At 46.1% G+C, this 144,179-nt stretch overlaps 3 protein-coding genes across 5 annotated transcripts in view; all 3 read right to left on the bottom strand.

Moving 5' to 3' along the window:
* The window catches only part of SRSF10 (serine and arginine rich splicing factor 10), a 23,828-nt gene extending 14,751 nt beyond the window's left edge, over positions 1-9,077 (bottom strand). Inside the window, exons 1-2 of one of the 2 annotated variants that reach the window (XM_030219841.1) lie at positions 8,792-9,077; positions 1,548-1,652 (exon numbers count right to left, since the gene is read on the bottom strand). In XM_030219841.1, the coding sequence (XP_030075701.1) occupies positions 1,548-1,652; positions 8,792-8,856 (170 nt within the window). In that variant the 5' untranslated portion in view covers positions 8,857-9,077. The remainder of the gene's footprint in view (positions 1-1,547; positions 1,653-8,791) is intronic. The other variant, XM_030219840.1, reaches the window with a different exon arrangement.
* A 5,545-nt stretch (positions 9,078-14,622) lies between these two features.
* LOC115480526 (fatty acid-binding protein 2, liver-like) lies at positions 14,623-28,679 on the bottom strand. Its single transcript, XM_030219265.1, has 4 exons — positions 28,562-28,679; positions 23,965-24,137; positions 17,999-18,088; positions 14,623-14,755 (listed from the first exon to the last, which is right to left on the bottom strand). The coding sequence occupies exons 1-4, from the start codon at positions 28,626-28,628 to the stop codon at positions 14,705-14,707; spliced, it is 381 nt and encodes a 126-aa protein (XP_030075125.1). The 5' UTR covers positions 28,629-28,679; the 3' UTR covers positions 14,623-14,704.
* Positions 28,680-34,134: 5,455 nt separating this feature from the next.
* Positions 34,135-138,443, bottom strand: MYOM3 (myomesin 3). Of its 2 annotated transcripts, none has more exons than XM_030218635.1 (37): positions 138,300-138,443; positions 132,324-132,452; positions 128,750-128,842; positions 122,412-122,571; positions 116,817-116,974; positions 113,494-113,589; positions 109,289-109,377; positions 105,556-105,600; positions 104,703-104,843; positions 102,302-102,463; positions 96,321-96,462; positions 93,052-93,251; positions 91,319-91,372; positions 87,217-87,344; positions 83,562-83,745; positions 82,632-82,806; positions 80,708-80,829; positions 77,832-78,019; positions 76,224-76,350; positions 73,258-73,436; positions 71,662-71,776; positions 67,280-67,436; positions 64,915-65,021; positions 62,940-62,984; positions 60,666-60,802; positions 58,629-58,773; positions 56,326-56,385; positions 53,993-54,060; positions 48,267-48,377; positions 46,116-46,203; positions 42,988-43,026; positions 41,625-41,730; positions 39,227-39,390; positions 39,098-39,134; positions 37,547-37,569; positions 35,918-35,973; positions 34,135-34,598 (listed from the first exon to the last, which is right to left on the bottom strand). In XM_030218635.1, exons 2-37 carry the CDS (start codon positions 132,431-132,433, stop codon positions 34,302-34,304), a joined length of 4,308 nt encoding a protein of 1,435 aa, XP_030074495.1. In that variant the 5' UTR covers positions 132,434-132,452; positions 138,300-138,443; the 3' UTR covers positions 34,135-34,301. The 2 variants fall into 2 exon arrangements, with proteins under 2 accessions (XP_030074495.1, XP_030074496.1); XM_030218636.1 differs by lacking the exon at positions 138,300-138,443 and adding an exon at positions 138,185-138,278.
* Positions 138,444-144,179: the final 5,736 nt, after the last annotated feature.

Raw genomic sequence — 144,179 nt, 5'->3', positions numbered from 1 at the left:
GATGGTAAGAAAATGTCTGAAAAATGTTAATGAAGACAAAGCCTTGTTTTGCCTATATTAAGCAGAGCAGAACAACAAACTGAGGCAGCAAGTGCTACTGAGTATAGCAGGAGCCAAACCTGATCATAACTCTATATTAGTTTTGAGCTCCAGGAGAGCTGTTCTGTCTTGGTGCTGTCAGACGATCATATTCACTCGGCTGATTACATTCCATTTCAACAGAGAAAAATTCCAAGAGAAAACCCAAAGCCATCATTACTGCAATGAAGCGGATGACCACCAAATTTTCTAAAAGCTGCTCACATGATTTGAGAAATTATTAGCTTACTTTTAAAGGGCTAACGGTAGGTACTGATTAATACCACTGTTTTGAAAAAGGGAATCCTAGCTTAGCAAGGGAACTTATAAAGCATAGAATGGGAAAGTAAATCTGAGCAAATCATATAGAGACATCAAGCAACTAAACTAAGCTGACCCTGCACAGAACCATTAAAAGTTACCTTAACTTCCTTGCAGTAGAGTACAACTACCCTACTTATAAAATGAAAGCCAATTCTGTCTCCATGCCACACTGGATTATAATATGACAAGAAGGTATTTTCCTATTACCCCCTCCTTAATGTACTCATGTCAAGTAAAATTCCACACAGAAAATCAAAGCTTCCACTAAATACTACAGATTTTGCCCCTATATCAACCCCAAATCATCAAATTTGTGTACTTACACAAGACTGAAAAGAGATCTTTAGTCTGGAGGATACATCAGGCACGGCTCCTTTAATCGTGGCCATCATTGAACTTGGTCTTGGTCTTTTATTTTAAGTGCTTGACAAAAGAACTTGTATGAAGAGCTTGCCCAATATGAGAGATGGTTTAGCTTTACTTTGAGGCAAAAAAAAAAAAAAAAAAGCTTTCCCCCTTTTTGCAGATAAACCGAAGCTTTGTCTCCTATTATGGCTTGTCCTTCTTCCAGCTTTTCCCAAACTCCCTTCTCTTCAAGCCTGATCATTAAGAGGTCTTTGGGTTGTCTACTTGTCTTAATTGTTGAACTCTACTCTAAAGGTTCTTTCATGCTTTCTCTGTGGGGTCGCCATTACTGTACAGCTTTACATTCTCTGAGATAATAACAGAGGACAGTACAATTAGGGGATGGTACTTAAGAAAATGCTTACCTCAGTTCAATACAATGTTTAACAATAAATGCTAAAAATTTTGTAGTATTTTAAGCTTCAAAAGCTTTAATTTCTGTATCATCACACATATCAGAACTAAATGTAACTGACTCACTGAGGAAGTCAGTAATGTTTAAAAATCACTATTTAAAACAAGACAAATTAAAATTTATAAACATAAGACTACAAAATATTTAATGATTGTAATGTTGTCTTTGTGAAGAAAGTTAATTTGTTACTAGAACTAAAAATATGAGAAAAGACACACAAAAGTTACAACACAGAAGTATGGTGGTACATTTAGATGAATTACCTCACACAAACTTGTATTTCAAGCTTCACCATTCACAAACCAGTCGACTGATGAAAGGATATTGAACATAAGCAAATCCTCTTGGACGACGAGTGTAGAAATCAAGTGGAACATACACATCAACTATAGGCCCATAGCGACCAAACTCGCGACGCAATTCTTCAGACCTAAAACAAAGCAAACACTAATGACGTATTTCTACATAAAGCACTCAATGTAATCAAAAACAGTCAAAAGGCTGTAGGGTACCCAGTACTTAATCTTTATGCAGTTTGAAGCTAACAGGTAACATTTTAAAACAGACCAGAGAAAACATTTTTTCTGAGTACAGAAAAACCATGGAATTTGCTGCCTGAGAACGTGATGAAAGTTAGCATAGGTGGGTTTAAAAAGGATTGAGACACATTCCTCAAGAAAAATTCATAAACCTTTATTGTTGGTCAATTTTATTTTGAATCTTTTCATTTTGTACTTAAAATTTCACACAGAATTCTACAAGTCCATTTCTAAAAAGGCTTTCCCTATGTAGCCAAAAAAAAAAAAAAAAAAAAAAAAAACCCCACACACATACCCTAGGTTTTTAAAATTTCTATTTCACTCAAACCTTTCCAGGGGTGGCTCAAGGAGAGCTACATTCAGGCTATTTCTCTAACATGCAGGGCATGTAATCTACATTTATTAAACTGTGATACTAATTGTCAAGTTAACACTCAATTACCCAACTACAAAACCTCTGTGTACAGTGTTCCCAGCATCTTCTTATACAGTTAACTCACACACATGCGTTAACAGCACTTGACTAGGTCGCGCTAACTCCACTGAGTTAACAGTTAACATGTGATAACTACCTCCACACTGCTTAAGGCATAGTCCCCAACCATTCTTCGCCTCGTTTCACCTTAACCCAGCAGTTAGCACATGCTAAGTTACAGATAATGCAGCTTAGTAAAGAGACCCCTTAGTCTGAAAGCAATGAAACAATCAATCACCCTGCATGTCCAGCTGTCTACCCCTTATCAGCTGAGTTTCCAGCTAGGTATATGGCTTGCATAAATGAATGCACCATGCAACACATTTAACACAGTATTCTATAAGCTGAATGTGTAAGTTCAAGACACACCCATGTCCTCCTATAAGTACATAACCTTGCAGTTATGCACCCTCACATCACAGTATACTTACTCAGGCGCAAGGCGTATGTAATGGCACATGCCCAGTTATAAAATTGCCTTGCATGTCCTGAGTCTTCAGTCACAACTACTTGTCACTCCCTGTTTTATAACCAAATGGTGATCAAACTGGTCCTCAGCCCCAGGACAGCCAGATTTTCCCAGCATCCCTAATGAACATGATATATTTGCTTAGATTAAAGGAATGCACACAACATTCTCATAGACATGTTCATTCATGATATCCTGAAAATTGCTTGGGAGAATGGGGAAAGATGCCCAAAGTGCTATTTGATTACTACTGTTATAACCCATCATCTAGCTAAGCCACTGTCATGACACTCCTTGGACAGAGGATTCAGATCACTATTAAAAGGGGTGAGATTCCCTCGCTGGGGTCTGAGAAAGCTGCCTATGCAGCATCCCTGCCCATCTGCCTTGAGAACAGAAAGCTGGCCTCAAGAACTGAATCTGGTACACTGTATAACAGCATAATACACCAACACCAGCCCTTGAAAAGTCACTTGAGGCCCCTGAAATGTCAGGATCACTTAATAAGGCATAAACTATATATAAAACCAAATCTTTGGACAATGTTCAAAATTAATGCTACACTAATTTAAAGTCTAGTTCAAATGTCAACGTGAACAATTAAGTTGATAAAATAAATGTAAGTGCTTTACAAGAAATGATTCTTTACTACAAAAAGTATATGGTCTCCTGGCTGTTCAGAATGGAGAAATTAAATCTTATCTATTCATTTTCTTTCCTTTAATCCCTCCAGACCAGTACACAGGTGTGGATTTGCCTTCACCTGCTGGCAAACGGAAACGGAGAACCACTAACTAGTGACTTCATCTTTTATGTATTCTGTGCAATTCCTTGCTAGTCAGGATTTCAATAATAAAACAGAGAAGACACAGTATTCCCCAAAAACTTGGGAAGAAGAAGAAGCCAGAATCAAACAACTTTAAAACAAACCAAGGATATACCAAAAATACAGAGGAGCCCTCACAGCCTGCTAAGCACCTATTTTTCACTCAACTCTATACTACTAAAAGACAGTAAGTTCTGGACTGGTCTGGAAGGACTAAAGGAAAGAAAATAGATATTATGCTACTCATTTTCTTTAGTCCTTCCAGACCAGTACAGAGCTTTGGTACTTCCCATGCATCTGGACTGGGGGAACATGGACACTAAATAAGGAGAAATTAGATGTTATGCTACTCAATTTCTCCTTATTTAGTGTCCGAGTTCCCCCAGATCAGTCCAGATGCATGGGAAGTACCAAAGCAGTAATCTTCAAGGCCAGGCCTCAAAATGCTAACACCAAAGCTCATATCCTCTGACCCCAGAACACCATCTGCATGACAAAGGAATGTAAAGGCAACCAAGCAGCCGATTTGCAATTTCCTGTGAGGGAATAAGGCTGTGCTACACCCAAGCAGCAGCATGTTCCCCAATAGAAAGGGCCTTCAGCATCAAGGGAGCTGCCAATGAGCAATCATCACCTCAACGGCATCCTTGCCTTTCCTATCCTCCCACCTCCCCAAATACCCTATAAGATCACAAACTCTTCTGTCCTCTTCAAGTAACAAAACAATACTCTTATGTCCAACAAAGCCTGTCCGAATCTCTGCTTCCTGTGTCCCCACAAAACACTAGATCAATGGACTGAATGAGATGAAAAGTTGTCACCACCATAAGAAGAAAGGAAGGAACCAAAGAAGAACCTTCTCCCAAGACATAAACAAGACCAGTTCTTGACCTGACAAGGCCAGCAGCTCTGATGTCCTCTTCACTAAGCATACAGCCACCAAAAATACAGTTTAACGCAAGACCTTTTAATATGGCAGCTCAAAGAGGGTCAAAAGGGTGCATCCACCAAGGCTGAAAGGTTGAAGTTCCAATCCCATGGGAACACTAATGGATGCCTGGGAGGGTTCAGCAATTTAATGCCTCTTACCAACCTTACTATACCCACCAGAGCCAACAGCGCACTAAACATCCACAGCAAGATACTGCCACTATATGCATCTTCAGGAGGCTAGTGCCAAACATTTGCAAAAAAATCCATAATTTTTGAAACAGAATACTGCAAAGGCCACTTGCCATTCCTCACACAACTGCACTAAGGTTCCCACCACTCTTACACTAAGCAGAATTGCTGAAGTCTTCCTCAAGTGCAATAGGGTATGACCTGAGCAGAACACTCCCTCTTCTGCAACCTTTCAAGAATCAAGCCTTAAGAGAAAATTGAGATGTATCTAACATACAAATTGGTCCCTGCACCAAAAGACTCTCCACACAGTGGTACTAGAGGCTAATCCGCTTGCAGTCTCTGTACCAGGAACCCCTTAGGCAATCTAACACCGCCAAAACTAGGTATGCCCAATAGAAGGGCAGCAGCCACAGGGTGGAAACAAACAATTCTCCTAGAGGCCACAGCTAACAAGCACCTATGCCTGCCACCCGATAATCATACCTTTGACTGAAAATGTTGGGCACCTTGGTGCTTCTTCCTGACATAAGATCCATCACTGGTGTCTGCCACCTTTGGACAATGACCTCAAAAGCTTCCTCAATCAAATTTCAATCCCCTGGATCCAAGTCTTTGCTTATTTGCAGCCCTGTTATACTAGACCCTGATGCAGCATAGCCCATTGAAATTGGGGCGAAACACTGGCCACAGTTGGTCTGGGGTGATGCACAGTGAAACTGATTAAGCACATTGAGAGATCACAGCAGTGCAAACTGTGGTGTTAAGCAGAGACGACTGCCCATATAAACGCCTGTTTATAAGTTAAGTACAAGCCTGAATCTGGAGAACAATTGAATGATTTGCTAAGGATGTAAAAAAAATTGAAGCGGTGCAAGGAGGGGCTATGAGAGTGGTATGGGATTTGCGTTCCATGACGTGTGAGGAGAGACTTGCTGACCTGAACGTGTGTGCCCTGGAGGAAAGGAGGAACAGGTGTGATACGATACAGACGTTCAAATATTTGAAAGGTATTAATCCGCAAACAAATCTTTTCAGGAGATGGGAAGGCAGTAGAACGAGAGGACATTAAATGATATTGAAGGGGGCAGACTCAAAAAAGATGTCAGGAAGTATTTTTTCATGGAGAGAACGGTGGATGCTTGGAATGCCCTCCCGTGGGAGGTGGTGGAGATGAAAACGGTAACAGAATTCAAACATGTGTGGGATATACATAAAGGAATCCTGTGCAGAAGGAATGGATCCTCAGAAGCTTAGCTGAAATTGGGTGGTGGAGCCGGTGGGGGGAAGAGGGGTTGGTGGTTGGGAGGCGACGATAGTGGTGGGCAGACTTATACGGTCTGTGCCAGATCCGGTGGTGGGAGGCGGGACTGGTGGTTGGGAGGCGGGGAATAGTGCTGGGCAGACTTATACGGTCTGTGCCAGAGCCGGTGGTGGGAGGCGGGGCTGGTGGTTGGGAGGAGGGGATAGTGCTGGGCAGACTTATAAGGTCTGTGCCCTGAAAAAGACAGGTACAAATCAAGGTAAGGTATACACGAGTTCATCTTGTTGGGCAGACTGGATGGACCGTGCAGGTCTTTTTCTGCCATCATCTACTATGTTACTATGATTTGTCTTGAAGGCACTTACAGCGCAGTAGGATTTATTTTTTAATGTCTTAAATAAGAAGGTTTTTGAGCCTATGATGAGGACAGATCTTACTGAACACTAGTTAGGTCATTTTGATCGCTAGTAGCCCACTAGACCTCTATGGTCAGGAGCTCCTTGAGGCTTTTCCTTCTTTATAACAAGACAGAGTGTTCATATAGAGTTTTCACGTACACTCATTTTTCAATTTAGTGGGTCATTAGTTGTGTTACTTGGTATATTGTCATTGAAAAGAAAAATTAATTAATTTATTTTATTGCATTTGTATCCCACATTTTCCCACCTTTTTGCGGGCTCAGTGTGGCTTACAATACATTATGAATGATTAACACTGTGGCAGACTACAAAACAGAGTTACAATTCGGAAAGGAACAAAATAAGAAGACAAATACAATAAAAATAAATCTGAAGCCTACCAGCAGTAAGCCACTATGGATGGTACTTGGGATAATATGGACCACATGAACCAGACACACTGGCTGGCTCATATCTTTTTCTGCAATAATCTTCTACACTATCATGTGAAAGTACATATTAACTATTATAATACTGTAAGAATGAGATATCAGTAAGGCTATTATGTCCTTAAAAATAATTGCAACTACTCTCAAAAAATAAATGCCCGCAACTCTAGAATTAAAGTCACCAAGTCAGTCTTGATGTTAGGAAAAACTAGATACATCAATTAAATAGGTGGGAAAATGTTCTTATGTAACATGAAGACATGTGGGTTCTCTGGCAACACTCAGCAGCATCATTCTTACCAGTAAAAGAGATATCTCACATCTTTCTTAAATAAACACAAGTTTAAATATCCAGTAATAACAATGCCATCACCACTTGTTTTTCTTTTCCTGATGAGAGAAGCTATTTTACTTCCTCAAATTGTGATCGCACAAAGACGTAAACCGACTACATTTAAACGTATTCATAGCAAATGATCTGTAGTTCTCTTTTCTAACAGAATGAAAATTTACTACGAATATATATCTCAATAACAATTCCATTGCCATCATGTTCTCTGGTAATTACATTGCTGTGACTCGAACACAGATGACTGACTGCAATTACTTATAAACTGCAATTAAAACAGATGGCATTCTGCGAGAGCAGAAAATATTCACTAAAAAATACAACAAACCACCTAAATAAAGAATGATACTAACTGATCATCTGTAAGCGACTAAAGTTGAAAGATATATATATATATATATATATATATATACACACACACCACCTTTTTAAAGGAATTTACTCAAGGCAGTGTATAGTAAGAATAAACCAAATATGAGCAATAGACAATTACAGCAGTAAAAATATTCAAATAAGTAGATAAAAAACAACAAAGCAGTGGAATCAAATGCATTTATTTGGAATAATACCCGACGTGGCCACGTTTCGCCCTCAGGCTGCGTCAGGGGTACAAACTATCAAAAGTGTGTATAAGTATATCATATACACTAGTAGTGAGATGAGTTATTGCTATAGAAATGCTAACTAGTAGTAGTAGTAGTTATTCCAAAAATCTTGTTCCACTTTTCTGCTACTTCCCACTAAAGTGATATGCATTGGCATTGTCTGTAAGCGATTAATGTTGAAAGTCATATATATATATATACACACACACACTACTACTTAACATTTCTAGAGCGCTACTAGGGTTACGCAGCGCTGTACAGATTAACATAAATTGACATAAAGGACAGTCCCTGCTCCAAGGAGCTTACAATATACACCACCTTTTTGAAGGAATTTACTCAAGGCAGTGTATAGTAAGAATAAACCAAATATGAGCAATAGACAATTACAGCAGTAAAAATATTCAAATAATACAAAGCATGGCACGAGTATCCTACTTGCAATGACAACACAACATAGATGGTATAAGCAAAGCTGAACATACAGATGAGCAAAAGGAATTAGAAAGTAAGGTGACTAATTTAAAGAAAGATGGTTAACATATAGACAGGAAAGCAAGCAAGAGGACTTAGAGACTGGAGAAGAAAATCGAGAACAAGTGGTGCTGCTGCTGCTCCCCGCCGAAACCAAAAGGACGCGCGAAAATGTCCGACCTCGTTCATTTTACAATGGGACCTTAGGGCAATGTCTGCAAACAGAGGCTTATTCTGATTTGGAGAACTGCAATCGCCCCACTCCAAAGAAACACAGGAACGCGGTGCATTTTCAGAGCATTAAAACCGAATAGAACGCACGTGAGCCCGCCAAAAAGAACAATAAGAATAAATAAATCGAACAACACCTAAACACGTTTTGGTTTTTTTTGGAGTGGGCACAAGCCACCCTCGAAGCAAAGCACCGTTTAACAGCCCCCCCTCCCCCTCCCCCCACCTAAGGGACGCATTTCCCTCCCGTCGGACCATGTGGCTCGCCGCGGCCTAGTCCTCCTGTTGCGGCGCCAAAACCAAGAGAACAAAAAGCCTGGCTTCCTCTACCCGGGGGGGGGGGGGGGGTCCAGGCCCGCTCTGCCCACCTGGTATCATCGGCGATGTTCCTGACGAACAGGGAGGTGTTGGGAGGCCGCAGGTACCGGGACATGGCCGCCTATCGTTCCGCGCAGGGCTGACGGTTGGGAGTCGTTCGGGGTTTATTTCCTTCCGCTTCTCGTTACGAGGCGTCGGCGACCAGCGGCGTCCAGGGGTCCCCTTTCCCCCACTCCAACGGTCGGGCTGACGGGAAGAGGGAGAAGACGAAGGCCGTTAACCCCCCAACCCCCCAGCGCCGCCAGCTGCGAGAGAGCGAGGGAGGGCGGCGCGCGCGCGTGTGCCTTCCCCCCAATCCCCGCTGAACGGGCAGTCTCGCGAGAGATCAGGGAACGAATGAAAGAAAGGAGCCCTGGGCGCTCTTCCCCAACCTCTCTGTCTCCAGCCAGTCTGCAGCCAGGCCGCGCGCCGAAGCCAAGGTCCCTCCTCCCCGCTCGCGACACAATGCCCGCGCGCACCCGGCGGCGCCAACCGTTCAGTCCCGACTGCGCCTGCGCGCTTTCCTGCCAGTCTCCCACGTGGCGGCGAACCCCCACAAAAGGAAGTTCTTCTGCATGGATGTGCGGTCGGGTTTTCAAAAGCAGAAACAAACACAAAAAAAAAAGTGGGGGGGGGGGGTCAAGAAGTGCAGGCGGGAGTAGAGGCTGAGCAAATGACGAATCCAACGCTGCAAACAGTGTGAGGATTTTCTTTATTGATGTTGCTGATACAAAGGGACCCGACAGGGTCTGTGTTTCCGCGTTGCAAAACGCCTACATCAGGGGTCTTAGTCTAAAAAATAACATATTCTTTATGAAAGGTTATTCGTTATACCGTTACCTGTGTATGCCAGGGAGTCTTCACAAGTCTGGCTAGAAGATCGTGTCCATGGAAAAATCTTACCTGTAACAGTAGTTTGCCATCTTCTAGTTCAAATATTATAATGCATGCTTAAACACACAAGTTGCAAATAAAATGTAAGATAAAAATGAAGACGAATTTAAACGTGAGTAAAAATATAGCACATAATGTGAACAATAAATAAAAGACTAGCAAGTTATAGATAAGAGTTGAGAATATCACAATATATATACACACACATATATGTGTACACATACAAATAACGTGGACCAAACACTCTTTTAATACCCCCAATTAATGTAAGCAGTATATTAATCTGGCAATGAAACCATGATATTTATGCAGCTTGGTATATATCATGGTTTCGGTGGTTTCATTGCCAGATAAATATACTGTTTACTTTAACTGGAGGTATTAAAAGAGTGTTGGTCCACGTTATTTTTGTGTGTGTATATCCACTGCTTATTTCAAGGATATGTGTTGTACTGTTTTGGGATCTTGCCAGGTGCTTGTGACCTGGATTAGCCACTGTTGGAAACAGGATGCTGGGCATGATGGACTTTCGGTCTGTCCCTGAGGCTGTATGGCAATACTTATGTACTTATGTAATGACGACATAGCCTATTCATTTCAAATGGGTTCTGTCGGCATTGCCGCGTGGCTTAGTAAACTGCGGGGGTGGGTGGGGGGCTAAAATTATAGAACACTAGCACCCATCTCGGACTTATGGCCTTCACGCAAATACATGCTAGGTATTCTATAATCTGAGCGCGTAAGTGGTGCACACATTTAGGCAACTGCTGTTACGGAATGAGGGGGGAAGTGGACGCAGTTTGCAGTGAAGTTTCTATGGCCAATGAATAATGTGAGCCAATATTTGTCAGTTTGGACTTTGTATGAAAGGCTCTTTTGAGGATTTCTCCACCTATTTCCTTTATTTTAAGTTGATTTATTCTTTTTAATACAGCTTATCTCTCTATATAAAAAGCAACACCAACGTTCTATGAAGCCTCCAGCCGGAAGTGTGAAGGGGGCGAGATATCCGGTTTCCCTATGAGTGTCTGCCCCGCCCTCTCTGTAACACAGTCAGTGAAGGAAAACAGCAGAGCACGAAATCAAATCGCTGGCTCTGTAACAGTGAAGGACTCAGAGGGGGGAGGGGAGAGAGGCCAGAGGGCAGGGACACACACACTCCCACATGCACACAGAAGAAAACATTGCTAGCCCCCGTTTCATTTGCATCAGAAACGGGGCTTTTTTACTAGTTTCACAATATATTTCACAGACATTATTTTAATTTTCTGATTCTGAGGCCTCATATCCCCTATTGTTGTTAGTATTTTACTGGGGAAATGGATGCACCCAACAGCTGAGGGGTGAATTATGAAGCCTGTACAAAATTGTTGTTTTCATTCTTTATTGAGACTTTTAGAGAATGAAAAGCACTGTACAATCCCCAAATACACTGGGTAAGGATAGGAGCCAGGGCAGTGGCATAGGGCCTACACTAGATGGTGAAGCTACAATTACTCTGCCAACTGGAAGGTGACCATATTCAGTTTTAAACTAGGAAGATACCAAGACATAGCTGGATAATAAACCTTGTGTAGGGCAAATGTTGTTCTTTAATTTATTTCTCCAGTAGGCCTCCACTTAAGTGGCTGCTGGTTTCAGGATAATTTCACATTTCTCTACTGAACTACATTGATGCCAATGAACTCTATGAAGGTAGGGGACAACCTAGACCAGGGTAGGAGAGCAACTGCCATCATTAAGCAAACGGGCTCATTTTCGAAAGAGAAGGACGCCCATCTTTCGACATAAATCGGAAGATGGACATCCTTCTCCCAGGGTCGTCCAAATCGGCATAATCGAAAAGCCGATTTTGGAACTCCCCAACTGCTTTCCGTCGCAGGGACGGCCAAAGTTCATGGGGGCGTGTCAGAGGCGTAGCGAAGGCGGGACTTGGGTGTGCCTAACACTTGGACGTCCTTGACCCATAATCGAAAAAAACAAGGACGTCCCTGACGAACATTTGGACGACTTTACCTGGTCGTGTTTTCTTACGACCAAGGCACAAAAAGGTGCCTGAAATGACCAAATGACCACCGGAGGGAATCGGAGATGACCTCCCTTTACTCCCCCAGTGGTCACTAACCCCCTCCCACCCTCAAAAAACATCTTTAAAAAATATGTCCTGCCAGCCTCAGATGTCATACTCAGGTCCATGACTGCAGTATGTAGGTCCCTGGAGCACTTTTAGTGGCTTCTGCAGTGTACTTCAGACAAGCAGACCCAGGACCCTCCCCCCCACACCTGTTACGTTTGTGGAGGAAACAGCGAGCCCTCCAAAACCCACTGTACCCACATCTAGGTGCGTCCCTTCACCTGTAAGGGCTGTTGAAGTGGTGTACAGTTGGGGGTAGTGGGTTTGGGGGGGGGGGTTGGGAGGCTCAGCACACAAAGTAAGGGAGCTATGTTCCTGGGAGCAATTTATGAAGTCCACTGCAGTGCCCCCTAGGGTGCCGAGTTGGTGTCCTGGCATGTTAGGAGGACCAGTGCACTAGAAATGCTGGCTCCTCCCACGACCAAATGGCTTGCATTTGGTCGTTTCTGAGATGGACATCCTTGGTTTCCATTATCGCTGAAAATCAGAAACGACCAAGCCTAGGGACGACCAAATTTAAGGATTTGGACGTCCCTGACGGTATTTTCGAAACGAAAGATGGACGTCCATCTTGTTTTCGAAAATACGGATTTCCCCGCCCCTGGATTTGGGACGTTTTGCGAGGACGTCCATATCAAAACATGGACGTGCCTTTCGAAAATGCCCCTCAAAGTGTTACCACCAGTGGGAGGCAGAAAAGGAGCCCAGCTGTCACAGGCCATCAAAGAGGAGAAGGGGAAAGCAGAGAAGAAAGAGAGGGGACTTCACAATATACTGTTCTATTTGAGCTTCTACTCTACCGACGTTATAATTCCTATTACACCTGAATGTAACTCACCTTGAGCTTCTACTGAAAAGGTGCACCTTAAATCCCAATCCCCTTTCCCTTTTTCACAATGCTGGCCCCTACCAGTCAGGAGCACCAGAAACAGCATATCCCGTACTGTTTGAGTTTATTCGAGGATCAGTCAAAATATCGAAACACATGAAGATGATGTGCTAGACTGGAAAAATGCATTTCTCTAGCTTTTTTTCATTTGTATACTCTATCCTATAGGATTATCCACTGGTTACTTACAATTAAATTGCATATAGTCCAAAAATACTAGGACTAGGGGGCACACAATGAAGCTAAAAAGTAATAAATTAAAAACAAATTGGAGAACATATTTCTTCACTCGGGCCCTTTTACAAAGGCGCGTGTGCGTCCAACGCACGTCAAATTGGCACTACCACCCGGCTACCACATGCCCCGGGCGGTAATTCCATTTTTGGCACGCGCCCTAAACACGTGGTAGAAAATATTTTCTATTTTCTACCACGTGGCGCTGACCTGGCGGTAATTGGCAATTGGCGCGCACTGGATGCTTACCACCCGGTGAGCGCGTGAGACCTTACCGCTAAGTCAGTGGGTGGTGCTAAGATCTCAGGCCAAAAATGGACGTCCATTTTCCGGCACATTTTAAAAAAATCCCTTTTTTAAAGGCGCGCTCGGGAAATGGACCAGCACAGGCCACTTTTGGGCGTGCCTTAGTAAAAGGGCTCCTCAATGTGTAATTAAACGCCGGAATTCCTTGACAGAGAATGTGGTAAATGCAGTTAGCTTAGCAGGGTTTAAAAAAGGTTTGGCTATCTTCCTAAAAGAAAAGTCCATAAGACATTATTAGAATGGACTTATTTCTAGGATAAACAGCATAAAACGTATTGCATTGTTTTGTGATCTTGTCAAGTAGTTGTGACCTGGATTGGCCACTGTTGGAAACAGGATATTGGGCTTGATGGACCTTTAGTCTGTCCCAGTATGCCAGCGCTTATGTTCTTCTCCATCTCTACTGAAGAATGAAAAACCTGAATTTAACTGGACCGAATCCCAGAGAGCTGCATTGTGTGTATTGTGACAAAGAAGGGCAACCTTTGAAAGCTAATCAAGAAATGTATTATGTCCAATAAAAAAGGTATCATCTTATTTTATTTTCCATGTTTTATTTCTGTTGATTACCTTTAAAAGTGGACTGACACGGCTACCACACCTCTCTACTGTGTATTGTGAGAGAGACCAGTTCATGCACGAAAAGGAAAGATAAGAAATTAGGGCCAGAGCAGCAACACTGTTTAACCGAGTCCACAGCAATTATGCGATGTGCTATCCCCCTAATTCTGTAAAACTCGCCGAAACCTGTGCACGCAAATTTAGGCGTGTGCCTAATTTGCAGACGCAATTTAATTAAAGAAGCAAATTAGCGCCAATAATTGGATTTTTAACAAGCAGTTATTGGCACTAATTTAATTGAATTTTATGCGTGATCTGAACGGGGGGCGTGGAAATGGGAGGGTCATGGGCAGAATGAAGGCATTCCTAAAATTTATCGTACAATAACAGGGATACACGCCTAATGTAGGTGAGTACATTTGCACCACATGGCCACGCCTAAAAGTAGGTGCGATTCCTGGGTGTAAGCGCTAGTCTGTAAACCGCATCTGACTTTTAGCACGGCATATAGAATAGCGCTTTGATTGTCACTGATTTTTTTTGGTGCCATATTTATCATCTAGTACTATATATTGTAAGAATTTCAAATGACTCATATTTGAAAATATTTATTTATTTATTACATTTGGACCCTGCGCTATCCCGCTCATCGCAGGCTCAATGCGACTTATCTTTGCAGTGCATGAAAATGTCTCTGTGGTAACTAGATTGTGCACATTGACGATGCTTTTAACACATGCCAATGCTTATGAAATTATTTATGTGGTTTAATTGCCTTGAAAACCAAACTGCTTTGCAGCCCTTACGAACGCATTTTGTCTAAATAACTAGGAAGTGGTCTTTATTTTACGGTACAAAGTTAGTTACAGCAGGTGTAAAAATAGCCCATGAACATTCCAAGTCTTTTCAGACTTTTTTGCTTTTTCTGATCAGTGTTGCCGATCCAATGGTCAAGGTCTGTAAAGAGAAAGACGTGTTTATTAATTTCTTTTCCCACAAGGTTTTTGCATCTTTAGATTGTGATCAGATAGTTAATTTTGGCTGGGCTTCAGCCCCAAAGAGAGTGGACATGACCGCCCCTGCTGTCTGTCCCCTCTTCCCCATGACACTCCATCCCCCCCAGAATGCAAAATATATATATATATATACCTGAGCTAGTGGAGATCCCCAAGCCCCAGCAGCTGAAGACTTCCACCTTCAGCAGACAGAACGCTTTCCAAGATCAGCAGCTGGCAGCAGTGTCCCGATGCTACCACAGCTGCCAGCCATGCCCTCTGCACATTCTCAGTTTTCATGCATGCGCACATGTGTGAAAACAAACCATGTGCAGGGGAGCTGGGGCTGGCAGCGGCGGTGGCTCAGGGAAACTGCTTCTGGCTGCTGAGCTTGGAACCTATTCTGCCCTTGGTGGAGGAAGTCTTCTGCTGGCGGAGTTTGGGGATCCCTGCCAGTCACAGCAGTGCTCCACCAATTTTGGTTGGGCTTGAGCCCATAGTGGGTGGATCGCTACCCACCCGGGACCACCCTTGGCTACCCCACTGATTGTGACATTACAGCATTACATTTTACTGGTATATATTTGTAAACCATAAGACAGATTTTCAAATGGATTTCTCTGTAGCCAGTGGCACTACAGGACAGATTCTGTATAGGTCACCCAGGTTTGGTTGTGGATCACAGATCTGCACACAAACTAATTAGCTAATTAGGGGGTCCTTTTACTAAGCCACAGTAAAATGTGGCCTGCGGTAGTGTAGGTACGGGTTATGGGTGCGCACAGAATTATTTTTCAGCGCACCTGTGAAAAAGGCCTCCCCCCCCCCCCGAAAATGGATGTGCGGCAAAATCAAAATTGCCGCGCGTCCATTTTGGGTGTCAGACCTTGCCGCCAGCCATCGACCTACCGGTAAAGAATTTGTGCGGTAATGACCTACGCATGTCAGATGCCACTTGGTGCACGTCCACTACGCGTGCCAGAAAATAAAAAAATATTTTTCAGACGTGCATAGCGGATGTGCGCCAAAAAATGAAATTACTGCAAGAGCCACCCGGTAGTCAGGCAGTAAGTCCATTTTGGTGTGCGTTGGGTGTGCGTAGATGCTCTTGCGGCTTAGTAAAAGGGGCCCTTGGTGATCATCAGTTATTGGCGTTAAGCACTTAATTGGAATCAATTAGGAGTTATGCACATACATTTCATAGCACGCAACTCCAAAGGGGACATGGCCATGGGAGGGGAATCGGCGGGTCAAGGGCATTCCCAGAATTTAGGGATGGTAATAGAATACCTGCATTTGCTCACCTGTTATCAGTTGGGTGCAAGCATCTATACCAAGGCGTATATTCCTATGGGCGTCTGTAGCGTTTAGCGCACACTTATTTTTTTAGTGTGCGCTAAAAACACTAGCGCTCCTTTGTAAAAGGACCCCAGAATGCCTTGGCACTATCTCAATGGGGGCAGTGTGTGGGCAGAGTGGAGTGAATAAAGTCAGCAAGAACACAAAACAGTGAAACACACAAGGGCAAGATTCTCAAAGTCCAACAATTCTTTATTGAAGAATCTGAGTGCTGTATGTTGAGAGGTCTGGACTCGGCTGTGTATTGGCTGCTAGTTCCTTCATCTGGAGTCTTCTAGCCGATGAATTACTGCTTATACGGAGCACAAATTTACTTCATACATGAAATAATAAAACCTGTTGGATATATATGACCGTACACCAAGCTGCGGTCAAATCGTATCAGTTACAAGGCGCTGTTAGAACTAATCACTCGTCGCTGTCCCGCCAAACAACAGCTGAAAGTACAAAGTGGGACAGACGACTCCTGATGCAGGCACTAGTTGCTGAAACACAGCTAAGGGGTCCTTTTACTATGGTGCGTTGAAAAGTGGGCACGCAGCAAAATAAATATTGGTGTGCATCCATTTTGGGTCTGAGACCTTACCGCCACCCATTGACTTAGCGGTAAGGTCTCATGCTGTAACCATGCGGTAATCGTCTACGTGTGTAGAATGACAATTGCCGCCCGGTTTCTGCCGCGCACAGGAAAATAAAAAATTTATTTTCCGACCTGCGTAAAAAAAATGAAATTTATCACCCGGGCCACATGGCATAGGACGCATGTACGCGCTTACGCGGCTTTATAAAAGGGCCCCTTAGATTTTCCGATAAAGAATTGTTGGACTTTGAGAATCTTTCCTGTTTGCTTCCATGAGTCTCCCACTTTCTTCTGTCGTGTGGATAAAGTTAGGTCAGAAAAATTGCTAGCCTAATTTTTTTCTGGATAGCTATCCAAATACAGTAATAGTTTAAATATCACCACTATCCACATAGCGACAGTACTTGCGATTTCGCCAGATATCCAGCACAGATCGCAGTCTGGATAATGGCATTGAATTTCTGTATTACTTTTAACTGCTGTGGTCGGTGTGTAAAAATACATTGATTGCAGCCGCTAAATAATGATCTGCATGTCCTACAAGGAGTATGAACAAACAAGGTCTATAAAATAATAAGTGGAGTTGAACGGGTAGATTTGAAGCGTCTGTTTACGCTTTCCAAAAATACTAGGACTAGGGGGCATGCGATGAAGCTACAATGTAGTAAATTTAAAACGAATCAGAGAAAATATTTCTTCACTCACATGTAATTAAACTCTGGAATTCATTGCCAGAGAATGTGGTAAAGGCAGTTAGCTTAGCAGAGTTTTAAAAAGTTTTGGACGGCTTCCTAAAGGAAAAGTCCATAGACCGTTATTAAATAGACTTGGGGAAAATCCACTATTTCTGGGATAAGCAGTATAAAATGTTTTGTACTTTTTGGGATCTTGCCAGGTATTTGTGACCTGGATTGGCCATTGTTGGAAACAGGATGCTGGGCTTGATGAACCTTTGGTCTTTCCCAGTATGGCAATACTTATGTAAGCTTCTTCTATCTCTGTGTGCGGATATCTTTGTGGTATCTTCAAGTCTTGAACTGCACATAAAGAACTCTTAGCAGCTCAAAACCACAAGGTAACACTGCACTTGATGGACAGCCAGACCACACTTTGCTGATGCTACTTTATCATCTCACAGCAAACTGGGAACTCTGATTTGGAGGCAGAATTGAAGTGGAAAGAAGCTTGGTTCAGTTCAGTGTGGCCTTGCATTGTGGTTTTGGTCTGGAATGGTAGAAGCTCTGAAGACTCTGACATTCTACTCACCTCCACCATTTCATTGCCTTTGACTTCCTGGATATGGGAGAATTTCTCTGACTTGCACACAAGCTTTCCGTCTTCCAGGTTCACTGTGCACTACAGACACAGAAGAAACATCACTTTATTCCTTAGTTATCATAAATCACAGGTCAATTTTGCCGTATTGTTTCACGTTACATTAGAAGTGTGCATTCATTTGAAATGATACGGGACATGAGAAAAGTCAATGACCTTTCTCATGTCATTTTTAACCCAAACAAAAAAAAAAAAAACCCCAACAACCCCAAAAAACAATAATTTAGTTTCTCCCGTGTTGTCAATAATGCACTCTGAAATTGTACTGAAGAATAGCGTTCACTACTGTACACTAGTGCACATTGAGCACTAAAATGCACTGTTGCACAACTGTACACACTGTTCCCATTACCTCCAAAGTGAAAAAAAAACCTGAATAAAATGAAAACCCCCCAAAATAACATGGACTTGTTTTTTTAACATTTTATTTATGAGAATTTTAAACATTCACACAAACAGAATTTTGTACAGAAATATACCACTTATATTAAAAGAAAAACATGAAACTAAGGAAGTATAATTAAGGCCCCCTTTTACAAAGCTGCGCTAGCTGCCACATGACTTTGTTACTACTACTACTACTATTTAGCATTTCTATAGCGCTACAAGGCATACACAGCGCTGCACAAACATAGAAGAAAGACAGTCCCTGCTCAAAGAGCTTACAATCTAATAGACAAAAAATAAATAAAGTAAGCAAATCAAATCAATTAATGTGAATGGGAAGGAAGAGAGGAGGGTAGGTGGAGGCGAGTGGTTACAAGTGGTTACGAGTCAAAAGCAATGTCAAAGAGGTGGGCTTTCAGTCTAGATTTAAAGGTGGCCAAGGATGGGGCAAGATGTAGGGGCTCAGGAAGTTTATTCCAGGCGTAGGGTGCAGCGAGACAGAAGGTGCGAACTCTGGAGTTGGCAGTAGTGGAGAAGGGAACAGATAAGAAGGATTTATCCATGGAGCGGCGTGCACGGGAAGGGGTGTAGGGAAGGACGAGTGTGGAGAGATACTGGGGAGCAGCAGAGTGAGTACATTTATAGGTTAGTAGAAGAAGTTTGAACAGGATGCGAAAACGGATAGGGAGCCAGTGAAGGGTCTTGAGGAGAGGGGTAGTATGAGTAAAGCGACCCTGGCGGAAGACGAGACGGGCAGCAGAGTTTTGAACCGACTGGAGAGGGGAGAGGTGACTAAGTGGGAGGCCAGCAAGAAGCAGATTGCAGTAGTCTAAACGAGAGACTTTGTTAAAGGAGAAGTAAGCTTTTAGTCCACTAATCAGAAAAAAGTGGGGGGGGGGGGGGGGGGGAGCAATTATTGTTAGAAAGAAATAGGATACAGCACCATTTCCAAAATTACACCTGGATTCAGTCTGTGGGACGTTTCTTAAAACTCTCTAATCTAAAAATGAGAAAGTTCAAAAATAATATTATTTAATCTCAGAATACATTTACATGGAAGATGAAACTGAAATTTAGCCCCCTAAGGACAAAACCTCTTGCTTCATCACACAATGTGAGAAATTTACATATCAAAAATGTCTTCCCTGCACACCGCTAGAATATATTTCATTCCCGGAACATGAGAACAATATCCCCCCATGCATTATACCTTTTGCTAAAAAGGATAGAAAAGTAACCAAGCATAGTGAGCTACGATATGTGAAGGTGGGGGTTAAAATGCTGTAATTACTACTGAAAGGTACGCTCAGTTTTTATTTACCTGGAAGGTTCAAAACCTGTTTTTAGCACAGCAGGCAGCTGCTGGAACAGACTCTACTTAAAATTTGAAGTTGGCCAGGTATCACAGGTCTTATGATTTTTGCACTAACAGCTTTTGTGACTGTTCCAACCAAGCAGTGAATAATAGGCACTGCCTGGGTTCAGGGGGGAGGAGGGTTGGATTTGTGCAAAAACTTCCTGAGCCCCTGCGCCAAGCCCCCTCCCTACCCATCTTCAAAGCCTTACTCAAAGCCCACCTCTTCAATGTTGCTTTCGACACCTAACCTCTATACCTTCAAGTAACCTAGACTACCCCAATTTAATGACCCCCTACTTAACTAACTGTATATTTGTCCTTTAGATTGTAAGCTCATTGAGCAGGGACTGTCTTTCTATGTTAAATTGTACAGCGCTGCGTAACCCTAGTAGCGCTTTAGAAATGTTAAATAGTAGTAGTGCCCATGAGTGATGTGAAACCACAAATATTTAATACTTTAGCAATGAATTTAGGCACTTGCATTTGCACCATGCTTTCAGTTGGGGAAAATGGCTGCTCCTAAAAATAGGCACAGTTTCCGGGTGTAAACGCTATTCTATCAACCACACCTAACTTTAAGCACAGTTTATAGAACACTGCTTTTTTTTTTTTTTGCCACCATGTAAAGAATTTAAGGGTCCTTTTACCACCGCTGCTAAAAGGATTGGTTTTTAAAATACAAATAAAACAAAATAAAACATGGAAAAGAAAATAAGATGGTACCTTTTTTATTGGACACTAGTAAAACATGCCCGTTTCTGGCGCAAACGAAACGGGCGCTAGCAAGGTTTTCCTCCCGAATCCCCCCTCCCTGCTCTGCTCACCCCTTCGGCATTGTGAAGGCACTAACCACCATTGTTGCGGACCTCGTCAACGCACGCCAACGCCACCTTCAATATGCTGAGTCGTTGGTTGTGAAGCCACTGACGCCATAGCTCCGCCCTCGACGTCATAACGTTTGACGCGAGGGCGGGGCCCCAACACAGTGATTTCGGTGGCTTCACCACCACGAACCCTTCGAACCGGATGGAAGTGCCCGGAGGAACTGACAGTGACGTCAGTGTCCTCAGAACGTTGAGGGTGAGTTTTATTATATAGGATAACTTAATACATTTCTTGATTAGCTTTCGAAGGTTGCCCTTCTTCATCAGATTGGAAATAAGCAAATGTTGGTAGATGACAGTGTAATGGTATCAGTTTATTACTGAAATATGTAGCATATTTGCTGGATTATATATACACCAATATATTTGTGTATCTTTTAAAAATATATATTTGACACTGCAGCAGAGAGAATAGTTTCATTTCAAGCCCCTCTCTCTCCATTCCTTTTTCTGGGAACTTCTGAGAGCAGGGATAGTTAATTACAAACACTTAACAAACACAAAAGAGCTTCCTCTGCCCTCCCACCTAACAAAAGATTGACTAAGGTGGACACCTGAATACCCCATTGAAAACAAAGAACTCAGGAGAAGCATAAACAGGACATTTGCTTGTCAAAGGTATACCTGCCCCTCCCATCAGCTTTCAGACATGTGCAGAAAGGAAGGACTTGTAATGTGTATCTGCCCCAGAGACTGAGCAGGACATCAAAAGAAAATCCAGACTGTAAGTCTCGTGATGTCATAAGACATGAGACCAAGACTCAGGGGTCGTGTGCAGACATGAGACCAAGATACCACAATGCTTTGCAAATGCTCAGGTGTCGTGTGCAAAAAACCAGGAAGCCAGCAAAGATCCACATGGCATATCCTCCTGCAGCTTGCAAGGTATAAAAGCAAAAGCTGTTTCCCCAAGATTCAGATTCTCATCAACTGCCAGCAACTCAGATTCTCTTCACTGCAAGCAACTCAGATTCTCTTCAGCTGCAAGCAACTGAGATTCACTCACTGCAGAAGCCCTGATGCCTTGCTCCTCAACATGTGCTCATCAATCAGCTGGACCACAGCATGCTTGTAACAAGGACTTGTAAGTTAACCTACCTGCTACTTTGTTCTATTTTATGCACAGATTACCTATAAAGATCTCTTAAAACCTACCTCTCGTGTGCAATTGTATATTAAATCAACCTTTTTGAAGCTAAAAATACGGTCTCTTTGTGTTCTGAGTATATATACTTAATTTATTTAATCTATTGCAATTATCACCTTTGGTGATTGGTGGAGAAATTAATATCCTAAAACTTATAAATACAGCACCTGCTCTTAAATTATAAAGAGAGGCGAGTTGCTCGAACTCTTTCCCCAAAATAAATAATTTCTTGTAACAACAGTATGTATAAGTGAAACATCAAAGCGTTTCAGTGACAGTCTAACAGGATGGGGGTGGATAGGTGAGAGACAGGAAGAGTCGGGTGGGTTTTAAAATAGAAATTGCGGTGTGCTTGCCACGTGGTCATTTCCATGGGGAGCCCTTACCGCCTTCTAGTAGGAGACGGTAAGGGCTCCCATACCAACCCGGTGGTAACCAGGCAGCGCCGTAATCCTCCAGCACAAAAAAAAATTCAAAATAATTTTTTGAAGCTGGAAATGCCACATGGTGGGAGTCTAATCAATTAAGGAGTCAATCTCTATTTTAAAGAAAGACTATGTTTGCTGAAAAACACACGTCTGGAATATAAACAGGTAAACCAATACTTTTAAGTTTTTAAATCTTTTTTTAGAGCCGAGAGAGTTCAGTATAGGCTGTGAATCACAGCCGAGCTTAGAATTCAGTGAGCCTTGCCGCTTAATTGCGACTCACTACATAACTCTATACATCATGTCCTACTATCTGTGTACCGGCTCTATTTTTGTGAGCAAACCTAAACCCTATATAACGTGAAAATAGCTACCGAGATTTTCTTTAAATCAAAATGTGTGTAAATAACTGCAAACTTAGTATTACATTAGGACCCTAAGGTTCACTGAGAACGGCTTCTGTCTCAGTAAAGTGCCTGATACAATCAATGGTAATGAGCTACGCAGATTACTTCAATGGAATATATGTGGGATGTAAAGAATGACTCATAAAGAAACTCCAGACAACCCAAAGCACGGCAGCCAGGTTGATATTCGATAAATCACGTTTCGAAAGTGCCAAACCCCTTCGAGAAAAACTGCACTGGCTCCCAATCAAGGAACGTAACACCTTCAAAATCTGCACCTTGGTCCTCAAGATTATCTACAGTGAAGTCCCAGGATATATGGTCGACCTGATTGACCTCCCAACCAGAAACAGACCCAGAGCATCACGTACCTACCTAAATCTCCACTACCCGAGCTGCAAAGGACTCGGATACAAATTAGCCTATGCATCCAACTTCTCCTAGATAGGCACACAATTGTGGAATGCACTGCCACAGGCTGTGAAATCAATCTACGACCATCTAAACTTCAGGAGATCGTTAAAGACCTACCTATTCAGAAAAGCATTCCCCACTGACCTAAACTAGATGCCTCCAATCTGCAACACTGCAAACCATAGACTGTATTGGACACTATATATTACTTCCTATCTTCGATCCCTAGGCACCTGAATATACTAACTTTACCCAACCCTAACATCAAATTGTATTTGTTTCCATACCGGTCTAAGCAATCGCCTTACGGTAAGATGTAAGCCACATTGAGCCTGCAAATAGGTGGGAAAATGTGGGCTACAAATGTAACAAATAAACGATTAAACAAATGTTATTTTATAAATAAGCAAAGCACTGGATATGATAAAGCTGACTTATCTAGATTCCCAACTTTGTCGCTCCCACAGTAGCCCGGCGGTAGGGACAAATCGCTGTACACCAAGCCCACGGTAGCCCTACCGCAGCTTCGTAAAGGGCCCCTTAGTGCTTTATATAAAGAAAGAATTTGGGCATCTGAGCCTCAATCTTAGGATTTAAGCCTCAGTCTTAGGATTTAAGCCTCAATCTTAGGATTTAAGCCTCAGTCTTAGGATTTAAGCCTCAATCTTAGGATTTAAGCCTCAGTCTTAGGATTTAAGCCTCAATCTTAGGATTTAAGCCTCAGTCTTAGGATTTAAGCCTCAATCTTAGGATTTAAGCCTCAGTCTTAGGATTTAAGCCTCAGTCTTAGGATTTAAGCCTCAGTCTTAGGATTTAGTACAGAACTTTCCATATCAAGGTGGAAACTGCCTAAAGCCATGGAAACCTCCTCACCTTTATGTTTTTGCCATCCATGCTGATGATATCAGCTTCTTTACCGATAATGAATGAGTTAGTTACAGACTGTTTCGGTGTTTTGGATGTGACCACAAAGCTGTTGCCCTTCTGCTGGATTTCAATGACTGGATTGACATCTTTGGCAACCTTGATGACATCGTCTGGTAGGCCTGTGGCAGAGCAGAAGAGAGAATTTTGGTCCAGGGGCTTCCTGCATTGGTAATTTGCTCTTTTCTGGCAAGCAGATGTCCACATTTTCATGCTTTCCTCTTCCTCCCTCCTATCAAGGTCTACAGATTTTTTTTTTTTTTTTTTTTTGGAGGACCCAAAGAGGTAGGGAGGAACCACTTTGCCTGAATGCTGGACTGGCCGGCCTGCAAGAGCACTCCCGGTTCGGGTGTAATTTGTCAAATCGATTGGTGGGTACCAGAGGCGTAGCCAGACTTCGACGGGAGGGGGGTCCAGAGCCCGAGGGGAGGGGGCACATTTTAGCCCCCCCCCCTGGTGTTGCCGACCCCCCCGCCCGCCGCCAACTTTCACCCCCCCTGCCGCCACCACCGCAACCCTCTCGACCCCCCCTTCCTGCCACCAACCCTCTCCTACCACGTACCTTTGCTGGTGGGGGACCCCAACCCTTCGCCAGCTGAAGTCCTCTTCTCGGCCGCGTGGTGTTGCCGAATGATCTGATCAAGGTTGAATCTGTTTCTGTTTGTGCATCTGACGTCCTGCATGTACAACGTGCAGGACGTCAGACGCAAGCCAGAAACGATCGGATCATTCAGCAAACAATACCGCGCAGCCAAGAAGACGACTTCGGCTGGTGGGGGTTGGGTCCCCCGCCAGCAAAAGTATGTGGCGGGAGAGGGTTGGCGGCGGGAAAGGGGGGGTTGAGAGGGTTGCAGCGGCGGCGGGTGGGGTCAGCAACGCCGCGCGGCCGAGAGAACTTCGGCTGGCGGAGGTTGGGGTCCCCCACCAGCAAAGGTACGCGGTGGGGGAGGGTTGGAGGCAGGAAGGGAGGGTCGAGAGGGTCACGGCAGGGGGGGTCCAGGGTCAAATCTACGGAGGCCCATGCCCCCGTGGCCCCATGATAGCTACGCCCTGGTGGGTACAGACATTTTAAAAAATGAAAGCTATCCATCTGATGTTTAAAGAAATGACCGCTGAAATGCCACCTATCCAACAATATTCAGCACTGGATACTCGGCTATCCGGTGCTGAATACCACCGGTTAGTGCCTTAAAGATAGCCAGTTATTTCACTTCATATAATCAGCTATCCTGCAATTTACATTATGGAGCCGGTTAGGTTTGGTGGCCATTTTTGGAATAACTTTGGCCGGCTCCAACTTGACCGACTAGTGCTGAAAATTGGTTTGGCCGGTTATGTTGGAACTGGCCAAATTTAAACCGAGTATTCAATGACGGTCACCAGAAATGGTTGGGCCTTCGTTAAGGTGTCCCTAGTGGTCTAGGGGGGGTCTCAGCAAGAATGATCCCCAGATACCCCTGTCCTTGCCAGCACTGACTCCAAAATGGTGTGCTGGTGCCCCTAGTGTTAATCTTATGGTACTTATATGGAAACCTAACCCCTAGCGACAGCTCCACAACACTGCCAGTAGGGGTCACTTGTGGAGTGTGTTTTAAGGTGGATGTTCGTATGGAAGGAGCCTGGATGGAGTGTAGCCGGGGGCACACATGTATGTAAATTTTTAAATAGTTTAATTTATGCACATATCTTTCCATTTTAGGTGCAAGCCTTTACACCATCTCCATGGCTGATATATCTGCTTGTACGTATATAACTGGTTACACTAGAATTTTTTCAAGAAAAGTAGGCACCTACTTTTTGTTATAGAATACGGTCTAGATAGATGCCTTCATAGTATCTAAAAATAGACCCCCCCCCCCATTCCTCATAGAATTACCCTCTTCAGGCACAAGGAATGGGAGCCCAGAAGAAACATGGGATATGTTTGGAATTCAGTGGCCTTTCCACCGCTGTTCTTTAAAAGGAGATCTGTGAAATGAATACAGTTCTCAGACACCCCAGAATATACACAAGATATACCTGTTTAATTTTGTTTTTGCAGAATGTTTTTATGAATATTTTATTGTAATCTGCTGTGGATAAGGGGTACACTAGAAGAAAATAATAAATCTAATCTAGTAACACAGATGATACATGTCAAGACTTCTGACTATTGCATATTTAATCTAAATATCTATCATATATGTAAAACCATTTGCCTGACCCCTTTGCAGGGATATATTCAGTACGTTTGTATTTTGCACCAGGGGCGTAGCCAGACCGGCGGGAGGGGGGGTCCAGAGCCTGAGGTGAGGGGCATATTTTAGCCCCCCACCCCGGCGCCACCGATCCCCCCAGCTATTATCGACGACGCCAACTTTGACAACCCCTGCCGACGACCTTCTCAACCCCCCTCCCACCGCCAATCCTCCCTCGCCGTGGGCTACCTTTGCTGGCGGGGGACCCCAATCCCCGCAAGCCGAGGAGGTCCTCTTCTTCCCGCGAAGGCTTCGTTCGGTTTCTGACGTCGGACGTCAGACTCACAGAAACAGAACGAAGCTGGGAAGAAGTGGACCTCCTCGTCTGGCGGGGATTGGGGTCCCCCGCCAGCAAAGGTAGCCCACTACGACGGCATGGGAGGGTTGGGGTCCAGGGCCAAATCTACGGGGGCCCAGGCCCCACGTAGCTACGCCACTGTTTTGCACTGTATTTCACCGTTCTGGGCTTCTCTGGACATTGAAACTACAGTGTGTTTTTCCCTCCCTGGGGTACAGGATTGCATGTAAAACGGTCACTGTGAAATCAACTTCTATGTGTGTGTGTGTGTTTTGTCTTCTTATGCTTTCTGTTCTTTCCTATCATTCTCTGTAGTTCCTTTCCTTTTCTGATTTGTTTGTTGATCGTACCCTGCTTTGATTTTCTTTTAAGGAAGGCAGTATATCAAGCCTTATTAAACATATTTCCTCGCCTTCCCAACCCCCACATCCTTTTGTAGAAAGACTTTGATGGCAGGAAATGTTTGTGCCCGTGGATTTTTTTTTTTTTTAAGAAGGGAATTTTTCCAAGAAAGCTTTCTGTGGGAAATTTTCTTTGCCCGTATTTGTTGAGAGAAGGATTCGTGAGTGCATTGCAGGAAGCACAGAGATGAAAATTTGTGCTCGGTGGCTGCATATGACTTTTGGAACGTCACAGCATTTCTAAATAATGATGTTAATCCTCTCGTGTGGCATTTTGATGCTGAATTCACATTGACTCTATAGGTCACGTCTACTGGGTAAATAGGTTCAGGATATTAAAGTGACTCACCTGAGAACACACAGGAAGTCTGTGGCAGAGCCTTCATGAGTCAAAACTGAAATACAGAGACAAAATAATATCCCCAGGGTCACACAAAGAGTCCATGAAAGAGCTTGGATTCGACCCGAGGAGTGGGGAAAGTCATTACAGTACTTGTCCCCGGGGTCAGTAGCATGGAATCTTGCTGCTCTTTGGGATTCTGCCAGGTACTTGTGACCTGAATAGGTCACTGTTGCAAGCAGGATACTGGGCTTGATGGACTTATGAAGTGACTTTCCCAGTCAGAGCTCCAGTGGTAGAGCTACGATTAGGACTGGAATGCAGAGAAGAGCGACTGAAATGATAAAGGGGATGGAACTCCTCTCGTATGAGGAAAGGCTAAAGAGGTTAGGGCTCTTCAGCTTGGAAAAGAGACGGATGAGGGGAGATATGATCGAGGTCTACAAAATCCTGAGCGGTGTAGAACGAGTAGAAGTAAATCGATTTTTTACTCGTTCCGAAAGTACAAAGACTAGGGGGACACTCGAGGAAGTTACATGGAAATATTTTTAAAACAAATAGGAGGCAATATTTTTTCACTCAATGAATAGTTAAGGTCTGGAACTCTTTGCCGGAGGAGGTGGTAACAGCGCTTGGCGTATCTGGGATTAAAAAAGGTTTGGACAAATTCCTGAAGGAAAAGTCCACAGTCTGCTATTGAGGCAGACATGGGAAGCAACTGCTTGCCTTGGGAGTTATAGTATGGAGTGTTGCCATGATTTGAGTTTCTGCCAGGTACTTGTGACCTTGCTTGGCTACTGTTGGAAAAAGGAAGCTGAGCTAGATGGGCCATTGGTCTGACCCAGTATGGCTACTCTTATGTTCTTAATGCAATATTCAAAGTTATTTCCATGCACAAAAAAATGCATGTTACCCTGGGAATGCTGGCTTTGAAAATTGCCCACCTTCTAATCTATGTAGGTAATGATATTGGTATTGTTCAAAAGCATGAAGGGGAAGGGGAGGGGCTATGCAACAACACATGCAGCTTTGTATAATCAAAGGTGTGCATGTTGTTTCTGACAGAGGAAACAAATCAAAGAAAACTACTTGTGCAAATATATCGTGGCAATTATACCAGTATGAGAAGCTTTGATGATTGCTGGCAGAGTTCGATTTAACGCCTCATGTTCCCTGAACTCTCATGACTCACGATTTTGTGTTTGAAGCCCCTGATCACGTCCTACCTGGTCACAGATTGTAATCCTGGTACACGACACACACAACTTACCTACAGCCCTGAGAAATGCTTCATAGTTCTTCTGATCATATACCTGCCATGTACCGTTGAAGGCCATTATGACTGTATGGCGTGGGAAGAGCACAGTTGTTAGGGAGGGAATGGATGAGTTGGAGCGACCCTTATATAGAATATTGGGGGGGGGGGGGGGGGGGGTTATGAACCAGAGACGTATTTCCCAATTATTAACAGAAGAGGGATAAATGATTAAACCGATTTGGTTCTGGATGGAAATAACCTAGAGTTCACAGCTGCTCACCCTCTTATCTTAATCTTGCTTTTTCTCTGACCCATGCACCTTTGGGACAGTCTGGCACGCTGCTGGGGGGATAAATTGTACCCAATTTTGTCAGTACAGCACTGCACAGCATCTGGTGACTATTCAAAGGGGTGAGGAAAAGGGTTACGCATATTTCGTAGCGCCGGAACTTAACCGGTGGTAATCGTGCAGCACCACGAGCTCCCCGGTTACCGCCGGGTTAGAATGGGAGCCCTTACCGCCATCTCAATGGGTGGCGGTAAGGGCTCCCCACCGAAATGGCCGTGCGTTAAGTGGTTCACTTACCGCACATCCATTTCTTTCCCCCCCAAAATGGACAGCCTTTTACCCGCTGCAGTAAAAAGGGGGCCTCAGTGCACGTCGAAAACATGCACTGACACTGGCACAGGTCCACTTTTATTGCTGTTTAATAAAAGGGCTCCTTAGTGAACCACAGGTTAATTGATTCGCGCACGAGCCCTTACCACCTACAAAATAACTGAAGGTATGAGTTCATGCGCTGATGTGTTTTAATGGCCGCGTGCTAATTGTAACCAGGGGCGTAGCTACGTGGGGCTACGGGGGCCTGGGTCCCCGTAGATTAGGCCCTGGACCCCCCTGCCGACGACCTTCTCGACCCCCCCTCCCGCCGCCATCCCGCCTTCACCTACCTTTGCTGGCGGGGGACGCCAACCCCCGCCAGCCGAGGTCCTCTTCTTCCTTCGTTCTGTTTCTGAGTCTGACGTCCTGCACGTACAACGTCAGACACAGAAACAGAATGAAGGAAGAAGAGGACCACGGCTGGCGGGGGTTGGGTTCCCCCGCCAGCAAAGATAGGCGACGGCAGGGGAGGGTTGGCGGTGGGAGGGGGGGTTCGAGAGGGTCGTGAGCAGGGGGGGGTCAAAGTTGGTGGTGGTGGTGGCAGGGGGAGGGGGTCGTCAATGGACCCCCTCCCCCGCCGAAGTCTGGCTATGCCCCTGATTGTAACATTGGCGCGTGGTCATTAATTAAAAAAAAAAAAAAAAGATGTTGGCCACTTTTTCCCACACCTTTGCAAATGGACCCCCATAAATAGCAGCTTTCTGAAATCATTATTTACACAAGTATGCATTTGAAAATTCTTCTACAATAACCTCCATAGTCTAGGACAGTGGTTCCCAAACCTGGTCCTGGAGGCACCCCGGCCAGTCAGGCTTTCAGGATACCCACAATGGATATTCATGAGAGAGATTTGCATGCACTGCCTCCACTGCATGTAAATCTCTCTCATGAATATTCATGGTGGGTATCCTGAAAGCCTGACTGGCCGGGGTGGCTCCAGGACCAGGTTTGGGAACCACTGGTCTAGGATAAAAGCCATGTCTGTGAATAAACCTCTGTTTTATGCCTGTGTATAACATTTAACATTAACCCGTAACGTTTCACGGACCCCCCCCCCCCTTCATTGATTCGGCAAGCATAGTTTCACAAGTGTCATTTTCAAACCAATTTGGACTCTGTAGTGGAGGAGTGGCCTAGTGGTTGGAGTGGTGGACTTTGGTGCTGGGGAACTGGGTTCGATTCCCACTGCAGGCACAGGCAGCTCCTTGTGACTCTGGGCAAGTCACTTAACCCTCCATTGCCCCATGTAAGCCGCATTGAGCCTGCCATGAGTGGGAAAGTGCGGGGTACAAATGTAACAAAAATAAAATAGATACTATTGGAGATTCTACATGGAATGTTGCTACTATTGAGATTCTGTTGCTACTATTGGAGATTCTACATGGAATGTTGCTATTCCACTAGCAACATTCCATGTAGAAGGCTGCGCAGGCTTCTGTTTCTGTGAGTCTGACGTCCTGCACGTATGTGCAGGACGTCAGACTCACAGAAGCAGAAGCCTGCGCGGCCACATTGGTGATCTGTGGAGGAGTGGCCTAGTGGTTAGGGTGGTGGACTTTGGTCCTGAGGAACTGAGTTTGATTCCCACTTCAGGCACAGGCAGCTCCTTGTGACTCTGGGCAAGTCACTTAACCCTCCATTGCCCCATGTAAGCCACATTGAGCCTGCCATGAGTGGGAAAGCACAGGGTACAAATGTAACAAAAAAAAAATAAAACTGTTATCAGGCTTTGCAGTTTTGACAATGAGAATTAAATATTCCTTACAAAAGAAATGTCATGCTAGCTCTGGAGCTCATGAGAGGTCAGTGGCCGTGGAGTGAAAGGCCTCAGTACACTCTGCTCTCAAGGCTGCTGGTGATAGTCTTTGGCTAAAAGTAAATGCCAGAACCTTTTTTTCTGGTAATGAGACAGGCTGCTGATGCAAAAAGAGTAACAGTCCCTCTGCTTCTTTCTGATGTTTTATTCCTCTTTGTCTTTAAAAGCACTGCCTGTTTTGTCAAACCCAGCATTAACAGTTGCTGCAATTTGGGGCGCTACTGTGCTGATCACCATCAGAACCCATCAGCGACGTGCAGGGAGCTCCAGGGAGCACTCTATTAAACTGTTTTATGAAAGTAAAAAGCATTTCAAGTAAGTGGAACAGGTCTGGCAAAAGCACCGCCAATAAGAAGCTAGCAGTGTGTTTCTGAACCCCCCGGCAATTAATGTAAAGCCCAAACCCACCTCAAGTGAGTGCAAAACATCTTTTAGAAAAAGGCGTAGCAAACAAAAAGAAAGAAAGAATAAACGTAGTAACATAGTTGATGACGGCAGAAAAAGACCTGCACGGTCCACCCAGTCTGTCCAACAAGATAAACTCACATGTGGCATTTTTTGTGTATACCTGACCTTGATTTGTACCTGTCTTTTTCAGGGCACAGACCGTATAAGTCTGCCCAGCACTATCCCCGCCTCCCAACCACCAGCCCCGCCTCCCACCACCGGCTCTGGCACAGACCGTATAAGTCTGCCCAGCACCATCTCCGTCTCCCAACCACCAGCCCTGCCTCCCACCGCCGGCTAAGCTTCTGGGGATCCCTTCCTTCTGAGCAGGATTCCTTTACGTTTATCCCACGCATGTTTGAATTCCGTTACCGTATTCCTCTCCACCACCTCCCGCGGGAGGGCATTCCAAGCATCCACCACTCTCTCCGTGAAAAAATACTTCCTGACATTCTTCTTGAGTCTGCCCCCCTTCAATCTCATTTCATGTCCTCTCGTTCTACCGCCTTCCCATCTCCGGAAAAGGTTCGTTTGCGGATTCATACCATTCTCGTAGCTTTTCTTTGCACCGCTTCCATTTTTTAAACATCCTTAACAAGATAAGGCCTCCAAAACTGAACACAATACTTCAGGTGGGGCCTCACCAACGTCTTATACAGGGGTATTAAAACCTCTTTTCTTCTGCTGGTCACACCTCTCTCTATACAGCCTAGCAATCTTCTAGCTACGGCCACTGCCTTGTCACACTGTTTCGTCGCCTTCAGGTCCTCAGATACTATCAACATGCATTTGAATGTTATAAAAAGTATATTAATACATATACTTTCTAAAATATGCTTGGTAAAAAAAATATCTATCTATCCTTTGTTCCCTTTCCCAAACTAATTCTCCAGTCCATCCGCTTAATGTTAATTTATTTGCAGTGGTTCGTTGATCAGAAATCCTGCTACATGCCTGGTGAATCTTGCTTTGCTTTAAACATTTAATAAAGCTGTTTCTGCTCACACACATATTTTTAAAAACTGCCCCAAGTTTCACAGAGTTTGCCTGTTTCAAACTACTCAAACAAAATGCAGCAGGAAACTAAAAAAAAAAGACCACACTTCAACTCTTAAACAATGCCACCTAGTGGCTTTGCAATAGATTACAGTCTCTTGTAAGCTTTAACTTGTGGCTGTTGCATATTTCAACACCCAAGGGGCGTAACCTTACAAATAAGCTCAGTACCCTAAAGTCAGACCTATTTGTGCTATCAGAGGTGTCCTGTAACACAAGGGATGTGCAGTATTTGGTTCACGCTATTGGAAACTGGCCAACCCATTTGAGAGACTTGGCCTTAAAACCTTGTGATAAAAACGTTTGATGAGAGCTGGAGCCACCCAGTGCAGTATGAAAGGTAAGAGGACACTGTGTGGACTGGTGCAGCCACAACTACCAAACCTAAGCTTAGGAATGTAGCACTGAGGAACTCTCTCTCCTCCCTCATCTCCCCCTATGTTCCCGCCCGTAACCTCCGTTCACAGGACAAATCCCTCCTCTCTGTACCCTTCTCCAACACCGCCAACTCCAGGCTCCACTCATTCTGCCTCGCCTCACCCTATGCTTGGAACAACCTTCCAGAGCCCTTACGCCAAGCCCCCTCCCTGCCCATCTTCAAGTCTTTGCTTAAAGCCCACCTCTTCAATGCTGCGTTCGGCACCTAACTCTTACCGTTCAGTGAATCCAGACTGCCCCAATTTGACCGCCCCTATCGGACTGTCCATTCACTTGTCTCTTAGATTGTAAGCTCCTTGAGCAGGGACCGTCCCTCTATGTTAATTGTACAGCACTGCGTAACCCTAGTAGCGCTTTAGAAATGTTAAGTAGTAGTAGTAATCTCATCCAGGCACGTGAGACAATAGAACTCTTGTAGGCCACAGCTTCACCTAAGAGAATAGAAAACTTTTTTACACTGTTGGAAGAGCAAAGAAAGAACGTTTGGCACACAGGTTGCAAGCAATCCCCTTTTTATTTGACAAAACCCGATATGGTTGAGCACTTACTAAGGCATTAACATGGACTAGCAGGAGTACAGAATTATTTCATTAACATTTCAATAATGCTATTTTGCAATCCTCATGACTGAAATGTTTCCCATACACTGTTTTATATATAGACTAGCCGTTCAGCCCGTAAAAACGGGCTAGTATAGAAGGGGGGGGGGGGGGTTGAAGGGCCCCCCACCCCGCCGCCGAGTTCGCCGCTGCCGCTCCCCCTCCCCCTCCGAGTTCGTCCCCCCCAGGAGCCGTAGCCACCTACCTTCCAACCGGGTGGGGCCCTTGCTCCGCTATTGAAACAGCGAGGGCACGCAGCACACAGCTCTACTGCTGAGCTGCCGTGGCCTTCCTTCTTCTCTGCCTGTGTCCCGCCCTCGTGTGACGTAACATCGTCGAGGGCGGGACACAGGCAAAGAAGAAGAAGGAAGGCCGACGGCAGCTCAGCAGAGCTGTGTGCTGCGTGCCCTCGCTGTTTCAATAGCGGAGCGAGGGCCCGACCGGGTGGAAGGTGGGTGGCGGCGGCGGCGACTCCGGGTGGGGGGAGCGTTAGCGACGGCGGTGTCCCTCGCAAATGCGCAGTAGAGACCCTCTCTGTTCCGCCCTCGTCATCACGTATTGACGCGGGGGCGGGGCAGAGAGGGTCTCTACTGCGCATTTGCGAGTGAGTACGACACTCGCCATTTATATATATTGATTTCTTTACAGAGGAGTGCAGAGGGCTTGGGGAGGCTCTGGAGGTGATTCTGGGACGACTGCTTTCTTTCCGTTTCAATGACAGATATCTTTGTGAAGTTAGGCCTCCGTGGGGGAGCTGTAACGGCTTTCTGACTTCCTCCTCAGTTCTGACGGCTCTTCTCCATGTTTGAAGACACTGAGGGTCACCTGGCCTGTCTCTGACCCATACTTATTCTTGACAAAGATGCCGTACCGTCCAGAGTCATCCCCACATACTTTCTCGATGGTCATGGTGACAACTGTGCCCTTGACTTCCAGTTTGTAGCGTTCCTTGAAGATGACCTCTCTGTCGTTCTTCAGCCAGGTGACCTCGGGAATCGGGTCTCCACCTATGTGGCAAGTCAAGCACAAGGTCTGGAAAGAGAGGATATAGCTTTTCAAGAAGAGGTAACACTAGAGGTCTATAGCCAGGGGAAATGACATATGTTGACATATGGTAACTCTTGATAGATGCTTGTTACCCCCCCCCCCCCTTCTCCCTAGCTATCTGATTTTTGGATGAGGCAGAGCTCAGGGCTATAATGCAGTGGTCCTCTCCCATTTGGATTACTGCAATGTAATCCAAATGCAGTGACCCCAATATCTTTTGAAGCTTTTCCTCCATTTTTTGAGCATCATTACATTGTCAAATAACTAAAGGATTAGATTATGTTGATTTGGTACAGCAGTAGAAATAAGCCACATCACTCAAATCCAGGGCTTCCTAAACAAATGGGGATCACAAAACCCGCATTTGGGGTCATGACCTGGGAGGGTGGGTGGGCGGGCAGCCGTTAGAAATGTCTGTGGGTTGTGCGCTGTGTTTTGCCCCAGTAATGGGGTCGCAGCCACTGAAAGTTTGATAAGCGTTGTTACCAGGAGCCAGAAGGTATGTTCAGGAAACTGTGAGGCACATTTCCCTCTGTAGGCCTAATTTAGAAAAGCATTCCCCCCCCCCCCCCCCAAAGGATAGAACACTCTCTTAAAAACTCAGCTCCCTGACTTCCAGTTCCTTCAGCAAACATGCCTGGATCATTTCTATGATCTGCAAGGTCTCAGATTGTGGCACAGCTACAGGACAGGCCTACAGTGATCGCACACATGAGGTGGCAACAGCCAGTGGTGTTATTTTGCCGTCTCATGATCTTAGTTTGGGGGTGGGGAAAGGAGGAGTCGAGGTGAAGCCTCCCCCCCCTCACACACACATTAATTTTGTGGTTCACAAGTTTTGTGCCCTCTGCAGGAAAAAAATAGACATTTTTTTCTAACGAGTGAAACTAAAGCTATCAATTAGAAACTGAGGACCAGCCACCATACACACAGCGTTTCTGAGAAAAACTGGAGACTCAACCAATTTGGAAAGAAATCTTTGATAATTCTGCCCTTCCCCTGTGTACAGAAGGCTGGTGACCCTCAGGGATAATACGTCTCTCACACTTCTGGCCAGTTCGAGTCGCAATATTCTGCCCAGAGATCAGTACTTCTCGCTATTGAATTCATTGGTCTACATTCCCTATACGTGAATGATACATACACACACTTATCTAAAACATAGAACAATAGTAACAATAATGAAACAAACTCAGATCTCTGCACTTCCTGACAAATGTCTTATGTTAATTTCTCATGCTCTCAATAAAAACGTTAGAATTGCTGAACCGCTCGTTAATGGAGACTTCACTGGGGAAGGTTACCTTATCCTCCATGATTGTGGCAACATCGGGGAGGCCTCGGACAACTTTGGCACGATCTGGGAAAGGAAAGAGATGGAGAGTTACAATTCCCTAGGTTCTACTGTTGTATGATGCCCTCTACAAAGAATAAAGCCTGGGTGGTAGATTTAAAACAAACTAGTAAAACAGGCCCATTTCTGACACAAATGAAATGGGTGCTAGCAAGGTTTTCCTTGGAGTGTGTATGTTTGAGAGAGAGAGAGAGAGAGAGAGAGAGAGAGAGAATGAGTGAGAGACAGAGTGTGTGTGTGTTTGTGTCAGAGAGAGAGAGTGAGAGTGTGTGTGAGAGAGAGTGTATGTGAGAGACAGAGAGTGTGTGTGAGAGAGAATGAGTGAGAGACAGAGTGTGTGTGTGTTTGTGTCAGAGAGAGAGAGAGAGAGAGTGTGAGAGTGTGTGTGAGAGAGAGTGTATGTGAGAGACAGAGAGTGAGTGTGTGTTTGTGTCAGAGAGAGAGAGAGAGAGAGAGAGAATGAGTGAGAGACAGAGTGTGTGTGTGTTTGTGTCAGAGAGAGAGAGAGAGAGTGAGAGTGTGTGTGAGAGAGAATGAGTGAGAGACAGAGTGTGTGTGTGTGTTTGTGTCAGAGAGAGAGAGAGAGAGAGTGAGAGTGTGTGTGAGAGAGAGTGTATGTGAGAGACAGAGAGTGAGTGTGTGTGTGTGGGGCTCTGAGTTCCATGACCCCCTCCTTCCCTCCCTCCCTCTCCTCCCCTCTGAGTTCCAGGCCCCCCTTCCGTCCGAGGTGCAGGCCTCCCTCCCTCTCCTCTCTCCTCCCCTCCGAGTTCCATGCCCCCCTCCCTCTCCTCCCCAGCATGTTCCATGCCCCCCTTTCCTCGGAGTGTGTATGTTTGAGAGAGAGTGTGTGGGTGAGAGATGGAGTGTGTATGTGAGAGAGAATGAGTGAGACAGACAGAGTGTGTGTGTGTTTGTGTCAGAGAGAGAGAGAGAGAGTGTGTGAGAGAGAGTGTGTGTGAGAGACAGAGAGTGAGTGTGTGTGTGAGAAAGTGAAGCCTTCAAGCCTTGAAGCATTCGTGCGCTCTGTAAGGCTCCATCTCCTCAATTGACGACACGCAGTTCCGGAACGTTGCAGGAACGCTTCAAGACTTGAAGGCTTCACTTTCTCGGCTTCAGAATGTTGGAGGTGCGTTTTATTATATAGGATAGGAGAAAGTTTTTCTTTACTCAGCGTGTAGTTGGACTCTGGAACTCGTTGCCGGAGAATGTAGTGACAGCAGCTGGCCTTACAGAGTTTAAGGGGGGTTTGGACAGATTCCTGAAGGAAAAGTCCATTGAACATTATTAAAAACGTTTTTTTTTTTTTTTTTTTTTTGGGGGGGGGGGGGGTTGCCGGGTTCTTGAAGCCTGGATTGGCCGCTGTTGGAACCAGGATGCTGGGCTTGATGGACCCTTGGTCTTTTCCCAGTATGGCGGTGCTTATGTGCTTACGGAGGAGTAGCTTAATGGTTAGTGCAACAGCCTGAGAACCAGGGGAACTGGGTTTATAGGCAAGTCGCTTTTAACCCTCCATTGTCCCAGGTACATCTAAACTGCTTTGACTGTAACCACAGATCCCATCCCCGTTCCTTGTACTCACTCTTTTCTGCTATACTTGCTTCCCTGAAAGACAGAAGCAAAAGATTTGTGTTGGTTTGTTAAAAATCTGTTGGGTCATAAAGACATTTAGGCTGCAGGTCTATAACCTGCTGCCACACAGGGGTGGAACTTGCTGTTATAAAATAGTAACCTAAATCCACTTTGGCATGTTTCATGGTAGATGCAGGTCACTTACGCTGTGTCGATGTCAGGCGTAATTGGATGCACCTTACAATGCGCCTCTCCCTTCCCAATGCTACCCCCTCCCCCAAGTAAATGAAATACTTGTGCTGGCGGAGATCCCCAAGCCCCGCCAGCTGAAGACCTCCTCCCCGCCAAACGAGCTTACTTCTTGGGCGGCTAGGGTTACCATATTTTGTCCCCCAAAAAGGAGGACACATGCCCCGCCCCCACCACACACCCACCCGCCCCATTTCACGCCCTCGCTCCGCCACCTGTCACATTTTCCCCTCCCCCCTGTCACACACCCCGTCACCCCCCCTTCCCGTCACCCCCCTCTCCTTACCTTACTACTGCCCTGGTGGTCTAGTGACCTCTTCGGGGCAGGAAAGAGCCCCCTCTTTCCTGCCCGGAGCGCTGCCCTGCATGCTTCCTTCCTGTTGCTGATCTTGGCGCCGATTCAAAATGGCCGCTGAGAGTTGAAGCCTCGCGAGGTAACTTCAACTCTCGGCGGCCGTTTTGAATCGGCGCCGAGATCAGCAACAGGAAGGAAGCATGCAGGGCAGCGCTCCGGGCAGGAAAGAGGGGGCTCTTTCCTGCCCCGAAGAGGTCACTAGACCACCAGGGCAGTAGTAAGTAAGGGGAGGGGAGGCTAGCAATCTGCCCATTTGTCCGGAATTCTGGACAAACGGGCAGGCCGTCTAGGACGGCCCGCCCGCCAGCCTGCCCGTTTGTCCCAAAATCCGGACATATGGGCAGATTGGCAAAACCCACCCGGTTGCCTGGACATGTTCTCAAAGAGAGGACATGTCCGGGTAAATCCGGACATATGGTAACCCTATGGGCAGCCACCAACACTGTCCCTAAACCGCTGCTGGTCTCCTAGTATGCTCAGTTTTGAGCATGAGTGAAAAGGGGGTGTAGGGTCCTGCAGCTGGCAGCAGCAGCTTGGAGACAGTGCTGGCGGCCGCCTAAGAAGTAAGCTTGTTTGGCGGGGAGCAGGTCTTCGGCTCGTGGGGTTTAGAGATACCCACCAGCCACACTAAGGGAGATGATATTTTCGGTGAGCCCCTGCCCACCCAGGTCCACCCATGGCTACTCCACTGCTCTGAAATGCTAAAAGGCATGCAAACTGATTCAAATAAAAACCCCACTTCAATTCTACATATAAATTTGTGGCAAACATTTCTCTGTTGCATTTGTTCCCTTCCAGGACCTGGAAGAAACCAAATTTTTGTGCCAAAGTAGATGGCTTTATGCCCTGATTTAAAATCTGGCCTTCCTTCATTCTGTTATATTTTTCTTCCTTCTAGTACAGAATCAGAGAAAACCTTTACTCAAGGGGTCTCTACATATAATTAGAAAGACTTACTTTAATCTTTGATACTCAGCCATTGCGTCATCGAACACTGCGAATAAGAGCAGGGAAAAATATGTTTACAGTAAGTAATTGGGAAACTTTGGATCAGCTCAAAGGCATGAACAGGAAACTATGCCTTACCTTTCCCGGACAAGTCCATGGACCGTTTGTGAATCTCTTTTCCATCAAACAGTTCCAGGGTGTAGATACCCTTGTCCCCCTCAGTGGGGTTTAAAATCTGAAGCCACACCTGATTCATAGTACTTCCGGATTTCAATCGCTCGGTGATCGCCAGCTTCCTGTCCCTGAAGTATAATAATGGACATTTACTGACACGTTAATAAACTCCATACACATTACAGCTCTGAAGGACTGTACACCGGATTTCTTACAACGTTTTCTTGAATTTAATGTATGAAGTCAGTTTTATGATGATCCTTCCAAGTAAGCACAAGCATATTCGTGATTAGCACTTTTCACCATTGCCATGAAACATTATGAGGCGAGTATTCAGTGGCTGTTACACGATTTCAAAAGTAGGAGATATGGAATTCATTTTAGAAGTGTTAGGCATCATTTGCATATGTAAATAACTAGTTTGCGTACGTAAATGAGCATACACGTGAAGGCAGCGATTTTAGAAAAGCTGTTACTCTTTCCCTGAGATCTCAGTTTGATATTGAACGAACTGGATTAATTCAGGGAAGTGCAACGGGATTCTTATAAGTTTCATTTGGTAGGTGTTCCTACTGGAAGCTTCGGGGTTAATAGTCTGTGGGATGGAGGTTGACCTGTACCATTGATTGGGGGGGGTTTATAAGAATCAAAATGTCCTATCATTTTATCTGATATGATTGATCATCTGGGGGGAAGGGGCAGGGTGGGTGATTTGCTTGATCATTTGGGGGGAATTACTACTACTACTATTTAGCATTTCTATAGCGCTACAAAGCATACGCAGCGCTGCACAAACATAGAAGAAAGACAGTCCCTGCTCAAAGAGCTATGTAATAAAAGTGAGCCAAGTATAGGACAATCAAGCCATTGTGACATCACTGATGAGGTTGGCTCTTATTGGTGGCCTGAGGCATTATGACATCACAATATTAGCTCTGGTTACAAGAGACTACTACTACTACTATTTATCACTTCTATAGCGCTACAAAGCGTACGCAGCGCTGCACAAACATAGAAGAAAGACAGTCCCTGCTCAAAGAGCTTACAATCTAATAGACAAAAAATAAATAAAGTAATATTACAAATATTTACAAATTATAACAAGGGAATAATCACTTTTATAGAAACATAGAAATATACTTAAAAAAAACAAGAAATGTACCAAAGACTAGACAAAACTAATTAATCATTAATTTTAAAATTCTCTTACCGCACAGTGTGTGTCTGGGGGCTTTTTTTTTACCTGTTGCGCTAAAAAGGGCCCCTGGTGTGTGGGAAAAACGGCTCCTACCGCTAGCGTAAACCTGAATCGATAACCCAAGACAGGATCTCTCAGCAGGGCCGCCGCCCCCCCTCCCCCAGGATCGCCATCGCTGCCAACCCCCTCCCCCCAACCGCAACTACAAATACCTTGGCCGACGGGGATCCTGAGGCCCCACCAGCAGAAGAAGTCCTTCCTCCAGTGCGGCTCTTCACTCCGCCGCAATTGGCCTGCCCTGCCCCTGCGGCTGCTTTTTCTCTAACGTCGCGCATGCTCGGTTTCAAAACTGAGCACGTGCGGCCTGAGGGGAAAAGCAGCCGCTTGGCAGGTAATGCGGCAGAGTGAAGAGCTCTTCTGCTGGCGGGGCCTGGGGGGGACCCCCGCTAGCCGAGGCCCTGACCCAAAGCCTTGCTGTTTCCGCTCCTGCCCAGCCTTCAAGAAAGGCTCGGCGCCGGTTTTCTTCAGGAACAGGAGAGAGAGAGAGAGACCCCGGCACCGGGGACCTGGGGAATTTTGCCCCCCCCCCCTGTCCTCCCCCCCCCGGCAGCCCTGTCTCCCAGCATTTTGCTAGTTCATAATTTAGAAATATGCAGCCAGCTGAGAGGCACATTTTGATGACTGAGCTTTCAAAGGCATGGAGCAGGTACAGTGAGTGGCGTACCAAGGGGGGGGCGGTGGGTGTGGTCCGCCCCGGGTGCACGCCGCTGGGGGGGTGCCGCGCGCCTGTCCGCTACATTCGTTCTGTGCTCCCTCTGCCCCGGAACAGGCTACTTCCTGTTCCGGGGCAGAGGGAGCATGGAAACGAACGAAGCGGACAGGCGCGTGGCACCCCCTCCCCCAGCGGCGTGCACCTGGGGGGTGGGGCGCATCGGCGATCCGCCCCGGGTGTCAGCCCCCCTAGGAACGCCACTGAGGGCAAATGGGGTGGGCACAAAGGCTACTGGTTGTATTAATATCCCATGAGACCTGGGGTCTAGGGAGAATGTGGGCTGTGTACAAAGAGGCAAGGAAAGGCACTGCAGCTTATACACAGCACCTGGTTTGGAACAACATGTTCAAAGCAAAAACAACATAAATACGCAAAATATATCGGTGACCTACTTGTGGTACCAGCTGGGCGTCATGTAGTCGGTGAAATACTTGACGATGCTGTAGATTTTGAAGCCCTCTGCTGTACTCTGAAGCTTCAGAGGCGATGCAGATAAGGCTGATCAGGAAACAAAGTGATCGGAAAGATTCGGTGTGAAGAAAACAAAGAACTGTAGAGGTTGAAAATTTTAGTACCCCCAACAGTTGTTTATGACCACCCCCCCCCCTTTTAAATAAAATTTCCCTGGTGGTCCAATGGACCAAACCCATTCCCCTGCTCAGACTCACACTCCTCCCACCCTCCCGCACCCGACCCACACCCCCGCCCCTCCCTGTACCTTTACAACAAGGTGGAGGCAGGATGGCAGGAGCAACGACTCCTCCCTCCTGCCTCGGGCCTGCCTGGAACAAAATGGCGGCGCCCAGGCCTTGCACAGTACATTCTGGGATGCACTGAGCAGGTCTAAACACCATATAAGGGAAAAAAATCCTTATATGGTGTTTAGCCCTGCCCAGTGCATCCCAGAATGCACTGTACAAGGCCTGGGCGCTGCCATTTTGTTCCGGGCAAGCAGAAGGCAGGGTGAAGAGCTTTATTCCAGATGCGGTGGAGAAATGGTCCAGCACGTGGCCAATACACGTGCCCACACTACTGCGGGCCATTTTTTAGCACGCCTTTGTGAAAGGGCCCCTAGATTTAGGGTTACCATATGTCCGGATTTACCCGGACATGTCCTCTTTTTGAGGGCATGTCCGGGCAACCAGGCGGGTTTTGCCAATCTGCCCGTTTGTCCGGATTTCTGGACAAAATGGCCAAGCTGGTGGGCAGGCCGTCCTATAGGACAAACGGGCAGATTGCTAGCCTCCCCTCCCCTTACTTACTACTGCCCTGGTGGTCTAGTGACCTCTTCCGCCTTCAGGGCAGGAAAGAGCCCCCTCTTTCTTGCCCGGAGCGCTGCCCTGCATCCTTCCTTTTGCTGATCCTCGGCACCGATTCAAAATGGCCGCCGAGAGTTGATGTGACCTCGCAAGACTTCAACTCTCGGCGACCATTTTGAATCAGCGCCGAGGATCAGCAACAGGAAGGATTCATGCAGGGCAGCGCTCCGGGCAGGAAAGAGGGGGCTCTTTCCTGCCCCGAAGAGGTCACTAGACCACCAGGGCAGTAGTAAGGTAAGGGGAGGGGGATGACAGGGAGGGGGGGTAACAGGTATGTGACGGGCGGAGGGGAAAACGTGACAGGGGGCAGAGCGAGGGTGTGACAGGGGGGCGTGGCAGGGTATGTGGTGGGGCGGGGCATGTGTCCTCCTTTTTGGGGGACAAAAAATGGTAACCCTACCTAGATTAGTAAAACAGGAAGTCATGCTGCACTTACCACCGATCCTGGAGAGCTCTTTCAGAATATCCTCAAAAACTGAGAAGCAAAAATAACGATTTAGTAACAAAGACGGCAGATTTCCATATTCACTGTATTGCGCTGTACCCAGTTTACTGACTGCATGCCATTAGTAGAGATGTGGATGGGAAACGTTTCTTTTCGGTTTCGTTGAGTTTCATTCCATTTTAGGCACATGGTTCATTTTACTGGGCACCAAAGTAAATAGAGCCAAAGGGAACAAGAGCTATAAAAAAATGTGCATCCCTAGCCATTAGCTTGAATATTAGCACACCTGCTCTGTGTGCACTGGGTTTGCTGGTACAAGGCATGCAAAAAAAAAAAAAAAAAACTCTACGTACTGCACACGCTCTTGGGTGAATCTCTTCACAGAAGCGGTTAATAAATCCCAATAAATAAATAAATAAACTGTTTGCCTCTTCTGGTGGGAAAGACTGGAAACAGCTGAATAAGGGAATTCTATTAATTCAGGCTCTCAGAAGGCGATTGTATAAGGGGGAGGGGGCTATTTTATAAAGATACATAGCTCTGGAACTCGTTGCCGGAGCAAGTGGTAAAAGCAGTTCATGTAGCTGGGTTTAAAGAAAAGGTTTGGACAAATTCCTGGAGGTTATCCACAGGGTCAGTAGCTCGAAATCTTGCTACTTTTTAGGCCTCTGCCAGGTACTTGTGACCTGGACTGGCCACATGATACTGGGTTTGCTGGACCCTTAGTCTGACTCAGCACGACTGCTCTTATATTCTGATGTGCGGGTATCTTTTCCACAAATAGATACCCGACATGGCTATGTTTCACCAAGAGGTGCGTCAGGGGCATTACGAACCAGTTGGTGCAAACCTAAAAACTCCACTGACACTGGTCAAAGTGTGTCTTCCTGGGTCCGTTTGAAACATCTATTTGGGAGCATCTATACTACTCATTAAAGACTGCCTTTTCTTTGTTCCATGGTGGATATTGTAGACCGTCGATTGCCTTCTTGTTTCCTTACACCTTTCTGTACCAAATTTTGAGCGTCGTGCACTGAATCCAGCCCTATATGTAATTTAGGGCCCTTTTACTAAGGTGCGGTGAAATCTGGGCCTACTAACATGAGACTCTGGGCCCTGTTTACTAAGCCACGCTAGAGGTGTGCTAGCGTTTTTAGTGCGCGCTGTGTAGGCGCCCACAATATTCCTATGGACACCTACACAGCACACGTTCATTTTGTGCACACGCTAAAAACACTAACACACCTTATTTATTTATTTAATTTGTTACATTTATATCCCACATTTTCCCACCTATTTGTAGGCTCAATATGGCTTACATAGTACCGGAGAGGCGTTACAGACTCCGGTGTAAATAAATACAAAGTGATGTTGTGGTAAGATCAAGTTCATGTGGCCCAGCCACACTAGGGAATCGTACAACGGAAGAGTTGTGTTATGTCCATTACGTTCTTTAGTTTTGTTGTGTTGCAGAGATCAGGCATTTATGCTGGATCGGTAGGGTATGCCTTTTTAAACAGGTTAGTTTTTAGTGTTTTCCGGAAGTTTAGGTGGTCGTATGTCATTTTCAAGGCTTTGGGTAATGCGTTCCACAGTTGTGTGTTAATGTAGGAAAAACTGGATGCGTAGGTCGATTTGTATTTGAGTCCTTTGCAGCTTGGGTAGTGCAGATTTAGGTACGTCCGTGTTGATTCGGATGTGTTTCTAGTTGGTAGGTCGATCAAGTCTGTCATGTATCCCGGAGCTTCACCGTAGATAATTTTGTGAACCAGAGTGCAGGTTTTGTAAGCAATGCATTCTTTGATTGGGAGCCAGTGTAGTTTTTCGCGAAGGGGTTTTGCACTTTCAAATCGCGTTTTTCCGAAGGTAAGCCCAGATGCCGTGTTTTGAGCGGTCTGACGTTTCTTTAAGGTTTATTCTTTGCATCCAAATAACCTTAGTAAACAAGGCCCTTTGTCATGTACTAAGCAGGATATATTGCGAGATTAAAGGTGGGCTCTTTTTTTTTTTTACAGGTTGTGCCCTAATGTTCCTATTAGCACGTGACACCTGCAATAAAATCACGTGACAGTACTTTCTGCCTTCTACTTAGGAGACGCTACGTGCTCCTTTGTTAAACACTCTGCGATATCCAGTTAGCAGACGGTAATCCTCATGCGTTAGCGGGATAACGTGGCAATGCCCAATCTCCACCCATTCCAGATGCGTAACATGCGAATTAGTGTACGCTGACAGGCAGTAGCCTATTTTCCATGCTCATGTCGCTTTAAGGGCTGAACGCCCTTTAGTCAACAGGCCCCTTAATTTTTATTTATTTTACTGTAGTAATTAATTAGTAAATTCATGTGAAATTTCTTTTCAGGATGTTGTTCGGGGCAGTGGCGTAGCCAAGGGTGGGCTTGGGTGGGCCCAGGCCCACCCACTTTGGGCTCAGGCCCACCCAGTAGCAGCACACCTATTTGTAGGCTCAATGTGGCTTACACCTGGCTGGCAGAGATCCCCAAGCCCCATCAGCCGAAAACTCCCAACAACTGTTCCTCCTGCATACGTAAATAGCAGATCTTTGCCTGCAGCGAGCAGCGACTGTTACATACTGCTCGCACCGGCCCCACAGCCTTCCCTCTGATGTATTCCCGCCTATGCGGAAACAGGAAGTTGTATCAGAGGGAAGGCTGTGGGGCCAACATGAGCAGTGTGTATTAGTTGCTGCTTGCTGAAAGTGAAAATCTGCTATTTAAAAGGTATACGGGGAGGGGGGATGTTTGAGAGACCATATGGCATGCAGGCGAGAGAGGGCGAGACCAAATCATTTGTGGGACAAGGTGGAGTTCTTCTGCCCACCCATCTTGGGCCCAGGCCCACCCAAAATTGGGCATCTGGCTACGCCCCTGGTTCGGGGAGGGTGGGAGAGGAGTTAGTGACATTTTAAAGTATTGTTTAGATGTTATGCTGTAAGGTTTTATTCTTAGGGTATTCATTGAGATTATTTTTTTTGTTTAAATATAAAGAAGAAAATAAATAATTAGAATGTGAATTTAATAGTAGCTGACATACGTTTGCCCATGCAAAAATGCTGCTAAAACCAGTCGGAGTCATGTAATGACACACATCATGCTGACCTTCTTTGGAGAGGTTGAGTTCACTTGTGTCTTCTCCCCTAATATCCGAAACCACGGTCTTGTATAACCCTTTATTCTCCTCAGTGAACTGGGGGAAACATTACAAAAGCAAACTGAATGGCTAACTGCGGGGAGACGCTTTGGTCCTCATTCAAACCGGCTAAATTCCCCCCTGTAGCTGAAAAACTGAACCGTCTGCTAATTGGGGTAACATGCAAACAGCCCACAAAGCTAGAAACCAGGCAGATTCTTTCAGCGCCTGCATTTCACGCATGGTTTCAAAGGGAACCTGCATGTGTTTCGTCAGATACAAAGTGTGCACTTTAAAAACACCCATGCACTGTGAATCTGCTGTTTGTGTGGGAAGCCTGAGAAGGGCAGAGGGGCAAAATAATACATGAACAGTTGGAAATATATTTCTGCTTGTTTACTCTTTCCAAAAATACAAGGACTAGGCTGGACGCGATGAAGTTAATAAGTAGTACATTTAAAACAAATCGGAGAAATTATTTCGTCACTCAATATGTAATTAAACTCTGGAGTCCAGAAACCTGGTAAAAGCCGTTAGCTTAGCGGGGTTTAAAAAAGATTTGGCCAAGTTCCTACAAGAAAAGTCCATAAGCCATTATTAAGATGGACTTGGGAAAATCCACTGCTTATTTCTAGGAGAAGCAACACAAAACCTCTTTTGGGATCTTGATGGGCACTTGTGACCTGGATTGGCCACTTTCGGAAACAGAATGCTGGGGCTTAATGGACCTCCAGTCTGACCCAGTATGGCAGTGCTTATATTCTTCTGTTAGCCCAGACACTGGACATAAATGAACCCAAGAATTGCCCCTGTCTAACACGATTAAAAGTACACAGACTAGGAATGTGCACAGGCAAAAGAATTTCAGTTTGTTTTCAGACTTCTTCCCAATTTTCAGACTTATTTGGGGGGTTCATTTCACACATTCATTTTAATCATATTTTGTACAACTTTTTAACACAAGCAAATTGACTGTATGTTTCTCAATTTGTAGGTTAATACACATTAAATTATTATTTATTTGGATTTTGCTCACACCTTTTTCAGTAGTAGCTCAAGATGAGCTACATTCAGGTACTCTGGATATTTCTCTGTCCCAGGAGGGCTCACAATCTAACTTTGTACCTGAGGCAATGGAGGGTTAAGTGACTTCCCCAAGATCACAAGGAGCAGCAGCGGCAGGATTTGAACTGGCCACCTCTGGATTGCAAAACCGGTGCTCTAACCACTAAGCCACTCCTCCACTCCATGCCCTTGAAATTTGGTGGTGGGGGGGGGGGGGCAGTTGAGAATATCCAAAATGTTTGAAAGAAGGATGTCCATGCCTTCGCTATGCCTCCGCTGACACACACACACCTCCTCGCCCAGGGACCTGCATACTGCTGCGATGGTCCTGAGTATGATATTTGAGGCTGGCAAAAAAAGTTTTTAAAGTTGTTTTTTTCAGGGTGGGAGGGAGTTATAGTCACCACTGGGGAAGTCAGGGGAGGTCATCCCCGATTTCCTCCGGTGGTCATCTGGTCAGGTCGGGCACCTTTTTGAGGCTTGCTCGTAAGAAAAAATGGCCCAAGTAAAGTCGGTCAAGTGCTCATCAGGGACACCCTTCTTTTTTCCATTATCGCTCGAGGACGCCCATCTGTTAGGCACGCCCCAGTCCCGCCTTCGCTACGCCTCCGACACGCCCCCAGGAACTTCGGTCGTCCCCACGACGGGAAGCAGTTGGGGATGCCCAAAACCGGCTTTCGATTATGCCGATTTGGGCGACCCTGAGAGAAGGACGCCCGTCTTCCGATTTGTGTCGAAAGATGGGCGCCCTTCTCTTTCGAAAATAAGCCTGTATGTAACCTGCACATGCTTTAAGGCATATTTGAGGAGGGGATATTTCTATCCAGGTAAATGGATTGCAAGATTACCCTCTTTATAACCAGCTCAATATTGATCAGTGAATTCCTGGGTGAGAAATCCAGATGAGGCTGGCATTGGAAATGAGAAAGTGTTTTCTCATTTTAAACCATGCATAGCACACAGATGAATTCTAGAAATGAAACAGGCCTCTGGTGATGAGGAATGCATTTTCAGAAACTAACACGGAGATGCATATGCAAAGAGCATGCTCTTACCTTTTTGATGAGAAGTGTTCCGTCTCCCGTCTCCGGGTCATACTGACCTTTGGGGAACGGCTGCCTGTTGAAGAACCATTTGAAAGTCGTTTCATTCCTTGTGTTGGCTACCTGTAGAAAATAAAGTGGAAGCAGCCTGACGATATGGGTATAGTGAGGAACGGCAAATTTTAAACTAATATGCTGTCTGAAATCCCACTGTGGTACTTTGTAAGAAGGATGATACAATATACAATGAGAAAGCAAATTCGCAGCTGATTCTCTCACTAAAGAATGTGCTCTGGGGGAAAATACAGAAAGAAAGAGTAGCTGTTAAATTTTGGGACCAAATCATCACAGAATTAGAGTTCTTTGTTTTGTTTTGCAGCCCAGGCTGATTCAGCCCAGGGTTTTCACCAATTAATGCAGGGAACTGTAGTTCTGGATGCACCAGTAGGGACATGAATCATGGCAGAACCGGGGCCAGATTAGGCTGGACCAAGAAGCAACATGGTACCAGTAGTAGACCTACTCAGGGGCATAGCCAGACTTCGGCGGGAAGGGGGTCCAGAATCCCCCTCCGGTGCCGCCGACCCCCCCACCATTGCCGACCTCGCCGCTGCTGCCACCACCAACTTTGCCTCCCCTGCCAACGACCCTCTCGACCCCCCCCCTCCCGCCGCCAACCGCCGTCGCCTACCTTTGCTGGTGGGGGACCCCAACCCCCGCCAGCCGAGGTCCTCTTCTTCCTGCAAAAGGCTTCCTTCTGTTTCTGATGTCCTGTATTTTCCCCCCCAAACCCACCTCCCCGCTCCCCCCCCCCCCCGTTTTCTATTTCTGTTGATGGCTCTCTCATTCGCCCTGTCTCCTCAGCTCGAAACCTTGGGGTCATCTTTGACTCTTCTCTCTCCTTCTCTGCTCATATCCAGCAGACTGCCAAGACCTGTCGTTTCTTTCTTTACAACATCTGTAAAATCCGCCCCTTTCTTTCTGAGCACTCTACCAAAACCCTCATCCACACCCTTGTCACCTCTCGTTTAGACTACTGCAATCTGCTTCTTGCTGGCCTCCCACTTAGTCACCTCTCCCCTCTCCAGTCGGTTCAAAAAACTCTGCTGCCCGTCTCATCTTCCGCCAGGGTCGCTTTACTCATACTACCCCTCTCCTCAAGACCCTTCACTGGCTCCCTATCCGTTTTCACATCCTGTTCAAACTTCTTCGACTAACCTATAAATGTACTCACTCTGCTGCTCCCCAGTATCTCTCCACACTCGTCCTTCCCTACACCCCTTCCCGTGCACTCCGCTCCATGGATAAATCCTTCTTATCTGTTCCCTTCTCCACTACTTCCAACTCCAGACTTTGCGCCTTCTGTCTCGCTGCACCCTACATTGCTTTTGACTCGTAACCACTCGCCTCCACCTCCTCTCTTCCTTCCCGTTCACATTAATTGATTTGATTTGCTTACTTTATTTATTTTTTTTGTCTATTAGATTGTAAGCTCTTTGAGCAGGGACTGTCTCTCTTCTATGTTTGTGCAGCGCTGCGTACGCCTTGTAGCGCTATAGAAATGCTAAATAGTAGTAGTAGTAGTAGTAGAGACGGCGGGAAGGGGGGTTGAGAGGGTCATCGGCAGGGGGGTCCAGGGCCAAATCTACGGGGACCAGGCCCCCCTGGCCCCACGTATCTACGCCACTGCTACATATAACTGGCAAGTTTGTGTGACTTTTTCAAGCTTCTCTGTGCCAATTGCTAGGTTTGGACAAAGCCAGAAATAGTAGGGCAAATGCCATCCAAATAAACGCCCTGTCCCAGGCCCTATCTGGAAATTTTCAACAGTATTATCCAGATATCCACGGATTCTATAAACGGTGGCCAAATTTGGGGCGCAATCCTCACATCTATGTGTAAATAAATTAGGACTCCTTTTACAAAGCGGAAGTAAGCCCAACGCAGGCTTACCGCTCGCTAAAAAGGAAGTACCGTCGGGCTACTGCAGCAGCCCCACCCCCAGCACACCGTCATATCCAGTGCTATCAAAATATATTTACTTTTGTAGTGCCGGGGTGTACCTGGCAGTAAGCGGGCATTCCTGCGCACTGCCTGGTTACCGCTGGGTTAGCATGGGAATCCTTACCGCCACCTTAATGGGTGGCAGTAAGGGTTTCCCCCCCCCCCCCCTGAAATTTTACTTTTTATATATGGTGCCTAAAACCATTGGTGCCAAAAAACCCACATAAGCCACATGTAAAATTTGGCATGGATTATTTTATTTATTTGTTACATTTGTAGCCCACGTTTTCCCACCTATTTGCAGGCTCAATGTGGCTACATAGTACCGTAATGGCGTTCGCCATCCAGTGGTGTAGTCACAGGTGGGCCGGGGCCCACCCACTTAGGGCTGAGGCCCACCCAACAGTAGTACATGTTTAGCGGTAGCTGGTGAGGATCCGAAGCTCTGCCAGCTAAAGACTTCCCCCTGGAGGTAACAAAAATGCCGCTCTGCACGATACTGGCACCTGTGCATGCTCAGTTCCCATCGCATGCCTGCTGCAGACTGCCAAGGTGGAGAGAAGCATTTTCCCACCAGCTGAGATATTTTTTTTGGTGAGGGGGGGGGGGGGGGGGGGGGGGGAGAACACTTGGTGCCCAACCAAAATCTGCTGTCTGGATACGCCCCTGTCGCCATCTCCGGTACTGAAACAAATACAAAGTGATGTTGTGGTCCAATAGGGTTCATGTGTTATAGACACATTGGGCGAATCATAGGAAGAGTTATGCAATGTTCATTACAAGCTTTGGTTTCGTTCTGTTGCAGGGTTTAGGCACTTAGGTAGGATCGGTGGGGTATGCCTTTTTGAACAAGTTGGTTTTTAGTGATTTCCGGAAGTTTTGGTGGTCGTACGTTGTTTTCACGGCCTTTGAAAGATAGGAAACAGAGAGTAGGATTGCGTGGCCAGTATTCTCAGTGGAGGAGGGTAGTTAGTGGGGTCCCGCAGGGGTCTGTGCTGGGTCCGTTGCTTTTTAATGTATTTATAAATGACCTAGAGATGGGAATAACTAGTGAGGTAATTAAATTCGCCGATGACACAAAATTATTCAGGGTCGTCAAGTCGCAGGAGGAATGTGAACGATTACAGGAGGACCTTGCGAGACTGGGAGAATGGGCGTGCAAGTGGCAGATGAAGTTCAATGTTGACAAGTGCAAAGTGATGCATGTGGGTAAGAGGAACCCGAATTATAGCTACGTCTTGCAAGGTTCCGCGTTAGGAGTTACGGATCAAGAAAGGGATCTGGGTGTCGTCGTCGATGATACGCTGAAACCTTCTGCTCAGTGTGCTGCTGCGGCTAGGAAAGCGAATAGAATGTTGGGTGTTATTAAGAAGGGTATGGAGTCCAGGTGTGCGGATGTTATAATGCCGTTGTATCGCTCCATGGTGCGACCGCACCTGGAGTATTGTGTTCAGTACTGGTCTCCGTATCTCAAAAAAGATATAGTAGAATTGGAAAAGGTACAGCGAAGGGCGACGAAAATGATAGTGGGGATGGGACGACTTTCCTATGAAGAGAGGCTGAGAAGGCTAGGGCTTTTCAGCTTGGAGAAGAGACGGCTGAGGGGAGATATGATAGAAGTGTATAAAATAATGAGTGGAATGGATCGGGTGGATGTGAAGCGACTGTTCACGCTATCCAAAAATACTAGGACTAGAGGGCATGAGTTGAAGCTACAGTGTGGTAAATTTAAAACGAATCGGAGAAAATTTTTCTTCACCCAACGTGTAATTAGACTCTGGAATTCATTGCCGGAGAACGTGGTACGGGCGGTTAGCTTGACGGAGTTTAAAAAGGGGTTAGATAGATTCCTAAAGGACAAGTCCATAGACCGCTATTAAATGGACTGGAAAAATTCCTCATTTTTAGGTACAACTTGTCTGGAATGTTTTTACGTTTGGGGAGCGTGCCAGGTGCCCTTGACCTGGATTGGCCACTGTCGGTGACAGGATGCTGGGCTAGATGGACCTTTGGTCTTTCCCAGTATGGCACTACTTATGTACTTATGTACTTATGTCCCACAATTGTGTGCTTATGTAGGAGAAGCTGGATGCATAAGTTGATTTGTATTTGAGTCCTTTGCAGCTTGGGTAGTGGAGATTTGAATATGTTCGTGTCGATCCGATTGTGTTTCTGGATGTTAGGTCTATGAGGTCTGTCATGTATCCCGGGACTTCGCCGTAGATACTTTTGTGGACCGGGGTGCAGATTTTGAAGGCAATACGTTCTTTGATTGGGAGCCAGTGTAGTTTTTCCCGGAGGGGTTTGGCGCTTTCCAATCTTGTTTTTCCAAATATAAGCCTGGCTGCTGTGTTTTGCGCGGTCTGAAGTTTCTTTACGAGTTGTTCTTTGCATCCCGCATAAATTATAGAATTAACGGTTAAGCGAAGAGGAGCAACGAAAACGTGGAGCAAATGTCCATGCCTAATTTTACGCACAGAAAACTATTATTCTACACTTACGTGCGTTACTCAAAACTACGCCCCAGTCTGCCCCAAAACATGGGGTTTTTTGGCTCCAATTTTTTAGGCACCATTTATAAGGGTAAGTTTACTAAGGTGCGTTAGCGTTTCTAATGCACCCTTAAATTTAAGGCACATTAAACGCTAACTCGCCTATACATTTCAATGGGCGCGTTAGTGTTTAATTTGCATAAACCATTTATGCGCGTTAAAAAACGTTAAAGCGCCCATAGCGCACCTTAGTAAACATAGGCGATAGAATGTAAAATTGTGCATGCAAGTTTGTAGAATTAGGGGCATCTGTAAATTATGAACAAGCGTTGGTGGTGCCCCCTGCCCAGTGGAATAGCCATGGGGGGGGTCTTGGGGGCCTTAGGTTCAGGCTCCTGAAGCCTGATGGTTTGGCTGGTGGGGGTCCCCGACAGCAGAAGCTTTTCTGCAGCGATATTCACCACTGTGCTACCTGCCCTGCTTCCCCCTCCCCTCTGCGCATGCTGGATTTTTAATGAAACTGAGCATGTGCGAGCTTCGTGCGTGCTTAATTTCACTAAAGCCTAGCATGTGCGTCAGAGCAGGAAATCAGGGCAAACAGTGAGGTACATTTTTCGTCACTCAACGTGTAATTAAACTCTGGAATTCGTTGCCAGAGAATGTGGTAAAGGCGGTTAGCTTAGCAGAGTTTAAAAAAGGTTTGGACGGCTTCCTAAAGGAAAAGTCCATAGACCATTATTAAATTGGACTTGGGGGAAAATCCACTATTTCTGGGATAAGCAGCATTAAATGTTTTGTACTTTTGGGGGATCTTGCTAGGTATTTGTGACCTGGATTGGTCACTGTTGGAAACAGGATGCTGGGCTTGATGGACCTTTGGTCTGTCCCAGTATGGCAATACTTATGTAATATCACCACAGGAAGGCTTCTGCTGGCGGGGCTTGGGGACCCCCGCCAACCCAGGTATGTGGGGTTGCAGCGGGGGCGGAAAACAGCGGGGAGGCGGGTCAAAATGCCCGCCCCCAACAATCAAGGTCTGGCTATGCGTCTGCCTCAGCCATGACCATATTGTGGAAAAATGATCTGGTACCCATGTCGGGAGTACCGGCTGCTTTAAATATTTAATCAAAGCAGTACTGGAATGAACCACAAAAATGAAATGAAGATAATGCCTGCCTGTCATCATCCAAGGACGTATTGATTATGTTTTAATGCAGAGCTTTCACAATAGCGGCAGGTCACCTTGCATTTCAGCAACACGTGACACTCCTCCGTCACGGTCCACTGCAGATACTCCACAAAATGAGGGCCTGAAATGACAAGAACACACCAAATATGTTATTGGACCACTGGCATGACTTATGTTCTGAGGAGGAATTTTTCGAGATGTTTGGGACTAGCTGTACAATCACTGGGCAACGGGTGCAGAACGCAGGCTGCCAAACTGGCCAGCCTATCTGCTTATCTTATTTTTCACTGAGTGCTCAGCTTCAGTGGTGAATGTGCCCCCTTGAAAGGACACACGGTGGATTCAGCAACTACATTGGCAAATGGCTGACACCAGTGCCCAGACTAGACCATTAACTAATCATTGATTTTGCTCCCTTTTAAAAGGAGTCTATAGTCTCTCTCTCTTTAACTCTTCCCAGGACTCAGTTTCTCTCTCTCTTTCACTCTTTCTTTCCCTCTCATTCTGTCTCTCTCTTTCTTTGTATCCTCTTCTCTTCCCTCTGTGCTTCTCTTTTCCTCCCTTTATCTTTGTACTCTTTTCTCTTCCATCTGTGATTCTCTTTTCCTCCTTCTTTGTACCCTCTTTTCTTCCCTCTGTTCTTCTCTTTTCCTCCCTTTATCTTTGTAGTCTTTTCTCTTCCATCTGTGATTCTCTTTTCCTCTTTCTTTGAACTCTCTTTTCTTCCCTCTGTTCTTCTCTTTTCCTCCCTTTATCTTTGTAGTCTTTTCTCTTCCATCTGTGATTCTCTTTTCCTCTTTCTTTGAACTCTCTTTTCTTCCCTCTGTTCTTCTCTTTTCCTCCCTTTATCTTTGTAGTCTTTTCTCTTCCATCTGTGATTCTCTTTTCCTCTCTCTTTCTTTGTACCCTCTTCTCTTCTCTCTGTGTTTCTTCTTTCCTCTCTCTTTCTTTGTACCCTCTTCTCTTCTCTCTGTTTCTCCTTTCCTTTCTCTTTCTTTGTACACTCTTCTCTTCCCTCTGTGCTTCTCTTTTCCTCCCTTTATCTTTGTAGTCTTTTCTCTTCCATCTGTGATTCTCTTTTCCTCTCTCTTTCTTTGTACCCTCTTCTCTTCTCTCTGTGTTTCTTCTTTCCTCTCTCTTTCTTTGTACCCTCTTCTCTTCTCTCTGTTTCTCCTTTCCTCTCTCTTTCTTTGTACACTCTTCTCTTCCCTCTGTGCTTCTCTTTTCCTCCCTTTATCTTTGTAGTCTTTTCTCTTCCATCTGTGATTCTCTTTTCCTCTCTCTTTCTTTGTACCCTCTTCTCTTCTCTCTGTTTCTCCTTTCCTTTCTCTTTCTTTGTACACTCTTCTCTTCCCTCTGTGCTTCTCTTTTCCTCCCTTTATCTTTGTAGTCTTTTCTCTTCCATCTGTGATTCTCTTTTCCTCTCTCTTTCTTTGTACCCTCTTCTCTTCTCTCTGTTTCTCCTTTCCTTTCTCTTTCTTTGTACACTCTTCTCTTCCCTCTGTGCTTCTCTTTTCCTCCCTTTATCTTTGTAGTCTTTTCTCTTCCATCTGTGATTCTCTTTTCCTCTCTCTTTCTTTGTACCCTCTTCTCTTCTCTCTGTGTTTCTTCTTTCCTCTTTCTTTGTACCCTCTTCTCTTCTCTCTGTTTCTCCTTTCCTCTCTCTTTCTTTGTACCCTCTTCTCTTCTCTCTGTGTTTCTCCTTTCCTCTCTCTTTCTTTGTATCCTCTTCTCTTCTCTCTGTTCTTCTCTTTTCCTCCCTTTATCTTTGTAGTCTTTTCTCTTCCATCTGTGATTCTCTTTTCCTCTCTCTTTCTTTGTACCCTCTTCTCTTCTCTCTGTTCTTCTCTTTTCCTCCCTTTATCTTTGTAGTCTTTTCTCTTCCATCTGTGATTCTCTTTTCCTCTCTCTTTCTTTGTACCCTCTTCTCTTCTCTCTGTGTTTCTCCTTTCCTCTCCCTTTCTTTGTAACCTCTTTTCTTCACTCTGCTCATCTCTATTTCTCCCTTAGTCTTTGTACCCTCTTCTCTACCTTCCCTTTCACACAGTGAATGGTTCAAACAGATCTAACGATCGTTTACTTTCATAAGATCCATTTTATACCCAAGTATATATATTTTCCACACAAGGATGTAGTAAATTTCGGCATAGCACCGCCTACATATTTCGCTCAGATTCGTATAGTTAAGAAAGATGGGGTAGAAGGAACTTTAAAAAGCAGGAAACACAAGTATTGCCTCAGAAATGAAGTGAAAAAGGAGCTGCTCGTTAAAGATAACCTTTGTTTCTCAGAATTTTGTTCAAATTGTCATAACAACGGTTCTTTGAGGTTGAGCAGCAGCGAAATGATCAGGTTCTGGAACGTCCGATGACCTCGAAGGCCTTACCTTGTTTTCTCTCCCAGTCTCTACGCTTGCGTTCCATCTCCGCCAGGACTTCATTAAACTCTGTAAATACACACAGCAACTCTTTCAAGTAAACCACAGTCTAACAACCGTATCAATGTTTGCTCATGCAAATATTTTTTAAATGGAGGAGGGAACCCTTCCATTGGCAACCTTGGGTTTCTGCTGTGACCTGGATTGGCCACTGTTGGAAGCAGGATACGGGGCTAGATGGACCACTGGTCTGACCCAGTTTGGCTATTCTTATGCTCTTACATTCACTCGGTAGAGACGGGCTGGTGTTTACAACCGCGTAGGTAATGTGAATGGCATATCCCATATCGGTGCATATCTTTAACAAATGAAAATGGCAGAAAAAATACCACATTTTTTGTTATGCTAAAGCTCAATGGACATTATTTGTATTCGTTATTTGTACTCGGCCGAATAGTGAACTACACTATTCGGTACAGCTCTAGCATTTTGTACTCACTGCGTCCTCAGACCACATGAAGCAGATTGATGTCATTACGACTGTGATGTCATAAACAGGTAGAACATGATGATGTCATTATGAGGAAAAGCTATTATGGCTCATATTCATTGAGCAGTCGCTGGAGAAATCAAAATTAAAAAAAAAAAAAGCAACATAGCAGGAGGGAGTCTGTCTTGCATGACATGTCCAAGTTCAGCTTCAGAACTGAAAATATTGCCCTCCTAATTAACTTAGATGACCAGAGGCAGCCTGGAGCCAGTTTAACTCAGACAAAGTTGATTTTAAAAACTAAGGGGCTGATATTCAACTGGCAGCGATCTTTATAGTCGTCAACAGCATTATTCCCGGATAGTCATTGCTGAACCATGTCCAGGCACCGGCATCAAATATCTCAGTTTTTGTGGCCGGCTATTTTTTATGCATTTAAGTGCACTTAACCAGATGAGCAACAGCGGATAAAGATAGGACTGACTTTTATGTGGCCTGATTTGACCGCTAAGGGGGACGTTCTATGTACGGCACCTAAAAAATCAGTCCGGAAATCAATGCCGACTAAGCGCGTTCTATACGTGGCATCTAGAATTAGGAGTGGTATATAGAATACACTTAGTTGATATCCCAGCACCTAAAACTATGCGCCTCCATTTACACAAATGAAAACATGCTGTAGATCCCGGCGTGCTGATTTAGGCGCACTGGGCCACATTCTATAACTATAAGCGTAAATTTTGGAACACCCATGAAATGCCCATTTCCCCATCCATAACCCTGCCCCCTTTTGCCTGCTCACCTTAGAAGTTAGGCGCACTGCATTACAGAATGCGCTTAGCGAGTTGTGTGTGTAAATTCTAATTATTGCTAATCAGGGGCATAGCCAGACCGGCAGAAGGGGGGTCCAGAGGTGAGGTGAGGGGGCACATTTTAGCCCCCCCCCCGCCGCCGCCGACCTCCCCCCCGCTACCATTGCTGACACCCTCCCCACCGCCGCCAGCACCACCTCCAACAACTTGGCCCCCCCCCCCCCGCCGCCGACCCTCTCGACCCCCCCGCCCGCTGTTGCCATCGTCTACCTTTGCTGGTGGGGGACCCCAGCCCCCGCCAGCCAAAGTCTTCTTCCTTCATTTGGTTTCTGAGGACGTCAGACTCACCGAAACAGAACGAAGCCTTGCGCCGGACTTACTGGCTGATCTGCGAGGCTTCGTTCTGTTTCTGTGAGTCTGACGTCCTCAGAAACCAAACGAAGGAAGAAGACTTTGGCTGGTGGGGGTTGGGGTCCCCCGCCAGCAAAGGTAGCAGACGGCGACGGCAGGTTGGCAGCGGGAGGGGGGTTGAGAGGGTCGTCAGCAGGGGGGTCCAGGGCCAAATCTATGGGGGCCCAGGCCCCATAGTAGCTACGCCCCTGTTGCCAATTAGTGCTCATTATTGCTTGTTAAGAGCTGTTATCAACGCTGATTAACTTGTTAAGTCAATTAAGTTACACGCGTTGTTTTATAATACGCTTGGATTTTGGCATGGATCTCTTGCTGCACTATATAGAATCCAGGGGTAATGAATATTGGCATTTAACCGCACAAGTGCCGACTCGGTCCCAGACCGCCCACAAAATAGCCAGATTTTAATTTAGCAAGTCTTTGGTAATATTCAGCAGCATTAAACACTTAAAGTGCCACTGAACATCACGAAATAGCCAAGCACAAGGGATTTAACTGGCCAGGAGCCGTTTCTGGCCAGTTAAATCTCTCTGAATATTGACCCCTAACTAGATAAACCGATTTCCAACAGGGTAACTCTCTGTATGAAATGCGCTTACTGTCCCCGTCAAGGTTGAGAGAAAACTGGTTCTTGGCTTTTCCGTCCTTCAGATTCGCTGTGTATGTTCCCCTGTCTTTTTCTGAGAAACCTTGGATTACGATTTCTATAAGACCATTCGCTCTGTCAAAGTTGATCTTCCGTGTCTGTTGGAGAAAAAAAAAATCCACTGCTCATTTTTGTTAAATTCAGAGTCCAGTATGGTTTGACCTTTGGCCAAAGATGGATTGTTTTTGGTGTCTTCATTCCATAAAAATCTGGGGTCTGAAATTCAGACCACAGTGGTCAGTGATTTTTAAGGTGTTGACCGCTGCAGGCAGAATTTGACCTGGTCATTCAATACTGGGTCTAAGCCAGGCACTGACATTAAATAACTGGGATTTGCCTGGTCGCTGGATGTTATCCAGATGACGGCCAATGTTCATAATGGTACCTAGATAACTATTCAAAATACCTGTCCTAATTTTAACCTGCCATTTACCTGGTTAGTGGACTGAAGGTAAATCCCAGCTTTACCCAGATTCCATCACCAGACTGTCCTGGATAGGGCTGCAGAGGTCCACCCAGATTTTCAGTGGCACAGAAGGGCACAAACTGTCCGGTTAAATTGTTTTAAATATTGGGCCCTGATTTTTCCTTGCAATTGAAGCAACCTTTCCAAAAATACTAGGCAACACTTATGTACTTATGTACTTGGGATTCTGAATGGAATCTTGCTACTCTTTGGGGTTCTACATGGAATGTTGCTACACTTTGAAATTCTGCATGGAATCTTGTTATTCTTTCGAATTCTAGAATCTTGTTACTCTTTGGGGTTCTGCATGGAATGTTGCTATTCTTTGTTTTTCTGCCTGGTACTTGTGACCTGGATTGGCCACTGTTGGAAACAGGATGCTGGGCTTGATGGACCTTTGATCTTTCCCAGTATGGCAATACCTTTAGCTAGCAGTAGAGCTCATGGGTGGTGTCATGGGGATGCAACTAGGTCAATTGCTCTAGGCCTCCACGCCACAAGGGGTCACCAAGCCTATTCCAAGCTGAAGGAGACACAGCAGGGGCGAACTGACAGCGGTCGGGGCCCCCAGGCAGTAAAGGTCATTGGGGCCCCTCTGGCTACTGCCCACCGCCCCGCTGCTGCACCGCAGCTGCCTTCCGTGGTCCTAGCTTAAAGGGCCTGATGGTCTAGTGGTTTCTTTGGGGGCAGGAAAGAACCCCATTCTTTTCAGCCCGCTATCGCTACTGTGCCCAGCCGGTGGCAGTGCCGCAGTGTTTTTCAAAATGAATGCCGAGACTCTTTTTAAAACACAGTGGCGCCAGCACCGTCATGCAGAGTGGCAGCAGTGGGTAGGAAAGAGTGGGATTCTCCCCTGCCCCCACAAAGGCCACCAGACCCTTCAAGGTAGGACCAGGGAGGGCTGGAATGTGCTGTGGCAGCGGTGGGCAACTGGGCAGAGCTTCTGGGCCCCCTAAAGCCTCTGGGCACTCGGGCACTGCTTGGGCAGGCTGTGTCTCAATCTGCCCCTGAGACACAGCCTGCTGAAGGGCGTTGAGATTCTCTTCGGAAATTGTGCTCTGGACTCCAACATATGTAACACTGGCCCTGGGAAAGCCCTCTCCCAGCTGCTTTGATTCCCTTGGGCAGCTTCTGAAGAGACATCTATAGCCAGGCAGAGTCCAGGGGACAGGCAGGCAGAGGACATGGAGTGAGGAAGGACAGGGATAATTTGATGGTTTATTATCATGGATGCAAAGGACATGAGGTGAGAAATTACTGGAAGGGGCAGAGTGAAGGTTGTTACTGTGGGTGCAGAGGAGGCGGGTTGAAGGATGACAGGGAGTTCAGATTGATGGTCATATTTCTACTGAATATATAGCATTTTCAGCTTGGTTTTCCTACTGAGCCTCCAGAGGGAATGAGCAGTAAAGGAAAGAGCAGTTTAACTTGGAGCATGATGAGTAAGGAGAGGCCAGCACTGTCTCACTACACAGAAGACATTACTGCAGTCAAATAAATAATCAAAAAACAAACGGCACAAACCGGGGTATCTGAAAGCTCCTCGTCATTAAGAGTTAACAGCAGCTCTGCAGCAGGTGACAGCTTTTCCACCTGTAGCCACAGGCGAACATCTCCCATCTCCAGAACCTCAATGTTCCACCCGGATATCAGCTGGATGACTGTAGGAGTGTGAGGGTCCGAGGGGGGGGGGGGGGAGAGGGGGAGAGAGACAAGCAGACAGGAGTTAACCAGAAATGCATCCCCAGCTCTTAACAGGGACATCATGCTCAGCTGTGATCAGTGTGATGTTAAAGGGATTTATCTATTGTACTATCAGCTTTGATAGAAATCTTCCATTCAGAATTTTGCACGTTTTCTATCGTGCACCATCATGAATTTTTGTTTTCCCTGTTGTGATTCAATTAGACTACTATGCTGATAAACGCAAATAAATAAGGGGTCCTTTTTTTACAAAGCCGTGCTAGTGTTTTTAGTGCACGCTAATGATTAGCATGTACTAAACGCTAGAGATGCCCATAGAAATATATGGGTGTCTCTAACAGTTAGCGAATGCACTTGAATCACCCATAGAAATACATGGGCATCTCTAAAGGTTACCGCGTGCGCTAGAGTCACCCATAGAAATATATGGGCGTCTATAACGGTTAGCGCATGCGCTAGAGTCGCCCATAGAGATACATGGACGTCTCTAACAGTTACTGCGTGGGCTAGAGTGAGTCGCCCATAGAAATACATGGGTGTCTGTAACAGTTTGCGCATGCGCTACAGTCACTCATAGAAATATATGGGCATCTCTAACGGTTAGCGCGTGCTTATTTTTAGAGCACGCTAAAAACGCTAGCGCACCTTTCTAAAAGGACCCCTAAGTTAATCACTGTTGTTTATATAATCTGCATTTCTTATGAATTCAATAGACAAATTCCAGCGTTCGAGGAATAGGGAACATCGCTTAGGGTTTAATCTTGTCTAACCGCCATGATCCAGAGGGGTGCAGGCTGGGATGGAAGTTCTCTGAAGGAAACCTGAGGAGGCATCGCTGCCACTGACCCCCTCTGTCCACATCCAGCCATTTCCCAAAGCCGTCTGACCCTGCACTATGTGAGTGAGCACTCAGCTAACTGTGATCAGAGCTGGCATTAGACACCCCGGGATAACCACACAAAGTGGAGGAACAATCAGTCCCTACGTACGTCAGCAAGCGACAGTCCAGGGGGTAGGGTAGACAGGCTCTTCCAAAAGACCAAGGGAAAAACCAGTTCAAAAACGCGATCTTTATTGAAACAACTCAAACGACTCGACACAGCTGCTGTGTTTCGGCGTCAAAACACCTGCTTCAGGAGTCTCGTGATGTTCATTGTACGGAGGTAAGCGATGTTTCAAAGATCACACACGACTTTAAATGGTGGCTCCCTTGGTCTTTGGAAGAGTCTATCTACCCTACCCCTTGGACTCTGTCCATTAGACACACCGGGGCCAGGGCAGGGGGAGCGCTTTGAAGTTCCGCCTTAGTGACATCAAAGGCACCAACATTTCACAATAAAATGACCTCTCCTTGGACAAAAACGAAAGCGCTTGTTCAAAACTAAGGGTACTGCACCCACAGAGCTGGCTCTTATAAGTGATATCGCTCAGTTTCACTAAAGAAACCACTTCTATTATCATGCTGGGGTCCCAGACAATTGCCCTGCTTATTCTCTTCCCCTCCCCCCCCCCCAAAAAAAACACCCAAACATTCTTAATTCCCATCAGATCTGGCCTGCAAAGGGGTGCCAGGCCAGGTGCCCAGGCTCATTGTGAGGCTTTATTTGCTTATGTCAGTAGGGGCTGAAAAACAGGACCCTGTGCAAGAAACACAGGCTCCCTGGTAAATCCTGCCCTAATTCTTATGGCTCCCCCCCCCCCCCCCCCCTCCCCGCTGCACAGTCCCATCAGAAACTTGAAGTTTCTTAGGCCTTTGTTAAAGCAGGAAGTCCTTATAATGGGGCACCGGTGAGCAGAGATGGCCAAAGGAGGGTCAATATTGGGTTTCTGACCTGACCTATGGGAGCAGCTAGATGTTTCCGCCTCACCCCAGGTCAGTCAAACAGGCTGATCCGGCCCTGGCTTTGTCCCCTGGCATGCAAGGATTTCCAATTCTCATTTTTAGGAGGAATTCAGTAGGAAATATCAGAACTAGGACATTCCATGCAGGCGCTGGTGTAAAACCAAGACTGGCTCAGTCAGCTCTGTCGACCCTGGCAGCCGTTCAGTCTCCAGCCTAGGCTGTGCCAAATATTAATGGTAGGTTCCTCTTACGTGGGTTTCTTATTTCATGGCTGCGCTTCAGCAGGTCCCTGAGCTCTGTAAAAAAAAAAAAAAGAAAGAAAATCACAGAGGTTACATTCTGGGGAAATGTGTAACTGAAAAGTGTTAGGGGGAGGAGGGGGGAGTGTAATGGGCCCTAAATCAAAATACCTGAGTTCAAATTCTGCTACTGCCATTCAGCCACCTGGGGCAAGTTACGTTCCAGCCAAGGGCGTAGCCAGACCTCGAAATGTACTCACTCTGCTGCTCCCCAGTATCTCTCCACACTCGTCCTTCCCTACACCCCTTCCCGTGCACTCCGCTCCATGGATAAATCCTTCTTCTGTTCCCTTCTCCACTACTGCCAACTCCAGACTTCGCGCCTTTTGTCTCGCTGCACCCTACGCCTTGAATAGACTTCCTGAGCCCCTACGTCTTGCCCCATCCTTGGCCACCTTTAAATCTAGACTGAAAGCCCACCTCTTTGACATTGCTTTTGACTCGTAACCACTTGCCTCCACCTACCCTCCTCTCCTCCTTCCTGTACACATTAATTGATTTGATTTGCTTACTTTATTTTTTGTCTATTAGATTGTAAGCTCTTTGAGCAGGGACTGTCTTTCTTCTATGTTTGTGCAGCGCTGCATACGCCTTGTAGCGCTATAGAAATGCTAAATAGTAGTAGTAGTAGTAGAGTGGGACCAGAGCCCAAAGTGAGGGGGGCACATTTTGGCCCAACTCCCCGACGCTCCCCCCCCCCCCCCCCCCCCCCCCCGCTGTAACGCCACATACCTTGGCTGGCAGAGGTCATCAAACCCCACCATCTGAAGCCTTGCCCAGCGCTGGTCTCCGGCGCCACCGCATTGCCCTGCTCTGCTCTGTCTTCCCCTCACATCCGGCATGCTCCTTGTAGTGAAACTGAGCGTGCTCAATTTCACTAAAAGGAGCATGCAGGACGTGAAGGAAAGAGAGAGCAGGGCAGGCAACGCAGCGGCCCCGGAGACCAGCACTGGACAAGGCTTCAGATGGTGGGGGTTGGGGACACCCGCCAGCCAAGGTATTTGCTGCGGCAGTGGGTGGGGAGCGGCATGGCGGGGGGGGGGTGGCAGACCAAAATATGCCCCCTGACTTCAGACTCTGGCCCCCTCCCGCTGCGAGGTCTGGCTATGCCCTTGGCCTTACATTGCCTGCCCTTCTTCCCCTCATGTGGCCCATGCTCGATTTTAAGGAAATTGAGCATGCGAAAAGTGTAGCGCATGCGCAGTTTCGCTAAAACCGAACATGCGCATGAAAAATAGGGAAGCAGGGAAGGCAATGTAAGGAGAACAACGCTGGAGAAACTCTTCAGCTGGCGGGGATTGGGGACCAGCGCCAGCCAAACCGGGGGGGCCCTGGATCCATTTTAGGGGAGTCCCAGGCCCCCGTGGCCACCTCGAAGCTTTGCCACTGGTTCCAGACGATATTCAGCCAGTGGTGGACAGCATTTTTTTGTCCATTGCCAGAGCTAAAACCGGAATTTCAATGCTGGGCTCGGTGTGGGCTTCGGCATTGAGTTTCTGTTTTTATAAAAGCTGGCTAGCGCTTGCCCAGTGAAGTCAATATTCAGACTTAACCGGCCACGGGCTAGCCGCGTATAAAGGGCTTCTTTTACTAAATCACACTAGCAATTCCCACATTCAATTCCTATGGTTTCCTCTCATTTGCCGCACAGGGAATTGGTTGCGTGTTTTAGGACAGCTATTTACGTGGTCCTACTTACATGCTGCACATGGTCAGTTAGCTCTGAATATTGGGAGGTAATGGGACTCTGCCTAGGGTTACCATATGTCCGGAGTTACCCAGACATGTCCTCTTTTTGAGGGCATGTCCGGGCAACCGGGCGGGTTTTGCCAATTTGCCCGTTTGTCCGGATTTCTGGACAAACGGGCAGGCTGGTGGGCGGGCCTTCCTATAGGATAACGCAGGGCTTATGACAGGTATGTTCTACCTTCTGCTGTTAGGGTGCGGCTGGCGGAGACACCGTCTGCATTGGGCACCTCCACCGAGTAGGTCCCCAGGTCCTCCTCTGATGGCTTAGTCAGTATAAGTTTAGTCCTGGAGAACAGACACATAAAAATGCAGGTGTGTTATTACAGAAACTGTAAGTGTTATAATAGGACAAACAGATTTTCCTCCTTTCTTCCTCTTTCAATCTTCCCAGTACCCTCAATCTGCAGCCTCGGAACCATATCTGAAGCCACCTCTCCCCTTCCTTGCACATTCCCTAAGCGTTGCTACAAGATGGTGTACGGGTTTTTAAAACTCTTTAACATCACCAGAATCTGTCTCTTCCTTTCTGAACTCACTACCGAATAATCTCTTTTCCCCTCTGATACCTTTTTTTATTGGACATAACTTAATACATTTCTTGATTAGCTTTCGAAGGTCGCCCTTCTTCGTCAGATTGGAAATAAGCAAATGTGCTAGCTGACAGTGTATATAAGTGAAAACATTCAAGCATTACTATGACAGTCTGACAGGGTGGGAGGATGGGGGTGGGTCGGAGGTATGCATGGGGACATCAAAGCGTATCATTGATATTCTAACAGGATGGGTGTGGATAGGTGAGGGGTGGGGTGATCAACAGAGAAATACAGCTTTATGGTTTATAATGGGCTAGGAACCCCAGATCCTTGTTTTGTTTGATTTCTATTGATAACCTTAAGAGTGGACTAACACGGCTACCACACTCCCCTCTGATAAGAATACAAGAAGTGTCACCTCTCATCGCCTCCTGCTTAGACTATACAACAAGCTTTCTCACTGGTAGGTCCTGCCTATCATTGCCTTCATGGCAGGGGGCGTAGCTAGACATGGTATTTCGGGTGGGCCTGAGCCCAAGTTGGGTTGGCAGACAATTTTTCCCACATCCCACGTCAATAAATAAATACTCTCTATGCCCCGCTGCTCCCCCCCCCCCACCATAACATGTGCAAAAACTGAGCTTGGGAGGGGGGGGGGAGGGGGTGCTGGCGCAGTGGCAGGCACATAGCGAGAAGTATGAGAATATTCCAGCCATGGGCTGCAGGGTACAGGAATGTTCCAGCTGCTGCTTGGGAATCCCCACCGGTCTTAAAAAGGGCACCGCAATTTTGGATGGGCCGGAGGTGCCATGGAGGCATATTTTCAAAGCACTTTGGGAGGCTAAGTTCCATAGGTTTCTATGGAACTTTGGGAGGCTAAGTGCTTTGAAAATGAGCCTGATGGTGTGCTTCAAAGACCAGAGATGTGAACACAACAAAACTAAAGTACGTCATGGGCATAACACAACTCTTCCGTCGTACGATTCCCTAGTGTGGCTGGGCCACATGAACTTTATCTTACCACAACATCACTTTGTATTTGCTTACACCGGAGTCTGTAACGCCTCTCCGGTACTATGTAAGCCATATTGAGCCTACAAATAGGTGGAAAAATAATAAAATGCACCCTCAACGTTCTGAGGACACTGACGTCACTGCAGGCACTCAGACACCGGTTCGTAAGTTCATGGTGGTGATGCCAGAACACTCACCATGTCTCCATGCCCCGCCCTCGCGTCACACGTGATGACGTCGAGGGCGGGACAAGTACACAAACACGCAAATGAAAGAAAGGGGAGGAGTAGGGAAACACGCTACTCCTCTCCGTCCAACGAATCGCTGCTGCCGAGGATGTGCCCATCACCCCGCCCCTTTCGCACCATCACCACGCCCCCGGTCGCCCCCCTTCACCCCATCACCTTCCCTCCCCCCTGTCACCTCCCCTCCCCTTACGCTACTATCCCTGGTGGTCTAGATGTACCTGTTCACTCGGGGGCAGGAAAGAAACAGCCCCCGCTTTCCTGCCCGGAGCGCTGCTGCTAGCTGCCCTGCTGCATCCTGTATGAGTCCGGCTCTCGGCGTTTCAAAATGGCCGCCGAGAGTTGAAGCAGCCTTGCGAGACTTCAACTCTCGGTGGCCATTTTGAAACGCCGAGAGCCGGACTCGCACAGGATGCAGCAGGGCAGCTAGCAGCAGCGCTACAAGTGAACAGGTACCTCTACACCACCAGGGATACTAGCGTAAGGGGAGGGGAAGGGAGTCCCGTGCCCGCTAGCGCTCATTTCATCACAGGCAGAAACGGGCCTTTTTTACTAGTAAATAAATAAAGATCTGCTTAGCACAATCAAAGGTCTACAACTTTTCCAGCTCAATGTCGGAAAGATTCTTCACTTGCGAACTTCTCTCCTCTCTTCCTGTACCTATCGCTCCGTCATTATTCTTACCTTCCCAGCCCTATTCCCTCCTCCCCAGCCTGGCCCTTGGACTTCTATCCAAACTTTGTAAATTTACTTGTTTCCATCATTATGGATCTCGGTTCGGTCTGCATCTGGAGGTCCTTCGTAATCTTTGGACCAGATAAACTCAGGGTCATCCAGTGGTTCAGGATTCTCAAAAGCCAAGTAAATGAAGCCCTCTTCATCCACCCCCACTTCAATTTCATTCATGCCTGGAGGGGAAAAAAATACAAATCATAATTCCAAGAGAACAGACAGGGCCTTCCTTGTGCTGAAAGAGAAGGAATGTGCTTCCAGGGCTTTGTTTTGAGAAGGCTGGGATGGTCGTTATCTGTGATCATATTCTAAGTTTCTTGTAACTTATGTACGTGGAGGGGCATAATAGAAGGAAAACGTCTATCTCCGTGGGCGTTTATCTCTGAGAACGGGTCCGTGAAGGGGCGGACCGAACCGTATTTTCGAAACAAAATAGACGTCCATGTTTTATTCGACAATTTGTGAGCTGGGCGTTTTTGCTTTTCAGCGATAATGGAAAATGAAAGCGCCCGGCTCAAAAACGAATAAATCCAAGGCATTTGTTCGTGGGAGGGGCCAGGATTCGTAGTGCACTGGTCCCCCTCACATGCCAGGATACCAACCGGGCACCCTAGGGGGCACTTTTACAAAAAAAAAAAAAAAGGTAAAAGAGCTCCCAGGTGCATAGCACCCTTCCCTTGTGTGTTGAGCCCCCCAAATCCCCCTCAAAACCCACTGCCCACAAGTCTACACCATTACTATAGCCCTAAGGGGTGAATGGGGGCACCTACATGTGGGTACAGTGGGTTTGGGGGGTGGTTTGGAGGGCTCCCATTTACCAGCACAAGTGTAACAGGGGGGGGGGGGGATGGGCCTGGGTCCACCTGCCTGAAGTCCACTGCTCCAGTGACCTGCATACTGCTGTCAGGGAGGTGGGTATGACATTTGAGGGTGAAAATAAAAAGTTGTGAAACGGAATATTTTGTGGTGGGAGGGGGTTTGTGACCACTGGGGGAGTCAGGGGAGGTCATCCCCGATTCCCTCCAGTGGTCATCTGGTCATTTAGGGCACTTTTTGGGGCCTTATTCATGGAAAAACAGGGTCCAGGAAAAGTGCCCTAAATTCTCGCTAAAAACGCATATTTTTCTTCCATTATCGGCGAAAGGCGCCCATCTCTGATCGCCCGATAACCACGCCCCAGTTCCGCCTTCACCATGCCTTCGACACGCCCACATCAACTTTGTCCGCATCCGCGACGGAGTGCAGTTGAAAACGTCCAAATTCGGCTTTCGATTATACCGCTTTATTCGTTTTTGTGAGATTTATTTTATTTATTTATTTATTTGTTGCTTATATCCCACATTTTCCCACTCATGCAGGCGCAATGTGGCTTACAGAAAGTTAAATAAGAATACAAACTGAAAGGTTAGGCAAGCATCTAACAGCGTGAACTATGTAGGGTAGGGGGCAAGGGATACATTAATCGACATGACAAGTTGAGGGGTAAGTCTTAGCAAAGAGGAATGTCTATCTCCCGATTTGGGTCACAATATAGGCGTTTTTCTATTTCGATTATAAGCTGGATAGTCTCCCTTCAGACAGATGTTAATTTCTGGAAATCAAAACAATTTCACACGCTCATGTTTGGAAGTTGTCCTTTTCTTCTTGCAAGTCAAAACCTTCTCAAAGACTTCGTACTGTTGACTCAAAAATCTCAGGAGTTTGTCCTTCTAATTATGTGGTACCACTGCTTCACTGGTATGAACAATTGTCATCATGACTGTTGAGCATGGCTTAAATTAAAACTAAAGAAAAGTATGACCTTAATTTCAGGCTAACCCAATACCAAATGGAAGGGTTGAGTTTGATTCCTTGGCCCTGCCTTTGCTCCTCAGGTGGAGGCACTGAGCACCAGGACAGTAAGAGTCTAACAGAGACTGATCTCGGGAGGCTCCAGCTGGGTCGGACCCTGAACCCAGAAAATGCCCAGGTCAGGGGCATTACAGGTGGAAACTGTGAGTCCTCCAAAACTCACCAGAAACCCACATGTAGGTGCCCTCTTCACCCATAAGGGCTATTGTAGTGGTGTACAGTTGGGGGTAGTGGGTTTTGGGTGGGTTTTGGAGGGCTCAGCAGACAAGATAAGGGAGCAACATTGAGATATGTACCTGGGGGCATTTATATGAACTCCCCAGCAATGTCCCTAGAGTGCCTCATTGCTCCCTGGGATGTCTGGGGGACCAGTCTGCTAAAAACAATACTGGCCCCTCCTACATCCCAACGGCTTGATTTTCTACTTTTTCACTAATGCTTTTTTTCTTCCGAAAATGTCCGGAAAAGATAAATGCACAGAGCACAAAACCTTGTTATAAACGGTATTTTCAGAAAAAAAAAAAGATAGATGTTTTGTGGTTTCAAAAATGGCTATATTTTCTATTCGGATTTGGGACGTTTAGTTCAAAACATCCAAAGTCCAACTTAAACGTCATATTGAAAATGATCCTCCACTAGGAATTTTTGTGCAAAGTAACGCACCAAATTCACTTGGGGGGGGGGGGGGTTTATAAATTGAGCTCACAAAGTGCTATTTTATAAAAGGCACACAGACTTCATTGAATAGTGCGTAGCGCCAATTCCCGCACCTGTCTTTAGTTGCCAGACTTATGCCTGCTGAAACCTGGCGTAAATGCCGGTGACCAAGTTAGGCGCACTGAGCGTATTCTATAACTACATGCGCAGCTTCTCGGAATGCCTGTGGCCACACCCCCTTTTAGTAGAGTTAGGCGCCGTGTCTTATAGAACAGCACACAGCCAGATGCGTGTGCAAATTTTAACGAGTACCAATTCACATAAATAATTGGTTGTTAGCACCCAATTATGGATGGCTGACAGCTCATTAACCAATTAATTTGCATGACCATCTGGGTAGCATATATGGAATCTGGGGGATGGGATGTACCTGCAAGAGGGGCATTCACATGGGCGGAGCACGGGCGTGTCACATGGTGACGTGTGCCCGTTCTAGAATACTCTCAGTTGCACACGATGCACGAAGCAGTTAAGCAACGTCAACTTACACCAGCTCTTGAACTCTTGTAAATGGGCTTCCAAAAGTCTTGATGTGCCAAGCTTTTACGTCATTATTGAACTAAGTGCATCCCCATTGTGAAATCTATATTGAGGTGTCAAGTTACAGCATTAACTCATATGGGGGGGGGGGGTCCTTTCAGTAAGATGCGGTAAAGGGGGCCTGCGCTAGCGTCAGCGCATGTTTTTGACATGCACTGAAGCCCCCTTTCACCGCAGCGGTGTAATGGAAGTGAATTTTAAAAGATTGTTTTCAACTCTGTCTTTGACTGAAAGTAACTTTTCTTGTAAATATAAAAAAAACAAGTTGGAATTCAGAAGATAAGACACAACTCTAACTAATTTGGTATGCAAAGGGGAGGATGGCACTTATTTCCCAGGCCCAGCTTGGCCACCTGGACTTGGGAAAACATGTGACCACGTTCCCACAGATGTAAGCAGAGACGCAGTCTGTAATTTTCCATAGAAACTTTCTGTAACTTTCCTTAGCTCTGGACATGGGCTCAGAGCCTAATAAAAGGGAGGGCTTGTCACAGCGGAGTTGGGGTTAATCTGTGAGTAATGTACGGACTGCACAGAGGGTTTGTTCCTGGTCCCAAGCTCCTAGCTCTCGCTGTGAACCGGGCTCCCCCAGCTGCTGATAAGAGCCTGGATGATGGAGACCAGTGTTGTGTATATATATATGTATATATTTATATGTATCTGTTTTATAGCTTTCTTTTAATTAGATGGTTTAATTAGTGTGCATATCTCCTAATTTGATTTCATAATCATTGTATAGACTGAAGCAATAATCATTGTAGAATTTAGCTTCCCTAATAAAGGTTTCATTTACTTATTACGAATCCAAAAGAATCCACGGTAGTTATTGAGCAATCTGTATTAGTGAGACCCATAGCAGTACAAGCGGGTAAAAAGCTATCTTTTTTTCTCAAAAAGAAATGGCTATGCGGTAAGTGGACCACTAGTCGCACAGCCATTTCCAGGGGGAGCATTTACTGCCACCCATTGAGGTAGCGGTAAGGACTCTCGCAGTATCCCAGCGATAACCTGATTAGCACCGGAGCTACAAAAGTAGAAAATATTTTTGTAGCGCCGGAAATGTCGCATGCTGGGGGTGGGAAGTACTGCTGGGCTCTGCGGAAGCCCGACGGTATTTCCAGATTGGCGCGATGACAAATCTGTTGCCTGTGCCAACCCTTTAGTAAAAGGGTCCCATCATATTTGAGACACACTGAAATGTCTCGAAATACACCACCGATATTTTGTTACACAAAAAAACAAAACAAGAGGAAAGATCTATCCCAACATCCCCCATTATTAGTGGGATGTTACCTGGTTTCGTTTCAGCTATTACAGGATCTGAGGGAACAGAAGGTGCTCCGGTGCCAGCGGCGTTTACTGCCTTCACCCGGAAAACATACGACTTTCCTTTCTCCAGCTCGGATACCTGCGAATGCCAACAGACCACCGAAATAAGCTGGCAAAAATATAGCTCCTACTTCTGTTAATTCCAGCGACAGCTGTGTGTGCGGTTACTGGGTCTGGCCGTATAAGCAGAATACACTATAATTAGGGTTTCTGATAAACACCACTAAAAAATGTACAACAGGTGTTTATTGGATGTGTGAAAATATGGGTCAACAACCAAGCTATAGGCGACACCTTTTTTTCATTGCTTTCCAATAATATAAATGTATAACATTAATCAAGAAATGCGAGAAACAACTATAATGATGAAACATAAATGGTAATTCACTAATTAAATGGCCCTCATCATGGCGAGAGCATAAAGCTACATCCTCTGTGTTTTACAGTGGCACAGTAAAGGGGGACAGTAGGGGGGACCACCCTGGGCGCCATCTTGGAAGTGGCGCAGCGGGAACCCCAGCCCTCCAGCAGAAGCCCTCTTGCCCATAAACCATGCCACCTGCTCCCTCATCCCCCATGCAATCCTGGGTTTTTGTACAATCAAGCATGTGTGAGGGAGGCCCTCCCCCCACCTTCACGCATGCATGAAAAATACTCATGCGTGAAAACTGTGCATGCGTAGAGGGTTGATTGGTTGTACAGAAATCCAACATTGAGCGCAAGGGGAGGGGTAGTGTACAGCGCAGCAGAAGGGCAGGAGGGCTTCTGCTAGCAGGGTTTGTTGACCCTGCCAGTTCAGGAATGCGCCGGAGAACAATGACGTAGTAAGGAGGGGCGGGGTCACCATCCTCCCTTACCACACTGCCGGTGTTTTTCTTCACTTATTCATCAGGAACTTCTTCAATTGTAATGGGTTGAAGAAAATACTGTATATTGATTCTCTGATAAGCTACTAAGCACTTACCAAGAATCTATGAGGAAAAGGTGGGGCCTTTTTATTGGACTAATGATGAATCTGTGACAAGCTTTTGCGAGTTATGCTCTCTTCATCCTATGAGTCACTGGCTTTTTAAAAAAACACCAGTATTACTTACATTACTTGTAATCTCATCTTGCCCTTTTCTTGGCACTGTTGATTCCCCTTTGATCTTTTCTCTAGGTTAGTGCAGTGGACTTTGATCCTGGGGAACTGGGTTTGATTCCCACTGCAGCTCTGGGCAAGTCACTTAACCCTCCATTGCCCCTGGTAGAAATAAGTACCTGAATATACTATGTAAACCGCTTTGAATGTAGTTGCAAAAACCACAGATAGGCGGTATATCAAGTCCCATTTCCCTTTCTGACCACAGACGCTTCATTTCTTGTAGTTAATCACTTTCTGTTCTGGCCCTCAGCCTGTGCCACATTCCCCACTTTCCACAACACGTGTGATGGCCGTATGAGGTTCTGATGAGACTCAACATAGCGGAATATGCTTCTATTTAAACTTCACAGATATCTGATTAAATTGTGTGTGGAGGGGGGAGGGGAATGGTTGTAGCTGAAATTTGTGGCACATACCCTCATGTGCGTGGTAGCCGTCGGTTGCTTATTGACTGTTTTCCATTCATCCGACCCCTCTTCGCACATCTCAATGTAGTAGCCTTTGACAGGGCTGGCTCCGATATACAATGGAGGCTCCCAGTGGAGCATGAGGGTAGAGTCTCGCACCTCTGTGAATCTCACGTCGTAGGGTGGACCTGCCAAAGCAAATGAGTGCACAATAAGAGGCGTGAAGGGGCATAATTGAACAAAAACGTCTATCTCCATGGGCGTTTATATCCAAGAACGGGTCTGTGAAGGGGCGGACCGAACCATATTTTCGAAAAAAATAGACGTCCATGTTTTATTCGACAATTTGTGAGCTGGGCGTTTTTGTTTTTCAGTGATAATGGAAAATGAAAGCGCCCAGCTCAAAAACGAATAAATCCAAGGCATTTGTTCATGGGAGGGGCCAGGATTTCTTAGTGCACTGGTCCCCCTCACATGCCAGGACACCAACCGGGCACCCTAGGGGGCACTTTTACAAAAACCAAAAAAAAAGGTAAAAGAGCTCCCAGGTGCATAGCACCCTTCCCTTGTGTGTTGAGCCCCCCAAATCCCCCTCAAAACCCACTGCCCACAAGTCTACACCATTACTATAGCCCTAAGGGGTGAAGGGGGGGCACCTACATGTGGGTACAGTGGGTTTGGGGGGGGGGGTTGGACGACTAACAAGCATTAAGCAGCACAATTGTAACAGGTAGGGGGGATGGGCCTGGGTCCACCTGCCTGAAGTCCACTGCACCCCCTAACAACTGCTCCAGGGACCTGCATACTGCTGCCAGGGAGGTAGGTAGATATTTGAGGGTGAAAATAAAAAGTTGTGAAACATCATGTTTTGTGGTGGGAGGGGGTTAGTGACCACTGGGGGAGTCAGGGGAGGTCATCCCCGATTCCCTCTGGTGGTAATCTGGTCATTTAGGGCACTTTTTGGGGCCTTATTCGTGAAAAAACAGGATCCAGGAAAAGTGCCCTAAATTCTAGCTACAAACGCATACTTTTTTCCATTATCGGCGAAAGGCGCCCATCTCTCCTCGGCCAATAACCATGCCCCAGTTCCACCTTCGCCACGCCTCCTACACGCCCCCGTCAACTTTGTACGCTTCCGCGATGGAGTGCAGTTGAAAACGTCCAAAATCGGCTTTCCATTATACCGATTTATTCGTTTTTGTGAGATAAACGTCTATCTCCCGATTTGGGTCAAAATCTAGGCGTTTTTCTCTTTCAATTATAAGGTGGATATTACCCTAAGGCAATCGGTTTTGATTCCTGCCTTATTCAATAGATTAGTCAATAATCCCCTCATTCTATAACTTGGACCTAAATTTAAGTAGTAGTTGTACACACTTAAATGGGTAAGTGCTAGGCGTGTGTTCAGTGCTATTCTATAAATGACGCATGCAATTTGCTTAGTGCGTAAATGCAAGGGGAGGAGCATGGGTGGGGCTTGGGCGGGACCAACATTTACATGTGTAAACTTATAGAATACTGTAAGTTATGCACTAGAGTTACTACATTTCAGGGGCATAGCTAGACTTTGGCGGGAGGGGGGTCCAGATCCTGAGGTGAGGGGGCACATTTTAGCCTCCCCTGTGCCGACGACCCCCCCCCACCATTGCCGACCACCCCATTGCAGACCCCCCCGCCACTGCCGCCACCGCCGCCACCACCACCACCGCCAACAACTTTGATCCCCCCCCTGCCGACGACCCTCTCGACCCCCCCTCCTGCCGACAACCCCCCGCCGCTGTCGCCTACCTTTGCTGACTGATCTGCAAGGCTTCGTTCTGTTTCTGCGAGTCTGACGTCCTGCACGTACAGAAACAGAACAAAGCCTTGCGCGGGAAGAAGAGGACCTCGGCTGGCGTGCATGACGTCAGACTCAGAAACAGAACGAAGGAAGAAGAGGACCTCGGCTGGCGGGGGTTGGGGGTCCCCCGCCAGCAAAGGAAGGCGACGGCGGGTTGGCGGCGGGAGGGGGGGTCGCGAGGGTCGTCGGCAGGGGGGTCCAGGGCCAAATCTACGAGGGCCCAGGCCCCCGTGGCCCCACGTAGCTACGCCCCTGTGTCTGAGTACTGCCAAAATAAAAACTGTGTTTGAAAACCTGTCGTCACAATGATGTCACAAAAGGATGACAGGTTTTCAAACACAGTTATTTTGCAGTACTCAGACGGCTTTGTCTGTGTGGTTTTACTCGAGAGGCTTTACGTCATAGAGGTACCATATGTTAGTTGTGCTGATACCAGGCTACAACCATTTGATGTTACAGAAAAGGCTACTATGGTGGGTCCTCAGGGGACTTAAATGGATGAGCCCAGTTGTAGACCTGCCCCCTTAGAACGTTGGATAGAAGAGAAACATAAGTACAATGAATGAAATGAAACGAATAAGCAGATATGCAAGCATTTCATTAAAAGATGTGACCGTCTCTGGGAAAACGTGACTAAAGTCACCAGAAACAAAAACTTAGGTTTAATGAATTCTGTTGTAATACAACAGTCCAAACTCCATCCTTTTGTGTGAAAATAAATTTTAAAAGTTGTAGAAATTTCAAACACGAGACTACTTAAAGTAATCTTTGAGAAATTGGGTGCCAACATTCAGAATTGGATCCACGACTTTACTCGTGTTTTCCCAAGAAAGTCGCATATATTTCCAATAGATCGGCAAGATCAAAATGCCCAGACCGCATGCTCCTTGCGTAATAGATGAAGGGGTTTTGACTTTTTTTGGGGGGGTGGGGGTTCAGAAGACTCCAGGTTGTTATTGAGAAGTTGAGTCAGTCCCGTTACATCAATAGAGTTCTACTCTACTCAGAGGATATCAAACTACATCTCCCAATTTGCAACAGAGGCAAAAACCCAGACTGGTACAGCCTGTCTCCGATGACCTGGAGATGTTGTCTAGTCACCCTACATTTGTCCTTGTCTTGGTCTTTCTCTCACCTGGCTGGGGCATCGTCCATTCTTCACATTTAAAGAGCTCGCTAGGTTCAGACTTCTTCCCTAGGCCAGCCACATTCAGGGCCCGGGCTTGGAACTGGTAGAAATGCCCTTCAGTTAGATTGCTTACCTTTAAGATCAGAAATAAAGACAATATTTGTTAATTTATTTATTATTAATTAAAAAAAAATTGTATACCACCTATAACAAGGTAGTTTCCATACAAAACATTCATAATAAAACAGAACAAATATATATACAACAATAAATATGGAACAATAACCTTACATCATCACTCAACAGTCAGGAAATCAAATCTATATGTATATTCAAAAAACACACACAGTTGTGTCTTCAGAAGTTTTCTAAACTGTGTAAAATCGCCACAGTGACGAAGCTGATCAGACAGTGCATTCCACAGGGAGATTCCAGCCGGAACAAAAGTTGAAGCTGGTGTGTCCGCATGGCAAAGACACACCACTACATCAGTCCAAAATAGTAGAATTTTATTCTGGGCTTACGCATGGAAAAATGTCTCCCAAATCCAACAAGCAAGAATAAGATTGTTCTGGGACGTTCTTTTGAATTTTAGAAAAGGGAGGTATGTGGAGGAAGAAAGATGGGATTGGTGTACGGAGCCGGTCTGCACACGAGACAGGGCAAAACTCCACTAATATACTTGCACTGCCCTCGATGTTCACCTACAACATCATGCAAGAGCTCCAGCAAATTCTCCAAATACTTGTGCTACTTTTTCCATTCTGTCTCAAACCTATGAAGACAAATTAATGCTGCAGGAGAGGTTCAGAGAAATTAAGTACATAAGTATTGCCACACTGGGACACACCAAAGGTCCACGAAGCCCAGCATCCTGTTTCCAACAGTGGCCAATCCAGGTCACAAGCACCTGGCAAGTTCCCAAAAAAGTACAATACATATTATGCTGCTTATCCTAGAAATAAACAATTGTGCCTGTGCTCTGTCGAGCATCAAAATATAACAAAATATTTAAACACACATGAATACAAGTGTATTGCTTCTTCAGCTTATTGAGAGTGGAGTAGTCTCATATGTAACACACGATAAAGATTATTTGATCCTAGAAATAAGCAGTGGATTTTCACCAAGTCCATTTTAATAACGGTCTATGGACTTTTCCTTTAGGAAGTCATCCAAACCTTTTTTTAAACCCTGCTAAGCTAACTGCTTTTACTATATTCTCTAGCAACAAATTCCAGAGTTTAATTACATGCTGAGTGAAGAAATATTTTCTCTGATTCATTTGAAATCTTATCTACTATTTTGTAGCTTCATTGCGTGTCCTCTAGTCCTAGTATTTTTGGAAAGAGTAAACAAGCGAAAAATACTAGGACTAGGGGGCACGCAATGAAGCTACAAAATAGTAAATTTAAAATAAATCGGAGAAAATAGTGGTTTTCGTGTGACTTCTCAGGAAGGGAGGGGAGAACATCTCTAACATACCGGATACCACAGGAAATGCTGTGGGTGGCTCAGAAAGGGGAACTTTCCCCTTTAAGTCAATACTTAACTAAGGCATCATGAGCAGTGAGGGGTGCTGGGATGCAACAGAAGCTAAAGATGGCCTCTTACCTTGCAGACTCGCTGAGGGTTAGGCTTTAAATTGACGCTGAGCCATTCAGTCTCGGATGAGTCATGCTGATCCACAAAGTAGCCAAGAATCGCCTTCCCAGCAGTGAACTTGGGAGCTTTCCAACAGATAACCATTTCAGTCTTTCCACAGTTCAGCAGAGCAAAATCATATGGAGCTGATGGGCAATCTGTACTCAGAGACAAGCAAGACCGTGAAGCGTACATGGCAACTTTGGAAGTGCAAGAGGCAGAATAACATCAATTTAAAAGCCATTAATGTTCATAAAACATTAGCTTATGTGTTAAAATGGCTGTTTTAAAATTGTCTGCATTATCCCCTGTATTCGATAAATGGTGCGCAAATTTTCGCATGCAAAATTATGTGTGATCCTGAGATGTGCGCGCAATTCAACTGGCTATTGAGCCAATTAGCAACAATAACTGGGTGCTAAGAAGGGGAAGTTTTGACTGACTACTACTACTACTACTATTTAGCATTTCTATAGCGCTACAAGGCGTACGCAGCGCTGCACAAACATAGAAGAAAGACAGTCCCTGCTCAAAGAGCTTACAATCTACAACCAGTCTAATGCAAATGTTAACAGCAGGGTAAGCTTTGTGCGTAGATGAGGAATCCTATGCTGTCTCTCTGCTGAAATTGTGAGGACTGCTTATCCTCTCACAGAGGTGTAAAATTATACTTTCACCATATGCTGAGGCTCCACAGACACCAAAAGGCAAAAGCGGATTGAACTGCAAACACTTTGCTCTACTTTCTAGAAGGTGCTCTCTGGGACAATCAAAGGGGGAAGGGACATTTAGCCTGGGCCTGAAGCTCCACGGAGGCTTACTTATTTTGTTTTTCATGTATCATTATTTTTGTAATTTTTATAATTTATTTGTTGTATTTGTACCCCACATTTTCCCACCTAATGGCGATGCTCCTTTAAAACTGGAAGTGGTACAGGCTTCTCTGGGGCACAGAGAGGGCCTGGAAGCACTAGCAACCTCCCCTTCATTATTGATTAATTTGTAACTTGCAGCCTGACCTGTTTTATTTGTGAACAATTTTTTTCTGCTCTTTTTTTCCTGTGTCCTCCTACATAAACCACTGTCAAGAGAACGCACACTTCTGCAGCGCCACCTACTGGCACTTATTTGCAAATGCACTGTTGAGACTGTGAAGCACAGAACTGAGCAGATGATTCCCAAAAGACTAACAGCTTGTCTATCTAAATGCTGTGTGCAATCTGTGATGATTTTGTAAAACAGGAAGAATAATACACAATAAAATACAGCGCAATGACACACAGGACTAGATTCTATACATCATGCCTACAAAAATCAAGGTAGAAAGAAAATACACCTAAATTAAGGCATACTTTATAGAATAAGCCTAAATTTCTGTGCAGTTTATATAATATGCCGAGCGCCCCTCTGCATGACTAAATTTAGTTACGGGCAGTTACGCCAAGTAAAACTTGGTGTAAACGCCAACGCCTAAATTACACGTGGACTAGGTGTATTCTCTAACAACACGCATAGATTTTAGAAAAGCCCCTCAAGCCGCCCATGGCCACGCCTCCTTTTCAACTATGCAATTTAGAATTTACACACATCACGTTAAAACACGCTTAGACAGTTCTGCGCGTAAATTCTAATTAATGCCAATTAGTGCCAATAATTGCTTAAGTAATTAAGTTACATCTCAGCATTTACCGCCAGCTGATTTTTACCGTGAGCTAAAAATGCTAGCGTGGCTTTGTAAAAGCCACCCCCCCCCCCCCCCCCCCGGTTTCTTTTCTTTTTCAGTCTCTTTTGTTTAATTTCTGTGTTTACTGCTTGCTGTTTTGTGTGTGTGTGTGTGTGTGTGTGTGTGAGTCTGTTTTATTTATGTTACAATGCACTCAGAAATGGCAGGGAAAAAAAGACCTGTATTTGAGCAGAAAAGCACACCAAATGATATATAAGACCAGGGGCGTAGCCAGCCTTCCGTGGGTGAGGGGTCCAGAGCCCAGGGGGAGGGGGCACATTTTAGCCCTCCCCACGGCGCCGCCCCCCCCCCCCACCGCCGACATTGCCGCCCCCCCTCCCGCCGTGAACCCGCCGCCGCTGCAGCCTACCTTTACTTTTGCTGGCGGGGGATCCCACTCCCCGCCAGCCGAGGTCTTCTTCTCAGTTGCTTCCTGCTCTTCAGGACGTCAGCAAACAAATTGAAGAGCAGGAAGGACTGAGAAGACGTCGGCTGGCGGGGAGTGGGATCCCCCGCCAGCAAAAGTAAAGGTAGGCGGCGGCGGGGGCGGGTTCGCCATGAGGGGGGTCCTGGGGTGAATCTGCGGGGGCCCCGGCCCCCTCAGGCCCCACGTAGCTACGCCACTGTATAAGACTACCACCAATAAAACACCCCTAATGGTAAAAATAATCAAAACAGGTGTCTACTGGATAAATACTGGAAAAAACATCACTTCTCCTAGGACTCTCTCACCCCTCACCTGGCTTCTCTTGAGTATCAATCAGTTTTTCAGCTTTTTCTGTTCTAAGTAACAAAATGTATAGATTTGATTGTGCCAAAAGCGGTGGAATCAGATACACACTACATGCCCAATAGTATCTAATAGGACCCCAAGAAGCCCTAATTAGCTGGAAAATATGTACAATTCATAAACACCTAAGAAAAAAAAGCCTTATATATATATAAGCGATACCGCCATTCACCTAAAAATACACATTTCATTGCCAGGACTGTCATTTCCACAGGGAACTGATTGGATGAACGTTCAGAACACACCTCAGGACTAAATGAGTTTGTCATGTGTCGGGTGGTGGTTCCTTTAGTAGGGACGTTGTGCTTGTTTCCTCTCTTGATTAGTACTTACATACGGCTTCATTGACAACTAGCGGAGCGGACTCTGGAGACTGTGGGCCGACGCCGGCTTCGTTGACGGCCTTCACACAGAACACATACTCCTTCCCCGTCTGGAGTTCTGGGACGGTGAACCTGCAAAACATATGTTTGTTTTTTTGTTGGAGGTGTGGTTGCTACTTGGCCCAGGTCAGCCCAAAGAGGATGGTCCAGTTCTGGTTTTGTCCTCTTCCATATAGGGGCCTGTGTAGATGCAATGGGGGAAAACCAGGGCTGGATCAGCTTCTCTGCATCGACCTCAGCAGCACCATAATTAAAGATACTCATATTACAAACTGGGTTGTGATGTTAAATATACCTTTTCGTTTTCACAGTATACTGGTCTATACATGAGACAGGGCAAGCAGACCGAAATGTATTACAGCTCACAAGAAATACAGAAGGAGACTGGAATTCTGGATCATAGGGGCGTATCTGGACTTCAGCGGTAGGGGGGGGGCCAGAGCCGAGGTGAGGGGGCACATTTTAGCCCCCCCCCCGGTGCCGCCGACACCCCCCCTCCTGCCATTGCCGACACCCCCTGCCGCCGCCAGCACCACCTCCAACAAGTTTGACCCCCCCATCTCGTCGCCCCCGCCCACCATGCATCGCCATTTGTACCTTTCCTGGCGGGGGACCCAACCCCCCGCCAGCCGAATTCTTCTTCCTGCGTTTGGTTTCTTCTGAGTCTGATGTCCTGCAGATCGCAAGGCTTCGTTCTGTTTCTGTGAGTCTGACGTCAGCAGAACGTCAGACTCAGAAGAAACCAAACGCAGGAAGAAGACTTCGGCTGGCGGGGATTGGGGTCCCCCGCCAGCAAAGGTACAGACTGCGACGGCGGGTTGGCGGAGGGGTTGAGAGGGGCGTCGGTAGGGGGGTCCAGGGCCAAATTTACGGGGGCCCAGGCCCCCGTGGCCCCATAGCAGCTACGCCCCTGGACCATAGCCCTAAACGTATCCCAAATTTCAGGTTTTTACCCACTGGTTGATTTTGCCCTATCTATTGCCTCTTCTTCGTGGTCATGGTGCAGAGGTGTCAGGGAGCATGTCGCATAGGGTGTGATTCTGGCTCGGTATTCTGCTGAATGGGGGCTCCTCTATCCCCTAGCAGCACCTTGTTATGCTATTCTAAAGGTGTTTTCCTGAGCAGAGAAGACGTAATGAGGGCCCCTTGGTAAGACATTGATAGCACATCGCTAAACTGGCCTGTCTTAACCATCTTGCAATTGCCCATTTGTGTCACTTTTTCTTCTACTGACTGCTTTGCAGCCTACACAAAGGGGAAAATGTTATAGATGGTGCTCGGCGCTGAACGGTATTCTACGAAGCGCGTTCCGGAATCAGCGTCCTGTATAGGATAGTGAGTAGCGCCGGCATTTGCACTTAACTTTGGGTGTGAGCAGTTACACCAACTGAAACCAGGTGCAAATCCCGGCACACAAATTGGGTGCGGATCCCCCGAATTCTATAATGCTGTACGCGTTTTAGGGAAAACCCCCTGACCCGCTCATGCCCCTCCCATGTCCACACCCCCTTTGCAAAGCCACACAAAAACACTTAGGTGCTATTCTATAAATGGGAGCCTAAGAGTGTTTTCGCACGGATCTGCCGCTTCGGCACCTTGCAACTGTTAGAACGCTTTTTTTGTGCTGAAACTTTGGCACGGAAGTAGCATCTAATGTTTGGCACCATCAATAAAAGGTCCACTAAACTGTGCCATTCATCCTGGACCAGCAGAAAGCCATCCCCTCATGGAACACATCCTCGTAACCTTGGCTTTAGCAAATGGATCATTCTCAGAAGAGGTTTAACATGCTTGTGGACGACATGCGCGGTTGACCTTCCTTGCTGTGCCTGGTGCCTGCATGAATGGAGCAACACTAGACTTGCAAGGCTCACCTGTTGTCTGTCACCGGTTTGTTGTTGACGGTCTGCCACTCAGTCTCACCAGACTCACGGCAGTAGATGTAGTAACCGAGCAGCTCATGGTCATCGTCCTTCTTGTCCCACTCCACCACAGCAGAGGTCTTGGTGTCTCTGTAAGCTACCACATGTTCAGGAGGAGGCGGAGGAACTGGAAAGGCAAAATAAGTAGAAAGTACTCGTATTTGGACCATGGTTCCGCATGTTTGATTACTGTTCCTAGAAAACATGTCATCCATTAATTACGAGTGACATCAGCCGGCTCCGTAGAGGCAGTCATACATGAAACAGGACTCTGCTTCCAAGACCAAGGGGTTCTATTTGTCCCCAAATATTTTGGTCTCTGTAGCCGTCCACACTACCCACAGGCCTCTCTAGAAACTCAAATAGTCTCTTTTAGCCACTTGCATGGCGTGAGTCTGGGCCACCAGCTCCCAGGCCGCTGTGAGTCTGGGCCACGAGTGCTGCCACAGTTGCAGGGGACACCCAAGGCAATCTGCTGCCCGAGGCAAGCGAAGAGATGATGATGACCCCTCCCGCCCTCCCGAGGCATTCTAACCCCCCCTCCAAATTCCCTCCTCAGAGCTACAATCAGGGAGTAAGGTGGTTGAGAGTGATTGAAAACTACAAACTGACAGGAGCCAAGCAATTAAGTTTATAACAAAATCATGAAAATACTTAAACCATAAGACCAAAGTGGAACAGCCCAATGGAGTCAAACCACACACAAAATGAACAATGGATTTTCCAAAGATCGGTCTCGCTGCTGTGTTCTGGGCGGTCTGAAGTTTCTTGACTAAATATTATTCCCACCTTCCTATAACCCCCCCCCCCAAAAAAAACCCCCCAACAACTCTGTAATATCAGATTCCACGTACATAAGCTTTAACAGCGCACTTGAGTTACCTAATGTGTTGACGGCAGAAATGGGCTCGCTGGGTAGTGATGGAGTGCTTATACCATATTTGTTCACAGACAGTACACGGAAACAGTACGGAGTCCCTTTAACAAGATCAAAGACGGCACATCTCGGAGAGTCCACGGCAGCCTCCAGATTCACCCTCTGCCAGCTGTCGGTGCCAGCGATTGACTGTGTGGGGAGGGGGAGAGGAACAAGGTTAAAAGTAAAAAGGAACCAGTTACCTGTAGAACAGGAGTTCTCAACCCAGCCCTCCGTACATACCTAGCCGGTCAGTTTTTCAGGATATCCACAATGAATATACATGAGATAGATAAGCATAGAATTGAGGTAGTGCATACAAATTAATCTCATACATAGTCATCGTGGATATCCTGAAAAAACCTGAATGGACAGGTGTATCCCGAGCACTGGGTTGCGAACCCCTGCTATAAGGGTAATCACTATGTGACATATTTTATTTATGTACTTTTTTTTTTCCAAAAGCTTAGTCTGACCAGGGCAGTGCACAATACAGGGGACGTCCCTACAACTTTTCATTTGATCCTTCAATCTAGGTTTTTTTTTTTAATGTTTCAATCATTTTTATTGATGGTAAAATACAGGCAACACCAGGTAAACTAGATTGTACAATGCCGTGCACAATTGACAAATAATCAGTACCATCAACACATTTTCTCCTCTTTTTCCCCTCCCCCCCCGTACTAACTCACTCTCCGTCTCTTCCCTAACATCCCTACTCCCCCGCCCTCCTACCCCACCCTTAACACTCTACTCTTTATAACAACTAAAAACATATGTTACAGTGGTGTAGCGGGGGTGGTTGCCACCCAGGGCGGATCGCCACTGCACCCCCCCCCCCCGGGTGCAGACCAACACGACACCCCCCACTGGCGTGGACCCCCACCTCCCCACCGGCATAGCGCCACCCCGACACGGTCCCCACCTGCCTACGAGTTCCATCCATCTGCAGCGCTGCTGTAAAGAAGAAATCGCTTCGTCGGCCCTTCCCTCACTCACTGTGTCCCGCCCTCTGACGTAACTTCCTATTTCCTCAAGGGCGGGACACAGTGAGTGAGGGAAGGGCCGACGAAGCGATTTCTTCTTTACAGCAGCGCTGCAGATGGATGGAGCTCGTAGGCAGGTGGGGACCGTGTCGGGGGGGAGGCGCTGCGCCGGGGGGTGGACGGATGCACCCCCCCACCCGTTGACACCCGGGGCGGACCGCCCCCACCGCCCCGCCCTTGCTACGCCACTGATATGTTATCAATGAAGATCAACACGAACCTGTTACTTGTGTGTGCATGATATCAGTGGCATAGGAAAGGGGGGGGCGGGAGGGGCGGTCCGCCTCGGGTGGACGCGCTCAGGGGGGTGCCGGCCCCGCTGGTTCCCTGCTCCCTCTGCCCCGGAACAGGTTACTTCCTGTTCCTGGGCAGAGAGAGCAGGGAACCAGCGGGGCCAACGCAGCTCCGAGTGACGTGCACTCGGGGCGGATCAGCCCTCCCGCAGGTAAGAATGCGGTCCGGGGGGGGGGGTCGCTCTGTAGGGGGGGGTGCGCCACAGAGGGGGGGTCGCGCCATGCTGCACCCAGGGGGGGGGGGTGCGCAGCGGCGACCCGCCCCGGGTGGCATTAGCCCTCGCTACGGCACTGCATGATATTACCCTCCCCTTAGGATCTGTTCTTCATTCTCATCATAAAATTCCAAAATGTCCTTCATCACAAACAGAAAACGTATCCACAATATCAGTGTCTCTGGTAACATTCAATAACTTATACACACAAACCAGGACTCATAGCCACCAACTTCAAGAGAGTGCTGTAAAACAGTTCACACCAGTATAATATAATATAAATATTTTTTATGTGTATAGAGTACCCTCAGATATTTACCACTATTACTGCAGTCAATAATGCTGCTACAAAGTGGCATAGCACTTCTTTCATCAGGTAACTCTAACAAATTTTTTGGGAGGAGCAACATATGCTCATTTTTTTTATGCTTCCCAATCACCTCAGTGCTATAAAATCGCTTATCACTTTTAAAATTGTATATACTAGGTGAAAATTGTGCACTTATCTCTTAAGTTCTTGCCTCCCTGGCAGAACTATCTTGCCTTGCTGAAACATTCGTCAGTTGCCTTCCCCTGAAACCGCCCGACTCCGCGGGGTTTCAATCACTTTCCTCAGGGACAAGGGTTAAGGCTGCATAATTCTTTTCTTCCTCATTCTTTTTTCTCTCAAGGAATCCACAAGCCTTAACCCTTGTCCCTGAGGAAAGTGATTGAAACCCGGCGGAGTCGGGCGGTTTCAGGGGAAGGCAACTGACGAATGTTTCAGCAAGGCAAGATAGTTCTGCCAGGGAGGCAAGAACTTAAGAGATAAGTGCACAGTTTTCACCTAGTATATACAATTTTAAAAGTGATAAGCGATTTTATAGCACTGAGGTGATTGGGAAGCATATGAAATGAGCATATGTTGCTCTCCCCAAAAAATTTGTTAGAGTTACCTGATGAAAGAAGTGCTATGCCACTTTGTAGCAGCATTATTGACTGCAGTAATAGTGGTAAATATCTGAGGGTACTCTATACACATAAAAAATATTTCTATTATATTATACTGGTGTGAACTGTTTTACAGCACTCTCTTGGAGTTGGTGGCTATGAGTCCTTCATCACAAACAAGCATTTACGAAGAGAAAACCTCAGAACCCAACCAATCTGTCCTTTCTCCCTTCTTACTGCAAGAATACCAACCCTACCTATCCTCTAGCTTTGTCTTCACTTCCTGGCAACTGTCCTGGACCTTCCTGAACTCCGTTACTGCTTTTGCCTTCGTCGCTTCCCTTGAGAGACCAATTCCATGAAGAAAAATTTCCTAATGTTACACCTGAGTCCAGGGGCATAGCCAGACCTCGAAGGAAGGGGGGGGGGCAGAGCCCAAGGTGGGGGGGGGGTGCACATTTTAGCCCACCACCCCCGCTTCCGCCCCCTCCGCCGCCGCTGCTGCAAAAGTACCTTGGCTGGCGGGGGTCCCCAACCCCCACCCAATGAAGCGTAGGTCTGTCCCGCGCTGGTCTCGTATTGCCTCTCCTGTTTTCAGCGCGCCCTGTACGCTCAGTTTCATTGAAACGACAGCACGCACAGCGCCACTGAAGACAGGAAATGCAAAATGAGACAGCACGGGACAGACAAATGCTTCAGCTGGCGGGGATTGGGGACCCCTGCCAGCCAAACCGGGGGGCCCCAGAGCCAATTTTGGGGGCCCAGGCCCCCATGGCCCCTGGTAGCTACACCACTGCCTGAGTCTACCCCGATTGTTCTAGAATTTCTCCTGAAAAGTAGAACCGCACACATTCCAAAAACTGACCTGAAATCAGAGCCTATATTAAGGGGGTGCAGCCAGGACAGTTGCTCTGTACGGGGGGGGGGGGGGGGTCTCAAGACCACCTGAAGCTGAAGGAAGCGTAGCCTGCTGCCAGGTTTGGGGATCCCTCCCAAATTTCTGCCCTGGGACCAGTATGTGAGAGAGTCACCCTCCAGTGGACTTGAAGTCTTTTGAAACACGTAGCCAGTAAATGCTTTGCAAAACCCACAATATACCTTTGTCCATGTATTTTGCTTCTCTCGTCTCTGCTATACCTTTTCCACATAGTAGCTCACTGGCTCCCTGCCTCTGGGGTCTGGCTCGTTCCAGGCAATCACCAAGTAATCCTCGCTGACCTCAGCTGCGTGGACATTAGTTGGTGGCAAAGGAATCTTAATGTTTCCTAGGAGAAACCAAAATTAGCAAATTTACTGTGTGTTATAAACAAAATTAATGAATAGAAGTCATAGTAACATAGTAGATGACGGCAGAAAAAGACCTGCACGGTCCATCCAGTCTGCCCAACAAGATAACTCATATTTGCTGCTTTTTGTGTATACCCTACTTTGATTTGTACCTGTCCTCTTCAGGGCACAGACCGTATAAGTCTGCCACGCACTATCCCCGCCTCCCAACCACCAGCCCTGCCTCCCAACCACCGGCTCTGGCACAGACCGTATAAGTCTGCCCAGCACTATCCCCGCCTCCCAACCACCAGCCTCGCCTCCCGATCTCGACTAAGCTCCTGAGGATCCATTCCTTCGGCACAGGATTCCTTTATGCTTATCCCACGCATGTTTGAATTCCGTTACCGTTTTCATTTCCACCACCTCCCGCGGGAGGGCATTCCAAGCGTCCACCACCCTCTCCGTGAAAAAATACTTCCTGACATTTTTCTTGAGTCTGCCCCCCCTTCAATCTCATTTCATGTCCTCTCGTTCTACCGCCTTCCCATCTCCGGAAAAGGTTCGTTTGCGGATTAATACCTTTCAAATATTTGAACGTCTGTATCATATCACCCCTGTTTCTCCTTTCCTCCAGGGTATACATGTTCAGGTCCGCAAGTCTCTCCTCATACGTCTTGTAACGCACATCCCATACCATTCTCGTAGCTTTTCTTTGCACCGCTTCAATTCTTTTTACATCCTTAACAAGATACGGCCTCTGAACACAATACTCCAGGTGGGGCCTCATTAGAGTTACCCTAATAACCTTGTGTTGTCATGATTTATCTATTTATTTACTTAAAACATGCTTATAGCCTACTCATCATAATATTTCTAGGTGGATAACAATGCAATAATAGATAAGATGACATATTCAAAAAGAACCAGCATACAACAACAATAAAATGGAAAACAATACATAAATAAGCAAAAATGCAATAATAAAATAAACATCTAACAAGTACAGGGCCTACAATGGCAACCTATATAAATAAATATAAGAACATATGAATAGTCATACTGGGTCAGACCAATGGTCCATCTAGCCCAGGATCCTGTTTCCAACAGTGGCCAATCCAGGTCACAAGTACCTGACAAAAACCCAAATAGTAGCAAGATTCCATTCTACCAATCCCAGGGCAAGCAGTGGCTTCCCCCATGTCCATCTCAATAACAGACTACGGACTTTTCCTCCAGGAACTTGTCCGAGCATTTTTTAAATCCAGATACGCTAACTGCTGTTACCATATCCTCTGGCAGCGAGTTCCAGAGCTTAACTATTTGTTGAGTGAAAAAATATTTCCTGCTATCTGTTTTAAAAGTGTTTCCATGTAACTTCATTGAGTGTCCTCTAGTCTTTGTACTTTTTGAAAGAGTAAAAAATGGATTCACTTCTACTCGTTCTACACCACTCAGGATTTTGTAGACCTCAATCGTATCTCCCCTCAGCCGTCTCTTTTCCAAGCTGAAGAGCCCTAACCTCTTTGGCCTTTCCTCATACGAGAGGAGTTCCATCCCTTTATGGTTTTGGTTGCTCTTCTTTGAACCTTTTCTAATTCTGCTACATCTTTTTTGAGCTACGACAACCAGAATTGAACAAAGTACTCAAGGTGAGGTCGCTTTTGATTTTAAGGGCCCAATATTTAGCCCACGGTAGAAAGTGGCTTGTAAGCAGCTCACAGCCACGGGCTAAAAGATCATGCAGAGACATACATACATTTAGCTGTTTTAAGAAGGGACGTTCTCGGATCTTTACCCTATTCCATCACCCACAGAAAGAGCAGGTACAAGAGTAGGCAGGTAGGGCACTCCTGTACCTGCACATCCTGTGGGCAGTTTCCAGAGGGAAAGTACCAGGGTAGTGGTTTTCCTTTGAAAATTAGTTACAAAGTCTGTGGGTACAGAAGCCCCCTGTTCTGCACCAATGCTGGCTACTGTAAACTCCCTCATATAACCACACTGAAACTTTCAGTTCACCGTAGGCTCAATACTACTGGTCGAATAGGAGTAGGGTTACCATATGTCCGGGCAACCGGGCGGGTTTTGCCAATCTGCCCATTTGTCCGGATTTCAGGACAAACGGGCAGGCTGGTGGGCGGGCCGTCCTACCCGCCAGCCTGCCCGTTTGTCCAGAAATCCAGACAAACGGGCAGATTGCTAGCCTCCCCTCCCCTTAGTTACTACTGCCCTGGTGGTCTAGTGACCTCTTCCGCCTTCGGGGCAGGAAAGAGCCCCCTCTTTCCTGCCCGGAGCGCTGCCCTGCATGCATCCTTCCTGGGAGCCAATTCAAAATGGCCGCCAAGAGTTGAAGTGACCTCGCGAGACTTCAACTCTCGGCGGCCATTTTGAATCAGCGCCGAGATCAGCAAACAGGAAGGATGCATGCAGGGCAGCGCTCCGGGCAGGAAAGAGGGGGCTCTTTCCTGCCCCAAAGAGGTCATTAGACCACCAGGGCAGTAGTAAGGTAAGGGGAGGGGGGTGACGGGGCGGGGGGGGGTGATGGGGTGTGTGACAGGGGCGGAGCGAGGGCGTGAAAGGGGGCGGGGCATGTGTCCTCCTTTTGGGGGGACAAAATATGGTAACCCTAAATAGGAGGTAATTCTCTAAGGATCATCTGAAGTTAGGCGCCAGGATGAGTCGCACTGTTCCCTCTAAGCTGAGTGAGAGTCCTCCACCAGCATTGCTGCCAACAGGGGGCGGTGCTTCAATACTGTGTTTTCAATTGCTACGAACAGGCAGGTTCCCTGGAGTCCTGCAGAGCTTGCCTGTCCTTCGCTATTGGAAATGTGCTAGTAAAACAGCGCCACCCACTGGCAGGACTGTAGGCGGAGGACTCCTGCTCAGCTTAGAAGGAACAGTGATGTGGATTCTATAACAGCATTGCATGTGCAATTGTTATTATAGAATACTAGCGTAAGTCCGCAGTTAGGCGCATAACTTTAGGCAGGAACACTTAGGCTAGCTGAAAGGCTGGTGTAAATGTTTGTGCCTAAAAGCAGGTGGTTAGGGGCGTAAATTCTAATATTTTATAACCCATGAGCATAAATGGTACGCATGCCCCGAGCCACCCATGCCCCTCCCGGCTCCGTATTCCCTTGCAGTTGCCTGCTCTGGAATTTGAGCATACAATGTATAGAATACCGACTAATGGCAGTTAAATGTATAACTGCTAATTAGTGCCAATTAGCACCAATTAAGACATATTATAGTCAATAATTGGTCGTTAATATCAATTAGCAGATAATTAATCTATTAAGTTATGCATACAACTGAAACTATTCTATAACTTACACACCCAGCGCTCATTTATTTATTGCATTTGTACCCCACATTTTCCCACCTATTTCCAGGCTCAATGTGGCTTACATAATACCGTCAGAGGCATTTGCCCAGTCGGTGGATAACAAATACAAAGTTGTATAGTGATCGTATGAGGTATAAGTGGAGGGTCGGAATGGATGAAGATTGTGTGTTGTCCTGTTCGATCATAGACATGCTGTGTTGGTAGGTGAAGAGGGTTACGTGGGGTCGTTGGAGTAGGCCTTTTTGAAGAGGTTGGTTTTTAGTGATTTCCTGAAGTTCAAGTGGTCGTGGATTGTTTTCACAGCTTTTGGGAGCCCATTCCATAGTTGTGCGCTTATGTAGGAGAAGCCGGCTGCGTAAGTTGTTTTGCATTTCAGTCCTTTGCAATTTGGGTAGTGTAGGTTTAGGTAGGATCTTTGCATGCGAAGTGTAGAATTAGGTGTCCGGGGTTAGTGTATTTGTGAAATATCATTATTTATTATTTATTTTATTTGTATCCCACCTTTACCCAAAGCGGGTAACAACATAACATACATGCAATTAATAAAAACTCTAAAATAGAGTCAACCCCCCCCCCTTGCAGACAGCATTGAAAAGAAGGAGAAAAGCCGTCGAGCTATGGAGTTACCTTCCAGGTCATCTTTGGAAATCACGATCTGCTTGAAGTCATCATAAGGGATCACTGGTGAAAAGAAGGAACCTGAGATTAGTCCAGCAGGAAAGGGCGGGACAAATGCTTCAGCTGACAAGGGTTGGGGACCCCCGCCAGTCAAACCAGGGGCCCAAGAGCTAATCTTACAGATACGCTACATTTTATATATTTTTTCCAGAGTCTTTTTCAAGACTACCCATTAGCATATCCATTTTTCAAGCTACGAGGATCATTTTTTTTTGTTACATTTGTACCCCGCGCTTTCCCACTCATCGCAGGCTCAATGCGGCTTACATGGGGCAACGGAGGGTTAAGTGACTTGCCCAGAGTCACAAGGAGCTGCCTGTGCCTGAAGTGGGAATCGAACTCAGTTCCTCAGTTCCCCAGGACCAAAGTCCACCACCCTAGAAAATCTGATAACAAATCCTTTTTTCAACCCATGAGGATCATTCAAGACTCCTGGGGCAGGCCTGTGGCCGAACCACAGTACTGTGTCGAGTCTGTGAATAAAGCTGTTTCCTTTATTACCATAGTCCCGTCTCCCTGGAGTCATTGGTCCATTTCCCACTGCATATTTGATAGTCTTGTTTACGTGGGAGTTTGTGTTCATCCCCCCTGTAGCTACATTACTGGCTGGGCTCCCTCCCATGGTCTGAATATCGGCCCCAAAGTGATTTAACCGGCCAGGAGGGTCCTAGCCAGTTAAACTGCTTTTGTGGGACTATCCACTGATAATCAGTGGCAGTTAACTGCTTAGTGCCACTAAATATCTGCACAGCCACTAAAGCCGTAGCCAGTTAATCTGTGGGCGGGCTGGAGGCCGAATCGGCACTTAAGTGGTTAAGTCCCGAAATTCAACATTCAAGTGCCTAACCTTAACCAGACAAATCGGACCTCATAAAACTCAGTCCTCTCTTTGTCCAGTTTCACTTATGCGATTAAGTGCTGAATAAAGCAGTTAACCGCACAAGAGACAGCCGACTGCATAAACCTGGATATGGCCTGTCATTGAATATCCAGGCAAAAAAAAAATGCTATTTACTCTGTAACATTTTTCTATGCATATCCAGGGCCGGTGAAAGGGTTGTGCCTTGTGCCTACCCTGCTGAGATGGACTTACTCATAGTGCCAACCATAAGGAGCAGAAGGAGGAGCCTGGGGAGCTGTGGCTCAATCTCCTGTCACACCACTAGGCCCACTCAGTTCTCTCTTTGGCTGGAAGTGGTGTTGGCAGTAATAACAGTCCACCATGTCAGCTATACTTGTTTTTGTTTTTTTTGTTGTTGTTGTTTTTTTGTGTTGGTTTTTTTGTTTGTTTTTGTTGTTTTTTGTTTGTTTGTTTTTGTTGTTTTTGTTTTTTTGTTTGTTTGCTGCCCCCCCAAAAAATTTTTTTGGTGCCCTAGGCAACTTCATAGTTCGTGCAGTGGTACAGCCGACCCTGTGTGCATCCCTGTGGGCAAAGCCACAAGTGACTTAAACGAGTGGTCCTTAAATCATAAAAGCTTCAAACATCCTTTTCACAGCTTTTCCCTCATTCTGTTTTTGGCAGGTGACCACCAAAATTTACTAAACACAACTAAGTTCTAAAAATAAAATCAAACAGGGTTCTTCAGCCTGAGGGAGTCACGATTGCGTTGTCAGCTGCAGTTCTTGCATTGTGCAAAATTCACCAAGCTCTGTAGCCTGCCCTGCTTTTCGGCAGTGCTTACCCATGGTTCGGTTGGACTCAGCAGGGTCTTTCATTGTGACAGGATTACTGGGCTTGGAAGGGTGACTGGGGCCTGCTTGGTTGACAGCCGTCACTCGGAACTGGTAGGTCTTTCCTTCGACAAGTCCTGAAACAGGAAACCTGCAGATCTTCACAGGGCTTTCATTGCATGGCACCCACTCATCCGTCTCTGTGTCACGTCTGAAACACAAAAGGGACATGGGAGAATTTTATGCATATTTCTTCCAACATCTCCCACAATGAAAACACACAACTGCGTCAGTAACCAAAACATGCTTTGTTTTTTCCCTGTTCTAACTTTAATCAGATAATTTTCCAGCTACTGGTCTGAATATGGCCACTAAGGTGTGAAATCTACAAATCGCGCAAAAACGGGTGCAGAAAAAAAACCCGCTTAAGCGCTATTCTATAAGCCATTTCTAAAGTTAGGCGTGATTTATAGAATAGCGCTTAAGTGCAGGGGTTGCACATAAATTTAGGCATGTCCACTTGGCACCAATGAAAACGTGGAACAAATGCCCCGCCTACATTTACGCACAGAACCCCTTTATTTTAAAATTGTGCATGTAATTCAATTCTTTGTTAAAAAATGTCAAGTACATAAGTATTGCCATACTGGGACAGACCAAAGGTCCATCGAGCCCAGCATCCTGTTTCCAACAGTGGCCAATTCAGGTCACAAGTACACAATAGTAGCAACATTCATAACTACATAAGTATTGCCATACTAGGAAAGAGCAAAGGTCCATCAAGCCCAGCATCCTGTTTCCAACAATCCAGGTCACAAATACCTGGCAAGATCCTAGAAAAGTACAAAACATTTTATGCTGCTTATCCCAGAAATAGTGGATTTTCCCCAAGTCCATTTAATAACGGTCTATGGACTTTTCCTTTAGGAAGCCGTCCAAACCTTTTTTAAACACTGCTAAGCTAACCACCTTTACCACATTCTCTGGTAACGAATTCCAGAGTTTAATTACACGTTGAGTGAAGAAAGCTTTCTCCGATTCGTTTTAAATTTACTACATTGTAGCTTCATCGCACGCCCCATAGTCCTAGTATTTTTGGAAAACGTAAACAGACGCTTCACATCTACCCGTTCAACTTCACTCATTATTTTATAGACCTCTAGGATATCTCCCCTCAGCCGCCTTTTCTCCAAGCTGAAGAGCTCTAGCCGCTTTAGCCTTTCCTCATATTGGCACTAATTGGCTCATTATTCAATTAAATTTGCACATGCAATTTTTTGGCGACTGTTATAGAATTAGGGGGGTAACAGGATGACTCCTAACTCCAACCACGCTCAGGCCCTTGGCCGCCTCGATATTCTCCGGCTAGTGCTGAGGTGGTAAGTAACGATATTCTAAAGCACTTTCCGGTTAGTGCCACTGAATGTCCGTGGGTAGGCCGGACTAAGCCATTTATCTGTATAATGGCCGCTGGAGGAGTGGCCTAATGGTTTGTGCAGCGTGCTTTGATCCCGGTGACTTGGGTTCAAGGTCCCACTGCAGCTTCTTGTGACCTTGGGCAAATCACTTAACTCTCCAGTACCCCAGATACAAAAAGTTAGATTGTGAGCCCTCTAGGGACAGAGAAAGTACCTGCAACTAGGAGGAGAATCTATATATGGCACCTCAAAAATTGGCACTGAAATGGCACCTAGATTTATGCGCCAATTATAGAATATGCTTAGTTGATATTTCAGTGCCGATAACTGCGCACATCCATTTATGCCAATGAAAACCTGGTGTAAATCTCAGTATGTAGATTTAGGCGCACTGGGCCATATTCAATAGGTGCCTAAATTATGCGATGCCGATGAAATGCCCATTTCCCTGCCCATAACCACGCCCCTTTTTGCCGTCGCGCATTAGAAGTTTGGCGCACATTGTTACAGAATAGGCTTAGTGAGTTATATGCCTAAATTCTAATCAGTGCCAATTAGTGCTCATTATTGCTTGTTAAGTGCTGATATCAGCGCTCATTAGCTTGTTATAGCAATTAAGTTATGCGCGGTGTTATAGAATCCATGCTGATTTCAGCACCTAAATCTAAGCACACTAAGTAGAATCCAGGGGATAATGTGTACAGGGCCGCTGAGGGGGGGGGGGGGGGGGGGAAGGGGGGACAAAATTCCCCGGGCCCAGGCCTCCAAGGGGGGCCCGGCGCCACAGTCCCTTCCACCTGCCCCCCTCTGTCCACCAACGAGCCGGGGCCCCCATGATTTCAAATTATAGCGCATCACCTCAACCTCGCTCTGTGTGAAAGAAGCGCAGCAGCAGCAGTCTGCAGATCACCTCCCTTTGGCCTTCCCTCCCTGTGTCCCGCCCTTGTCTGATGTAACTTGTCTGATGGAAGGCCTGAAAGGAGGCGATCTGCAGACTGCCGCTGCTGCACTTCTTTCATACGGAGCGAGGTTGAGGTGAGGCGCTATGATTTGAATTCAGGGGGGCCCGGTCCGGCCCTGTGGTGGACGGAGGGGGGGGCGGCGACGATGATGACCTTGGGGGGGGGGAGAGGGGGCGGCGGCAGTGCCCCAGGGGCAGCCTTGCCCCGGGCCCGGCCCAGTCTCTCGGCGGCCCTGAATGTGTACAGCGCTGCGTAGGTCTAGTAGCGCTATAGAAATGATAAGTAGTAGCATAAGTCTTTGGGATTCCGGAATCTTTCTACTCTTTGGGATTCCACACAGAATCTTGCTACCCTTTGGGATTCCGGAATCTTGCTATTCTTTGTCCTTAGCCCTTATTTTTCCTGTTTGTCTGGCCTGATTAGATTGTAAGCTCTGTCGAGCAGGAACTGTCTGTTACCTATTTAGTGTACAGTGCTGCATACGTCTAGTAGCACTATAGAAATGATAAGTGGTAGCACTGTTATCCGGATAAATGGCTTTGAATAATCCCTTAAGTGTGTTGAGCTTGAGATCAAAGAGAGCAGGAAGTTCCATACTGTCATGGGCTCTTCCTTTTAAGTGGGACACTTATCTTTGAAGCTTGTACGGTGTTGCTATTCTCTTTCAATCGCATTTTTCCATGACCTGTTTTCACATCCCTTTCTGAGACCAGATACGGCCCGTGAGCTCTTATTTGGGAACTTGGTTTGGGCTGACAGTGTTCAGTACAGACAGGGCATTTCCTCCTACTCACTTCTCTTTCTTGGCTTCTGTTCTTGGAACCAGGTTGACGCAGACCAAGAGAGAATTTGCTCGGAAAAGGAGGCTCTCATGTATGACGTTTTTAGAGAGCTACTGACCTTTCAATATAATACCCAAAGATGGGACTTCCTCGATCATCGCTGGGTGGTGTCCAGGACAGGAGCAGGGAGTCCTTGTTCACATCCCGACATTTCACACTGAGGGGGGCCCCCGGAGCACCGACCACCGCAGCTGCAGCATCTGGAGCATAGATGAGATTAATACTGGGTCTGACCAAAGTAATAGAGACTCAGCTAGCAAACAGTTACCCATGGAAATTTTGATGTTTATGTTTCTTTGAAATGTTTTTGTTTTATTTATGCAGTTTTAAAATACACATTACAAGTATCCACTTGCACAAAAAACAGACAGAAAATATCAGTAAAAAAACAGTGAAAGCCAAAAGGAAGCTTGGGTGCATGGGGAGAGGAATGGCCGGCAGAAGAAATGAGGTGATAGTGCCCATGTATAAGTCTCTGGTCAGGCCCCATTTTGAATACTGTGTGCAATTCTGGAGACTGCACTTACGGAAAGAGATAAACAGGATGCAGCCAGACAACAGATTTTGGGTGGGCCTAGACAAGAAGTGTGTGGGCACCAAGTGTTCTCCCCACAAAAATATCTCAGCTGGCGGGAAAACGCTTCTTTCCACCTTGGCAGTCTGCAGCAGGCATGCGCTGAAAACTTAGCACTTGCAGGTGCCGGTATCACAGAGAACAGCGTTTTCGTTACCATCAGGGGGAAGTCTTCAGCTGGCGGAGCTTGGGCTCCTCACCAGCTACCGCTAAATGTGTGCTACTGTTGGGTGGGCCTGAGCCCTAAGTGGGTGGACCCTGGCCCACCCAGGCCCACCTGTGGCTACACCACTGACAGGATGGAGTTGGTCCAGACGGTGGGTACTAAATTGGTCAGTGGCCTCTGTCATAAAGCATATGGGGGTCTCAATATGTATACACTGGAAGAAAGACGGGAGAGAAGGGAAATGGTAGGGATGTTTAAATACCTCTGTGGCATTAATGTACAGGAGGTGAGTCTCTTTCAAATGAAGGAAAACTCTGGAATGAGAAGGCATAGGATGAAGAGGTTATAGACTTGACAGCAGTGGCGTAGCTAGGTGGGGAGCCAGGGGAGCAGCCGCTCCCCCAAGCGTAGTTCTGCCGGTGCCTATTTTTTTCGTCCTGTTGCAGTGAAAATGTGTGCCGGCACCGACAGAAGCCCGCTCTCGCTCCCCCGTGCCGTCAACCTGCCTCATCCTGGCTCCGCTTCTGCTTGGCAGTAATCTAAGGAAATAAGGTGAACGCGTGGAATGGCCTCCCGGTGGAAGTGGTGGAGACCAGGAGTGTCCCTGAATTTAAGAAAGCAGGGGACAGGCATGTGGGATCTGTTAGGGAAAAGAGGAGATAATGATTGCTGAGGATGGGCAGACTGGATGGCTCATTTGGCTGTTATCTGCCATCATGTTTCTATGTTTCTAAACTATTTAAATTCTAAAGGAAACAAGAAAAAATATATAGTCTTGCTTTAGACCACCAAAAGGGAGGGGGAGGGAATGGAACAGAAAAGATAAGGAGATCCAATAAGGCAAAAAAAAAAAGGAAAGTCATTAACATAATAACGCCTGCAATCATAATCAAATATTAGCCAAAATGATGATAGAATCTTCTTCATCTCAATAAAAGCCTTAAATTGCTCCGGAATAAAGAAAACATATTTAGTCCCTCCAAGACTGACCAGATGTTTTTTTTTTTGCTACATTTGTACCCTGCGCTTTCCCACTCATGGCAGGCTCAATGCGGCTTACATGGGGCAATGGAGGGTTAAGTGACTTGCCCAGAGTCACAAGGAGCTGCCTGTGCCTGAAGGGAGAATCGAACTCAGTTCCTCAGTTTCCCCAGGACCAAAGTCCACCACCCTAACCACTAGGCCACTCCTCCACTGTTGCTACTATTTGAGATTCTACATGGAATGTTGCTATTCCACTAGCAACATTCCATGTAGACGTCGGCCCTTGCAGATCACCAATGTGGCCGCACAGGCTTCTGCTTCTGTGAGTCTGACGTCCTGCACGTACGTGCAGGACGTCAGACTCACAGAAACAGAAGCCTGCGCAGCCTTCTACATGGAATGTTGCTAGTGGAATAGCAACATTCCATGTAGAATCTCCAATAGTAGCAACATTCCATGTAGAATCTCCAATAGTATCTATTTTATTTTTGTTACATTTGTACCCCGCGCTTTCCCACTCATGGCAGGCTCAATGCGGCTTACATGGGGCAATGGAGGGTTAAGTGACTTACCCAGAGTCACAAGGAGCAGCCTGTGCCTGAAGTGGGAATCAAACTCAGTTCCTCAGTTCCCCAGGACCAAAGTCCACCACCCTAACCACTAGGCCACTCCTCCACTGTTGCTACTATTTGAGATTCTACATGGAATGTTGCTATTCCACTAGCAACATTCCATGTAGAAGTCGGCCCTTGCAGATCACCAATGTGGCCGCGCAGGCTTCTGCTTCTTTGAGTCTGACGTCCTGCACGTACGTGCAGGACGTCAGACTCACAGAAACAGAAGCCTGCGCAGCCTTCTACATGGAATGTTGCTAGTGGAATAGCAACATTCCATGTACAATTTCCAATAGTAGCAACATTCCATGTAGAATCTCCAATAGTATCTATTTTATTTTTGTTACATTTGTACCCCGCACTTTCCCACTCATGGCGGGCTCAATGCGGCTTACATGGGGCAATGGAGGGTTAAGTGACTTACCCAGAGTCACAAGGAGCAGCCTGTGCCTGAAGTGGGAATCAAACTCAGTTCCTCAGTTCCCCAGGACCAAAGTCCACCACCCTAACCACTAGGCCACTCCTCCACTGTTGCTACTATTTGAGATTCTACATGGAATGTTGCTATTCCACTAGCAACATTCCATGTAGAAGTCGGCCCTTGCAGATCACCAATGTGGCCGCGCAGGCTTCTGCTTCTTTGAGTCTGACGTCCTGCACGTACGTGCAGGACGTCAGACTCACAGAAACAGAAGCCTGCGCAGCCTTCTACATGGAATGTTGCTAGTGGAATAGCAACATTCCATGTAGAATTTCCAATAGTAGCAACATTCCATGTAGAATCTCCAATAGTATCTATTTTATTTTTGTTACATTTGTACCCCGCACTTTCCCACTCATGGCAGGCTCAATGCGGCTTACATGGGGCAATGGAGGGTTAAGTGACTTGCCCAGAGTCACAAGGAGCTGCCTGTGCCTGAAGTGGGAATCAAACTCAGTTCCTCAGTTCCCCAGGACCAAAGTCCACCACCCTAACCACTAGGCCACTCCTCCACATGGATCGGCTAGAAGACAAGTTGCTCCATGCTTATTTGAAATGTAATATGCCGCCTTTCATTTAACGCAGCAAGGCGGTGTGCAATTAAAAAAAAAACCAATATAGAAAGGAACTCTGCATTCCGTAAAAAAAAGAATCAACAAAAGAGAAAGAAAAAGAAGTAGGAAACATCAAAACAAAAAGGTAGGAAAAGCAGCAGCTGTGCGTGTCCCGTCCCAGACGTGATCCCCGTACGCTGAGTGAACAAGTGGATCGGTAAAGCAGCTTTAAACTTTGTATAGGAAGCCTCAAGCTGTCTTGGAACGGGGAGAAAATTCCACAATACTGAGGCCTCATCCCTTGTAGATTTCAAATGCATTGAAGTGGAAGAAATTGAGACTCGGTAAATGGGTAAACCCACCTCGATGGCCCCTCTGCCTGTTCATTTCACAGCTACCCACTGCACAGAAGCTGAAACCCTGGAATTGGGATGCCCAGATATAACAGAACCCTGACTGTTAAGACTTTAAAGTAAGAACATCAGGATGGTGAGATGCTTTGTGGTTAATTGGTCTCCAGAACCCAGTGGTTGTGTTTTCTGGATTAATAAAAATACTTTAAGTGTATAAGTTAGGGCGGTAAGATTCAGGAGGGCTTTAAACAGGTTTATGATGCTGGAAGAGCTTGAAACCTACCCAGGAGAAATGATAAATGGAGGTTTTAGCTACATTTAAAAGATACGTTCTCCTTTATTTATTTTATTTATGTATTTATTTTATTTATTTATTTATTTTTTATTTATACGGTCTGTGCCAGAGCCAGTGGTGGAAGGCGGGGCAGGTGGTTGGGAGGCGGGGATAGTGCTGGGCAGACTTATACGGTCTGTGCCAGAGCCGGTGGTGGGAAGCGGGGCTGGTGGTTGGGAGGCGGGGATAGTGCTGGGCAGAATTATACAGTCTGTGCCAGAGCCGGTGGTGGGAGGCGGGGCTGGAGGTTGGGAGGCGGGGATAGTGCTGGGCAGACTTATACGGTGTGTGCCAGAGCCGGTGGTGGGAGGCAGGACTGGTGGTTGGGAGGCGGGGATAGTGCTGGGCAGACTTATACGGTCTGTGCCCTGAAAAGGACAGGTACAAATCAAGGTAAGGTATACACAAAAAATGACACGTGAGTTTATCTTGTTAGGCAGACTGGGTGGACCGTGCAGGTCTTTTTCTGCCGTCATCTACTATGTTAGTATGTTATTTATTCATGCCATTTATACCCCACATTAGCCCGAAATAGACTCAAGTTCAACGTGGCTTACAAACAAACAATAAAGTGAATAAAACAAAATAATGTACAGAATATAACACAAATTACAGTTATTTGAAGAAGCAAGTTAATACAAGTGGAATAAGTAACCAGGGATTTAGACTATCTCAAGGAAATAATTAAGGGTGGATAGGTAGGAGCACAATTAGGCAGGACTAGATGGGAAACGAGATTAAGAAAAGGGTGTGGGTAAAATTCAAATAGAGTTTGTTGTATTCCGAAAGGCCAGACCGAAGAAATGTGTTTTAGAACACCCCCACCCCAAGCTCTTTTAATTATTTTTCTGTACAACTGTATGTCAGACTCAAAAGAGCTTGAAATCACTCTACAAGCACTTCAGTGCAGAGAAATAAACACTGTTGTGATTATCATGAGATTATTTTCCGTGTTTTTGTTTTGCACTGTCTTCTGATTTCCCTAAGGCTGGTCCAGAACATGTGTTACAGGTTCATCCTCACTACATTTGAGAGTCTGATAGGAACGGACGGACGGGGAGAGGGATCTTAGGGTGATAGTATCTGAGGATCTGAAGGCCACGAAACAGTGTGACAAGGCGGTGGCCGTAGCTAGAAGGTTGCTAGGCTGTATAGAGAGAGGTGTGACAAGCAGAAGAAAAGAGGTTTTAATGCCCCTGTATAAGTCGTTGGTGAGGCCCCACCTGGAGTATTGTGTTCAGTTTTGGAGGCCGTATCTTGCGAAGGATGTAAAAAGAATTGAAGCGGTGCAAAGAAAAGCTACGAGAATGGTATGGGATTTGCGTTACAAGACGCATGAGGAGAGACTTGATGACCTGAACATGTATACCCTGGAAGAAAGGAGAAACAGGGGTGATATGATACAGACGTTCAAATGTTTGAAAAGTATTAATCCACAAACGAACCTTTTCCGGAGATGCGAAGGAGGTAGAACGAGAGGACATGAAATGAGATTGAAGGGGGGGCAGACTCAAGAAAAATGTCAGGAAGTATTTTTTCACGGAGATAGTAGTGGATGCTTGGAATGCCCTCCCGCGGGAGGTGCTGGAAATGAAAACAGTAACGCGTGGGATAAACATAAAGGAATCCTGTTCAGAAGGAATAGATCCTAAGGAGCTTAGCCGAGATTGGGTGGCACAGCCGGTGGCAGGAGGCGGGGACAGTGCTGGGCAGACTTATACGGTCTGTGCCCTGAAAAGCACAGGTACAAATCAAGGTAAGGTATACACAAAAAGTAGCATATATGAGTTTATCTTGTTGGGCAGACTTGATGGACCGTGCAGGTCTTTTTCTGCCGTCATCTACTATATGTTACTATATGATTTCAGTGTAGTGAATGTTAATGGAGAAATGCCCTCTCCCTACCTCTCATCCCCAGGGTAAGACTCCGCGTGATAGAACAGGCGAGTTGCGAAAGGTTTATCTGGCAAAAGGTTTACCTCTGACAAAAACATAAGCACTCTGCTTCTTAGAGCCATCCAGAGTTGGAATACGGATAGTATAAAATCCCTCGTCGTCTTTGAAAGCAGAAGACACAGTCAGTGAAGCTTCACGGCCCAAGGTCTTCATCTTCCGCCGGTCTGTCTCCTTCAATAAGACGCCTAAGATAAAAGAGATGAGAATCTCACATCTGCTCCCAATTTTTAATGGGTAAAATTCCCTCTATGCCCAGCAACATTTTCCAGGCCTGCGCAGCCTTCTACATGGAATGTTGCTAGTGGAATAGCAACATTCCATGTACAATTTCCAATAGTAGCAACATTCCATGTAGAATCTCCAATAGTATCTATTTTATTTTTGTTACATTTGTACCCCGCACTTTCCCACTCATGGCAGGCTCAATGCGGCTTACATGGGGCAATGGAGGCTGGTCCAGAACATGTGTTACAGGTTCATCCTCACTACATGCGACTTCAGTGTAGTGAATGCTAATGGGGAAATGCCCTCTCCCTACCTCTCATCCCCAGGGTAAGACTCCGCGTGATAGAACAGGCGAGTTGCGAAAGGTTTATCTGGCAAAAGGTTTACCTCTATGCCCAGCAACATTTTCCAGGACCCCAGACAGCTCTTTAATGCCTTCCTTGGCCTATTGGAGAAGGACTAGAGTGTTCTGATGAGCTCAATAGAGAAGACAGCAGCACCATGGGGGGAGGGTGACGTCCTCTGCATGTGCACCAGGCCCTGAAGCAGGGGCGTAGCCAGACAACAGATTTTGGGTGGGCCTAGGTAAGAAGTGGGTGGGCACCAAATGTTCTCCCCCCCACCACCACCACCAAAAAAATATCTCTGCTGGCAGGAAAATGCTTCTTTCCACCATGGCAGTCTGCAGCAAGAATGCGCTGAAAACTGAGCATGCGCAGGTGCCAGTATTGTGGAGAGTAGAATTTTGTTACTATCAGGGGAAAGTCTTCTGCTGACAGAGATTGGGATCTCCACCAGCTACCGCTAAACATGTGCTACTGTTGGGTGGGCCTGAGCCCTAAGTGGGTGGGCCCTGGCCCACCCCGGCCCACCTGTGGCTACGCCACTGCCCTGAAGTATGGAGGGAATAGGTTTACATGAAAAAAAAAGCCATCATCTCTTTTAAAGGGAGCGGTATCCAGGAAATTCCATTAAAAAATAAACACAAGCCTAAAATGAAGTCTTTTCTAATATCACAGGGTATTTTGGTGCCAATGTACAGACATTTTTTTTTTTTTAAAACAGCAACCTCAAGTGACTAATTTGCTAGGTGACCAGAACCACTTTTTGTTGGAAGTGAACTAGGACGTTTTAATGACATTTCGGAAGGGTTGTATAAGAGGCTGGGGCCAAGAAGCTAAAGAGACTGCCGACTTACTTTTCCCTTATCGGTACCGGTCCGGCGTGTTTGGGACCTTCCTTCCATTTTCTTAAGCTAAGTACTGTTGTTTTTTTTTAGATTGTATTTAGATAATCCTGGGAGTTACCAGTACGGATTGTTTTGGCTAGATGGTTTCCACAGGGGGTGATCGACGCAGTCTTTAGTATATACTTGAGTTTGATTCAGTGTTAGGTAGTTTGGTGTTTGGTGTCCCTCACTAGGGCCCTCATGATCAAAAGCAAACTCTGGCGCTAGAGGCTGTTAACGCCATACTAGCGCCAGAGTTTGCAACCGACCCATGATCAGAGCCCTCGAGCGCCTGAAACAGCGCACTCGAGGGCTCTCAGCGCAAGTAGCATGCAAATGCATGCTAAACAGGACTTCTAGCGCAATTAGCTTGCAAATGCATGCTAATTGGCGCTTAACACATTCATCCCCAATGATCAGCGACCAGCGCGCCAAAGATTGGGTCGCTGGCCGCAGCAAAATCAATGCCAGCTCCGAGCTGGCGTTAGATTTTGCAGATCATTGGGGAGGAATGGTGAGCCCTGTCCAGCCCCCCCAAAGCAAACTCGAACGGGGGGCTGGAGGTCTGGTGGGTCTCCAGCCCCCGAAACCCCCCGAAATCGTCGATCCATCAAGGGGGGGGCTGGAGGTCCGGTGGGTCTCCAGCCCCCGAAACCCCCAGAAATCGTTCTTCCATTGACTTTGCTGAGCTGAAAACTCTACAAGTAAAGTGGGAGGTTTTTTTGATTTTAGCTCATGCCTTTTCATCAGTAGTTCAAGGCAAGTTACACTTTGATGTTTAGAATCTATGTTTGTACCTTAGGGTTAAGTGACTTGCCCAAGGTCACAGTGGGATTTGAATGCAAGTCTCTCTGGTTTTAGCTCCCCTCCCCCACCACTCTAACCAGTAGGCTCCCCCCCCCCCCCCCCAGCTTCTCCTCCAGTAGCTTAAAAGGTAGAGAAGTAAGGGGAAGGAAAGGAGGGACACAAACCATCTCTGAACCAGGAGACGTCTTTCTGGTGTTCGAGCAGGTCTGAAGAGAAAGTGCAGGCAAGGGTAAAAGGTTCCGTCTCCCTGGAGAAGACAGGTTTAAGCACGCTGACAAACTCTGCCTCACGTCTGGACAGCCCAACTGTGGAACGAAAAAAGAGAATGAGGTAAAGCACTGGTAGACAAAAGAAGGGACAAGCAAATGAAAGAGGAAATGTCTTGTCATGACAACATCCTCTCAGGGGACACAAGGGGTGATCGGTCAACCATAACCACTTTATGCCAGGCAGCAACTGTCACAAAGTGAGGTAGTCACACCTGCACCGCAACAACATCAACAAAAATTCCACACAGCCTGGAGAGAAAGGTCAGCTGTTCTCAGGACGAGGTTTGGTTGTGGTGATGGATAGCAGCCAGTCTGTTGTAGCTTTAAGATGGTGGACAGTGCCAAAATTTGAGTGTAGTCAGTGCATTTTTTCTACCAAAAAAGGTGCCGGTACTCAAATGCTAGGCCACCCTTCAGTGTTGGGCTGAAGACTGAGGGACCCACCCCACAATAGCCAGGCCCCCTGCAACCAGTCACAGAATCTATGACAAGGCAGAATTGGTGTGTAGAGCCTGAGCTCTTTCATTAAAACTTGGGGACCATGGGTCAATTTTAGCAGACAGTGGGAAAGGTGCCAGTACTCAGTACCCCCAAGTACCCCCTCAAAAAAAAAGCCCTGAGTGTAATTAATCTGAAAGAGGAGAGCTAAGCTTTTGCATATCCTTCCAAGCATCGGGCAGGGTCTCTTGTTAGTGACCCTAGCAGTAACATCACCAGCAGAAACAACCATTCAAAATGGCTTACTCACTCGTTAATGCGTCGGAGCCAAGTCCCGTTAGCAGTCCATAATATGCTGTAAAGGAAGTGCCAACAGTTAAGTCATGTCGCATCTACAGTGTGTCAAGGAATGGGAGTGAACCCTTTGCAGAAACCAACAGAGGAAGCAACAGCAGAAAAGGTGGTCTAAAGGTGCCTTTATTGGAGAAAGACCTGTCTTTGGCCAAGTTTCGGCAAACTGCCTGCATCAGTGGTCAACAAATATAAATAAAATTATAACATTATTATTACTATTGAAGAATCTGATGGTAACATTATTTTTTATTTGCCATATTTGATTTTTTTTACTATCTGTGTTTTTTAATTTTATATATATTTGTAGACTCCTGATGCAGCTAGTTTGCCGAAACTTGGCCAAGTTGGGTCTTTCTCCAATATAGGCGCTTTTGATGGTTTTTGTAATCCGCTTTGAACTTATTTGGGAGTTAGCAGAATACAAGTGCTGCATCATATCATACCATATCATTGAAAAAGTCATAAACTCTATTAATAAACCAGTGACTGGCACAAACCATGGAACGTACCTACTTCATGGATATTTACAGTAATACGAGCAAGATTCTCAAGTGCACGGTTTCAAAAACTTTGAGCGTTTTTCAGCACCGGTCTCCTACAGATTCCTGTTCAGGTGTCCTACATTTTACTAAAGTCTCCCCTCAGTCTCAGCCCTAATCTTCAGTTGAAATTTCTCCTAACTTTGGGGTCCTTTTACTAAGCCACGATAAGTGGCCTGCGTGTTTTTGGCGTGCGCTGGGCCATATTTTACCACGACTGGAAAAAAAAGGCTTTTTTCAATGGGGGTAGTAAATGGCCTTGCGCTAGAATTAAGTAGCATGCGGCTATTTACTACCTGAGTCCTTAGCACCACCTATTGACCTAGCGGTAAGGGCTCAGTTACTACCCACGCAGTACTCACAAAGCGCACGTCAATGTGGCCATGCTGCTGATTACCACCAGGAATGCCGCCTGTGGTAGAACATAGAAAAATATTTTCTACCGCGGGACACAACAAGCGCCAACTTTGAAATTACCGCTGGGGTGGTTGTGCTAACTGGGCAGCAGTGGTGTAGCTACGTGGGGCCTGGGGGGGGCCTAGGACCCTGTAGATTTGGCCCTGGACTCCCCTGCCGATGACCCTCTCGACCCTCCCCTCCCGCCGCCAACCCGCTGTCACCGTCGCCTGCCTTTGCTGGCGGGGGACACCAACCCCCGCAAGCCGAGGTCCTCTTCTTCCCGCAAAAGGCTTCCTTCTGTTTAAGACGTCCTGCACAGTGGGTTGGCGGCGGGAGGGGGGTCGAGAGGGTCGTCGGAAGGGGGGGGGCAAAGTTGGTGGTGGCGGCGGTGGCGGGGTCGGCAATGGCGGGGGGGGGGGGGTCGACGGCGCTGGGGGGGGGGCTAAAATGTGCCCCCTCACCTCGGGCTCTGGACCCCCTCCCGCCGAAGTCTGGCTATGCCCCTGCTGGGCAGTAGTGTCGGTTTGGTGCATGCTACAGGACCTACTGCTGCTTTGTAAAAGGGCCACTTTGATTGCCTAAAACTGAGATACTTTCTTTAAATATCAACCTTACTGTGTCCACTGATAAGTGGTCCATTCAGCACTATTTACTGCAGGACATTATTCAGCCATTGTGGTCAGTTTTTTTTTTTAAACAGGGTAACAAAAGAGGAGAAAAAACCTCAAGCAAACGTGAGCAAAGAAAAGAAAGGAGTGAGGCGGATCCAAAGGGGATGTCAAAATAAAAGTCTTTATGATGAAAATCATAAAAACAACCCGACATGGCTGTGTTTCGGCACAAGGGCCTGCCTCAGGGGTCAAACCAATCTATCAGATTGTAGTAAAAAAATACTTGACTTAAAAATGATGGCAAGATCAGTTTGCCGTAACACGGCCGTGTCGGGTCGTTTTTATGGTTTTCATCATAAAGACTTATTTTGGCATCTCCTTTGGATCCGCCTCACTCCTTTATTTTGTTGCAGTTTTTTTTAAACACCAGTTGGAACGGTCACAAAATATTCAGATATTCAGGGCCACTTTAAGGAGAGTGGCCAGCACTGAACACCCAAATAGGGTAGTTAGTGTTGACGCTTATCTGTATAATGGCAATATTCAGGTTGCAGGTCAGATAACTTAGGATAGATAGAAGGTGGTCCTAAGGAATCCAGATAGCAGAATGAATATTGCCACAAGTTTTGGGACTGCCCTGGCTCCACTAGGCTCCACCCTGGCACTATCCATAGTAGCATAGTAAATGATGGCAGATAAAAGACCTGTACAGTCCATCCAGTCTGCCCAACAAGATAAACTCATTTTACATGGTATGTGATACTTTATACCCGAGTTTGATTTGTCCTTGCCATTCTCAGGGCACAGACTGTAGAAGTCTGCCCAGTACTGTTCTTGTACTAAAAGTTCTGAAGATTCTGGAATCCTAAAGAGTTACAAGATTCCGGAATCCCAATTAGTAGCAACATTTCATGTAGAACCCCAAAGAGTAACATAGTAAATGACGGCAGATAAAGACCTGAACGGTCCATCCAGTCTGCCCAACAAGATAAACTCATTTTACATGGTATGTGATACTTTATACCCGAGTTTGATTTGTCCTTGCCATTCTCAGGGCACAGACTGTAGAAGTCTGCCCAGTACTGTTCTTGTACTAAAAGTTCTGAAGATTCTGGAATCCTAAAGAGTTACAAGATTCCGGAATCCCAATTAGTAGCAACATTTCATGTAGAACCCCAAAGAGTAACATAGTAAATGATGGCAGATAAAGACCTGTACGGTCCATCCAGTCTGACCAAGATAAACTCATTTTACAAGGTATGTGATACTTTATACCCGAGTTTGATTTGTCCTTGTCATTCTCAGGGCATAGACCATAGAAGTCTGCCCAGTACTGTTCTTGTACTAAAAGTTCTGAAGATTCTGGAATCCTAAAGACTTACAAGATTCCGGAATCCCAATTAGTAGCAACATTCCATGTAGAACCCCAAAGAGTAACATAGTAAATGATGGCAGATAAAGACCTTACGGTCCATCCAGTCTGCCCAAGATAAGCTGATTTTACTTGGTATGTGATACTTACTTTATCCAGTGGGGATCTTTAAGGATATGTAGGTGCTGCAATTCAGAGGTCCTTTTACTAAGGTGTGCTGAAAAATGGTTTGCGGTAGTGTAGGGGCGAGTCGATCCATTTTTCAGCGTGCCTGTAAAAAAGGTCTTTTTTAAAAAATTGTTGCCAAAAATGGACATGCGGCAAAATCAAAATTGCCACGCGTCCATTTTGGGTCTGTGTACTTACCGCCAGCCATTGACCTAGCGGTAAAGACTCACGCGGCAACCGGGCGGTAATGAGCTACGCGCGTCCGAAAATAAAAAATTATTTTTCAGAGGCGCATTTCGGCATGCGCGCCAAAACTGAAATTAACGCAAGAGCCACGCGGTAGCCGGGCGGTATAACTCTGTTTTTGGCACGTGTTGGGCGCGCGTAGGCGCTTACGCGGCTTAGTAAAAGGGCCCCTGAATTAGATGCTTTTGAATTTTGACCAGAATGTGTCTGTAATGAGTTTGAATTATAACAGGCATTAACGTTTGAGAAACCATCATGGTACACCCAGCCAATCCCTGCATTTAGTGTCATGCTACGTCCCCTCCCCCCAGCAAAATAAAATTTCTCTGTGGGTGGTAAAATCGTTCTACTTACATCTGACAAGTACATTTGCAAACGAAGTGGCCTGACCGTACTTATTGGAAATCACAACACTATAATCAGCAGAATCATCCATGGTGCATCTGCAAAGGAAGACACAGGGTTTCACGTGCCCTCTCTGTCTTGTTGATCTATTTGAACTGTACAGCTCGCTGCAGTCTGGTCTCAGAATTCATGCAAACATAATATTTAAAGACGGAGGGGGTCAATACTCCATGCAAGGGCATAGCCAGGAAATTTATACAGGGGGTGCATCTAATTGCCCCCTGTGCCGTACCTCAGGGGTGGAACAATCAGGGAGGAAGTCCTGGTGCGGTCTGCAGACAGCCTATGGGTTCCGCTAGTGCTGCTCGGGTGAAGACTGCAGCAGAGAGGATTTTAAGGATCTGACAGTGGGTGCACACACCACTGACGCACCTAGTTTAAATATGCCACTGACTCAGTGGGACTTAGATAATGTAACTGAATATCCAGTCAGACCGTCTAGGCACTATTCGAGTAGTGCTGGCCAGTGGCATAGCTACGTGGGGCCAGGGGGGCCTGGGCCCCCATAGATTTGGCCCTGGACCCCCCTGCCGATGACCCTCTCGACCCGCCTCCCGCCCCCAACCTGCCGTCCCCGTCGCCTGCCTTTGCTGGTGGGGGACCCCAACCCCCGCCAGCCGAGGTCCTCTTCTTCCCGCAAAAGGCTTCGTTCTGTTTCTGATGTCCTGCACGTGCAAGACGTCAGAAACAGAAGGAAGCCTTGCGTGGGAAGAAGAGGGCCTCGGCTGGAGGGGGTTGGGGTCCCCCGCCAGCAAAGGTAGGCGACGGCGGGTTGGCGGCAGGAGGGGGGGTCGAGAGGGTCGTTGGCAGGGGGGGCAAAGTTGGTGGTGGCGGTGGGGTCGGCGGTGCCGGGGGGGCTAAAATGTGCCCCCTCACCTCGGGCTCTGGACCCCCCTCCCGCCGAAGTCTGGCTACACCCCTGGTGCTGGCGTGGTCTGTGGGTGGAGATGGAAGTTACTTGGTTAGTGGCAATATTCAGTCTGCTAACAGAATAACTGTCTGAATAAAGTTAGGTCAGAAAAAAGGTCTGACCATCACTGGTACGTGGATAATACTGTTGGCCAACCTGTTCCCTCTAAGCTGCGTGTGCGCACATGCATATGACCCCGGAGGGAGTGCTCCTGCACAAAATATTTGCTGGCTTTTATTATTGTGAACATAAGCTAACTGCACACATCGAGTTGAGGCTGAAAACCTGTGCTGGATTTAGCAAAATGCTGCTCAAAATTCATCACTGAGAAAAAATAGTCGCTAAGCACCAATTCAGGGCTACAAGGAGACACAGCCAGGCCTGAGGCAGGACCACTGATTGCTGCCGCTCCCCCACTTTGGCCACCGTGCCTTATCATGCTGAACCACACACACACACTCAGGCCCCCCCACACCCACGCCTGCCCCCTTACCTTCCTGTGTCTCACTGCTCCTCCCTCGTTCTGTTGTCTGCTGCTCCTGTGTGACGGGACCCAGATGATTGCATTAATGTGATAACCTAGGTCACCCAGGTTATCACATTAATACAATCAGGAGCAGGAGAGACAAGGAGGTTAGATAACACCTCCTTGAGGACAGAGACAGACCCGGAAGCAGGCAGGAAGAAGCTTGCCAGCACTGGGCCCCCCCTTGGAGGCTAAGCCCAGGGAACTTTGCCCCCCCCCGCCCCCTCTTGGTGGCTGTGGCATGATTCTATTAGAGAATTGTGCTTAGTGTCAATTCCAGTGCCTACCAGTAGGTGTCAGACTTACGTCTGCTGAAACCTGGTGTAAATGTTGGAGCCCTAGTTAGGCGCCCTGAGGTCGTATTCTCTAATTCCACGCACAGCTTTTTGAAACGGCCCTGATGTGCCCATGGCCACACCTTCTTTTGAGTTATGCCCTAGCAGAGTTAGGCTCCGCCTTGCAGAATAGCGCACAGCCAGATGCACGCGCAAATTTTAATGAATGGCAATTAACATCAACCATGGGTCATTAGCACCCAATTATTCATGCTAATTGACTTGTTAATTAATTTGCATGCGCACAATTCTGGGTGCCATATATAGAATATGGGGGGGGGGGGGGGGGAATGTTTTTCATGCACACGTGGGCCAGTAAAAATGACAGAGAACCTTGTTTAGTACCGGCTGGTGTCCAAGCACTGGTGGTGAACTTCTGGGTACTATGGTAGCTGGCATTTTTAAAAACCGGGCTCAGTATTACCCCCCCAAGTCAACAGATTTGCACAAACTGGGTCTCCAGTGTATGCAAATTTATCTCATGCATATTCATGGTGGATATGATCTGAGGATCCCCAGGAAGGGGTGGAGGACCTCTACTGTAGACAGGGTTTGTTCAGCTTCTGATATTATTCTGATTGGGGCAATTACAGGGCAATTTTCAAACTACCCTCTCCCCCCCCCCCCCCCCCCCCCTTGGTGTAAAGGGCAGCTGCACACTTTACCTTTCTACCAGTTTTCAAACGAAGTGTGAGGAATTTCCCCTTGAAACGTGCTGGGTGCACAGCAAAGTGAATGCGATCATCTGCACGAGCTTGATACGTAGGTAGGTAGAACTACATCGGTGGATTTGAAAGTGACCCTTATGTACAAATTTTAACTCCTCCCCCTCCTCCATATAAGCCCAGCTAAAAGTTTGCATATTATTGAATAACATGTAGTTCTCGTCATTTTCGGGGGGTGAGAGTGGGGGCTAATTTTAAGAAAGCCAAATCTAAATAAAACACTTATACCCTGAGGATAGGCACAGACACAAAAGTGACATGTCAAAAATATATTCGCTTGGGAGACTCCTGTGTACAGGACACTGCAACACCACTGGGCCCAATTGTAACTAAAAGTTGGGTGTGTTCTAAAAGCCGCATAGCTGGTCACCTCAACATTGACCCCTGAAAAGTCGCTCCATCTCAGTTCATCCTCAGACCTTCCCATAGTGGCCAAGCTTCATCCACCTGATCAGGCAGGCAAGAACCTTTCAATTCATTTTCTGAATTTTTAGAATTTTCCCCAATTTTTTGGGGTGTTTTCAGTTTGCTTCACACATTTGATTTAATAAAAAAAAAAATTATTGTGCGCGCTATCTTTTCAGAAGGCACAGTTCGATTGTATGCATGTTAATTCATAGGTTAATAATTATTAAACTGATTTTCGGCATTCTGACATTTTCAATGCGAGCTAATAAATGCACACATTAGATCACGTGGAGGGGCATAATTGAACGGGGGCACCCATCTCAAAGGACGGCCCCGTAAAGGGGCGTCCCCGACCGTATTATCGAAACAAGATGGGCGTCCATCTTTCGTTTCGATAATACGGTCGGGGACGCCCAAATCTAAACATTTGGGTCGACCTTAGATATGGCCGACCTTGGTTTTCGCTGATAATGGAAACTGAGGACGTCCATCTCAAAAACGGCCAAATCCAAGCCATTTGGTCGTGGGAGGAGCCAGCATTCATCGTGCACTGGTCCCCCTCACATGCCAGGACACCAACCGGGCACCCTAGGGGGCACTGCAGTGGACTTCAGAAATTGCTCTCAGGTGCATAGCTCCCTTACCTTGGGTGCTGAGCCCCCCAACCCCCCCCCCCCCCAGGTCTGCCTGCCTGAAGTACACTGCACCCACTACAACTGCTCCAGGGACCTGTATACTGCTGCGATGGACCTGAGTATGGCATTTGAGGCTGGCATAGGGGCTGGCAAAAAAGTATTTTTAACCTGTTTTTATGGTGGGAGGGGGTTAGTGACCACTGGGGGAGTAAGAGGAGGTCATCCCCGATTCCCTCTGGTGGTCATCTGCTCAGTTCGGGTATCTTTTCACGGCTTGTTCATGAAAAAGTAAAGTTGGCCAAGTGCTCATCAGGGACTCCCTTCTTTTTTCCATTATCGGCCGAGGATGCCCATCTCCTAATCGCGCCCCAGTCCCGCCTTCGCTACCCTGCCGACATGCCCCCGTGAACTTTGGTCGTCCCCGCGACGGAAAGCCGTCGAGGGTGTCAACAAATCGGCTTTCGATTATGCCGATTTGGGCGGCCTTGCGAGAAGGGTGCCCATCTCCCGATTTGTGTCGAAAGATGGGCTCCCTTCTCTTTCAAAAATAAGTGCGATAATAATAATTATTATTATTTCAATTTGAAAGAGCTCAGTAGGGGCAGCTGTACTTACCTGCAGATCTCTAGCGTGAGTATGCCAAAATTGTTATGGATTCTGTATTTCCCGGGCTCAGCAAAACGGAGATTAATTGGCACCCCATTTTTATACCTGATGGAAGAATTCAAAGCCCTGTTCTATTAGTACAATACAATATAATTTCTAAGTTCCCACAGCTGTTCCAACCTAGAACATCTAGAACATCTGTAGGCATTACAAACTGAGGAGTCCTTTTACTGAGGTGCGCTGAAAAATGGGCTGCGCTAGTGTAGGCGCGCGCAGATCCGTTTTTCAGCGCACCTGTAAAAAAAAGGCCTTTTAAAAAATTTTTGACGAAAATGGACGTGCGGCAAAATAAAAATCGGCGTGCGTCCATTTTGAGTCTGAGTCCTTACCGCCACCCATCGACTTAGCGGTAAGGTCTCTCCCGTTCACCACGTGGTAATTGTCTACGCACGTAAAATGACGATTACTGCCTGGTTTCCATTGCGCGCCGGAAAATAACATTTATTTTCCGGTGCGTGTAGCGGATGCGTGTAAAAAAAAAAAACAAAGTTGCCATCCGGGCAGTAACACCTAATTGACGTGTGTCGGGCATGCACAGGTACCTACGCGGCTCAGTAAAAGGACCCCTGAGGGAATAATAAAATATCACACAGTATATTACGTAAACATTTGATAATGCAGATTCTAGGATGATGCTCCTATTTAAAGTTGTTCAATATAGTTCGTGAAAAGTTATTTATTTATTTATTGCATTTGTATCCCACATTTTCCCACCTCTTTGCAGGCTCAATGTGGCTTACAATACATCATGAGTGGTGGAAATATATTAGAAAATAGATACTTAGTGTTACAAAAGGAACTTGGTAGCATTATAGTGATAAAACATGATAGTTATAAACAAGCAGATATTATAAGACAGTTCTGAATATATGTGGAGGAGTTGCGTATATTCACGTTTGTTGATCTTTGTGGTAAGCTTTATTAAACAGATAGGTCTTCAGTAATTTACGGAAGTTAGTAAGTTCACAGTTCGTTTTTAGGTTGCGCGGTAATGCGTTCCATATCTGTGTACTCAAGTAGGAAAAGTTAGATGCACGCATTAGTTTGTATTTAGGTCTTGTGTTATTTGCTTTTGCATTTCTTAAGATGCTCTAGTGATAGATTTATCACTACTGAAGTCTCTGGGTGCTGCACTTCCCAGTTAGTAACCGCTGATAAAAAAAAAAAAAATCTCGTGATCTGTCATCTTGCATTAAGTTAACGCAAATCACCAAGCATCAATACCCAAACTGAAAGGAAAATGTGCATCAGCCATGATGTCTCAAAAAAATCTTATAATAGTAATGACATCCATGTTTCATTCCGTTCAAAGCCTACATCCAAGCAGCATAATTTTTTTTGGAGCGGGAGATGGAGGGGGACACCAGCAGTTTCCTCCAGCTCAAGGAAGGCCAGTACTGGGATCTGACCCCATATTTCTTCATTTTGCAACAATCCAGGGATTTTCTCCCCTTTTTGATACCCCCCCCCCCCCCCAGCTTACTTTAGTCCAGTCATCACACTGACAGTCCTTAGTCTCTGGGGCCATGTGCCAGGGCTCCTTCTGGAACCCTGCGATCAGAGAACCTGAATGCAGCCACCAGATGTCGCCATTGCACACTGAGTCAAAGGGTGTTTTTTTTTTTTTTTTTTAAACACATTTTTAGACCAGCTATCACAAGAAAACAGAAGACAAAACCACACAGCAGACAATACATTACCTAAACACAGTACCTTAGATGGCAGCACTTCCAAGAAATCCTTAGGCAAAATAGAATGATTTTACTTGTGGGTCAATATGCAAAGTGATTTAAGTGGACAGGAGAAACTCCTGGCTTTTAACCAGTTAATGCCGCTGAATGCAGGCACTGATGACGGAACTGAAAGCTTGCTATTTTGGGTGCGGTCCGGGGTGGTCAAGGAGCAGAGTCGGCACTTATGAGGACCGAGTAAAACTCAGTCCTATCTTTATCTGGTTTTGCTTAGGTAGTTAAGGGGGTACTTTTACCAATCAGCGGTAAAAGGACCCCTGCGGTGGCGTCAGCACACAGGTTTGCTGCACGCCGAGGCATCCTTTTAACGCTTGTCATACGGCCGATCCCGGGGTGGGGGAGCCATTATTGCCTCCTGTTTAAGAGGCAGTAAGGGCTCCTGCGCTAACCCAGCAGTAACCAGTCAGCACACGACACTGCCCAATTACCGCCGGGTAAGCACCCGACACTAAAAAAATAAAAAAATAATTTTTTAGCATTAGAAATGCTGCATGGTGGGAGTCTGCAGTATTGAGGCAGACCTTGATAGGGCGAAACATGGGCCTCGTCAGGTTTAGTTTCTAAGAAAATTGCTGTTTGGACTCTATGGGTTATGTTTACTAAGGAGCACTATAGGTGCATTAGTGTTTTAACATGCGTTAATCGTTGACACCTGTTAAACGCTAACGCACCCGTAGGAATGAATTGGCGCATTAGTGTTTAATGCGCCTTAACTTTAAAAGCATTTTTTAAAAAAAGGTTAACGCGCCTTAATAAACAGACCCCTATATCTGGATCTGCTTTTTTCTATGTCATTATCGATGCAGATCTGGTGCCTCTCAAGTGATTTGTAGACTTGTTTTCCGTGCATTTTCTGCATGAACAATGACTTCCAAAACAGGGGCGTAGCTAGGTGGGGCCACGGGTGCATGGGCCCCCACAGATTTAGCCATGCCCCCTCCACTTTCGACTTCCCCGCCGCTTTCGACCCCCCCTCCCGCCGCTGCTGCCGCCAACCCTCCCCGCCACCGTCAGGTGCCTTTGCCGGCGGGGGTCTCCAACCCCCACCAGCCTTAGAGGCATATTTTCAAAGCACTTTGGGAGGCTAAGTTCCATAGGTTTCTATGGAACTTTGGGAGGCTAAGTGCTTTGAAAATAAGCTTCTTAGTCTTCTTCAGCGCCGGTCTCCGGCACGTTCGCTGATCTGTGCTGTGAGTCCTGACTGACATCCTGCATGTTCCAAAGGAACGTGCAGGACGTGTATGCAGGACATAATCAGTCAGGACTCACAGCACAGATCAGCGAATGCGCCGGAGACCGGCGCTGAAGAAGACTAAGGCTGGTGGGGGTTGGGGACCCCCGCCAGCAAATGTACCTGGCGGCGGCGGGGGTCGAAAGTGGTGGGGGAGGGTCAGCAGCGGGGGGGGGGGGGGGTCGGCGGCTGGGGGAGGCAGGCTAAAATGTGCCCCCCCACCTTGGGCTCTGGACCCCCCTCCCGCCGAGGTCTGGCTACGCCCCTAGCTGAAGAAAATGTTAACTTACCACTGGGCATGAGGTGGAGGGGAGCCACGGATTGTGCAAGACAGCGTGACGTTCATCCTTTCCCAGACCCCATGGGCTCTCAGGGGAATCCAGAACATGGGGGCCCTGGCAGCGCAGAGTTCTCGGACCTCCTTCTCCTGCTGCAGCTTCTCCTCAACCTGCAACAACACCATGTACAGCTCAGCCCTCCTTTTAAAATCAAACAGATGAGTATTTTGAGGAGAGGACAGGAGTACAGGTTAAGAATAAGGTTCTGGTAAAAAAAAAAAAAAGAGAGGAAAAATGGATCCAATTTTGTTCTGGGAAAAATTGAGCAACTTGTGCGATTCAGATTCCATACCGGACTTACCTTCCAAAAACGTGCTCGAGGAATAGCGCTCTGTGGACCCTCCACCAACGGTGGCCAAAGTTTCATCAAAAAGGAACCCAAAAGACGCTGTAAGAGTAAGTAGTGCAGGAATGCTGATTGATCTGACACCTTGAAGCAGCTTTTGGCGAAACTTTGACCACAGTTGATGGGGGTGGGGGGAGGGGGGTCAACAGAGCGTTATTCCTTGAGCATGTTTTTTGAAAGACACATCTTTTCTGAATTGAACTTTAAACTATAAGAACTGGGGGTTACCAGTGAAATGATACATTGCACGGAGTTTTAGTGCTGTGTAAGGAAGTTCTTTATGCCTGATTCAGCCCATAAGTCTTAGTTACTCCAGTAGGAAGCAGTGGCGTACCGAGGGCGGGGTGGTGTGGGGTGGTCCGCCCCAGGTGCATGCTGCAGGTCGGGTGCAGGGAGCAGCTGTGTGGCTGTCGGCTCCGCCGGTTCTCTGCTCCCTCTGCTGTTATTTCCTGTTCCGGGCAGAGGGATCAGGGAACCAGTGGAGCCGACAGCCGTGCGGCTGACTCCAGCACCCCAGCAGGTAAGAAGAATGCACCCGGGGGTGGAGGTTTGGAGGTGATGCGCCGGGGGGGGGGGGGGGGGGGGGAAGATGCTGCACTCAAGAAGGGGGTGTGTTTCACCCAGGAGAAGGTGTCATGCAGCACCCAAAGGGGAAGGACGACACTGCACCCGGCAGGTTGCGCAGTGGTGATCTGCCTGGGTGGCAGCCAACCAAGGAATGCCACTGGTAGGTGGAGACAGGGTTCTGACGCTTCTTCCTCCTATTTTTAGGTGTGTAGTTTTGAAGTAAGAGAGATACTGTTCATGCTGGTTTACGAGGAGAGAATTGAGGGGCCCTTTTACTAAGCTGCGGCAACATGGAGTTACCGCCCGGCTACCGTGTGGCTCTTGCGGTAATTTCATTTTTGGTGCGCGTCCGATATGCAGGTCTGAAAGCTATTTTTTTATTTTTGGACGCGTGGAACAGACGCGCGCCAATTGGCATTTGACACGCGTAGTTCATTATCACCCGGATTCTTTACCGCTAGGTCAATGGCTGGCGGTAAGGTCTCAGACCCAAAATGGACATGTGGCAAATTTGAGTTTGCCGCATGTCCATTTTTGGCAAAAAAAAAGAGGCCCTTTTCATTGGTGCGCTGAAAAATGGATTGGCGCGAGCCCAAAAGCCACACCTACACTACCGCAAGCCATTTTTCAGTGCACCTTTGTAAAAGGACCCTTGAATGAATGAATGGTTACAGTCTCTTCCACACTGATTTTTTTTTCATATTTATTTTTCTGCATTTATATCCCACATTTTCCCACCTCTTTGCAGGCTCATTGTGGCTTACAAATACCGTAGTGGCGATCGCCATTTCCGGAATAAGAAATACACAGTAATATTCCAGTTATAATAGAGAATACGCAATATAAATTGGTAGAAAAATAGATAAACAGTACAATTCAGGTATTTAAGAACAAGGGTAATAAAAAGCATTCAGTAATAACAATGTGATAAAGTAACCAAATAAGAATGATTCAATCTTAGCTAATTGTAGTTTGGATCGATGTCATGTTTTAAGAAGGATCTCTATCATAAGTCTCTTTGAACAGTTCAGTCTTTAATAATTTCCGGAAGGCTGCCAAATCATGTGTTGTTTTAATGGCATTCGGCAGTGCATTCCAGAGTTGCGTGCAGTTGTAAGAGAAGCTGGATGCATAAATTGATTTAAACTTAAGTCCTCTACAATTGGGATAATGGAGGTTCAAGAATGTACGTGATGAACTTTTTGTATTCCTTGTTGGTAGATCAATGAGGTCTATCAAATATATCGGGGCTTCTCCATGAATAACTTTATGAACATAGTAACATAGTAGATGACGGCAGAAAAAGACCTGCATGGTCCATCCAGTCTGCCCAACAAGACAACTCATATGTGCTACTTTTTGTGTATACCTTACTTTGATTTGTACCTGTCCTTTTCAGGGCACAGACCGTATAAGTCTGCCCAGCACTATCCCCGCCTCCCAACCACCAGCCCCGCCTCCCAACCACCGGCTCTGGCACAGACCGTATAAGTCTGCCCAGCACTATCCCCGCCTCCCAACCTCCAGCCTCGCCTCCCACTACCGGTTCTGCTATCCAATCTTAGTTAAGCTTCTGAGGATCCATTCCTTCTGAACAGGATTCCTTTATGTTTATCCCACGCGTGTTTGAATTCCGTTACTGTTTTCGTTTCCACCACCTCCCGTGGGAGGGCATTCCAAGCATCCACCACTCTCTCCGTGAAGAAATACTTTCTAACATTTTTCTTGAGTCTGCCCCCCTTCAATCTCATTTCATGTCCTCGAGCGCATAATTTGAATGTAATTCGCTCTCTTAAAGGGAGCCAGTGTAATTTTTCTCTGAGGGGTTTGGAGCTTTCATATTTCGTTTTTCCAAATATAAGTCTAGCTGCAGTGTTTTGGGCTGTTTGAAGTTTTTTTTAAATAATTTGTGCTTTACATCTGGCAAAACTTGAGTAGCAATAGTCCAAATGGCTTAACACCATGGATTGCACCAGGTTGCAGAATACCTCCCTTGGTTAAAAGGTTTAACTCTTTTAAGTGGTTAAATGCCAATATTCAGCCCTTAACTGTGTAAGATAACCACTTAAATTGAGCCATATAAATAGCAGTTCTATCTTTAACTGGTTAAAGGTTGAATATTGCATTTAACCTCATAAGCTTTAGCAGTCAACCTATAACCGGATATTGCATTCCGGTGCCTGGACATGGCCTGACATTGAGTATCTGGGAATAGAGCCAGCAATGGACATAAAAATGCTGACCTCCGCTGGCTCAATATAGGCCAGAGTATTTTTAACTTCATGGTTAATTTTGACACAATCTGTTTGATTTCTTGTGAAAACTCTTGCTTGGGAATTAAATACATAATTTCATGTATAATTAGTCAATGTTTGACAAAGTTTTGCAAGAAAAAAACAAAAACATTTGTTCTAGCGTAGTGCTAAGGGAACATGAAGACACCTCTCACAGTTACGGTACATTAGACGAAATAGAGGAGAAAAAAAGGAGGAAAGGAACCTCACGCAAACATGAGCAACAAAACAAAACAGTGAGGCGGGCTCAAAGAGGATATCAAAATATGAGTCTTTATTGTAAAAGTCATAAAACCGACCCGACACGGCCGTGTTTCGGCACAAAGGCCTGCCTCAGGGGTCAAACAAATCTGTTGTATTATGGTGAAAAAGCTTGACTTGGAGAAGATGTCAAGATCCCGGCTGTTTAAAACGCCGTATCTTCCCAAATGAAGGTTCGCTCTGCGATGCAACAACGCCTTACCGAGAAACCGGTGACGTGATGAATGCATTAGGTGAAATAAAATGGTATTTCTCATGGAAAATTCACAAGAAAATAGTACAGTTTTTCATGTTGACTAAAAGAAACATTCCCTACACTTCTACAACCCATGAGCCATATCCACTAGACTCAAGGGAAGCATTTCTGTGGGTGGTTTTGACCAAGGAAGTTTAATTGACAGGAGACGGCACCAAGTGACACGGCTGAAACTGCCACCTTGATACACTCAAACCAAAGCAAGCAATTGGTCTACGCCAAGCCACATATAGGCAGTCCTTATTTCTAATAAGCGTTTGCTATTGTTTTGGGTGACCATGAGGGGCATAATTGAAAGGGGCGCCCAAATTTTCCTGAGGACGTCCTCGCAGGACTTCCCGGCAAAGGGGCGGGGAAACCCGTATTATCGACACAAGATGGGCGGCCATCTATCATTTCAATAATATGGTCAGGGACGCCCAAATCTCCACATTTAGGTTGATCTTAGAGATGGTCATCCCTAGAGATGGTCGTCTCCAATTTTTGGTGATAATGGAAACCGAGGACGCCCATCTCAGAAACGACCAAATCCAAGCCATTTGGTCATGGGAGGAGCCAGCATTCATAGTGCACTGGTCCCCCTGACATGCCAGGACACCAACCGGGCACCCTAGGGGGCACTGCAGTGGACTTCAGAAATTGCTCCCAGGTGCATAGCTCCCTTACCTTGGGTGCTGAGCCCCCCAACCCCCCCCAAAAAAACCCACTGCTCACAACTGTACAGCACTAACATAGCCCTAAGGGGTGAAAGAGGGCACCTAGATGTGGGTACAGTGGGTTTCTGGTGGGTTTTGAAGGGCTCACATTTACCACCACAAGTGTAACAGGTGGGGGGGGGGGGGGGCCTGGGTCCGCCTGCCTGAAGTGCACTGCAGTACCCACTAAAACTGCTCCAGGGACCTGCATACTGCTGTCAGGGAGCTAGGTATGACATTTGAGCCTGGCAAAAAATATTTTAAAATTTTGTTTAGGGTGGGAGGGGGTTAGTGACCACTGGGGGAGTAAGGGGAGGTCATCCTTGATTACCTCCAGTGGTCATCTGGTCAGTTTGGGCACCTTTTTGAGGTTTGGTCGTAAGAAAAAATGGACCAAGTAAAGTCGCCCAAGTGCTCGTCAGGGATGCCCTTCGTTTTTCCATTATCGGTCGAGGACGCCCATGTGTTAAGCACGCCCCAGCCCCGCCTTCACTATGCTTCCAACACGCCCCTGTGAACTTTGATCATCCCCGTGACGGAAAGCAGTTGAGGACGCCCAAAATTGGCTTTCGATTATGCCGATTTGGGCGACCCTGGGAGAAGGACGTCCATCTCCCGATTTGTGTCGAAAGATGGCGCCCTTCTCTTTCGAAAATAAGCCTGCATATGGTCCTAAGCTCCGCCTACTGGCTTCAGGCCAGATACTAGGCCAAGCACGTTCCCACCATCTCCTGTCAATTAAACCTCCTTGGTTTTGACCTCCTGGGATTTTTGAAGAAAGCTACCCTTCCCTATTTTGCCAAGCTGTAATGTTTTGATGAAATGCTTAGGAACCGTTTGGCAACTCTAGTAAAATTCTACCAAACCTGCAGTTTCCGTAGAGTTCAGTGGAATCCTGTGGAGAATTACAGACATTTGCATAGCCCTTTCCCTATTAATTTCCATAGTGAAAGTTCTGTGAACTTTGCAGAACTAGCGGATCTGCCACTGAATCTCTAGCAAGCTTCAATGTCATCCTGTCATCCTAATTAGAAGCTATCAACAGATACTGCCTATAATCTTGCGTTTGCTCAAGAGAGCACAAGGCTTTCCACAGGCAAATCCCTCATTAAGAAATTCCGTTCTGACCTTCCTTCGAAGGGCCTTTCGATCCATTTTTAATCTGAAGATGCGGCTGGTCCTTATTAACTCCTTTTCCACTTTTTCCCATTCATTTCCAAACGCAGCTGTTTTCTGTCCCCTGCTCTCCATCTCCAAAAGCATGGCTTCTCTTCTCAGCTTGATTTCCCTGGAACATGAAAACCTCTGTTACAGCCATTAATCTATATACGTTAGAACAGGGGTGTGCTGGTAAATTTTTAACAACAGGCTCTTTCTCTGGACGTAGCCAGCTCTGCAGTTGGAAGGGCCAGGGCTGGCCGGGTGGAGGGGGGGGGGGGCAAAACTTGCCTCTCTCTCCTCCCTCCCTTCGTGTGGGCATGCTAGGCATACCTTTGCTGGAAACCAATAAATGGACTGCCACCACTCCCAACGTCTTGGTCTGAGCAGCATGCTGAAACTTCTCACACATGCTGGAGAAGTCCCAGCCTGCTGCTCAGAGCTGGAAACAAGGATCTGGGAGCAGCAGCAGTCTATTTACTTGGCTGGCAGGGCTCAGCATCCCCACCAGCAAAGTAAAAGATAATTCAGCAGGGGGCCCAAGCTCACATTTTGGGAGCCAGTTGTTAAAGTAGCCATGGAGGGCCCTACTTTAACAACCGGCTCCCAAAATTCTTAAAAACTTAACAACCGGCTCTTGCGAGCCTGTGAGAGCCTGCTCCAGCACACCACTGGATACAAATGCAAAAAATAAATAAAAAATTTATAACCATTTAAATTTTTACAAGCGATAAAACAACTTGCTGGAAATACAGAGAAAGTAATATATAGGAATTATTTCAGTCAGGTAATTCTATTCTCTTCCTTAGACCACTAAATAGGGAGAGTGAAACAAGACAAGGAGATCAATTAAACAGTAAACAGAAAAAAAAAACGTGGTATTAACCTGATTATCCCCAGATATTACTCGTCTAATTCATTATTCCACATTGATCATCTGGTTGGCTTCTTCAAGGCCAATACGGTGTATAGTCAAATCATTTTATTTGACACTTGTTATACATTGAGGCATATTTTCCAAGCACTTAGATTTAAATGGAGGCAGTGGCGTAGCCAGACCTTGCAGTGTGAGGGGGCCAGAGCCCGAGGTGGGGGGCACATTTTGGCCTGCTGCCCCGCCACCGCCTCGCCGCCCTGCCGCTCCCCACCCACTGCCGCAGCAAATACCTTAGCCCTGTTCAGTCTTTTCCTCATGTCCTTCAGCACCTAACCACTTTACCTCTATTCAGGAAATCTAGACTGCCCCAACTTGACATTTCGTCCTTTAGATTGTAAGCTCCTTCGAGCAGGGACTGTCCTTCTTTGTTAAATTGTACAGCGCTGCGTAACCCTAGTAGCGCTCTAGAAATGTTAAGTAGTAGTAGTAGTAGTATTACATATAGCAGTGATTTAACCAGAGCTGAGATTGTGATGTCATAATGCCTCATTCCACCAATGCCTAAGAGCCAACCTCATCAGTGATGTCACAATGGCTTGACTGTCCTATACTTGGCCCACTTCCCCCCTTAGTGTGAAGAGTTTCAGTCTCTGGTATCCAGAGCTGAGATTGTGATGTCATAATGCCTCATTCCACCAATGCCTAAGAGCCAACCTCATCAGTGATGTCACAATGGATTGTCCTATATTTGTCTCACTCTTATCTATTAGATTGTAAGCTCTTTGAGCAGGGACTGTCCTTCTTTGTTAAACTGTACAGCACTGTGTAACCCTAGTAGCACTCTAGAAATGTTAAGTAGTAGTAGTAATGTCCTGCACGGTCCTTTTAGTGAAATTGCACAAACAGGAGCTTGCTGGACATGAGGAGAAGAGAGAGCAGGTCAGGCAACGTGGCGGTGCCGGAGACCGGCGCTGGACAACACTTCAGCTGGTGGGGGTTGAGGACCCCTGCCAGCAAAACCAGGGGCCTAGAGGAGATTTGAGGGGGGCCCAGGCCCCCGTGGCGCTACCTAGCTACGCCACTGCATGGAGGGACATTTTTGACATGACATCTAAGTCCGACTTTGGACGTCTTGCACAAAAAGTCCAAAACCCAAATAGGAAAGAAGGTCGTTTTTGAAAAAAAAAAGTCTATCTTTTTTTTTTTCAAAAATACTGTGTCGAACAAGGTTTTGTGCTTTGGATGTTTTGGTTTTTGGTCCATTTTCAAAAAAAAAAAAAAAGTGCAAAATGTAGAGATTCGTGGCACTGGGATGTAGGAGCCAGCATTTTTAGTAGACTGGTCCCCACAGACATCCCAGGAGAGCAACGGGACACCCTAGAGGGCATTTCTGTGCACCTTAGGAAAATGCTCCCAGGTGCACATCTCACCTTTGCTCCCTCTTGTCCCCTGAGCCCTCCAAAACCCACCCAAAACACACTGTCCCCCACTGTCCCCCACTACACTAGCCCTTGGGGGTAAAGGGGACACCTAATTGTGGGTACAGTAGGGTTTTTCACTGGCTCCCTATCCGTTTTCGCATCCTGTTCAAACTTCTTCTACTAACCTATAAATGTACTCACTCTGCTGCTCCCCAGTATCTCTCCACACTCGTCCTTGCCTACACCCCTTCCCGTGCACTCCGCTCCATGGATAAATCCTTCTTATCTGTTCCCTTCTCCACTACTGCCAACTCCAGACTTTGCGCCTTCTGTCTCGCTGCGCCCTACGCCTGGAATAAACTTCCTGAGCCCCTACGTCTTGCCCCATCCTTGGCCACCTTTAAATCTAGACTGAAAGCCCACCTCTTTAACATTGCTTTTGACTCGTAATCACTTGTAACCACTCGCCTCCACCTACCCTCCTCTCTTCCTTCCCGTTCACATTAATTGATTTGATTTGCTTACTTTATTTTTTGTCTATTAGATTGTAAGCTCTTTGAGCAGGGACTGTCTTTCTTCTATGTTTGTGCAGCGCTGCGTACGCCTTGTAGCGCTATAGAAATGCTAAATAGTAGTAGTAGTAGTCACCGTTTCTATCACAAGTGTGACAGGTAGGGGGAGATAGGGACCTGGGTCCCCCACTCCATAGTGCAAAGCACTGGCCACTACACTACTCCAGGGACCTGCATGCTGCTCTAATAGGGAAAACAACCAAAGCAGATACATGGACGATAAAACAATATTTATTAAAAAATAGGTGGTAATAAAATTAGAAAGCCCGACACAGGCCGTGTTTCGCCCAACTGGGCTGCATCAGGGGCTACAAGAAAATAACAGGGTAACCGATCTGCAAACTCCAATATGGAAAACAACCAAAGCAGATACGTGGATGATAAAACAATATATGCACATTAATAGCTTAAAATTTTAAATGTAATCTCAGCTAATAACACTAAACACCATGAAAAAGACATACATATCAAAATTAGTAAAACATCATCAAATATATGTCTTTTTCATGGTTAGTGTTATTAGCTGAGATTACATTTAAAATTTTAAGTTTTTAATGCACATATATTGGGGCGGATGGAGGAGACTGCGGTGCCAGGCCCCCCTTGGAGGCCCGGGCAATTTTGTCGTCCCCCCCCCCCCCCCCGCCCCCACCTCTCGGCGGCCCTGACTGCAAGCCATTTTTCAGCGCGTCTTTGTAAAAGGACCCCTGTATGTCTCTGTATGTCTCTGTTGATCACCCTCCCCTCACCTGTCCACACCCACCCTGTTAGAATACCAATGATATACTTTGATGTCCCCATGCATACTTCCTACCCACCCCCATCCTCCCACCCTGTCAGACTGTCATAGTAATGCTTGAATGTTTTCACTTATATACACTGTCAGCTAGCACATTTGCTTATTTCCGATCTGAGGAAGAAGGGCAACCTTCGAAAGCTAATCAAGAAATGTATTAAGTTATGTCCAATAAAAAAAAGGTATCATCTTATTTTCTTTTCCATGTTTTATTTTGTTTGATTTCTATAGATTCTACATGGAATGTTGCTATTCCACTAGCAACATTCCATGTAGAAGTCGGCCCTTGTAGATCACCAATGTGGCCGCGCAGGCTTCTGCTTCTGTGAGTCTGACGTCCTGCACGTACGTGCAGGACGTCAGACTCACAGAAACAGAAGCCTGCGCAGCCTTCTACATGGAATGTTGCTAGTGGAATAGCAACATTCCATGTAGAATCTCTAATAGTAGCAACATTCCATGTACAATCTCCAATAGTATCTATTTTACTGTCATAGTAATGCTTGAATGTTTTCACTTATATACACTGTCAGCTAGCACATTTGCTTATTTCCGATCTGACGAAGAAGGGCAACCTTCGAAAGCTAATCAAGAAATGTATTAAGTTATGTCCAATAAAAAAGGTATCATCTTATTTTCTTTTCCATGTTTTATTTTGTTTGATTTCTATTGATTCTACATGGAATGTTGCTATTCCACTAGCAACATTCCATGTAGAAGTCGGCCCTTGTAGATCACCAATGTGGCCGCGCAGGCTTCTGCTTCTGTGAGTCTGACGTCCTGCACGTACGTGCAGGACGTCAGACTCACAGAAACAGAAGCCTGCGCAGCCTTCTACATGGAATAGCAACATTCCATGTAGAATCTCCAATAGTAGCAACATTCCATGTAGAATGTCCAATAGTAGCAACATTCTATGTAGAATCTCCAATAGTATCTATTTTACTGTCATAGTAATGCTTGAAGGTTTTCACTTATATACACTGTCAGCTAGCACATTTGCTTATTTCCGATCTGAGGAAGAAGGGCAACCTTCGAAAGCTAATCAAGAAATGTACTAAGTTATGTCCAATAAAAAAGGTATCATCTTATTTTCTTTTCCATGTTTTATTTTGTTTGATTTCTATAGATTCTACATGGAATGTTGCTGTTCCACTAGCAACATTCCATGTAGAAGTCGGCCCTTGTAGATCACCAATGTGGCCGCGCAGGCTTCTGCTTCTGTGAGTCTGACGTCCTGCACATACGTGCAGGACGTCAGACTCACAGAAACAGAAGCCTGCGCAGCCTTCTACATGGAATAGCAACATTCCATGTAGAATCTCCAATAGTAGCAACATTCCATGTAGAATGTCCAATAGTAGCAACATTCTATGTAGAATCTCCAATAGTATCTATTTTACTGTCATAGTAATGCTTGAAGGTTTTCACTTATATACACTGTCAGCTAGCACATTTGCTTATTTCCGATCTGACGAAGAAGGGCAACCTTCGAAAGCTAATCAAGAAATGTACTAAGTTATGTCCAATAAAAAAGGTATCATCTTATTTTCTTTTCCATGTTTTATTTTGTTTGATTTCTATAGATTCTACATGGAATGTTGCTGTTCCACTAGCAACATTCCATGTAGAAGTCGGCCCTTGTAGATCACCAATGTGGCCGCGCAGGCTTCTGCTTCTGTGAGTCTGACGTCCTGCACGTACGTGCAGGACGTCAGACTCACAGAAACAGAAGCCTGCGCAGGAATGTTGCTAGTGGAATAGCAACATTCCATGTAGAATGTCCAATAGTAGCAACATTCTATGTAGAATCTCCAATAGTATCTATTTTACTGTCATAGTAATGCTTGAATGTTTTCACTTATATACACTGTCAGCTAGCACATTTGCTTATTTCCGATCTGAGGAAGAAGGGCAACCTTCGAAAGCTAATCAAGAAATGGATTAAGTTATGTCCAATAAAAAAGGTATCATCTTATTTTCTTTTCCATGTTTTATTTTGTTTGATTTCTATTGATAACCTTAAAAGGACCCCTAAATTGAGGTCATTTTCAGTGGGGTACATCTGCAAGAGAGTTGGGACAGAATACCCTCACTGACCGCTGCCTCTGTTGAGTAGAAGGTAATGCATATATATATATATGTATTTCTTTTTTTAAGAATGAGGACAGACTCCTCCTGCCCGCTTACACTCCTTCTTCAAGAACCTTGCAGAAATCACAGGCACAGCTTTGACTGACTGCAGACCAGGGCCTATCGGGGGGAGGGGCCAGCACCGCCAATTGGCTCAGGCTTCACACAGAAAATGGGTCTCTGGAAAAAAATGTTCATTTAATATTTGTTGACTGACCACAAAACTAATTTGGCCACAGGATTTTTCCTCGATTATAAACAAGTTTGTGCATTTTTACAACTAAAAATCTGCCTCAACCGTTTCTTTATTTGTTTTCAGTTCCAGATCTCTGGGACCTCCTCAAATGCGCAGGCCGAGGTCTCTGTGATTCTCTGAAAAGCCCTGGTGCAGACCATCTTTGTTAGAAACATACCATGAAAAGATATCATTTATGAGTACCCTGCCTGGAAACTCCGAATCAAGAATGCACTTGAAGCGGGTATACAAAAAACAAGTTCTAATGACCTACCATGGTGATTTTAATTGGGTGTCCAAAGCAAACGCAGCTTTTTGTATGGTGAGATCAACTGAAGAGACCTCCACGCTGGCAGCTTCCTCATCACTTTAAAATAACAGAAAGGTTAAGGTGCATAAAATCTAACAAACAAAACAAAGGTTGACTCAGCATAATTCTGATTTTTCACAGTCCTACATGTAATCTTTGGGAACATTTCTAAAAAAAGACCGAGAAGTAAAGCAGACCTTTGTCATGTGACTGCTGGACAATCTTGTAGATGGAACTGTTTTCCAAAAGCTTTTTATCCAGGTAACTCCAGGTGTTGAACAGCAAAGGGACACAGCTGGGGGTAGGGGACAGTGGTGGTAGCAAGCGCCCCTTCACATCTGAAATTCTTCAGCCCCCTTAGCCCCTGACTTATAACATGACATGGTAGGTGTGTTGAAGTCTTGGAGGTTGGCTCTTTTTTTCGCTGATCCAGCAGTTTCCTTTGGGCTTCCAGCTCAGTCAGAACAAGGGCTCAGACCTGGCACCTTAGGCCTTTACTCACAACTACCCAGGGATATTTCCCACCCCCACCCCACTCTGGTCATTGCAGCGACAGTTCTTAGTCAGGAGCTAAGCACCAGGGCTTCTTCCAGAACCTCTGACCAGGAGCCCTAGGTCTGACTAGTAGATTTCCCCCTGGAATGCTTTTATAATTCACTTATATTTTCTATACTGCCATCTTTCGTTCACTCAAAGAACGCATCACATTCAAACTCTGTACCTTGGTGACGCCCCAGCCTACATGTCGGATCTAATAGAACTACCACCCAGAAATGCAAAAAAATCCTCCCGCACATTCCTCAATCTTCATCCTCCCAAATGTAAAGGCTTGAAATACAAATCAATGCCTGCATCAACCTTTTCCTATACAAGCACACAGCTCTGGAACTCACTGCCACCTAACCTGAAATCGGTCTACGAAATGACCAACTTCCGCAAACTCATGAAAACTTATCTCTTTGACAAAATATATCATAAAGAAAAACACGCGTAACTCTACTTTCTTCAAGATATCCAGGAATGTTCTTTAATGTCTTTTGCTTTCACACTAACTTGTACCTAATGCCTTTGGCTCTAACACTATCTTGTATTTCACCATCATGTACCCAAAACTTGCTGTAAAACCAAACGTACATTCTTTTCTATTTCCAGTATCCATGATGAATTGTAAGCCACATTGAGCCTGCAAAAAGGTGGGATAATGTGGGATACAAATGTAATAATAATAATAATAATAATAATAATTCAGTTCTAACCCAAGAAAGGTCCTAAAATCTGGTCAAGAGATGTATTCAATTAGTCCAAAAAAACAGTATCCTTTAGCTTTCATACATTTTTCATTAGGTGTTTTTTTTTTTGTTGTTGTTTTGTTTTTCCACACATTTGTGACTTTTTTAACCAATATGGATCAGTCAGGTCTTACGGTTGCCAACTGGATCCAGGTTTACTCGACATTCAGTGCTGGGTTTACCCCATGGCTTTGCTGAACTTGTAGTCTTGCTTTTCTTACGGAATGCAGTGGGGAAATCAGAACTAAACGTCCCTCCATAAAATGGGGTAAACCCAGTACTGGATCAACCATATTGGGTAGGGTTACCGTATTACAGATTCCCCCGGACATGTCCTTTTTTGGGGGGACTGCCAGGGGTCCAGATGTTTTTTTTTTTCCAGCCAGCCCATTTGTCTGGGTTTCTGGGTTGGCGGGCTGGCTGGCTGGAGAGTTGGTGGGCAGGCGAACGGATGCATGGGCAGACAGGCTTGCCTTCTCCCCTCTCCGCAGCCTACTGTAGTACACCCTGGTGGTCTAGTGGCTTCTTCGGGGCAGGAAAAAAACCCACTCTTTCCTGCCCGCTGATGCTGACCTCCCTGTTACCATTGTTTCTTGAAAATGGTTGCCGAGACTTCAAGCAGAGGCCTCGTGAGACTTCACGGAAGTCTTGCAAAGTCACTGCTTGAAGTCTCGGCAACCATTGTCAAGAAGTAGTGGCAGTGGACAGGAAAGAATAGGGTTCTTTCCTGACCTGAAGAGGCGACATTTTATATTTTTGTGTCCTCTTTTTTGTCTCCGCAAATATGCTAACCCTGCTATTGGGTGACTAAGGATCTGGAGAGAGTAGGATATCTAATGATCCCTCTGTACTGCATGGGATTCTGCTCCGACAGAGGCAGAAGAGAAATACAGGGGAGCTGCTTCAACGTCTAAAACTTGATAGGGGGAGCATACAGCGTATGAGTTATAAAAATTTCTTGGAATACAAAATATTATACGTGATGAAACATTGTTCCTTCCCGTAAGAACTTCTAACAGAAATTACATGTTGTGTAACATTGAGGACCAGATGTTGGTTTCCTTATCACCTAGTTATTGAATCAGGGTTGCAAGTCCTGAAGCTCTTTGCTGTCCCCATTGGGTCACGGAGAGGCATAATCAAACGGGGCACCCAAATTTTCCTGAGGATGTCCTCGCAGGACGTCCCCCCGAAGGGGTGGGGAAATCCGTATTATCGAAACAAGATGGTTGGCCATCTTTCATTTCAATAATATGGTCGAGGACGCCCAAATCTCCACATTTAGGTCGACCTTAGAGATGGTCGTCCCTAGAGATGGTCGTCCCCAATTTTCGATGATAATGGAACCCGAGGATGCCCATCTCAGAAACGACCAAATCCAAGCCCTTTGGTCATGGGAGGAGTCAGCATTCATAGTGCACTGGTCCCCCTGACATGCCAGGACACCAACCGGGCACCCTAGGGGGCACTGCAGTAGACTTCAGAAAAAGCTCCCAGGTGCATAGCTCCCTTACTTTGTGTGCTGAGCCCCCCAACCCCCCCCCCCCCCCAAAAAACCCACTCCCCACAACTGTACACCACTACCATAGCACTTAGGGATGAAGGGGGCACCTAGATGTGGGTACAGTGGGTTTGTGGTGGGTTTTGGAGGGCTCACATTTACCACCACAAGTGTAACAGGTAGGGGGTATGGGCCTGGGTCTTCCTGCCTGAAGTACACTGCAGTACCCACTAAAACTGCTCCAGGGACCTGCATACTGCTGTCATGGAGCTGGGTATGATATTTAAGATTGGAAAAAATATTTTAGCATTTTTTTTAGGGTGAGAGGGAGTTGGTGACCACTGGGAGAGTAGGGGGAGGTCATCTGGTCATTTAGGGCACATTTTTGTGGCTTGGTCATAAAAAAAAGGACCAAGTAAAGTTGGCCAAGTGTTCATCAGGGATGCCCTTCTTTTTTCCATTATTGGTCAAGGACGCCCATGTGTTAAGCACGCCCCAGTCCCGCCTTCGCTATGCTTCCGACACGTCCCCGGGAACTTTGGTCGTCACCGTGACGAAAAGCAGTTGGGGACGCCCAAAACCGGCTTTCGATTATGCCGATTTGGGCGACCGTGGGAGAAGGACGCCCATCATCCAATTTGTGTCGAAAGATGGGCGCCCTTCTCTTTCGAAAATGAGCCCAATAGCGGACGTTGGCCTACGTGACAAGCTTATTAGGAAGGGCATTACTGGGGAAGTTTTGACTTACCTAGTCTTGAATTTCCTCTTGCTAGTTGAAGAGGCAACTTGGAGGCTGTGCTTGACTTGGTCAGCCGACATCTCCTCTTCCCTATGGTAGGCCTCATGTCTTGTTGCCATGGTGATGGAGGCCAATTAGCTAGATAGAAAAAAAGCAAAAGACAGGATGGGACCATCAAGTCTCAACAAGATCAGTATGTTAACACCACAAGGAACTGCCAAGAAATCAGGCCGGAGTTTTGTGCAATCTTTGAAAATCCTCTCACACTGTAACACTTTGATGTTTTTCTGCTTGTTCATTTGCCTGGAGCATTACTACGGAAGGTAAATATTAACAAGAAATAAACATCGATGGGTTGGTTTATACACATTTATGCAGTAAATATGTAAATGAGCTTCTGACGTGCAAAACTATGCAAAGCAACTGATCAAAACGTAGCAAGATTTGCTTTAAGAAACACATGTGTGGTAACGTGCTTGGAAAGCAAGACTTAAAGTACATTTCTAGAGGTCCAATAGATTATTTCCACTAAGCTCTCCTTATTATGTCTTTCTCATGTGCATGTCTACTGTGCTTTTTAACATGAAGTTCACTAAGGGGGCAGTTTCCTAACTACCTACCCAGCTGCAAAGTCCTTGGGTACTTCTTATCTGCATATTAAAAGTATGTGCATGTTTCACTTTGCAAACTACCCACAGATACTTGCAGCTCATTTTATGTGGGAACATTTTCAAGTAAAGAGATGTGTGCTTTTGAAAATACAAATGTTTGCACATTGTTTTAGTCCCCACCCCTGGGAATGCCACCAATGCAGGTAGAAGAATGCATGTGTCACGCCGCTGCGGATGATCCGGAGTAGTGAGCCCTTGGGCTGCTGCCAGAGACCGGCAACAGCAGGAGAACCACCCTAATGGGAAGCGAGGCCAAACACCAACAGGCTGGTACCAGGTACAGGAGTCTTGAACAGGTATGGCTGGACAGAACTCTGAAGTAGACTTGGCCTGGCTGGACTGGAACCAAATGCTGGAATGGACGGGGCTTGATTAGACTGGAACCAAAGGCTGGCACGGACCTGGCTTGGCTGTAACCAAATGCTGGAACAGACTTGGCTGGACTGGAACCAAATGCTGGAAGAGACTTGGCTTGGCTGGACTGGAACCAGATGCTGGCACAGACTTGGCTTGGGTTGACTGGACTGGAACTGGATTCAGGAACAGGCTGGGCTTGACTGGACTGGAACCGGATTCAGGATTTTCAAACAAGGCAGACACAAGCAGGGTAGGGCAGAAGCTAAGGACAAACAGGGTGATACAAACAGGAAGGGAACTAAAGCTGAAGACAGACAGGGCAGAGACACACAGTAAGGAACTGAAGCTAGAGACACACAGGACAGATACAACAGTAAGGAACTGAAGCTAAAGACACGCAGGGCAGATACAACAGTAAGGAACTGAAGCTAAAGACAAACAAGGCAAGAACTAGCAGAGCTAGAACTGCAACAAGCACTCACAGACGAAAGCACATCTGAAGACCTCTGTTGCAAAGGCAAATCTGACATTTCTCAGGAGCTTAATAAAGGCAATTACAGATGAGGTCACAGGTGAGGCTTGGCAGCAGAATCACCAGGGCAAGTCTGGAGTGCTGGAACATCAGGACCGGAATTGAACCTTGAAGATGTCTGGGAAACAGGAAAAGACAGTCCACAGCAACCACAAGGCCCGGTCACCCGGGGGCAAGGTGAGTGTAGGCATGGAATACAGTCACAATCGTGACAGCGTGTTGTACTGTGCACATCATGGGTCCTGTTCCCTCTAAGTTGAGTGGGAGTCCTCCATCTACACTCCTGCCAGTAGGGGGTGCTATTTCACTATCACATTTTCAATAGTGAGGGACAGGCAAGTTCTGCAGGATTCCAGGGAACCTGCCTGCCCCTAGAAATTGGAAACACAATATTGAAGTGCCACCCTCTAAGGGTAGCTATGCCGTTGGAGAACACCCACTCAGCTTAGAGGGAACAGTAAATGAGTGCCTGTTAAAAGAGACCTGGGGAGATGAAGCTTCCTGAAATTGTCTGCTTGAGGCAGTTTCTAATTCCTCACCTCCTGTCACTGATTGGTTTTGGACAGCAGAATGAGCCAATCAGCAGCCAAAGATGGGGAAACACTACCTCCAGCTACTGCAGTGACGAGAGGGGAACACAGAGGAGACTGAATCTTGTGAGCAGAAGGACAGTAAGATGAGGGAGCAGTCGAATTGGGGGGGGGGGGGGGGGGGGGCAAAGTCAGTCTGTGAGTTCCAAGAGGGAAGAAGCTTTGAAGGAAGAGAGAAAAGCAGTGCAACCCAAGGCCGTTGCTTTCCCCCACTCCTCTGCTCAGCCTCCCCAAACCAAGTCATCAATTGTCCATGATATACGTGCTTCAACCCACAAACAAGGTGAGCAATTTTCAGGTAGAAAATTTACATGCTTTCTGTCTAAGGAAATTGCTTTGAAAATGAGCCTCTGAAGGCTTTCCGCCTTCAATCTTTAATCTTAGCAACTACATGAAAACGCCATTTGTACGCTACGATTATAGACTACCTAGCACGAGAATGTTCACATGCCCAGAGCTTTATTTGATGGGGTACTCGGGGGCACTGAGTACCGGCACCTTTTCCAGTGTCTGGTAAAATTGACCCATGGACCACAAGTTTTAATGAAAGAGCTCAGGCTCTACACACCAATTCTGCCTTGTCATAGATTCTGTGACTGGTTGCAGGGGACCTGGCTATTGTGGGGTGGGTCCCTCAATGATCACCTGAAGGGTTGAGTACCGGCACCGTTTTTGCTAGGAAAATTGCACTGCACGTGCCTAAGTGCTGGTTTGGCACTAAGTGGTATTCTATAATCTTAGGGCCAGATTCTATATACAGCAACTAAAAATTTCGATTTAGACGCGGTTTATAGAATACGCTTAGGCAGAAGCTCCTATTGCTCTACAACAACACATGTCCATTTAGGTCAACATGGCCTAAATCCCTGCACACAGATTTACTCTAACTGGGCCATATTTTATAACTGTACGCATACATTTTGGAACGCCAATTTCCCCACCCATAGCCACATCCCTTTTGAACTGCATGCATTAGAATTTAGGTGCAGTTCATTACAGAATACGCTTCGCGAATTGTGCATGTAAATTCTAATTGCCAATTAGTGCTCACTATTGCTTGCTAAGTGCTGTTATCAACACCGATTAGCTTGTTAAGCCAATTAAGTTAAGTGCGTTGTTATACAATACGCCTAGATTTTGGCACGGATCTCTAAGCACACTGTATAGAATCAGGGGATTAGTGCACAGCTGCAAGGAGGGCATGCACATGGGTGGGGTTTGGGCAAGGTGCACACTTAGGCATGTAACTAATAGAATACTGTAAGCTATGCGCTAAAGTGCAACATTGACACACTCACATTTACTTCTACCTCTCACATAGCCTAAGTGACTGTGCCGACATGTTATTATTATTATTATTTAGTACATTTCTACCCCACATTTACCCACATGAGCAGGCGCAATGTGGCTTACAATAAATCAAGTGGATACAATACAAGACAATGATGGTTCAGACTCAGAAAGTGACAGGAGGGGAAGGAACAGGGGATAACACAGGGTAAATGACAGGGGTGAAGCGACGGCAAGAGGGAGAGGTTAAACATTGGAATTGCCAGTGGAGTAGGCCTTGTCGAATAAGAACGTCTTTAAGGACTTCTTGAACAGTTGGTGGTCGGGGAGCTCCTTAAGTTGTCTTGGTAGGACATTCCAATATTTCGGACTGAGATAAGGGAAGGATGATGCATAAAGAGTCTTGTATTTAACATTCCTACAGGTTGGAAAATGGAGAATGAGGTAGGTCCTTGCAGTTATTAAGGCATTTCTAGATGGTAGTACACAATTCAGAGGTTTACGCTCTATTCTAGAATGGATTCTGGAGACCCAGATGTCATTATCGAATTTGCACTCAGTGCCATGCATACTGGTGGCCAAATTTGGTCAACCTCTATGCCTATACCCCTATGCCTTTTAAGATTAGCACTTAAAGGTACCCCTATGCCTTTTAACCTCTGCAGTACTTTTTAAGAGTAGCACTTAAAGGTACTGCAGTAATGGACTCTCTGTAACATATTTTAGTAAATAGTGAGCTGGGCAAATGGCCAAGTTGACTAATTACTGCTACGTAATGCACAAAATCATTGCCTTGACATATACACAACTCCCTACTACCATTTTCTTCTGCAAAATATCTGCAGTGCATTTGACAATCTCTGCCACATCATGAGAGATGGTTCCCCTGGTACCATGCTCTGCATTTGCTATGTACATTTCTAACTCCCCCTAGAATCTCCTATGCTCCTAACCAAGATCAATACTCTCCGCGAGGAAGCTCCACAGACTCTCATTGTCTCTTGGAACTACTAACCCTGCTCAATACTCTGTAACAACCGTCCCCGTTGTTCCATAAAAGCCTCTTTGAACCTACCAAAAGGTGAGAAAACGGGATACAAATGCAATAAATAAACTCACAGGCAAATACTGTCCCCAAAGGCCAGACTCTATATAAGATCTTTCAGGATCCAGCAGGTTAGGCAAGAATGAGAATTTTAGATGTAATTACTTTTTTCTTTCCAAGTTTTGGCTCAAAATGACTTACAAATCAGGTACATAAGTTATTCCACTGCTCAAGTGGGTTCACAGTCTAAGTTTGTTCCTGAGGTTGAAACGATTTGCCCCAAGGAGTGTCGGGGGGACAAGCAGGATTATGGATACTGCTTTGCCCAAAGTCTCAGCCCGGTGCTCTGACCAGTAGATTACTCCACTACTCCCGAGGAAGCTCCCGAAAATCATTACCCCTCATCCCAGCTGCCTTCGCTATCCTATTTTGGGACTTGTCTCTTTCTAGCTCCCCTGACTCAGAGTGTTCCCTGTTGATATTCCTGACGGAGAAGATCACTTTCCGCCAGGCAGCCTTCTTAGCTTCCTAATGGTCTAATTTCTCTCTTCTCTGGCTTCAAGCAAAATCCAAGTCTAACTCAGGCCCTGCTGGGTCTCAGCTGTGTCAGACCAAAGTTGGATCAGTTCCAAGCTAGGTCAGTCAGCGTTGCCCCCTTAGCAAAATGTCTTCTAACATTAGAGAAATGAATTGCCATACTTAAGCATTAAAATCCCTAAGAAAAAAAGTGTCAAAACAGGTTGAAGTGAAACTCTGCATTCTTTTCCTGTATTTTAATGAAAATGTTCTGTACAACATAAATTATCCCTTTCACCATTCTGCAGCTATAGAAAAAAAAAAAAACCTCTTAAATGCAGCCTGTGAAATGTTATTTTTAAATTTATGATCCTAGCTTAATTCTAACGTCTTGCACTTTACAGTGGAGATATGTGGCCTGAAGTACTCTCCAGATTTACCTTGCTTCTTTCACTTTGATTGTCCATCGAGCAGATGAATAGGAGATAATGATCGGAGGTGAAAATAGATTTTGCTAAAGCAAAAGGACATCATGCCTTGTTGCACCTGGCAAAAATCTGGGAAGGAAATCACTGGCGACAGGTTTCATGCATCTTAACTGTTATTGCAAAAAAAAAAAAACATTTGAAGACTTCTGTATACAAGGCAAACCAAGCTAAAAATATATCATATTTCAACGCAGAATAACTGCCCAGTGCCCATTTTCTTTCATGGGAAACGGATAAGGTAGGAATCGCACAGCCCTGCCCACTCCTCAGCCAAAACAGATCTTCTTCAGTGCCACTATCAGAAAACTCTGCTTTTAACCATTCCTAGAGGTGTCAAAGTCAAATAATTGATTCAAGAAAGTAAAAAAAATAAATAATAATCTTTCAGTGCTTTTTCCCTCATGAAAAGAGATGAGCTCCTTTTAAAAAACAGTGTTGGGAGGCCTCAGTTGCAAATAGCTGGTCAAATCGATGGGGAAAAGTCCAGCATACTTACCGAAAAGTGGGAACCACCCAGGGAAGAATGCACTCGGCCCCCCCAAAGCAAGAGAACGACAGACCGGACCGAGGACGCTGCCTCTGCCTCTCCCTCTCCCCAGCCAATGACATTAGCAAAGATGACCGACCTATGCAAGAATGTTTCCAGAGCGAAAACCATCCCAGGGCTTTAAATTTAGCATCTTACACCATCGGAGCTGCAACACAATGGCCAGGGCCAGGGTTTAACATAAAACACACAAGTTAGGCCTGTACATCATGTGGGTATCTTTGCCCAATTATCTCAAAGAAGTGACAGCTGCCAATGGAAGCAACTGTAAGTGGAAATCGAGAAACCTGGCTCTGCGTCTGTACAATTGACAACTGCAGCGGCCTTCCACCCTGCCCGGCGTGTTGTTATGCTGCTTCTGATAATCAGCCAAGCAGCACGTTCTGGGCTGTGTCAGCAGGGCCAGAGGTTTGAGGGCTTGTGCTGTTATTTCAAAAATGACAGGGAAATAATATTTGTTCTTTCGTCTTGTGTTTTTCGTCCCTAGTGACACGTTTAAAAAAAAAAAAACACTGATAAGACAGAAAAGATAAGGGACAGAAAAGAAGGACAATAAATGAAAAAGAAAGAAAACAAAGAACATAAAATATAAGAATTGACTTACTAGGCCAGCATCATGTTTCCAGCAGTGGCCAAAGAGTAGCAAGATTCCAGAACCCCAAAGAGTAACAAGAATCCATGCTACTTACTCCCAGGGATAAGCAGTGGCTTTCTCCAGCTCTACCTTAATAATAGTTAGGGACTTTTCTTCCAGGAACATAAGAACATAACACTACTGGGTCAGACAAAGGATCCATCTAACAGTGACCAGTCCAAGTCACAAATAGCTGGTAGAGTCCGAAAAAACAGTAACACTCTATGCTACTTGCCAAAAGGAATAAACAGTGGCTTTCCCCGGGTCTACCTTAATAATAGATAGGGACTTTTCTTCCAGGAACATAAGAACATAACACTACTGGGTCAGACAAAGGATCCATCTAACCCTGTATCCTGTATCTAACAGTGACCAGTCCAAGTCACAAATAGCTGGTAGAGTCCAAAAAACCCCCAGCAACACTCTATGCTACTTGCCAAAAGGAATAAACAGTGGCTTTCCCGGGGTCTACCTTAATCACAGTTTATGGACTTTTCCTCCAAGAACTTGTCCAAACTTTTTTTTAACACCAACTGCTTTTACCACATCCTATGATGACAGTTTCAGAACTTGTGTTGAGTGAAAAAGTATTTTCTCCTATTTCTTTTAAGTGTGCTACTATGTAACTTCATGTCATGTACACTTTGTACTTTTTGAAAGAATAAACAATCGATTTGTGTTTACTCATTCCACTCCCCTCCAGCTGTCTCTTCTCCAAGCTGAAGAGCCCTAACCTCCCTCATAGCAGAGTCATTCCATCCCTGTAACCATTTTGGTTACCCTTCTCGCTACCTTTTCTAATTCAGCTATTTCATTTTTGAGATGCTGCACACAATACTCAAAGGGCAGCCACACTATGAAGCAATATAGAAGAATTAAATTACATTACATAGATCTTATAAACCATATGCCCAAAGAGTTCAATGTGGGTAAGATCTAAAGAAGTTAGAACAACCTCTAGGAATTACAAATAGATCAGTTCTGATAAATATTAAGCAGCTGGCAAAACATACTTTTTAAACAAGAAAGTTACAATATTGTTTGTTTTATTCTCAACTAGTAAAAAAAGGCCCGTTTCTGACACAAATGAAATGGGCGCTAGCAAGGTTTCCCTCGGAGTGTGTATGTTTGAGAGAGTGTGTGTGAGAGTGACTGTGTGTGTGAGAGAGAGTGAATGTGCGAGTGTGTGTGTGTGTGTGAGAGAGAGAGAGTGAGTCTGGGTGCGAGTGTGTCTGTGAGAGAGAGTGTGTGTGTGAGAATGAGAGTGTGTGCAAGTGCGTATGTGAGACACAGTGTGTGAGAGAGTGTGTTTCACACAGATACAGTGTGTGCGAGAGAGAGAGTGAGTGTGAGAGACACAGACTCTCTCTCTGTGAGACTGAGTGTATGAGACCAAGAGAGTGTGTGAGAGACTGTGTGACACATAGAGAGTGAATGTGATACAGTGTGAGACATAGAGTGTGTGAGAGACAGTGTGTGAGTGAGAGAAAGTCATTGACTGTGAGAGAGAGAGTGTGTGAGAGAGAGAGTGTGTGTGTGACAGAGATACCTCCCCCCAGCCCCCTCTGGTGTCAGGCCCTCCCTCTCTCTCTGGTGTCTGAGCGTTACTGTGCAGGATGCTGAGCTCTGGCTGTGCTTCAAGGAACTGACCAATCCTATTTAATAGAATGCACCTCCAACATTCTGAAGCCGACAAACCTCGTGTGGTTGGTCACTTATGCTTGTGACGAACCCGGAAGTGCGTGATGTCAATTCAGGAGATGGATACAGAGAGCAGGAATGCCTCAGCCATGCAGTCAGCTTCAGAATGTTGGAGGTGCGTTTTATTATATAGGATGTCTTCCCTAATATTTCACGACCTTTTGTTTGCTTGTTTTGGCTGCCACCACACACTGCCCCCAGTCCCCTTCCAGTTTCTAAGCTGTGGATTCATAGACTCTGCACTCCTGGTCGAGTGGTCAGTTCAACTCTCGGTTGTGAGTGACTCAGACACTATTTACCACTGTGGGCTGAATATTGGGAGGGAAGGAAAACATGGTGGGGTAAACAGGAAGAGGAAGGGAAAAGTTGAAGAAGGAAGAGGACAAGGGGAGAAGGGAAATGTGGAGGAGGAAAGGGAGGAAGAGAAGAGAAAGAGGAGGAGAAGAGTCAGGGGAGCAACAAGATAAGGAGGGAATGGATGGGAGAAAGGGGGAAGAGGAGGGGGAAAGTTTGGGGAGGAACAGGATAAGGAGGGAAGGGAAACCTGATGGAGGAAAGAGAGAAGAGGAGGGGAAGAGTCGGGGAGCAATAGGATAAGGAAGGAAGGGAAACATGATGGGGTAAGAAACGAAGAGGGGAAGAGTCAGGGAAAGCAACAGATGAGGAGGGAAGGGATACATGATGGGGGAAAGGGGAAAGAAGAGGGAAGAATTGGGGAGGAAGGGAAGGGAAATGGGACTTGATATACCGCCTTTCTTAGGTTTTTGCAACCTACATTCAAAGCGGTTTACATATATTCAGGTACTTATTTTGTACCAGGGGCAATGGAGGGTTAAGTGACTTGCCCAGAGTCACAAGGAGCTGCACTGGGAATTGAACTCAGTTCCCCAGGATCAAAGTCCATTGCACTAACCACTAGGCTACTCCGCCACTCATTCCACCAATAAGAACCAACCTCATCAGTGATGTCACAATGGCTTAAAGTCCATTGCACTAACCACTAGGCTACTCCTCCACTCATTCCACCAATAAGAGCCAACCTCATCAGTGATGTCACAATGGCTTGATTGCCCAATACTTGGCTCACTTCTGATATTGTGATGTCATAAGGGAAATGGGACTTGATATACTGCCTTTCTGTGGTATTTTGCAACTACATTCAAAGCGCTTTACATACATACATACATACAGGTACTTATTTTGTACCTGGGGCAATGGAGGGTTAAGTGACTTGCCCACAGTCACAAGGAGCTGCAGTGGGAATCGAACTCAGTTCCCCAGGATCAAAGTCCACTGCACTAACCACTAGGCCACTCCTCCACTCATTCCACCAATAAGAGCCAATCTCATCAGTGATGTCACAATGGCTTGATTGCCCAATACTTGGCTCACTTCTGATATTGTGATGTCATAAGGGAAATGGGACTTGATATACTGCCTTGCTGAGGTTTTTGCAACTACATTCAAAGTGGTTTACATATATTCAGGTACTTATTTTGTACCAGGGGCAATGGAGGGTTAAGTGACTTACCCAGAGTCAGGATAAGGAGGAAAGAGAAACATGGAAGAATGAGTGGAACGATAGGGGGATAATAATAGGATAATAAAGGAGGAGAAGAGCATAAAGAACTATTCCCCAATTTGTAATTCATTTTCATCAGAGACAGGAGGTGTTTTGTATTGAATTGTGTTCTGTCCAGGACAGCCTGGTACCTCAGCTCCAGATACCTGGTAGTGTTGACAATAAACAGATAGACACTGGGTAATCAGGGCGCTTTCCGTGGAACAGGGGGCACCATGCCAAGCCTTTTGCCAGGATGCTGAGCTATTTTGAGTAAGAGAGATAGTAGGACCATGCCACCCCCCCCCCCCCTGCAGTTTTCCATTCTAATACTTCTGATGCTGAAATGGGAACCGGCTCTTGGGTCGCAATGCACCAAGTGGAATACAATCCAGGCGAGTTATGTCTCGTTGATTGTAAACAATAATTGGGATAGGATTTTTTTTTCTTTTTTTTTTTAAATGAGAGGGTTAAGACCTCTTCTGAGTTTGGAATGAATAAAACCCTTTGAAAATAGTGGCTGGACCATTAATAAGTGGGAATTCCAAGATGGCTAAAAGTCATTAAAATGAAAGTTAACGGAGCAGAAATAATGACAGACAGATCTTTGATTAAATTAAGTCCCTTTGCGTTACCCTGTGAACAGTTATTGACATGTCGTTATTTTGTCTCTCTCAGCCCTGCAATGAATTAAATATAAACAGGAAAGAGCCTGGTGCGTAACTTGGTATTAATTGCAAAAAAAATGTTGTGTTAACATGAGTGATCAAATTATTAACCAAATGTTAGAGTATGCGTCTGAGCTTTGTGTTATATATAATTTTCACTGACGGAAGTGCTGACGAAGTGGGTCACTCCATGAACATTGCTGAGTATCTGCTTACGCTCTTTAATTCTTTTTTTTAATATATATATTTGATGTTAATGAATCAGCATAATTCGTGCCTATTCCGTTTTGTGGCTCAGAACAACCGATCCGATCTATAACTGTTTTATTACATTGAGTTAAAGTTTGAGTTGCATGTTTCTAAGGTAATAGATGCATTTGGGCCAGCTTAAGACATAAGCATCACCACACTGGGACAGACCAAAGGTCCATCTAGCCCAGCACCCTGTCTCCGACAGTGGCCCATCCAGGTCACAATCACCCAACAAGATCTACGGAGCTTAGTGGCAGTGTCACCTGCCATGGTGTGGAGAGACCTGGGTCGGATTATTTGCTCATGGCTTCTGGTCCCCATATCAGACAGGGATGGGGCTGTGGCACAGGCAGTACTCACATAGCCTTTTGGGTGGGGGTGAGGGTGGGTGGGGGGAGGAGAAATGAAAGAATGGTCGCCATTGTGTAGCAGTGACATCTCTAGTGGCTTAATACAGTACCCATAGATGCAGGGTATTAGAAGGAGCCCCCATACCTGGCACCTAGCCAGCTGAGAACTGTCACTGCAAGGACCAGACTGGGCACGTTGAGGGTGGGAAAGGGTATAAACTGGGGGGGGGGGGGAGGGGGTATTTCTAGGTTGTTGCAAATGTTGAGTTAGGGATCCAGACCCCGTCCATGGTTGAGATTGCAGAAGAAAAAAGTAGAGGCTGACCAAAGACGATTCACCACTGGAGACTTGAATCCAACAGTCTTTATTGATACAAGTAAAAGAAAGACCCGACACAGGCCGTGTTTCGGCGGGGTCAAATGATATACTCCAGATGAAAGTACGGAGCCACTGCTCTGCAGGAATGCGAAGCTGTCACCTTTCGAAACGTGTTTAACACTAAAAAAACTCAAATGGATCAACCCTTGCAACGACTGCGGGAACAGAACTTCCAAAAAACCCTGACGTAGGCGCTTGTGTGCGGCGAAACACGGCCCGTGTCGGTTCCTTCTGTTACTTATATCAATAAAGACTGTTGGATTCAAGTCTCCAGTGCTGAATCG

This window comes from Microcaecilia unicolor, chromosome 11, assembly GCF_901765095.1.
Source record: "Microcaecilia unicolor chromosome 11, aMicUni1.1, whole genome shotgun sequence".
In the NCBI taxonomy this organism is placed as follows: domain Eukaryota; kingdom Metazoa; phylum Chordata; class Amphibia; order Gymnophiona; family Siphonopidae; genus Microcaecilia; species Microcaecilia unicolor.
The sequence above is the reverse complement of the archived record's forward strand: the minus strand, read 5'-3'. Positions and strand labels throughout refer to the sequence as shown.

Excerpts from the sequence above, each read along its gene's own strand:
- LOC115480526 (XM_030219265.1), bottom strand. The coding sequence starts at position 28,628 with ATGGCCTTCAACGGTACATGGCAGGTATATGATCAGAAGAACTATGAA. Across the intron at positions 24,138-28,561 it reads AGCATTTCTCAGGGCTGTAG|GCCTACCAGACGATGTCATC; the intron begins GTAAGTTGTGTG and ends GCTCTGCCACAG. Across the intron at positions 18,089-23,964 it reads TGGATGGCAAAAACATAAAG|TGCACAGTGAACCTGGAAGA; the intron begins GTGAGGAGGTTT and ends CTGTGTCTGTAG.
- MYOM3 (XM_030218635.1), bottom strand. The coding sequence starts at position 132,433 with ATGGCAACAAGACATGAGGCCTACCATAGGGAAGAGGAGATGTCGGCT. Across the intron at positions 58,774-60,665 it reads AGGAGCTTTCAGATACCCCG|ACACGGAAGATCAACTTTGA; the intron begins GTTTGTGCCGTT and ends TTTCTCCAACAG. Across the intron at positions 39,135-39,226 it reads CATGGACTTGTCCGGGAAAG|TGTTCGATGACGCAATGGCT; the intron begins GTAAGGCATAGT and ends TCTTATTCGCAG.